Source organism: Aquarana catesbeiana, linkage group LG11 (assembly GCF_042186555.1).
Source record: "Aquarana catesbeiana isolate 2022-GZ linkage group LG11, ASM4218655v1, whole genome shotgun sequence".
In the NCBI taxonomy this organism is placed as follows: Eukaryota; Metazoa; Chordata; class Amphibia; order Anura; family Ranidae; genus Aquarana; species Aquarana catesbeiana.
The window spans coordinates 215,347,829-215,492,007 of NC_133334.1; positions in this window are offsets into that span (position 1 = coordinate 215,347,829).

Genomic DNA, 144,179 nt, shown 5'->3' on the forward strand with positions numbered 1-144,179 from the left:
CACTATTGCCTCTAGACACAGAGCCTTCTTGCCCTCTTTTATTGGCTTGTGACTGTCTGCCTCTCCTTGTTGGCCTTCCAGACATACTATTGGCCTGCAGTGAGCTGCACAAAACTGGGATATATATATATATATATATATATATATATATATATATATATATATACTGATTATACTGCAGCTAGCAGAATCAACTGCCTGCCTGTAGTATTATTAGTATGATAACACCTGCACTTGTCTTCAGGTAGCTATATGGAGGCTAATGGCCTGCAGTGAGATGTAGCTGCACTAAGCTGGGATATATATATATATATATATATATATATATATATATATATATATATATATACTGATACTGCAGCTAGCAAAATCAACTGCCTGCCTGTAGTATTATTAGTATGAGAATACCACCAATCTTCTACAGGTAGCTTTAGCTGAACACTGTGCAGAGGTCGCACTACACTAACTTGTAGCTTTAGCTGAACACTGTGCAGAGGTCGCACTACACTAACTTGTAGCTTTAGCTGAACACTGTGCAGAGGTCGCACTACGCTAACGTGTAAATAATGTAGCTGCCTGCGGTAGTGATAGGATCAGGAAAACAACACCAACCTTCTACAGGTAGCTTTAGCTGAACACTGTGCAGAGGTCGCACTACACTAACATGTAAATAATGTAGCTGCCTGCAGTAGTGATAGGATCAGGAAAACACCACCAACCTTCTACAGGTAGCTTTAGCTGAACACTGTGCAGAGGTCGCACTACACTAACTTGTAGCTTTAGCTGAACACTGTGCAGAGGTCGCACTACACTAACTTGTAGCTTTAGCTGAACACTGTGCAGAGGTCGCACTACACTAACTTGGAGCTTTAGCTGAACACTGTGCAGAGGTCGCACTACACTAACTTGTAGCTTTAGCTGAACACTGTGCAGAGGTCGCACTACACTAACTTGTAGCTTTCGCTGAACACTGTGCAGAGGTCGCACTACACTAACTTGTAGCTTTAGCTGAACACTGTGCAGAGGTCGCACTACACTAACTTGTAGCTTTAGCTGAACACTGTGCAGAGGTCACACTACACTAACTTGTAGCTTTAGCTGAACACTGTGCAGAGGTCGCACTACACTAAAAAATAATGTAGCTGCCTGCGGGAGTTATAGGTTCAGAAAAACACCACCAATCTTTTACAGGTAGCTTTAGGTGCACACTGTGCAGAGGACGCACTACACTAACTGTAAATACTGTAGCTAATAGGACTAATAGGATCAGAAGAACACCAGCAATTTTCTTCAAATACTGTAACAACACCTGCCTGCCTGTCAGTAGGAAGATAATAACAGTAACAGATCAAGCTAAACGGAATACAGTGCATATATATATATATATATATATATATATATATATATATATATATATATACAACACCTGGGATACATATATATACACAATACACTGTAAGTGCAGCTAACTGACTGACTTTCCTGCCTAATCTATCTAACTTAAATCAAATGACACTGTCTCTCTGTCTCTCAACGCCGGAACGCACTACACAGGGCCGATGTGCAGGCGGCCTTATATAGCGTGGGGCGTGTACTAAACCCCCTGAGCCATAATTGGCAACAGCCACCCTGGCTTTGGCCAATTACAGCTCTCTGTACAGACGGCGCTGTGATTGGCCAAGCATGCGGGTCATAGTGCATGCTTGGCCAATCATCAGCCAGCAATGCACTGTGATGCCGCAGTGAATTATGGGCCATGACGTGCTACTCAAACTTGGCGCAAACGGCCCATATTGTTCGCAATTCGGCGAACAATCGAACAGAAAATGTTCGAGTTGATCATGGGTTCGACTCGAACACGAAGCTCAGCCCTACAGAGGATGCAGTACACTAACTGTAAATACTGCAGCTGCCTGCGTGTGGTACTAATAGGATCAAAAGAACACCACCAATTTTCTTCAGGTAGCTTTAGGTGCACACTGTGCAGAGGACACAGTACACTAACTGTAAATACTGTAGCTGCCTGCCTGTGGTATTACTAGGATCAGAACAACAGCAATTGTCTTCAGGTAGCTTTAGGTGCACACTGTGCAGAGGACGCAGTACACTAACTGTAAATATTGTAGCTGCCTGCCTGTGGTATTAATAGGGTCAGAACAACAGCAATTGTCTTCAGGTAGCTTTAGGTGCACACTGTGCAGAGGACGCACTACACTAACTGTAAATACTGCAGCTGCCTGTGGTACTAATAGGATCAGAAGAACACCACCAATTTTCTTCAGGTAGTTTTAGGTGCACACTGTGCAGAGGATGCACTGCACTAACTGTAAAAACTGCAGCTGGCTGCAGTACTAATAGGATCAGAAGAACACCACCAATTTTCTTCAGGTAGCTTTAGGTGCACACTGTGCAGAGGATGCACTACACTAACTGTAAATACTGCAGCTGCCTGCAGTACTAATAGGATCAGAAGAACACCACCAATTTTCTTCAGGTAGTTTTAGGTGCATACTGTGCAGAGGACGCACTACACTATCTGTAAATACTGCAGCTGGCTGCGGTACTAATAGGATCAGAAGAACACCAATTTTCTCCAGGTAGCTTTAGGTGCACGCTGTGCAGAGGACGCACTACACTAACTGTAAATACTGCAGCTGCCTGCGGTACTAATAGGATCAGAAGAACACCACCAATTTTCTTCAGGTAGCTTTAGGTGCACACTGTGCAGAGGACGCACTACACTAACTGTAAATACTGCAGCTGCCTGTGGTACTAATAGGATCAGAAGAACACCACCAATTTTTTTCAAGTAGCTTTAGGTGCACACTGTGCAGAGGACGCACTACACTAACTGTATATACTGCAGCTGCCTGCGGTACTAATAGGATCAGAAGAACACCACCAATATTTTTCAGGTAGCTTTTGGTGCACACTGTGCAGAGGACGCAGTACACTAACTGTAAATACTGTAGCTGCCTGCCTGTGGTATTAATAGGATCAGAACAACAGCAATTGTCTTCAGGCAGCTTTAGGTGCACACTGTGCAGAGGACGCAGTACACTAACTGTAAATACTGCAGCTGCCTGCCTGTTGTACTAAAAGGATCAGAAGAACACCAGCAATTTTCTTCAGGTATCTTTAAGTGCACACTGTGCAGAGGATGCAGTACACTAACTGTAAATACTGCAGCTGACTGTGGTACTAATAGGATCAGAAGAACACCACCAATTTTCTTCAAGTAGCTTTAGGTGCGCACTGTGCAGAGGACGCACTACACTAACTGTAAATACTGCAGCTGCCTGCGGTACTAATAGGATCAGAAGAACACCACCAATATTTTTCAGGTAGCTTTAGGTGCACACTGTGCAGAGGACGCAGTACACTAACTGTAAATACTGTAGCTGCCTGCCTATGGTATTAATAGGATCAGAACAACAGCAATTGTCTTCAGGCAGCTTTAGGTACACACTGTGCAGAGGACGCAGTACACTAACTGTAAATACTGCAGCTGCCTGCCTGTTGTACTAATAGGATCAGAACAACACCAGCAATTTTCTTCAGGTATCTTTAAGTGCACACTGTGCAGAGGATGCAGTACACTAACTGTAAATACTGCAGCTTCCTGTGGTACTAATAGGATCAGAAGAACACCACCAATATTCTTCAGGTAGCTTTAGGTGCACACTGTGCAGAGGACACAGTACACTAACTGTAAATACTGCAGCTGCCTGCCTGTGGTACTAATAGGATCAGAAGAACACCACCAATTTTCTTCAGGTAGCTTTAGGTGCACACTGTGCAGAGGACAAAGTACACTAACTGTAAATACTGTAGCTGCCTGCCTGTGGTATGAATAGGATCAGAACAACAGCAATTGTCTTCAGGTAGCTTTAGGTGCACACTGTGCAGAGGACGCAGTACACTAACTGTAAATACTGCAGCTGCCTGCCTGTAGTATTAATAGGATCAGAACAACAGCAATTGTCTTCAGGTAGCTTTAGGTGCACACTGTGCAGAGGACACACTACTTTAGGTGCACACTGTGCAGAGGACACAGTACACTAACTGTAAATACTGCAGCTGCCTGCCTGTGGTACTAATAGGATCAGAAGAACACCACCAATTTTCTTCAGGTAGCTTTAGGTGCACACTGTGCAGAGGACAAAGTACACTAACTGTAAATACTGCAGCTGCCTGTGGTACTAATAGGATCAGAAGAACACCACCAATTTTCTTCAGGTAGTTTTAGGTGCACACTGTGCAGAGGACACACTGCACTAACTGTAAATACTGCAGCTGGCTGCGGTACTAACAGGATCAGAAGAACACCACCAATTTTCTTCAGGTAGCTTTAGGTGCACACTGTGCAGAGGATGCACTACACTAACTGTAAATACTGCAGCTGGCTGCGGTACTAACAGGATCAGAAGAACACCACCAATTTTCTTCAGGTAGCTTTAGGTGCACACTGTGCAGAGGACACAGTACACTAACTGTAAATACTGTAGCTGCATGCCTGTGGTATTAATAGGATCAGAACAACAGCAATTGTCTTCAGGTAGCTTTAGGTGCACACTGTGCAGAGAACGCAGTACACTAACTGTAAATATTGTAGCTGCCTGCCTGTGGTATTAATAGAATCAGAACAACAGCAATTGACTTCAGGTAGCTTTAGGTGCACACTGTGCAGAGGACGCACTACACTAACTGTAAATACTGCAGCTGCCTGCAGTACTAATAGGATCAGAAGAACACCACCAATTTTCTCCAGGTAGTTTTAGGTGCATACTGTGCAGAGGACGCACTACGCTATCTGTAAATACTGCAGCTGGCTGCGGTACTAATAGGATCAGAAGAACACCAATTTTCTCCAGGTAGCTTTAGGTGCACGCTGTGCAGAGGATGCACTACACTAACTGTAAATACTGCAGCTGCCTGCAGTACTAATAGGATCAGAAGAACACCACCAATTTTCTTCAGGTAGCTTTAGGTGCACACTGTGCAGAGGACACACTACACTAACTGTAAATACTGCAGCTGCCTGTGGTACTAATAGGATCAGAAGAACACCACTAATTTTCTTCAAGTAGCTTTAGGTGCGCACTGTGCAGAGGACGCACTACACTAACCGTAAATACTGCAGCTGCCTGTGGTACTAATAGGATCAGAAGAACACCACCAATATTTTTCAGGTAGCTTTAGGTGCACACTGTGCAGAGGACGCAGTACACTAACTGTAAATACTGTAGCTGCCTGCCTGTGGTATTAATAGGATCAGAACAACAGCAATTGTCTTCAGGCAGCTTTAGGTGCACACTGTGCAGAGGACGCAGTACACTAACTGTAAATACTGCAGCTGCCTGCCTGTTGTACTAAAAGGATCAGAAGAACACCAGCAATTTTCTTCAGGTATCTTTAAGTGCACACTGTGCAGAGGATGCAGTACACGAACTGTAAATACTGCAGCTGCCTGTGGTACTAATAGGATCAGAAGAACACCACCAATTTTCTTCAGGTAGCTTTAGGTGCACACTGTGCAGAGGACGCACTACACTAACTGTAAATACTGCAGCTGCCTGTGGTACTAATAGGATCAGAAGAACACCACCAATTTTCTTCAAGTAGCTTTAGGTGCGCACTGTGCAGAGGACGCACTACACTAACTGTAAATACTGCAGCTGCCTGCGGTACTAATAGGATCAGAAGAACACCACCAATATTTTTCAGGTAGCTTTAGGTGCACACTGTGCAGAGGACGCAGTACACTAACTGTAAATACTGTAGCTGCCTGCCTGTGGTATTAATAGGATCAGAACAACAGCAATTGTCTTCAGGCAGCTTTAGGTGCACACTGTGCAGAGGACGCAGTACACTAACTGTAAATACTGCAGCTGCCTGCCTGTTGTACTAATAGGATCAGAAGAACACCAGCAATTTTCTTCAGGTATCTTTAAGTGCACACTGTGCAGAGGATGCAGTACACTAACTGTAAATACTGCAGCTGCCTGTGGTACTAATAGGATCAGAAGAACACCACCAATATTCTTCAGGTAGCTTTAGGTGCACACTGTGCAGAGGACACAGTACACTAACTGTAAATACTGCAGCTGCCTGCCTGTGGTACTAATAGGATCAGAAGAACACCACCAATTTTCTTCAGGTAGGTTTAGGTGCACACTGTGCAGAGGACAAAGTACACTAACTGTAAATACTGTAGCTGCCTGCCTGTGGTATGAATAGGATCAGAACAACAGCAATTGTCTTCAGGTAGCTTTAGGTGCACACTGTGCAGAGGATGCAGTGCACTAACTGTAAATACTGCAGCTGCCTGCCTGTGGTATTAATAGGATCAGAACAACAGCAATTGTCTTCAGGTAGCTTTAGGTGCACACTGTGCAGAGGACACACTACACTAACTGTAAATACTGCAGCTGCCTGTGGTACTAATTAGATCAAAAGAACACCACCAATTTTCTCCAGGTAGCTTTAGGTGCACACTGTGCAGAGGACGCACTACACTAACTGTAAATACTGTAGCTGCCTGTGGTACTAATTGGATCAGAAGAACACCACCAATTTTCTTCAGGTAGCTTTAGGTACACACTGTCCAGAGGACGCACTACACTAACTGTAAATACTGCAGCTGCCTGCGGTACTAATAGGATCAGAAGAACACCACCAATTTTTTTCAGGTAGCTTTAGGTGCACACTGTGCAGAGGACGCACTACACTAACTGTAAATACTGCAGCTGCCTGCGGTACTAACAGGATCAGAAGAACACCACCAATTTTCTTCAGGTAGCTTTAGGTACACACTGTGCAGAGGATGCACTACACTAACTGTAAATACTGCAGCTGCCTGCCTGTTGTACTAATAGGATCAGAAGAACACCAGCAATTTTCTTCAGGTATCTTTAAGTGCACACTGTGTAGAGGATGCAGTACACTAACTATAAATACTGCAGCTGCCTGTGGTACTAATAGGATCAGAAGAACACCACTAATATTCTTCAGGTAGCTTTAGGTGCACACAGTGCAGAGGACACAGTACACTAACTGTAAATACTGCAGCTGCCTGCCTGTGGTACTAATAGGATCAGAAGAACACCACCAAATTTCTTCAGGTAGCTTTAGGTGCACACTGTGCAGAGGACAAAGTACACTAACTGTAAATACTGTAGCTGCCTGCCTGTGGTATTAATAGGATCAGAACAACAGCAATTGTCTTCAGGTAGCTTTAGGTGCACACTGTGCAGAGGACGCAGTACACTAACTGTAAATACTGCAGCTGCCTGCCTGTGGTATTAATAGGATCAGAACAACAGCAATTGTCTTCAGGTAGCTTTAGGTGCACACTGTGCAGAGGACACACTACACTAACTGTAAATACTGCAGCTGCCTGTGGTACTAATTGGATCAAAAGAACCCCACCAATTTTCTTCAGGTAGCTTTAGGTGCACACTGTGCAGAGGACGCACTACACTAACTGTAAATACTGCAGCTGCCTGTGGTACTAATTGGATCAGAAGAACACCACCAATTTTCTTCAGGTAGCTTTAGGTACACACTGTCCAGAGGACGCACTACACTAACTGTAAATACTGCAGCTGCCTGCGGTACTAATAGGATCAGAAGAACACCACCAATTTTCTTCAGGTAGCTTTAGGTGCACACTGTGCAGAGGACGCACTACACTAACTGTAAATACTGCAGCTGCCTGCGGTACTAACAGGATCAGAAGAACACCACCAATTTTCTTCAGGTAGCTTTAGGTACACACTGTGCAGAGGATGCACTACACTAACTGTAAATACTGCAGCTGGCTGCGGTACTAATAGGATCAGAAGAACACCACCAATTTTCTTCAGGTAGCTTTGGTGCACACCGTGCAGAGGACGCACTACACTAACTGTAAATACTGCAGCTGCCTGCAGTACAAATTAGATCAGAAGAACACTACCAATTTTCTTCAGGTAGTTTTAGGTGCACACTGTGCAGAGGACGCACTACGCTAACTGTAAATACTACAGCTGCCAGTGGTACTAATAGGATCAGAAGAACACCACCAATTCTCTTCAGGTAGCTTTAAGTGCACACTGTGCAGAGTACGCACTACACTAACTGTAAATACTGTAGCTGCCTGCGGTACTAATTGGATCAGAAGAACACCACCGATTTTCTTCAGGTAGCTTTAGGTGCACACTGTGCAGAGGACGCACTACACTAACTGTAAATACTGCAGCTGCCTGCGGTACTAATTGGATCAGAAGAACACCACCAATTTTCTTCAGGTAGCTTTAGGTGCACACTGTGCAGAGGACGCACTACACTAACTATAAATACTGCAGCTGGCTGCGTTACTAATAGGATCAGAAGAACACCACCAATTTGCTTCAGGTAGCTTTAGGTGCACACTGTGCAGAGGACGCACTGCACTAACTGTAAATGCTGCAACTAATAGGACTAATAGGATCAGAAGAACACCAGCAATTTTCTTCAGGTAGCTGTAAATACTGTAAAAACACCTGCCTGCCTGTCAGTAGGAAGAGAATAACAGGAACGGATCTAGCTAAACGGAATACAGTGTGTATTTATATATATATATATATATATATATATATATATATATATATATATACAGTGGGGCAAAAATGTATTTAGTCAGCCACCAATTGTGCAAGTTCTCCCACTTAAAATGATGAGAGAGGCCTGTAATTGTCATCATAGGTATACCTCAACTATGAGAGACAAAATGTAGAAACAAATCCAGACAATCACATTGTCTGATTTTTGAAAGAATTTATTTGCAAATTATGGTGGAAAATAAGTATTTGGTCAATATCAAAAGATCATCTCAATACTTTGTTATATATCCTTTGTTGGCAATGACAGAGGTCAAACGTTTTCTGTAAGTCTTCATAAGGTTGTCACACACTGTTGCTGGTATGATGGCCCATTCCTCCATGCAGATCTCCTCTAGAGCAGTAATGTTTTGGGCTGTCGCTGGGCAACACGGACTTTCAACTCCCTCCAAAGGTTTTCTTTGGGGTTGAGATCTGGAGACTGGCTAGGCCACTCCAGAACCTTGAAATGCTTCTTAGGAAGCCACTCCTTCATTGCCCAGGCGGTGTGTTTGGGATAATTGTCATGCTGAAAGACCCAGCCACCTTTCATCTTTAATGCCCTTGCTGATGGGAGGAGGTTTGCACTCAAAATCTCACGATAAATGGCCCCATTCATTCTTTCATGTACATGGATCAGTCGTCCTGTTCCCTTTGCAGAGAAACAGCCCCAAAGCATGATGTTGCCACCCCCATGCTTCACAGTAGGTATGGTGTTCTTTGGTTGCAACTCAGCATTCTCTCTCCTCCAAACACGACGAGTTGTGTTTCTACCAAACAGTTCTACTTTGGTTTCATCTGACCATATGACATTCTCCCAATCCTCTTCTGGATCATCCAAATGCTCTCTAGCAATCCTCAGACATGTACTGGCTTAAGCAGGGGGACATGTCTGGCACTGCAGGATCTGAGTCCCTGGGGGCGTAGTGTGTTACTGATGGTAGCCTTTGTTACGTTGGTCCCAGCTCTCTGCAGGTCATTTACTAGGTCCCCCCGTGTGGTTCTGGGATTTTTGCTCACTGTTCATGTGATCATTTTGACCCCACGGGGTGAGATCTTGCGTGGAGCCCCAGATCGAGGGAGATTATCAGTGGTCTTGTATGTCTTACATTTTCTAATTATTGCTCCCACAGTTGATTTCTTCACACCAAGCTGCTTGCCTATTGCAGATTCAATCTTCCCAGCCTGGTGCAGGTCTTTTGTTTCTGGTGTCCTATGACAGCTCTTTGGTCTTCACCATAGTGGAGTTTGGGATGTGACTGTTTGAGGTTGTGGACAGGTGTCTTTTATACTGATAACAAGTTCAAACAGGTGCCATTAATACAGGCAATGAGTGGAGGACAGAGGAGCCTCTTAAAGAAGAAGATACAGGTCTGTGAGAGCCAGAAATCTTGCTTGTTTGTAGGTGACCAAATACCTATTTTCCACCATAATTTGCAAATAAATTCTTTCAAAAATCAGACAATGTGATTGTCTGGATTTGTCTCCATATTTTGTCTCTCATAGTTGAGGTATACCTATGATGACAATTACAGGCCTCTCTCATCTTTTTAAGTGGGAGAACTTGCACAATTGGTGGCTGACTAAATACTTTTTTGCCCCACTGTATATATATATATACACAATACACTGTCAGTGCAGCTAAGTGACTCGCCTGCCTACTCTATCTAACTTAAATCAAATGACACTGTCTCTCTGTCTATCAGTCTGTCTATAAGCAGGCAGCCTTATATAGTGTGGGGCATGTACTAAACCCCCTGAGCCATAATTGGCCAAAGCCACCTTAGCTTTGGCCAATTAGGGCTCTCTGTACAGACGACGCTGTGATTGGCCAAGCATGCGGGTCATAGTGCATGCTTGGCCAATCATCAGCCAGCAATGCACTGTGATGCCGCAGTGAATTATGGGCCATGACACGCCACTCGAACGGCCCATAACATTCTAAATTCGGTGAACGGTTGAACATGCGATGTTCGAGTCAAACATGGGCTCGACTCGAACTCAAAGCTCATCCCTACTGTACACGTGCCTTCTTGAGCAGGGGGAGTCTCCATGTTTGGAGGAAGAAAAATGCTGACTATGACCCTACAAACACCATCCCTACAGTCAAGCATGAAGGTGGAAACATTATGCTTTTGGGGTTATTTCTCTGCTAAAGGTACAGGCTGACTTTGCCGCATTGAGTGGCCAATGGATGGGGCCATGTATTGCAAAATATTGAATGAGAACCTTCTTCCCTAAGCCAGAATACTGAAGATGGGTCATGGATGGGTCATGGATGGGTCTTCCAGCATGACAATGACCCAAAACATACATCCAAGGCAACAAAGGAGTGGCTCAAGAAGAAGCACATTAAGATCATGGAGTGGCCTAGCCTGTCTCCAGACCCTAATCCTATAGAAAAATTATGGAGGGAGCTGAAACTTTGAGTTTCCAAGAGACAGCCAAGAAACCTTAATGATTTAGAGAAGATCTGTAAAAAAGAGTGGACCAAAATCCCTCCTGAGATGTGTGCAAACCTGGTCACTAACTACAACAAACGTCTTAACTCTGTGCTTGCCAACAAGGGTTTCCCCACCAAGTACTAAGTTATGTTTTGCTTGGGGATCAAGTACTTATTTTACTCACTGAACTGCAACTCAAATATTATAACATTTGTATCATGTGTTTTTTTCTGGATTTTTGGTTGATATTCTGTCTCTATCATTCAAAATACACCTTTGATAAAAATGATAGAGCCTTCATATCTCTGTAAGTGGGCAAACGTACAAAATCTGCAAGGGATCAAATAAATATTTTTACCACTGTACTTACCTGCTCTGTGTAATAGTTTTGCACAAAGCAGCCCAGATCCTCCTCTCGGGTCCTGCGCTGGCGCTCCTGGCCCCTCCCTCTTGCCGAGTGCCTCCACAGCAAGCTGCTGCTCTGTGTGTCCATTCAGACATGAAGCCGTGGCTCGACCCTGCCCCCTCTCTCTCCTCATTGGCTCACTGACTTTGATTGACAGCAGCAGGAGCCAATGGTGCCCCACTGCTATCTCAGTCAATGAGGAGGGAGAGTTCTGGACAGCCAAAACTCTTGTGCAACATCGCTGGATCGAGATGGGCTCAGGTAAGTATTAGAGGGTCTGAGGGGGCTGCTGCACACATAAGGTTTTTTTATCTTAAAGCATAGAATGCATTAAGATAGAAAAAAACTTCTGACTTTAGAACCACTTTAAGGGAGAAATTACTTGCCTAAGTCACTACTTAGAAATTACTTGCTTAAGTCACTACTGTTTCCAAGAAAGCTTGGTTGAGAATGACTGACCTAGAGGCTGGAATCACTGTAGAACCCCAAAGACCATGGATAACTGATATGTGTACAGTTAAGAAGACCCTAGACAGTTCACCAAGAAGCACAGTTCAAATCAAAAACAGCAAGACCCTAGACAGTTCACCAAGAAGCACAGTTCAAATCAAAAACAGCAAAAGTGTCACTTTTTAACATTCTATTACACATCTTTGCAACGCTAATTTATATAATGTATGGAAAATATAGAAGTAGGACACTGAAAATGCAGGTTTTGTTTCGTCCAAACTGTGAATTCAAGTGCAAAAATACAAGATACATTGCTATTCACACATATGTATTACTAAATGGATTTCTTTCTTAAAACTGAACACTGAGCATGTTTGTAACCCCAGTTATCCCCTTAGCGCCGACCGTATGCTCATATGCGTCCTCAGCTTTAAGGGGTTATACCGGGATAATGCCTGCAGCTGCATGCTGGTACCGTTTTTTAGAGCAGACAGTCTGCTCTTTAGGGATGACAACCGATGCAGCTAAAAGCCACTCAGCTGTTATCCCGAATGAGCGGGAGGGGACCCCCCCCCGCCGCCTTCCACCACTCTTCTAGGGCCTCCTGTCCCACCGAGAGAGCCGAGCCATGATCCAGTGCCTTTGCCGGCTAGAGTAAGACTGAAACTAAGCCGGAAATGGCTTTGTTTCAGTCTCCTATGTAAAAACATGGAAACTGTTTACTCGGCTGCCAATTGTGCTGATTTAAAAAAAATGACAGTATTCAGAATCACCATTTTTGGCGATCTGAATACTTTGAAGTGCAAAGGAGGGATTTGGAGTCTTTCAGACCCCTGATCCCTCCATAAAGAGTACCTGTTACCACCTATTACTGTCAGAAGGAATGTTTACATTCCTTCTGACAGCAATAAAAGTCATCAGAATTTTTTTTTCAAAGTGACAATGTAAAAATAAATAAATAATATAAATTTTTTTTTAAAGGGCCTCCCCCATCCCCACGAGCTTGTAAATGGTGTTCAAATCCCACATGTGAGGTATTGCCGTGATCATTAGAGCGAGAGCAATAATTCTAACAAAAGACCTCCACTGTAACTCTAACCTGGTAACCGTTACATTTTTTGAAAACACTGCCTATGGAGATTTTTTAGGTACCATAGTTTGTCGCCATTCCACAAGTGTGCACTTTCAAAGCATGACATGTTAGGTATCTATTTACTCAGCATAACATCATCTTTCCCATTAAACAAAAAAATTGGGCTGACTTTACTGTTTAGTTTTTTTTAATTCATGAAAGTGTCTTTTTTCCCAAAAAAGTGAGTTTGAAAGACCGCTGTGCAAATACCGTGTGACATAAAATATTGCAATGATCACAATTTTATTAAAGTTAAAAATATATATATAATGTTTGGGGGTTCTAAGTAATTTTCTAGCAAAAAATACGGATTTTTACCTTGCAAGCAACAAATGTCAGAAATAGGCATAGACATGAAAGGGTTATTACTATATAAAAGTAGCAGGACATCATCAACGTGCTGTACATACAGTATCTCACAAAAGTGAGTACACCCCTCACATTTTTGTAAATATTTTATTCTATCTTTTCATGCGACAACACTGAAGAAATTACACTTTGCTACAATGTAAAGTAGTGAGTGTACAGCTTGTATAATAGTGTAAATTTGCTGTCCGCTCAAAATAACTCAACACACAGCCATTAATGTCTAAACCGCTGGCAACAAAAGTGAGTATACCCCTAGGTGAAAAAGTCCAAATTGGGTCCAATTAACCATTTTCCCTACCCAGTGTCATGTGACTCATTAGTGTTACAAGGTCTCAGGTGTGAATGGGGAGCAGGTGTGTTAAATCTGGTGTTATCGCTCTCACTCTCTCATACTGGTCACTGGAAGTTCAACATGGCACCTTATGGCAAAGAACTCTCTGACCTAGGCTATAATCAGATTACCAAGACCCTGAAACTGAGCTGCAGAATGGTGGCCAAGACCATACAGCGGTTTAACAGGACAGGTTCCACTCAGAACAGGCCTCACCATGGTTGACAAAAGAAGTTGAGAGCACGTGCTCAGCATCATATCCAGATGTTGTCTTTGGGAAATAGACGTATGACTGCTGACAGCATTTCTGCAGAGGTTGAAGGGTTTGGGGGTCAGCCTCCGAGTGCTCATACGCCGCACACTGCATCAAATTGGTCTGCATGGCTGTCATCCCAGAAGGAAGCCTCTTCTAAAGATGATGCACAAGATAGCCTGTAAACAGTTTGCTGAAGACAAGAAGACTAAAGACATGGATTACTGGAACAATGTTCTGTGGTCTGATGAGACCAAGATAAACGTATTTGGTTCAGATTGTGTCAAGCGTGCATGGCGTGAACCAGGTGAGGAGTACAAAGACAATTGTGTCTTTCCTACAGTCAAGCATGGCAGTGAGTCTCATGGTCTGAGTGCAGTTCATTGAGGGAACCATGAATGCCAAAATGTACTGTGAAATACTGAAGCAATGCATGATCCCCTCCCAGAGACTGGGCCTCAGGGCAGTATTCCAACATGATTACGACCCCAAACAAACCTCCAAGACAACCACTGCCTTGCTAAAGAAGCTGAGGATAAAGGTGATGGACTCGCCAAGCATGTCTCCAGACCTAAACCCTATTGAGCATTTTTGGGGCATCCTCAAATGGATGGTGGAGGAGCGCAAGGTCTCTAACATCCACCAGCTCCATGAGGTTGTCATGGAGGAGTGGAAGAGGACAACAGTGGCAACCTGTGAAGCTCTGGTGAACTCCATGCCCAAGAGGGTTAAGGCAGTGCTGGAAAATAATGGTGGCCACACAAAATATTGACACTTTGGGCCCAATTTGGACATTTTCACTTAGGGGTGTACTCACTTTTGTTGCCAGTGGTTTAGACATTATTGGCTGTGTGTTGAGTTATTTTGAGGGGACAGAAAATTTACACTGTTATACAAGCTGTACACTTACTACTTTACATTTTAGCAAAGTGTCAGTTCATCAGTGTTGTCACATGAAAAGATATAATACAATATTTACAAAAATGTGAGGGGTGTACTCACTTTTGTGAGATACTGTAGCCTGTACAGAGAGCAGAGGTGTGGGTCCACCCACTACAGGGTACCTGTTAGGGGATGGCTACAAGACCAATCATCCTGCACAAGGAAAAAGAGCAGCACTCATAAGTCTTGATTACAGAAAGCCCCTGAGAGTGTTTCTTGCTTGACTACTGCACAGTACACACCAAGAAAGAATACATATCTTTTGTATTTAGGCAACATTTGCTTATCCTGTAGCTTTAACTTTTCAGAATTTTAAATGACACATATACAAAATCAATTCAATGCATTTTGATGCTCATGTTTAAATATTAATGATGTCAAAGCAATGCCAATTCAGAAATATGGTATACCGGTCTAAAGTATACCAACCCTGACAGCAGACAAATGATCTAGAGCAGACTTATGAAGTATAAAATTATAGTCACTGGTGATAGCATTACATGCTTATGAGTAATCAGGCATAATGTTTGCTGTTTGCAATTACCCTTTATTAGCAAGAGCAATTTGTACTAGGAAAAACATTTAACTGGAGAATGTAATCTGTTCTGACAGTGACCATTTTCTATTACAAATTTACAACTAAGACTGCTGGCATCTTTTAAAATTTCCTGGTACCATCAGTAAAGTCTCAAGGAGGGATGTAAGTACTTAAGCAGATGTTATATGGGGTAATGAATATGCTTTATCAGCTTTTTATACACGACAATAAAATATATATTTAACATAATGTAAATGGATGCTGTATGGTTCTCTTCATTTATTGAAGTACCTGTGACAAATATAAAATATCTAAGTAGACGTATAACAAAATGGTACCTGTCCGCACACTTCCTCGGTATAGTAAAAAATGGCTTTAGCTTGGTCTCCTACTGAGGGGAGAACCCTCTCTAACATCTGGTGTATCTGGATTTTACAAAAGCATTTGACGCAGTTCCCCATAAACGTTTACTGTACAAAATAAGGTCATTTGGCATGGACCATAGGGTGAGTACATGGATTGAAAACTGGCTACAAGGGTGAGTTCAGAGGGTGGTGATAAATAGGGAGTACTCAGAATGGTCAGGGGTAGGTAGTGGGGTCCCACAGGGCTCTTTGCTGGGACCAATCCTATTTATTTTGTTCATAAATGACCGGGAGGATGGGGTAAACATTTGCGGATGATACTAAGCTAAGCAGGGCAATAACTTCTCCGCAGGATGTGGAAACCTTGCAAAAAGATCTGAACAAATTAATGGGGTGGGCAACTACATGGCAAATGAGGTTTAATGTGGAAAAATTTAATAATTACATTTGGGTGGCAAAAATATGAATGCAATCTATACACTGGGGGAGAACCTCTGGGGGAATCTAGGATGAAAATGGACCTGGGGGTCCTAGTAGATGATAGGCTCAGTAATGGCATGCAATGCCAAGCTGCTGCTAACAAAGCAAACAGAATATTGGCATGCTTTAAAAAGGGGATCAACTCCAGAGATAAATTGATAATTCTACCACTCTACAGGGCTTGAACCTGGGACTACTGGTTTGTCTGGCTGTGACTCTGCTTGCTGAGCCACCAGGAATACTGGACAGCTCCTTGGACAGTTCCTTGAATAGTTTCTTAGACAATTCCTTGAATGATCTTGTCTTGAATCTTGTTTGCTTTGAACCTTGAACCCTTTGCTCCTCCCATGAACTTCCTGATTTAAGCCATGTCTCTGCACTTCCTGGTTGCCAGAATATTGTGCCTTCACCAGTAGGGTTGCCACATCATCCCCTTAATCCAGGACACACATTAATTACACAGGTTCTGTGGCTGATTAAGGTGGTAATTAAACTCACTTGGTGCCTTATCTGCATTAAATCAGCCTCAGAACCTGTGTAATTAATATGTGTCCTGGATTAAAGGGATGATGTGACAACCCTATTCACCAGCCAATATCTTGCTCCTGTCTCTCCTGCTGCTGACCGTATCTTCGCTACCGACATTTGGCTCGTTCCTCAACTATGCTTCTGCTGTATCCCAACCTGCTACTATTTGTTACCGACTTTTGGCTTGTTTCTCGACCACGCTTCTGCTTGATCCCTACCTGCTATAACTGCTACCGGACCCCGGCTTGCTCACCTCCTGGTGGGGCTGTCCTGAGGACCGCGACCTGGCACTAACACGCAGCAAAGCCCATGTCCATCATCAGGAGCTCTGATGAATACGGTTAGTGCTTAGACCCCACACCTCAGGGGAACCTGTGCCATCAGCCAGGGTGACCTGTGTGAATACCTGCTCTGCTGCTATACAGTAGCTACTGGCCTCTGAGCCTGACTCCAGACCGTGACAGAATATTCTGGCCCAAAACATGGAGGCCGTTGTAGCAGCTGCTGTGGCTCCTCTCAGGGTGCAAATCACTGAGTTGCAGATGTTTGGTGTTAACTACCAGGAAAAATTTTCTGAGTTACAAATTGAAGTGAAAGGTCTACAAGAGGAAGTCCTTGATCTGCATAAACAAATGCGGGACTTTCATGCCCGAGATACTGCTGCCGTAGATACTAATGCACGAATGCCCCTACCACTCAAGTTTAACAGAGACCACCGCCATTGTAGAGGGTTTCTTAATCAATGTTGTATATACTTTCAGATGCTACTTGCTGCATTTACTTCTGACAGGAAAAAGGTGCTGTTTATTATCAACCTCCTAACTGAGGAAGCCTTAGCCTGGACCTCCCCTTATGTGGAGAAAGATGATGTCGTCCTGGATGATTTAGATTCTTTTGTGACTGCAATGAACCAAGTTTTTGATGATCCTAACCGCTGCGCTACTGCTGAGGCAAAATTGCACAATTTACGGGAGAGTAGACACTCTGTTGCAGAGTACACAACTGAATTCCGACGTTGGATCTCAGATGCCAATTGGAATCCAGCAGCACAAAAGAGTCAGTTCTGTCAAGGACTCTCGGAACAAGTAAAAGATGAGCTTGCCAGAGTAGAAAGTCCTGATGACCTCAAGGCTTTTATTAAATTATGTATTCGAATTGATCAGAGACTTACTGAAAGGACAAAGGAGAGACTGGGAATCCTAGGCAGTAATGGTGGCCTCCTAAGGGTCCAAGAGTTTTTCCTGATTCTGACACTCCTGAACCTATGCAGGTGAATGCTATTAAAAGATCTATTACTACTCAGGAGAAAGAAAGATGACGTTCAGAGAACTTATGTCTTTATTGTGGAGACTCTGGACATTACGCAGTTAATTGACCCAATAAATTTAAAAGAACAACTGCAGCAACGGATGTTACAGTATCTGAACAAATAAACTCAATTTCTCAGTCAGTCTCTCCTTTGATTCAGGAAGCAAATAAAGTTAATTCTTTATCAACTCATTTTGTCATCCCTATAAGGCTTATTGTTGAAAGCAATGAAATACCTTGCTCTGCTATGCTGGACTCAGTGGCTGGGGGAAACTTCATGGACATCGAATTTGCCCAAGGTAATAACACTCAAATAAGAAATAAACTCACCTCTATTGATATGGAAACTGTGGATGGCTCACCTTTGTCTTCAGGACCTGTTACCCACGAGACAATCCCGCTTAAACTCCTAATTGAGACTGACCATCAGGAGACTATCAGCTTTGAGCCGATCACATCACCCAAGTTCCCTATTATCCTGGGCATTCCCTGGTTCTCTATCCATAATTCCTCCATCAACTGGGAGACACGTTCTTTAAGCTTTACATCTGACCATTGCAAAAAACATTGTAAAGAATCTTATCAAAAAAGCCCTCCACCAACCCAAGATTTACAAGCAGTTTTGGCAACTATCCAGTCATACGACAAGCTACCTCCACAATATCTTGAGTTTTGGGATGTTTGTGATAAAAAGAACGCAGATCAGCTGCCTCCTCATCGCTCTTATGATTGTCCCATTGAATTGCTTCCAGGGGCAGGAATACCATTTGGTGGCCTTTATTCTTTATCAGAACCTGAACTGAAGGTGCTCAGGGAGTGGATTAATGAGAATCTAGAGAAGGGTTTTATCAGACACTCAACTTCTCCTGCTGGGGTAGCCTTATTTTTCGTGGCGAAAAAGGACTCCACCCTGCGTCTGTGTATTGACTACAGGGATTTAAATAGGATCACAATTAAGAATCGCTATCCACTCCCACTGATTTCAGAAATGCTTGAGAGACTCCGCTCCACCAAGCTCTTTACCAAATTAGATTTACGGGGGGCATACAACCTTGTCCGCATTCGTCTTGGAGATGAATGGAAAACCACTTTCAGAACCAGATATGGACATTTTGAGTCTTTGGTCATGCCCTTTGGGCTTTGCAATGCTCCTGCAACTTTTCAGCATTTTATTAATGATGCTTTTCGAGATTTGCTTGATCAGTTTGTAATAGCATATTTTTTTGTTTAATACATTTTTATTAGAGAAAAATATAACAGAGATACAATTATACCTCAAAATAGAAAACAATCTCATTTTTAACAATAGAACAGAGAGGGAGAGGTAGTACTCACATAACAAACCAGTTATGAAAATTCCGCAATTGCCTCTAGGTAGGTACATAGAATTAGCGTACTATCCAACTAGGCGAAAGATATCAACTATGTGGGTACCATGTATCGAATATAATTGAATGAGAACATAGAATTTTGGTTTGTTAAAAATAGGTACTTAAGAGGTACTATTGAGAAGCAAGTGTGGAAAAAAAAGAGAATAAAGGAAAGATAGAGTAGAAAAGGAATATAAGAGGAAGAAATGAGTGAAGAATGGTGAGAAGGGAGGAGAGGGGAAGTGAAAGGTTGCCGGCATGCAGGGCCATGTGTTGAAAAGAGGGTTGCATTAGCGAAGTGAGAGACAATGTTAGATGGCTAAGTCTGATTAATTAGTTTAAGGGGTTTCGGTAATGAGATTTTTATATGAGGAAGTGGTCTTAAATTTTTTCCAAGAATCCCATATGAGAGAATGTTTTTGAGAGGTCCCTCTGAGATCATGGGTGATACTCTCCATGAGGTGTACGTTATCAATCATTTGTAGCCAGTTTTTAATAGGAGGAATTACTGGTTGACCCCATAGAGTGGGAATCAAGGCCTTGGCAGTGTTCAGTAGATGAGGAATAATTGAGCGTTTGTAACAACCTTATGGGAGTTTTTGTAACATGAAAAAGTATAGCCCACGGGTCGTTCGGTATGTGAACCTCGGCAACCTGAAAAATCAGATCACGAATGGCATCCCAGTATGGACGGATAAGTGGGCAGGACCACCATATGTGTGCATGGGTAGCTTTGTTCCCACAGTTCCTCCAGCACAAAGGGGAACTGGCAGGGAACATTTGGTGCATTTTAACTGGGGTGTAATGCCATCTAGTGAGCAATTTATAGTTGACCTCTGACATTTTTGATGCTAAGGACGTGGTGTGTGCTAATTGTAAGATCCTATCCTTTTGAATATCAGTCAGGGGAAGATCAAATTCAGCCTCCCATTTAGTCAAGAAGTGTGGGAATCCGGGATTTTGGAGAGTGATAAGGGCTTTATAAAATAACGAAATGCTATGTAGGGGAGGGTCTTTTGGATAAAATATAGCTTCTATAGCGTTTAAATCACTAACGCCCCTAAGTGGAGTAGTAAGAGAGTTTAGGAAGTGTTGTATCTGGTGGTATCTCCATTTATCTAAATACGTGACAGGTTTAGGGGCGAGGATCGTAGATAGTGGTTTCAATACATTGCCATTAAGGATATGATGGAGCAAAAGAGGTTCTCCCGGTCTCCATGTCTTAAAACTTGAATCTAGAAGACCCGGCAAGAAGTATGTATGGTTGAGGAGAGGTAATAGGGGGGAGTCATAAGCCCAGGAGAGTTTTTTATGTAGGGCATCCCATACATCTAAAGAGGATATGGTGAGAGCAGAGGTGGAGCGAGCAAGGTTCCTGTGAGATTTGGGTATCCAGGGCGCCACTGAGAGATCCATGCCACTCAAGGAATACTCAATTTGTACCCATAGCTTTCAAGTTAAGAGCATATTTCCACTCAGCTAGCCTGGCCAATACAGTCGCTTGATAATATGCATTGAAATTGGGAAGTGCCAGGCCACCTGAGCATTTGGAACGAAACAGTGACGCCCTGGATATTCTAGGATGTTTGTCCTTCCAGATGAAGCGGGAAACCATGGATTGTATAATAGTAAAGAACCCCACTGGAACATCCAATGGTAGCATTTGAAAAAGAAAGAGAATGCGAGCTAAAATGTTCATTTTAATTATATTTACTTTCCCCAACCAGGTGTGAGACAGGTTGGACCACTTTCGTAAGTCATTTCTAATCCTATTTAGCATGGGAATATAATTATATCGGAAAAGGGAGTGGAGATTAGGAGTGAGATAAATGCCTAAGTATTTTATACATTTTTGTTCCCATTTAAATGGAAAGAGGGGTCTAAGCGAGAGAGCCTCAGATTTAGGGATGTTAATGTTTAAAATTTCGGATTTAGATAGGTTTATTTTGAAGTTTGAGATTGAATGAAACAAGGAAAATTCAGATATCAAGTTGGGGATCGAAGTACGTGGTTGTTGAATGAAAAATAGAACATCATCTGCATAAGCTGCATATTTGTGGGATTTGTTGCCTATTTGTATGTCTTTAATATTAGCGTTGTTCCTAATTGTAGCTAAGAAGGGTTCTAAGGTAATAGCAAAAAGGAGAGGGGAGAGGGGGCATCCTTGCCTGGTTCCATTATGCAGAGCAAAGGGGTCACTTAGCGTCCCATTGATTCTAATTTGAGCCAAGGGATCAGAGTATAGTGATGAGATACGGTGGAACATTTTAGGTCCCAGACCAAAGTGGCGTAAGGTCAATTTAAGGTACTCCCAGTCCACCCTATCAAAAGCCTTCTCTGCATCTGTAGACAGGAGTAGGGTGGGCTGAGAGTAGCGTCGGACATATTGAATTAAGGAGATTGCCCGAAGGGAATTATCTTTTGCTTCTCTGGTGGGTATGAAACCTGATTGGTCGGCTGGGATCCATTTGGGTATAAGGAGAAGTAAGCGGTTTGCCATGACTTTGGCGAATAATTTAGTGTCAACGTTAATTAATGATATTGGTCTATAGCTATTACAATGGGTAGGGTCCTTATCTGATTTGGGAATGACAGTGATATGAGATAGAAGTGATTCCGGGCGAAGACCTGAGGAGTGAGAGATAGAGTTTGCATATGCAGAGAGGCGAGGAAGCAGAATGTCGCTGAATGTTTTATAATATAGAGTAGTGAACCTGTCTGGTCCAGGTGCTTTACCGGAGGGGGAAGACTTTAATGCTGCTTGAAACTCCTCCACCGAGAAGTCTGCTTCTAATTCTTTAAGGACAGATACAGGCAGTTTAGGAAGATTAGCTTCTGTCAGATAGGAAAGCATGCGATTCCGTCTCTCCTTATGAGGAAGAGAGGACAAGTCATTTTTGACGTTATACAAGTCCGAGTAGTAGTCTCTGAAGGCTTTAGCGATATCTGGAGTTGCATGAGCTAGTGAACCAGACGGGAGTTTGATTTTGGGAATAAACAATTGCGATTGCTTAGTCTTTAATGATCTAGCTAACAGTCTGCTAGGTTTATTTCCCCATTCGTAAAATTTCTGTGATAGGCGTTGGAACTTTCGCTTGGTGTCTAAATTAAGGAGGGATTTCAGTTCCTCTCGTTTAAGTGTGAGGGATTGGAGATGTGCAGTATGTAAAGAAAGTTTGTGTTGTTTGTCCAGAGCCGCTATCTGTTGTAAAACCTGGTCAATTTGTTGACCATGCTCCCTTTTCTTCCTAGCGCCAAGCTCAATGAGTCGGCCTCTAATAGTGGCCTTGTGAGCCTCCCACACAATAGAGGGGGAGGTGTCAGAAGGTTTGTTTTCCTTGAAATATTGTGATAAATGGGAAGCCAGCATGGAAACCTCCACTTCATCAGAGAGTAGGGAGTCATTCAGCTTCCAATTAGTGGTGCGTCGGGGTAGGGAAGGCATGGTCAATGTCATCGACACTGGTGCGTGGTCTGAGATAGATGCGGTGCCTATATGAGTAGAGTGTAAGAGAGGGAGATGAAAGTGATCTAAGAAAATATTGTCTATTCTGGAGTATGATTGATGCGTTGAGGAGTAATGTGAAAAATCCTTCTCTTTGGGGTGAAGAAGGCGCCATGCGTCCATTAATTGAAGATCAAGAAGCCGTTTTTTCACAAATTTCAATCGTTTGAAGGAGATATTAGAGCGATTTTGTGACGTGTCAATAGAGGGATCTAATGGCATGTTTATATCCCCTGCTAGGATAGTAAGGCCTTTAGCAAAATGTGACAATTTAGTCAGTATTTGGGAGAGAAAGGTTGGTTGATTATAGTTCGGGCAATAGATGTTCGCAAGAGTGCATTGAGTATTTCCAATAAAACCCCTAAGAAAAAGAAAGCGACCGTGATCGTCTGCAAGCATTTCAGATAACCTAAAGGACATGTTTCTACAAAAGCCAATAGCTACACCTTTAGCTTTATTAGTGTCCGATAGGCTATAATACCACTGTGGAAAGTTAGGTGACGTTAGTTTAACGGGTGTCGTGTGAGTTAAGTGGGTTTCCTGAAGAAAGGCAATGGAACATGTAGCTTGTTTCAGTTCCCGATATACTTGGTGTCGTTTAGCAGCAACATTAAGACCCCTAACATTATAGGACACTATCTTTACCTTAGCCATTTAGAAATAAGATGTGAGCCTTCAAACAAGTTAGCCCGGCATGCCAGCAGGAAGGAGGAAGTGAAGGAGAAAAGGGAAGAAAAGGTAAGTAAAGAGGGAGATGAGAAGATATGGGAGAGGGTAAACATATATAGAAGATATACCTGTAAATTAAAGAACTTGTGGGAAATGAATGAGTGTCACGCAGAAATCTGCAGTGGTCCCGTTGGGGAGAGAGAGAGCGAAAGGCCATCCCAATCCCTGAGCAAGGGCGGAATGGGGCAACTTCAGGGCCGTTCGCACTCGCCTACCCCAGAAGGAGGTGGGGGGCGGGGTTACGCTGTAGGAGGGAGGTAGTGAGGGGTATGTGCCCCGACAGCACACGGCCTGTGGGAAAAAGAAACAAATTATGTAATAGCATATTTGTATGACATTCTCATTTTCTCTGATACTTTGGAAGAACACCGCAAGCATGTCTGTATTGTTTTCAAGAGATTAAGGCGGAATCAACTTTGCGTCAAACTAGAGAAATGCGAGTTTGAACGAACTCAGATCCAGTTCTTGGGATACATAATCTCTTCTGAAGGGGTAAGCATGGATCCTGATAGGATCAAAGCAGTGGTGGATTGGCCTGTCCCTAGGAATGTTAAGGAGATACAGTGATTTGTTGGATTTGTCAACTTTTATAGAAGATTTATAAGGAATTTCTCCAAGGTAATTGCTCCAATTACACAGCTGACAAAGAAAGGGAAGCCCTTTTTGTGGTCACCTGAGGCACAAGCTGCCTTTAGTAAACTGAAAACTCTCTTCACTTCAATACTGGTACAATACTGTATCCAATACTGGTACATCGAGATCCAAAACTACCTTTCATCGTAGAAGTTGATGCTTCTAATTCAGCTGTGGCAGCTATCCTTTCTCAGCGAATTTGAGACAAAATGATGCAGCTTTATCCTTGTGCTTTTTTCTCTCGACTGATGTCTTCAGCTGAGAAGAATTATGACATTGGAAACAAGGAGCTGCTGGCAATTAAGGAAGCATTTTCTGAGTGGAGGCATCTGCTGGAAGGGGCTAAGCACCCTGTAACCGTTCTCACCGATCATAAAAATTTAGAATTTATTAGGTCTGCTAAAAGGTTGTCATCTAGACAAGCATGTTGGACCCTTTTCTTCTCCAAATTTAATTTTGTTATCTCATACTACCCTGGGTCAAGGAATGATAAGGCTGTTGCCCTATCACGGATGTTGTCTGGGCCCCTCCAGGAAAGCAACTCTGAATGTACAATCCTGCCTCAAAAGAACTTTCTAGGTGCCACGAGTTCGAAGGCATTTCTTAATTTTCTCAAGGAGGGGTATGAGAATGACCCAGTTCGTAATAATCCTCCTAAGGACATTAACCTCAAATACAACAATGGTTTTTGGACTCATTGAGGTGCATTGCCTCTATGTACCTGAATCAGTTCGGGTAGAAGCCCTCAGGTTGGTACACGACACTAAACTTGCTGGTCATTTTGGGGTTTCTAAGACAGAAGAACTCTTATCACGTTCCTTTTGGTGGCCTGGGTACCAGAAAGATGTATGCCCCGTACACACGGTCGGACTTTGTTCGGACATTCCGACAACAAAATCCTAGGATTTTTTCCGACGGATGTTGGCTCAAACTTGTCTTACACACGGTCACAAAAAGTTGTTGGAAAATCCGATCATTCTGAACGCGGTGACGTAAAACACGTACGTCGGGATTATAAACGGGGCAGTGGCCAATAGCTTTCATCTCTTTATTTATTCTGAGCATGCGTGGCACTTTGTCCGTCGGATTTGTGTACACACGATCGGAATTTCCGACAACGGATTTTGTTGTCGGAAAATTTTATATCCTGCTCTCAAACTTTGTGTGTCGGAAAATCCGATGGAAAATGTGTGATGGAGCCTACACACGGTCGGAATTTCTGACAACAAGGTCCTATCACACATTTTCCGTCGGAAAATCTGACCGTGTGTACGGGGCAATAGAGTTATGTGGCTTCATATCTAACCTGTGCTCGCAATAAGACACCCCGATCTTCTCCTCTGGGGTTACTTCTACCACTGTCTGTTCCATCAAGACCATGGGGGTCAACTTCTATGGACTTTGTGGTCAACCTTCCTCTTTCTAAAGGGATGACCACCATTCTGGTAGTCGTTGACCGTCTTACTAAGATGGCTCATTTTATTCCAGTTAAGGGGGTACCTTCCGCCGAACATACTGCTGAGGTAATGGTTACAGAAGTTTTTAAACTTCATGGAATTCCTGATGATGTGGTGTCTGACAGAGGGGTACAGTTTACCTCAAAATTTTGGAGAAGTTTTTGCTCAGCTTTGGGTGTAACAATTAATCTGTTCTCGGCTTTTCATCCGCAGTCTAATGGTCAGACCGAGAGGACCAATCAAACTCGGAAGTAATACCTTCGATGTTTCATGAGTTATCTTCAGGATGACTGGGTGGGCTACCTTCCTACGGCAGAGTTTGCTTATAATACCGCTAAACATAGCTCCACTTCCCAAAGCCCATTTTTCTTAAACACCGGGTATCATCCAGTTTTTATTCCTGATCTCCTTATCTCAACTTCAATTCCTGTTGTTACCAACAGACTAATTTCATTACATGAGATCCAGGAGAAAATGGACTTTTGTGAAAAACATTTCCCTCACTCAGGACAGGAATACGGCTTCTCCCCCGTGTGAGCTCTCTGATGTGTGTCAAGATGCGACTTCTGTGAAAAACATTTCCCACACTCAGGGCAGGAATACGGCTTCTCCCCCATGTGAGATCTCTGATGTGTGGAAAGACCGGACTTATCTGAAAAACATTTCCTGCACTCAGGACAGGAATACGGCTTCTCCCCCGTGTGAGATCTCTGATGTGTGTCAAGATGCGACTTATCTGAAAAACATTTCCCGCACTCAGGACAGGAATACGGCTTCTGCCCCATGTGAGATCTCTGATGTGAAGGAGGCGCAGGAATATTACAAGAAGGCCACTGACAGACATCGTAGGTCTATTCCCACCTTTCTCGTAGGTGAGAAAGTTTGGTTATCTACCAAAAATGTAAAAGTTCCATGTGCTAAGTTGGGTCAAAAGCTTATGGGACTTTTTGAGATTTCTGCTCAAATCAACCCGGTCACTTTTCGCATTAAAACTTCCTGACAATATGAAGATTCACCCCGTTTTTCATATATCGCTACTCAAACCGTTTCATGAAAATACTTTTTCATCTTCCTCCTCCACCTGTTGAGGTACAGGGTGAAGAAAAATTTGTGGTGGTAAAAATTCTTGACTCCAGGATCTCTAGGAACAAATTGCAATATTTGGTTCAATGGGAAGGCTATGAGCCAGAAGAAAATTCTTGTGAGCCTGAAAAGAATGTTCATGCCCCTAGATTAACAAGGGAATTCCACCAGAGGTTTATTCAGAAACCTGGCCCTAAGACATCCAGGGGGACATCCTGGAAGGAGGGGAGTACTGTTAGGACATGGAGCTTGAACCTGGGACCTCTGGTGCCACTAGCAGTGACTCTGCTTGTTGAGCCACCTGGAATGCTGGACAGCTCCTTGGACAGTTCCTTGGATAGTTCCTTACACAATTCCTTGAATGATCTTGTCTTGAATCTTGTTTGCCTTGAACCTTGAATCCTTTGCTCCTCCCATGAACTTCCTGATTTAAGCCATGTCTCTGCACTTCCTGGTTGCCAGAATATTGTGCCTTCACCAGCCAATATCTTGCTCCTGTCTCTCCTGCTGCTGACCTTATCTTCGCTACCATTCGTTACGTTCGTTATTTGGCTCGTTCCTCGACTACGCTTCTGCTGTATCCCAACCTGCAACTATTTGTTACCGACTTTTGGCTTGTTTCTCGACTACGCTTCTGCTTGATCCCTACCTGCTATATCTTCTACCGGACCCCAGCTTGCTCACCTCCTGGTGGGGCTATCCTGGGGAACGCGACCGGGCACTAACACGCAGCAAAGCCCATGTCCACCATCAGGAGCTCTGGTGAATACCGGTTAGTGCTTAGACTCCGCACCTCAGGTGAACCCGTGTCATCGGCCAGGGTGACCTGTGTGAATACCTGCTCTGCTGCTATAGCAACTGGCCTCTGAGCCTGACTCCAGACCGTGACAACAAGACTCTGGTCCGGACGCACCTAGCGTATGCTGTCCAGTTCTGGGCACCAGTCCTCAGGAAGGATGTACTAGAATAGGTGCAAGTACAAAGAAGGGCAACAAAGCTAATAAAAGGTCTGGAGGGTATTAGTTGAGGAAAGGTTGTGAGCACTGAATTTATTCTCTCTGGAGAAGAGACGCTTGAGAAGGGATATGATTTCAATCTACAAATACCGTACTGGTGACCCCACAATAGGGATAAAACATTTTTGTGGTAGGGAGTTTAACAAGACACGTGGCCGCTCATTAAAAGTAAAGAGGTTTTACCATAAACTACATAGAGGTTTCTTTACTGTATTGCCGTGTACACACGGCCGGACTTTTCGACAGCAAAGGTCCGACGGAATGAATCCGTCGGACAAATCGATCGTGTGGTCTTCAACGGACCCTTTCTGACGAAAAATCTGACGGACTTTAGAAATAGAACATGTTTCAAATCTTTCCGACGGAACTCCACCAGAACCAGTTCCTATCGCGTAATCCACTCGTCTGTATGCTGTTCCGACGGACCAAAAACAACGCATTCTCTGAAGCAAGTACGAGACGGAAGCACTCGATCTGGTAAAACTAGTGTTCGTATTGGAGCTAGCACATTCCTCATGCTGCAAATTCTGTGATCGTTTATTGCAGCACATTATTGTCTTCTTTATAATGCTAGAAGAACAAAGTTGTTTTGCTGCTCATATTCACACAAACTGATTTCTGGATTATTTCTCCTGATCTCATGAATAATATTGTATTTTTTAAAAGCCCGATCTCCATAATATCAAGATATAAAATCAAGATATTTTTTTAGGATTATTTTAAAATTATTTTCTAGTGATCTCCATATTTTTTTTTTGTGTCAAGTTACCACAATAACATTATAATTTGTTTTTTTTTTAACCTCGCCTGCCCCTGATGTTCTTTTTCATGAATATTCACCGCCCCTTCTCTCTATGCACAAAACGTACGTACGTTTCGTCGGCACATGCGTGTTAGCTTTATATACACTGCGCCATGCGTGAAACTCCGCCTGCATCGCCTGCCCTTGACGTTCTTTTTCACTAATATTCCCCGCCCCTTCTCTCTACAGTGCGCAGTAGGAGCAACATGGCGGAGACACAGCAGGTGTTTGGAAATTATTCCAGTAACAAGGAAAGCCCGGAGCCCGAAACGTCCCGATCCAGGAAAAAGAGCTTTAAGGCCTCCAATATGGCCTTTGAAGAGATGGTGGAGATGGTGGACATCTTGCGGAGGAACGATTATGATGGGAAGAATGGACCGTACACCCAGCCGAATTTGCGCAAGGCCAAAATCACGTCAGAAGTTGTGAAGACTCTGCAGCAGAATTTTGGGGTACGCTGCTCCAAAGACTAATTAAGGAAACGCTGGTCTGACCTTAAACTGAGGGAGCCGGATCAGTACAGAAGAATAAAGAAAGTGCTTCAAAAAAATAAGTACTTGTCCTGTGTTCCTATTTTGATTATTAACTTGCATGCTGCTCCATGTGCTTTTCTTTACTGTTGTACAGTTTTAAATGGCTACTTTCATGTTCATGGACTCAGTAATCGTTCGTAGGAAACATCGTTCGTAGGAAACATCGTTCGTAGGAAACTTTGAAAATATATATGGTGTATTTAGTCGATACAGGGCTTCAACAACATTTTGGTCTTGCTAATTTGTCTTATTAAAAGAAGTTTAGGACATTGTTGTCTAGATGTGTTTGAAACTAGAATGAATAGCAAACTTCATTCAGTGGAATGTAAGGAGAGGACACTCGGCAGCTGTTTACACATCTGGACTCAGGAGCACTAGTGTTGGACACCAGAATACATTTTTTAGGGTAACCCACACAGGTGCTCCAGTGGATACTTGGGGTGTCTCTATCTGTGAAACTTGGCCAAAAAAAGGTAAGTATTCCAGCTTGGTTAAAAGGGAATTTTAATTATGTCTTCAACTTGGATCTCTGCCCAAACAGACAATTTTACACCACTTCAAAGCAATGTTTCATATTCCTATTTCTGGACTCAAATATCTGTGTGCTAAGTATACCTTTTGTTTCATTCTCATAGGGGAGAAAAGACTCAGACAGCAGTCAGAGGATACCAGGGACCCCCAACATTGCCAAGCTGGTTGGCAAATTAGCCCAACCCCCCCCCCCGAGGATCTTGAGGAAGGACAGGTGGAGGAAGTGGGCGAGATGTGCACCCCACCAGGTGAGTGTCTGACACCCCAGCTTCAGGTAATCTATGTATGCCTGCAAATTTCTAAATACATGTTTTTTCATTCATTTTAGGTGATGTGCTGGTTGTGGAAGGGGAAGCGGCTGAATCATTTACAGAAAAAGAGAGAGGCTTCCACCATGTCAGGAAAAGTGTGGTGGTCCCATCCCTGATTAGACAAACCAAGAAAAAATACCCCCTAAATGGGACTTTGAAAGACCACCAACACTGATATATGTAGAAAAACTTTTTTATTTATTATATCACCAATGTTAAAAGATCAGACAGGTGAACAAAATATAAAAAGACGTGTGATGTCTGGTAGTGCATACAATGAACATAGCAAAACACAAAAAGTCAAACAATTACAAAATGACACTGATACTCTTCGGTGGGTAAAGACCCTGATACCCCGAACCATTTACAAGCGACAGCGCCCAAAGAATCATTGGCCAGATCATGGCCTGGAATGAGGAGATCGATGGAATGGGCAATTGCCTGGACATCATGCAGCAGGAAATGAAGAACATGATCAATGTTTTGGGGAGAATTTAATCCCTTTTTCCCTTAAACGAAATCGATGATGTTCTTCATTTCCTTTTTAGATGACCACAATCTGTGCTTTAATTTTTTTATAATTTTAAAAGCCAAATTTTTAAGATGCACACGGTGTGTCAACATGTGCTTTCTGCCATCAGGGGATCTCAATGTATGCGTTTTGTGGGTGCAACCCCTTCCTCATAACGCTAGTAGGTGAGAGGAAGGGATTGCACCCACTAAACACATCCATCGATCCCCCATGATGGGAGATAGCACATGTGAACATTACCCATTTGGAATCCCAATTTGTGTGCATCTTCAAAATTTGGCTTTTACAGGGGTGACATGACCCCATCTGATTTTTGGCAATATCAAGACATTTTTGACACTATAATGTCAGATATTGCCTTCATTTTTTAGATGTTGAACTTTGTACATTCCAGAGTTGTGTGTATGTTATGTTTTAAAACATGCCTGTTTAAAAAAAAAAAAAGTTAAAAAAAAAAAAAATATATATATATATATATATTTAAAAAAAGAAATATATATTTTTAAAAAAATTATAAACGCACATATGAATGTGCAGAGATTAAAAAGTTTCCTAATCAACAATGTGTGGCTTTTTCTTTCAATGCTCAATGCCAGTTTTGTAATTAATTTGTTGTTTACAGTGACAATGGGGCTTGTTTACTAAAGGAAAATACACTTGGCACTACAAGTGCACTAGGAGAACCTAGGAGACAGCCAAAAAGAAAAGCAAGCAATAAATACATTTCGAGATTTTATCTTATCATTTAATAAAAATTAGACATTGTCTGGCATTGCAATGGCCCCCCTACCTGTAAAAAAATTAACATATTTATAACCCTAACTTCATGGGTGCTTTACAGCCAGTATCCAGGCCCATCAGAGGATTCTCTGGAATAAGTCCGGCCTCAGGCCCAACTGAGGCAATATAATTTCTAGAATTTTTTCTTAAAAAATTGTGCAGGATGCAGCATGCTAGGACGATATGATTAAGTTTGTAGTCCGCCATATGGATTGCTGTCAGAAACTGGGGGAACCGGCTGGCCGTTATCCCAAAGGCATTCTCCACAACTCTTCTCACTCTGGCCAGCCGGTAGTTAAGAACCCTCCTCTCCGGGGTGAGGGTCCTTTGGGGGAATGACCTCATAAGTTGCTCGCCCAGACATCTGCAATGAAGACAAAGGGGAGTCCTTCCATGTTATCCGCATCAGGTGGCAATTCCAGGCCACCACTCTGGAGATGCTGGTAGAACTTCGTCTGGGCGAAGACTCCTCCATCCGACATCTGGCCATTCTTCCCCACGTCCACATACAGAAATTCATATTGTGCCGCCACCACCGCCATTAACACGATACTATGAAACCCCTTATAATTAAAATAGTATGACACCGAATGGGGTGGTGGCACGATGTAGACGTGCTTCCCATCTATAGCCCCTCCACAGTTGGGAAAGTCCCAATGGGTGGCAAAATGGGATGCCACAGTCTGCCATTCCTGTGGCGTTGAAGGAAACTGGGGAGTCAAATAAGAAAAAAAAATATAAGTAATTTTGCACATAACATTGCAAGCACGTTACACAAAAAACATTCTTGCCCAACATCAGTATAACATTTATTTTAAGTATTATTTAAAGACTAAAATATAAGGCCCACTTATCAGATTCCTCACATCCTCTGATGGCCCATTGATAAAACTTAAGGGGGTGGGGTTATAAATTAATTTATTCACACACAGACATTTGGAAACATTTTAGGGGGGGTTATAATTTAATTTAAAGACACACAGACCATTTGGACACATTTTAAGGAGGGGGGTTATAAATTAATTTAAGGACACACAGACAATTTGGAAACATTTTAAGGGAGGGGTTATAAATTAATTTAAGGACACACAGACCATTTGGAAACATTTTAAGGTGGGGGGCTTATAAATTAATTTAAGGACACACAGACCATTTGGAAACATTTTAAGGGGGGGCTTATAAATTAATTTAAGGACACACAGACCACTTGGAAACATCTTAAGGGGGTGTTTAGGGTAAAGCACTACAATGGAGCTAACAAAATACATTGTTAAGTGACTAGACTAGGTGGATATGGGCCCAGCATAGCATGCTGGGGAGGTTAGTGAAGGCAAATATGCATGAAGGACAAAAAAGGAGCATTAAAAGATTACAGCATGCATGAGGACAAAGGGGACATTCACAGCATATTGCAATCATGGTAATTAGTAGGGTTGTCCCGATACCACTTTTTTAGGACCGAGTACAAGTACAGATACTTTTTTTCAAGTACTCGCCGATACCGATTACCGATACTTTTTTTTTAATGTCACGTGACAGTTTTTTTTTTTTTTTTAACAGTGTTTGCTTTTTTGGGGGGGGGGTGAACGTTGTATGTGTTGTTATTTTTTTTACAATTTTTATTTTTTACAATAATATTTTTTTATTCTTTATTGTTTTTTTTTTATTTTATTTTTTTAATCAGCCCTTTTGGGGGGCTTTGGTGAGATATCAGGGGTCTTACCAGACCTCTGATATCTCCCCCTTGAGACAGAGAAAGAGACAGAGGATAGAGAATCCCCAGTCCCTTTCTCTGCAGCCTCAGCTGCACTGAGAATGAATGGAGAGAAGACAGCAGCTCCTCTCCATTCATAAACTGACACATCGTAATCACAGAAGATTACAATGTTTCAGTTATGTGAATGGACAGAGTCAGCTGACTCTATCCATACACAAAGGAAGGAGGAGGGGGACGGAGGAACGGAGGGGGGGAACGGAGGGGACAGCTGAGAGGGACAGATAAGGAGAGAGGAACGGAGGGGGAGAACGGAGAGGCACAGATAAGGAGAGAGGAACGGAGGGGACAGCGGAGAGACACAGATAAGGAGAGGGGAACGAAGGGGGACAGCGGAGGGGGACAGAGGAACGGAGGGGGCATGGAGGAGGATGCAGTGACAGTCAGCGGTGACCGATCACCGCTGTATGTCACTAAAGCTGCTGAAAGCCGCTGAGGGAGAATCTTGTAACTCCCCCACGCGCCGATCACAGCTGTCTTCCAGGTATCGGGGGAAGCATCAGGAGCATTTGCCCGAGTACAAGTACTTGGGCAAATGCTCGGTATCGGTGCCAATACCGATACTAGTATCGGTATCGGGACAACCCTAGTAATTAGGGATTGAGGAAAGAAATACAATACATTAGCAAACATTAAATACAATAAAACGGGGTCCGTCATCCTGAGAAAGTTCCTGAGACCATCAGGTTTATTCTCCTCGATCTCACGAAGCAAAGGCATGTGAGAGAATTGGTCATGCTGGAGTAACCAATTCTTGGTCCATGAACTCCTCCCCACCCTGTTCATGGACTGGGCCTAGGTCGAAGAATTAACTACAACACCAAGCCCAAGCAAAGCACGAACTCAACGAGTACGTACATGCAACATGGCTTCAAAACGGTTGGCTGGTCAGAACGAACTTAACAGAACGCACTGAAGAACAGCAAGGCCTGTGAAGAGCGAGCTGAAAATCAGCAACGAGTGGACAAGAACGCACTGAATTAACAAATGCAAACTCACTACACGCACTGAAAAGCAGATACAAACCCCACAAGCACAAACTGGACAACAGTTAAACAATCTGAAAAAACACTGAAAAGCACGAATCGTCTCTCACCAAATTTCTACTAACACGAGATAAACACGAAATTAGCAGAAAGAGCCCAAAGGGTGGCGCACTAGCTAATTGAACTTCCGTTTTATAGTGCTGTCGGACCTGGTGTACGTCACCGCATTCTATACGGTCGGACTTTGGTGTGATTGTGTGTAGGCAAGTCCGTTTCGGCGGAACTCTGTCGGAACTCCGTCGAAAAGTCCTTTGGAGTTCAGTTCGATGGAAAGACCGGTCGTGTGTACGCGGCATTAGAGCAGCAAAGATGTGGAATTTCCTTCCACAGGCGGTGGTCTCAGCGGGGAGCATCGATAGTTTAAAAAACTATTAGATAAACACCTGAACGACCACAACATACAGGGATATACAATGTAATACTGACATATAATCACACACATAGGTTGGACTTGATGGACTTGTGTCTTTTTTCAACCTCACCTACTATGTAACTATGTAACATGTTTCACCCAGTAGTTACTTAATCGTAGGGGCCTCTATAATTATGCTCCTACTGGGTGAAACATGTTAGATAGGGTTCTCCCATGGGTAAGAGGCCAAGCTGCAGCCAAATGTATTACTAAGAGGAGCTCACTATATGCCGAGGCAGTGTTCAGATGGGCGCTATTTTGATGTAGTCCTTAATGTGTTTAATGAAGCAAAATTCAACCTAATCAGCATCTGTAAACACTGTGGCCAGTCGGCTGGGATAACAGATTGGGGCATTCAAGTGATATCAGTTTTATTTGGTTTTTGATCAAAGTAGGAGTGCTGAAGTTTGTTCGACTCCCACTGTTAGAGAAACAAACTTAGTAATACAAATTCTCCCTCGCAACCCTTGCAATATTTCTCCCACTAACCTTCCCTGTAACCCTAACCCTCATACTAACTTTTCTTGTCTCCTTCACACTAGCCCTCGCTTATGTACGTTAAACTACTGCCACCATGTAGAGTGGACCCTCAGAAAGGAAGTTGCAGTTGTAGAGCATTACAGTTTTTATTATTAACGTGTTACCAAATAATACCAGTTAAAGGATACAGATGGCTTCCCATTAAGGTTCTGAATTCAGTTTTTTTTTTTTAAATAAGTTTTGTGAAACGTTAATCCAAACCTTACTGAAGTCAATCGGGGGTGAATCTTGAAAATCAATTCTGGCCATTTTCCCTTGGCTAATAAGCAAGGGATTGTTAAACAAAAGAGATAGGGAGTTGGGTAGTGCCATGCGGGACATGCACCAATGGAAAAAAAATAAAAACAACTATTTTAAATGTGATTCTAATATCTCACTTAAAAAAAATAACAAGCATGATATACTTACTTGCTGAGTGCAATAAATTTGCACAGAGCACCCCCGATCCTCCTTTTCTTCAGTCCCCGACTTGCACTCCTGTCCCCTCCCCCCTGCCGAGTGCCTCCATGGCAAGCCACTTGTTAAGGAGGCACTAATGCATGCTCACTCCCAAGTCAGCTCTGTGTGTCCATAAGACACACAGGGTGCAGCTCGGCCCCACCTCTTGCTCCCTCCTCACTGGCTGTGACTAACTGCAGCCAATGGCTCCTGCTGCTGTGTCTGTGCCAATGAGGAGAGAGAGAGCCGAGAGACCCTCTGCTCTTGTGCAGATCACTGTATCGAGATAATGTTCAGGTAAGCATTTAGGGGGGCTGGGTATGGGAGCTGCTTGCAGATTTTTTTTTATCGTAATGCATAGAATGCATTAATGTAAAAAAATACCTTCTGCCTTTAGACTCATTTTAAGGAATACTGTTCAGTAGGGAGAAGGTACTACATTTTATACCATTTCGGAAAAACACCAATCCTTATGATGAAATGCTTGGGAGATATCTTTAAAAAGGAACCTCACCTGGATTTATAGTACTGTAGCTGCTGACTTTTAACTGCTTCAGCCCCAGAAGATTTTACCCCCTTCCTGACTAGAGCACTTTTTGCAATTCGGCACTGCGTCGATTTAACTGACAATTGCGCGGTCGTGCGACGTTGCACCCAAACAAAATTGACGTCCTTTTTTTCCCACAAATAGTATTTTCTTTTGGTGGTATTTGATCACCTCTGCGTTTTTTATTTTTTGCGCTATAAAAAAAACAGTGACAATTTTGAAAAAAAGCATTCTTGTTTACCTTTTGCTATAATAAATATCCCCCAAAAATATATAAAAAAAAAACAAACAATTTTTTTCCTCAGTTTAGGCCGATATGTATTCTTCTACATATTTTTGGTAAAAAATCGCAATAAGCGTATATTAATTGGTTTGCGCATAAGCTATAGCGTCTACAGAATAGGGGATAGTTTTATGGCATTTTTATTATTATTTTTTTTTTTTTACTAGTAATGTGGGTGATCTGCGATTTTTATCGGGACTGCGACATTATGGCAGAGAAATCGGAAAATTTTGACACATTTTTGGGACCATTGGCATTAATACATCGATCAATGCTATAAGAATGCATTGATTACTGTAAAAATATCACTTGCAGTGAAGGGGTTAACACTAGGGGGCGATCAAGGGGTTATTGTGTTCCTTAACCACTTCAGCCCCGGAAAGATTTACCCCCTTCCTGACTAGACTTTTAGGCCAAAATATATTCGGCCACATGCCTTTGGTATAAAAAATGTCAATAAGTGTATATTTATTGGTTTGCGCAAAAGTTATAGCGTCTACAAACTAGGGTACATTTTCTGGAATTTACACAGCTTTTCGTTTATGACTGCCTATGTCATTTCTTGAGGTACTAAAATGGCAGGGCAGTACAAAACCCCCCCAAATGACCCCATTTTGGAAAGTAGACACCCCAAGGAAATTGCTGAGAGGTATGTTGAGCCCATTGAATATTTATTTTTTTGTCCCAAGTGATTGAATAATGACAAAAAAAAAAAATTTACAAAAAGTTGTCACTAAATTATATATTGCTCACACAGGCCATGGGCATATGTGGAATTGCACCCCAAAATACATTCAGCTGATTCTCCTGAGTACGGGGATACCACATGTGTGGGACTTTTTGGGAGCCTAGCGGCGTACGGGGCCCCGAAAACCAATCACTGCCTTCAGGATTTCTAAGGGCGTAAATTTTTGATTTCACTCCTCACTACCTATTACAGTTTTGAAGGCCATAAAATGCCCAGATGGCACAAACCCCCCCCAAATGACCCCATTTTGGAAAGTAGACACCCCAAGCTATTTGCTGAGAGGCGTGTTGAGTCCATGGAATATTTTATTTTTTGACACAAGTTGCGGGAAAGTGACACATTTTTTTTTTTTGCACAAAGTTGTCACTAAATCATATATTGCTCACACAGGCCATGGGTATATGTGGAATTGCACCCCAAAATACATTTAGCTGCTTCTCCTGAGTATGGGGATACCACATGTGTGGGACTTTTTGGGAGCCTAGCCGCGTACGGGGCCCCGAAAACCAAGCACCGCCTTCAGGATTTCTAAGGGCATACATTTTTGATTTCACTCCTCACTACCTATCACAGTTTTGAAGGCCATAAAATGCCAAGATGGCACAAAACCCCCTCAAATGACCCCATTTTGGAAAGTAGACACCCCAAGCTATTTGCTGAGAGGCATGTTGAGTCCATGGAATATTTTATATTTTGACACAAGTTGCGGAAAAGTGACAATTTTTTTTTTTTTTGCACAAAGCTGTCACTAAATGATATATTGCTCAAACATGCCATGGGCATATGTGGAATTACACCCCAAAATACATTCTGCTGCTTCTACTGAGTACAGGGATAGCACATGTGTGGCACTTTTTGGGAGCCTAGCTTCATACGGGGCCCCAAAATCCAATCACCGCCTTCAGGATTTCTAAGGGCGTAAATTTTTGATTTCACTCCTCACTACCTATCACAGTTTTGAAGGCCATAAAATGCCAAGATGGCACAAAACCCGCCAAAATGACCCCATTTTGGAAAGTAGACACCCCAAGCTATTTGCTGAGAGGCATGGTGAGTATTTTGCAGCTCTCATTTGTTTTTGAAAATTAAGAAAGCAAAGAAAAATGTATTTTTTTTTCTTTTTTCAATTTTCAAAAGTTTGTGACAAAAAGTGAGGTCTGCAAAATACTCACTATACCTCTCAGCAAATAGCTTTGGGTGTCTATTTTCCAAAATGGGGTCATTTGGGGGAGGGGGGGGTTGTGCCATCTGGGCATTCCATGGCCTCCGAAATGTGATAGGCAGTGAAGAGTGAAATCAAAAATTTACGCCCTTAGAAAGCCTGAAGGCGGTGCTTGGTTTTCAGGGTCCCGTACATGGCTAGGCTCCCAAAAAGTCTCACACATGTGGTATCCCCGTACTCAGGAGAAGCAACAGAATGTATTTTGGGGTGTAATTTCACATATTCCCATGGCATGTTTGAGCGATATATCATTTAGTGACAACTTTGTGCAAAAAAAAAAAAAATTTGTCTTTTTCCCGCAACTTGTGTCACAATATAAAATATTCCATGGACTCAACATGCCTCTCATAAAATAGCTTGGGGTGTCTCCTTTCCAAAATGGGGGTTTTGAACTGTCCTGGCATTTTATGCACAACATTTAGAAGCTTATGTCACACATCACCCACTCTTCTAACCACTTGAAGGCAAAGCCCTTTCTGACACTTTTTGTTTACATGAAAAAATTATTTTTTTGCAATAAAATTACTTTGAACCCCCAAACATTATATATTTTTTTTTAAAGCAAATGCCCTACAGATTAAAATGGTGGATGTTTCATTTTTTTTCACACAGTATTTGCGCAGCGATTTTTCAATGCATTTTTTGGGGAAAAAACACACTTTTTAAAATTTTAATGCACTAAAACACACTATATTGCCCAAATGATTGATGAAATAAAAAAGATAATCTTAGGCCGAGTACATGGATACTAAATATGACATGCTTTAAAATTGCCCACAAACATGCAGTGGCGACAAACTAAATACATTTTCAAAAGCCTTTAAAAGCCTTTACAGGTTACCACTTTAGATTTACAGAGGAGGTCTACTGCTAAAATTACTGCCCTCGATCTGACCTTCGCGGTGATACCTCACATGCATGGTGCAATTGCTGTTTACATTTGACGCCAGACCGACGCTTGCGTTCACCTTTGCGCGAGAGCAGGGGGGGACAGGGGTGCTTTTTTTTTTTTTTTTTTTTTTTCATTTTTTTTTTTTATCTTATTTTTAAACTGTTCCTTTCATTTTTATTTTTTTTTTAATCATTTTTATTGTTATCTCAGGGAATGTAAATATCCCCTATGATAGCAATAGGTAGTGACAGGTACTCTTTTTTGAAAAAATTGGGGTCTATTAGACCCTAGATCTCTCCTCTGCCCTCAAAGCATCTGACCACACCAAGATCGGTGTGATAAAATGCTTTCCCAATTTCTCAATGGCGCTGTTTACATCCGGTGAAATCTAAGTCATGAAATGCTCGTAGCTTCCGGTTTCTTAGGCCATAGAGATGTTTGGAGCCATTCTGGTCTCTGATCAGCTCTATGGTCAGCTGGCCGAATCACCGGCTGCATTCTCAGGTTCCCTGTTGGGACAGGAGAGCCAGAGAAAAACATGGAAGATGGTGGGAGGGGGGCATTCCCTCCCACTGCTTGTAAAAGCAGTCTAGAGGCTAATTAGCTGCTAGGATTGCTTTTACATGAAAGCCGACCGCTGGCTGAAAAGAATGATACAAAGATGATACCTAAACCTGCAGGCATCATTCTGGTATAACCACTCAAAGTCCAGCAACATACCAGTACGTTGCTGGTCCTTGTTGGGCATATATTGTAAACTTTTTTTTCATGCAGCCTGTGGGCTGAACAAAAAAAAGATATTAATCGGTGAGTATGCCCACCATTAGAATACCTCCCTTCATCCACCCACTTCTAATGATGGGCATACATGCACCGTATATATATGCCGAAGCATTGGGGCATCCTCCCACAAAAGTTAGGAGCAAATCGCTCCTCCGCCCTCTGCTGCCCCCACGCTTCGGCATATATGCTGAAGTATGTAACTGTGGTGGTGAAATCACCTCCGACAGCGCTGGAGTCATGGCTTTATGTATCGTGGGAGCAAACGCTGTTGCTGTCAAGATAAATAAATCCGCGCTGCAACTGAATGGCGTACCTGCTAAGCAAATGATGGTTAACAAAAAAACAAAGTAACATTACAGTATAACAGTAATACTTACCATACCTGCAAAGCAAATACAAAAAAAAAAACATAGTAAAAAATAAAACATTTAACGCAACCTGTGCCTACCTAAAATATATATATGCCGAAGCATGGGGGCATCCTCCCGCAAAAGGCAGGAGCAAATTGCTCCTCCACCCACTGCTGCCCCCACGCTTCGGCATACATGCTGAAGTATGTAACTGTGGTGGTGAAATCACCTCCGACAGCGCTGGAGTCACGGCTTTATGTATCGTGGGAGCAAACACTGTTGCTGTCAAGATAAATAAATCCGCTCAAAAAAGTGGTTAACAATAAAAAACAAAGTATAAAAAAATTGCATACCTATAAAGCAAACATGATAAAAACATAACAATAAAACATTGCAGTATAGAATGCAGAACAATAGAGAGAGAATAGAGAGAGAACAATAAAACGACAACTATTTTTTTTTTTTTTTTATTTTATATATTTTTTTGTGTTTTTTTCTTTTTTTTTACTTTTTTTTTTTTTTTTTACACTTTTTTTGTAACTTTAACTTTTTTAACTGGTACCAGGTTTGGGTCTCTCAAAATGTGATGGCATCTTGGAAGACCCTGTGAAAGTGTGTCCTAGTCTGTGCAGTGCTGTACCCTACGCTAATACTCAACTAGTGTATGGTAGCGTTCAAAACATTCACCAATGCAAAGACCAGGATTGTCAGGACAGAAGGGACAATAATACCGGGTGTCACGCCTAAATCTGCGCTTGCTGCAGACACGACATTTTTTTTGGGGGGGGCTCGTTGGGTAGGGGTACTCGGGAGGACATATTGAAAATGCCTCTCATGCAGCCGGCTTACTGCATTTGGTTGGGGATGGTGAGGTGGAGCACCGTCTGGAAACAGAAGGGCTCTGACGATCTCTTCCTGGAATTTAAGGAAGGCTCCAGTCCGTCCTGAAGCTCTGTATAGCACATAAGCATTCAGCAAAGCCAATTGAAATAAATAAACAGACACTTTTTTGTACCAGCGTCTGGCCTTACGGGCAACTAGCTACGGCGCCAACAACTGGTCGTTGAGGTCCACCCCTCCCATATTAAGGTTATATTCGTGGACACAGAGGGGTTTCTCCACAACACCAGTCGCGGTAGGAATTTGGACCGTCGTGTCTGCATGAAGGGAGGTAAGAACGAAAACATTCTTATTGTCCCTCCACTTCATAGCGAGCAAGTTATTACACTTCAAGCAGGCTCTCTTCCCCAGCCTAAGATGGGAATCTACAAGCCGCTGGGGAAAGCCCCGGCGATTAGGTCGCACGGTGCCACATGCTCCAATCTGATGATAAAAAAGGTGGCTAAAAAGTGGCACGCTCGTGTAATAATTGTCCACGTACAAGTGGTACCCCTTTCCGAATAAGGGTGACACCAAGTCCCACACTATCTTGCCAGCGCTTCCTATGTAGTCAGGGCAGTTTGTCGGCTCTACGTGACTATCTTTGCCCTCGTAAACCATAAAACTACATGTATAGCCTGTGGCCCTGTCACAGAGCTTATACATCTTGACCCCGTATCTGGCACGCTTGCTGGGAAGGTACTGTTTGAATGACAAGCGGCCAGAAAATTTAATCAGGGACTCATTAACGCAGACAACTTGAGGGGGGGTAAACAAGTCTGCAAAACGTTGGTTGAAGTGGTTTAAGAGGGGCCGAATTTTGTAGAGCTGATCGTATCCAGGGTCTCCACGAGGACGACAGAGTTCATTGTCGTTGAAGTGCATGAACCGCAAAATCTGCTCGTATCGTGCCCTGGCCATGGAGGCAGAGAACACGGGCATATGGTAAATTGGGTCAGTGGACCAATATGACCGCAACTCACTCTTATTATTTATGCCCATGTTGAGGGAAAGGCCCAGAAAGAGCTTAAATTCGGAAACCGTCATTGGTTTCCAATCTCTGGCAAGGGAGGACTGGGGAATAGTGGCGATGTGTTGACCAGCGTACAAATTACTTTGGTCCACAATAGATCTAAAGAGATCTTCGGTGAAAAACAGCGAATAAAAATCCAGTGGCGTAAAATCAACTGTTTCCACCTGAATTCCGGGTTGGCCAGTGAATGGGGGAAGTACGGGTGCTGCAGAAGTGGTGGGTACCCAATTCGGATTGGCGAATGCAGCAGGAAGGGCACTATGGGCACGACAGCCCTGTGTTCGTCTTCTTGGTGGCAGCGGGACACTACTTGTGCTTGCCACCTCGCCAGCTTGAACTGCACTTATGGGACTCGCCAAGTCACCAAGTGTTACTGCAGTGCTGGATGTACGACCAGGGTGTACTAGGCCGCTTGCCAGTTCACCAGAAGGAATAGCGGCACTAGTACTTCTCTGCTCCATACGAGAGCCCTGCGGTTCTTGCACTTCAAGGACAGAAGAAGTTCGGGGGTCTGGTACGCCTGACCTTAGCAGGGACCACAACTCCGTCGTCAGAGCTATCTGTCATGGAGCCGCTGTCCTCTACAGGATCGTATTCTGAGCCTGAATCTGACAGATGAGTGACTTCCTCTTCACTATCTGTCATGCTCAGAAACGTGTAGGCCTCTTCACTAGTGTACCTTCGATTTGCCATTTTGGGCTCTAAATTTAGGGGTACACTAGTGAGACTCACAGGCAAAAAAGCTCCTGACTGTTAGCGACTGATTCAAAACGCTACCAAAAAACTGTTAGCGATCGCAGGGATCAGGTCTGACTCTGCGAACGCTGCAGTTATGTGTGCTTAGTGTTTTGTAAGTGTCAGTGATCGATCGATACTGCACTTGGGTGGGTTGGGCAGGGCTGGGCCGAGGGGCAAAACGCAGGTGCTAGCAGGTATCTGGGCTGATCCCGCTAACACTGCGTTTTTGGGAACCCTAAACTGCTGAGGATGCTAGTATAGATCTGATTGGATCAGATATCGATCCGTTCAGATACTATAGCACTAAGGGAGGTGTATGCTGCGTGCGTGGTTGTTAGCGGTACTGGCACTAACCTGATGCTGCCTGGGGCGACGCAGACCTTATCTAATCCTAAAAACGTAACTTATATCACCGCCGGGCAATTAGGGGGTTAAACCTTTATAAGGTAATAAACGGCGGGTGCCCTAAAACTATAATAAACTATAATAAACTATAAAAAACAAACAAACTAACCAGCGTCACCCGTAACACTTATACGGTGATCGCTGGTGAAAGGGTTAACTAGGGGGCAATCAGGGGGTTAAAACCTTTAGTAGGTAGTATATGGGGGTCCCTGTCGCTATAAAACACTGACAGCGAACCTATATACTTACCTCCCTAACTAGCGTCACCTGTGTCACTAATACAGCGATCAGAAAAACGATCGCTTAGCGACACTGGCGAGGGGTTAACCTTTATTGGGGGTTTAGGGGGGTACCCTAGACCTAAAGGGGGGTACCCCAGACCTAAAGGGGGCTAACCTAACTGCCCTAACACAGTTATAACTGTCACAAACTGACAACAATGCAAAAAAAAAAAAAACTGCTATTGGTGTCAGTGTGACAGGGGGTACAGGGGGGTGATCGGGGGGTGAAGGGGGGTGAAAAGTGTGCCTGCGTGTTCTACTGAACGTGTAGTGTTGTGCACTTACTTGATGTCTTCTCTCCTTGGCGCCGGAACGAAAAAGACCGACTCGAGGAGGGATGACATCACTTCCTCTCCCTCTGTTTACATTACAGAGGGAGAGGAAGCATTTTCATTCGCTGGGAGCGATCGGGAGGGGGTGGCCAACAATGGATGGCCTCCCCCTCACCTCTCATCGCCCGCGAACTAGAGCCGACCGCCTCTGGCACCGGGAGGGGGTCCGATTGGACTCCCCGCCCGTGGGAGGGCAATCACGTACCAGGTACATGATTTTGCCTGCCCGTGCCATTCTGCCGCACTATATCTGCGTGAGGCGGTCGGCAAGTGGTTAATTTGTGTTCTAACTGAAGGGGGGAGGGGACTGTGCAGGGAAGGTGACAGATCGCTGTTCATAATTTGTATGAACAGACGATCTGTCTGTTCTTCCCTCAGAGAACTGGAAACTGTGTGTTCACACACACAGATCCCGGTTATCCATGAGTCAGTGGCGATCGTGGGAGCCCGACAGTGATCGTGACCGCTAGGCACTCGCATTGGCTCGGGGGGGGGCGAGCAGGGGGGCGCGTGCGCCCCCTAGTCACCACAGGGCGAAGCAACGTTACATAACGTCGTTTCGCCCAGCCGTGCCATTCTGCCGCAGTACTGCGGCGGCTGGTCGGAAAGTGGTTAAGATACTGATACTTGCTATTTTAGAGGCAAAAAAAAAGAAACACCACCATCACATTCATGAGCAGCAGCGTTTTGGCAGATAAAATGCTTGACAACTGTAAATGCATGCTAACTCATCTAAATGCGCTTGATGAGCTTGAGTGTTAATTAATTTCATTGGACAGAATAAATTATTATTGTGGCCAATGAAATAATAATAATAAACTTTATTTTATATAGTGCCTTTAAATTTAGCTTTTCAAAGCGCTTTACAAGAGACACCAAAACAGAAGATATACACAGGGTAAAACAGAGGGAAAATGGAACAAATATGTGTAAGCTTGTCTAAAGAAAAATGAATTAATGCCAAAGTGCTTGATGCCCCTAAATGTGTCTAGATGGGTTTACACACGTCAAGCATTTTTTGCCATTCCGACAACAAAATCCATGGATTTTTTCTGACGGATGTTGGCTTAAACTTGTCTTGCATACACACGGTCACACAAATCTTGTCGGAAATTCCGAACATCCAGAACGCGTAGATATACAACACGTACAACGGCACTAGAAAAGGGAAGTTCAATAGCCAGTGCGCCACCCGTTGGGCTGCTTCTGCTACTCTCGTGTTAGTAGAAGTTTGGTGGGAGACGATTCGCGCTTTTCAGCCTCGTGCTTTTCAGATCGTTACTGCTCTTCAGTTTGTGCTTGTGGGTTCGTATCTGGTTTTCAGTGTGTGTAGTCAGTTTGCATTTGTTTTTCAGTGCGTATTTTATAGTATGTATTTGATTTTGCAGTGCGTTCTTGTCTGCTCGTTTCTGATTTTCAGCTCGCTCTTCTCAGGCCTTTCTGTTTTTCAGTGCGTTCTGTTAGTTCGTCCTGACTAGCCGACCGTTTTGAAGCCATGTTGCGGTTATGTACTCGTTGTAGAGTTTGTGCTGTGCAGGGGCTTGGTGTTGGGGTTCTTATTACTGTGACCCAAGCCCAGTCCATGAACAGGTCGGGGAGGAGTTCATGGAAGAATTGGTTGCTCCAGCGTGACCGATTCTCGCACATGCCTTTGTTGCGGGAGATCCAGGAGAATAATCCTGATGATTTCAGAAATTATCCCCGGATGACGGAGCCCATTTTTCACTGTCTGTTGGATTTGCCGTCCCCTTATATTACCAAGCAGGACACCTGCATGCGGCAAGCCATCACTCCCGAACAGAGGCTAGTCGCCACGTTGAGGTACTTGGCGACAGGGAGAAGTCTGCAGGACATCAAGTTCTCGACAGGCATCTCCCCCCAGGCTCTGGGGATCATTATTCCAGAGACCTGTTCTGCCATCATTCAGGTCCTGCAGAAGGACTATATTAAGGTAAGATTTCTCCTTTAACATCACATTATATTTATTTAATTTTTGCTAATGTATTGTATTTCTTTCATCATTCCCTAATTACCATGATTGTAATATGATGTGAATGTCCCCTTTGTCCTCATGCATGCTGGAATTTTTTTAAGTTCCTTTTTTGTCCTTCATGCATATTGCCTTCACTAACCCCCCTGCATGCTATCCTGGACCCATACAACCTAGCCTAGTCACTTAACAATGTATTTTGTTAGTCCATTGTAGTGCTTTATGCTAAACACCCCCTAAAATGTGTACAAATGTTATTTGTGTCCTTAAATTCATGCAGAGTGCCTGAGGCTTTTTTTGGGGGTCCCAAACTCATTTGGAACCCTCCAACCCCGCAACCGCTAAGTCAACCGATACCAATCCTCTATCTGCTGACTTTGCCCAACCCATACACACTATACCTACCTCTTTTGTGGTCATATTTATGGGTGAATTAACCAAAGCATGTAGTCCAAGGGCCTGCCTGAATAATTTCAAATGGTACTGTTTAAAATTTTGTTTTCTTATTATCTTGATGGGTAATTGCAGAATGAAAATGTGTCTTGCAGAGAAAATGGATGGTTTCAATGACCACAACTTCCTCCCCATATTCATAGACAAGTACAGGGAGCTGCCCTGTCTGTGTCAGGTGAAACATCTGCATTATAATCATAAACAAAAGAGGCAGGCAGCACTGGAGAAACTGCTGGAGTTGGTGAAGCCAGTGGTCCCCACAGCAAACATCACCTATTTAAAAGCCAAAATTGGTGGCCTGAGGTTCATTTATAATAGGGAGTGTAATAAGGTCCAGGAATCCATAAGATCAGGAGCAGCAGCGGATGCCATTTATGTCCCCAGGCTGTGGTACTATGACAGACTGCGTTTTCTGACAGACCAGGCTGAAGTCAGGCAATCCCTCTCAACCCTTCCTTCCACTCTTCCTGCCACACTTCCTTCCAGCCAGGAAGAAGAAGTGGAGGAGGCGGGCTTGAGTCAGGTATAGCATTGTTCAACATATTTCTGGTCGTAAAATTAATAATGTAACTAGATGTTATTATTGATCACGAATTGCTGATTTAAAAGAGTGTTTTACATATCAATAGACAGTAGTGGCCAAAAATATTTGGGACAAGAAGGAAAAATGCAGGGGTCAGAATGATAGTCTTTTCTATTTGTTAACATTCAATTTGCAACAGTCATGAGCTGAAAATTGTGTGTGATTGATGAACAAAAAACGAAATCTATGTTCTTTTTTCATACACAGGAAAGCCTCAGCCAGGAGGAGGGCATGGAATGTGGCAGCCAGGAGGAGGCTGTGGAATGTGGCAGCCAGGAGGTGGCGGGGATAAGTGGCAGCCAGGAGGTGGCCGGGACCAGTAGTAGCCTGACAGAATCCCAGGTCCCTCCCCTCCGCCTTCCAACCAAAAGACCCAGGAATGGGAGGAATGTGCAGGAGGCAGCGCTTGGGCTGATTCGGGAGGCTAAGGCGCCCCTCAGACCCACCCCCACTCTTCAAGAGGCCTTTGCCTGCATGACTGCCAGCAAAATGCAGGAAATGGAGGAGGGCCAACGCCTCTTGTGTGAGGAAATTATCTATATGACCCTAAATAAGGGGTTGAAGGGCCAAATCACAACCAAAACACACCTGTGTGAGTTGGACCATCCTCCTCCTCCACCTCCTGCCACACCTCCAACACCACAGCCACAGCCTGGAAGCAAGCGGGGAAGGAAGAGTGGAAGTAAGACAAGAAAGTGATGGCCTGGGTTCAGTCTGGTCTGACAAAAGACGCAGGGGGCATCTCTCTTGGTGCACCTCCTTCCCATTCCTGGATCAGCCTCTTTGACTGTCACCAGGGTGGGTTTGCCATGCCGGTGGGAGCCGACTGCGGCGCGCCATTCCGTGATGCCGCAGCATGACGTATGTTTGGTTCTGCGTTCCAGCTTGGCTGTCGCGTTGCACGAAGCGTCGTCGGGCCAACGTGGTGGGTGGGTGTGGCGCAGCCGATGCTCAGGGGGCCCATTGGCTGGTTCGGATCTAGACACCCCCCCATCGAGCTGACTTTTACGAGGAGTCAGCTGTTGGATGACGAGGTGGGATTGACTTTAGGCACATACCCATCCAGCTGATCCCTATTTGGAATCAGCTGATGGTTGCCTTAGCTGGGTCTATATAACCCAGCTTATTAAGTAATTGCATCAGGTAGGGCTGGGATGTCCGGTCTGTATCTCTCCGCTTGGCTGTTCAAGTAAGTTTAGCTTTCACTAACATACTCTTTGCACCTTGGGATCTGTACTCGTCTCCCAAACTACTGATATTATTCCGTGTGTCTACCTTACTCTTTGCCCTGCTCCTCATCGCGGATGCTTGTACCTAATTGGGGTTTTTATTTTTACTTTTACAGCATCTTGGGTCTTCCAGTCCGGACTCCTACTCCCCTACTTACCTGACCTCATAAAGATATCCACATTAGGTATGTCGTTTTGGTTTTAACATCATTTTGTCACCATACTATATTTCAGTATAGTTAATGATCCCCTTTCCTTTTCCTCTCCCTCCTTTTTGATGTGTCTGTTTGGACACCTGTGAGGCTGCTTTTAATCATTTGGATATCTATGCACTATCAATGCCTTAGAAGTAAGTGTTTTCCATCTCTTGACTCCCTTCAGAGGTGCTGATACTTATAATTAATCAAGTATTTTTTATTCTGTAACCTTTAGATGTACTTTCACTAAATGAACCCTGATGAAGGAAAAGTTCTGAAACGCGTTGGTTCTGCATTGTTTTCATATTTGTATCCATATCTATGTTTATTGTTCATACATGTGATTTTTGTATAAACTTCTTTCTGCTTTATATTTTTGTCATATAATAAATTATTTTTTATTGCAATATTTTGTGGTAGTGCCTTTAAAATCCCACCCTAGGGGACTTCTGCTTTTTCTATGCACTTGGGATGTGGCACACCCATGGAGGCCACTCCCTGTCAGATCTCTTTCTCTATGACCACAGCCTGGGGACATATATGTCATCTGCTGCTTTCCTGATCTCTTGTAGTCCGGGACCAGATTGTGCTCACTATTATATGGACTCCTCAGGCTACCAATTTTGGGTGTAAAATAGTTGATGTGTGCCCTGGGGTACAAAGGCTTCGCCAATTTCACCAGTTTCTCCAGCGGTTCTTTCCTCTTTATCTTTATTTTATTATGACCCATAATAAATGGCTATTTTTTATTCACAAATACTTGCCTATGTGTTTTACTTAAAAAAGGACAGTTTGTGAGTAGGCAGGTACATTTCCAAAATAAAATGTCAAATTAACAAGGGACACCAACACAAACCAACCTCCTTGAGGTTAAAAAAATACAAGATAATAATGGTGTTGTGGTAACTTGACACACAAAACAAAAAACACTATAAATAAAAATTAAATACATTATTATGGAGATCTGACGAAAAACAAAAAATAAAATATTCAGGAGATCACGAGAAATAATAAAGAAATAATTTTTTCATATCTCTGTGTGAATATCAGCAGCAAAACAACTTCATTATTCTAGCATTCTAAAGAAGAAGAGAATGCACTGCATTAAAAGATTTAAAAAATTGCAGAGTGACGAATGTGCTATCTCCAGTATGAATGCTAGTTTTACCAGACCGAGCGATTTCGTCTCGTACTTGATTCTGAGCATGCGTGGAACTTTGTGCGTCAGAATTATCTACACACGATCTGAATTTAGGAGAACGGATTTTGTTGTCGGAAAATTTGAGATCCAGATGTCAAATTTTGTGTGACAGAAATTCCGATGGAAAATGTCCGATGGAACCTACACACGGTCGGAATTTCCGACAACAAGCTCCCATCAAACATTTCTGGGGGAAAATCCGACCGTGTGTACGGGGCATAACACTGCCTATCCTGCAACCTGTATATTCAACCTACTACAATATGCACCTCAAATAATCATCACACTACACCTTGTACCTTGTTAGAGTTAGCACGCTGCAACATATAACCCAATATAATCATTGACCAAAATACATGCAACACACTGTGCCATGCACCCGATTATTAGCATGAACCTTAAAACATGTCAGAACAGCAAAAACATATTCAGTAAATCTCTCCAATTTATGCAGTCTACATTTTCTCTTTTTGTAAGCCGCTAAGACCTTGCAAGTACAGACAAAATCTATTAATCAGAAATAGATTCAGCTTCTAATTTCTTCCTGTGAAATTACACAATGTGCCCTTTTGTGGAGTAAAATGGCAAGACTTGGTGTCAGCCCTGCCCAGTTGTTGATAAACTACTGAATCCCATCCACTCTCTCATTCCCACAGTATAGAGATCGATTGTACTGTAGTACAAAATACGTCTCCTTGAGATAACAAAGAAAGTGTGAAGAGGGCACAGGATTGCCCTAAATATCTCACATGATCAACAGGTACCTTTTTGCACTTATCGATCCACTATAGCAAAACACTTTCTCAAAGGGAGCAAATAAATGTTTGTTTTTAGGGTTTATATACACTTTAGTACATTCAGCAGTCCTCAGCATGCACATTGTTGCACTCTTTCACTGACACAAAACAAATAGGCAGATCAGGAAAGTCAGAGACGTCAGAAGTCATTGTCTTAGTACACTTATTGAAGCTAGGTCAGCTTGACAGCCAGGCAGCTAGAATTTTCAGTAGGGAAAGTCAGCAATAGCAGCCTCTTTGGAAAGGTTTCCTTTAAGAATATATAGAGTGTGATTTTATTTATCATGTAATTATTCTGTAGCAATAACTCTATGTTATAAATGACATAAAATACAAATATTTTCAACTGTATATATTTTTTTTATATTAGCATTCACAGCTAAGACTATGCCTCAGTAGTCAAAAAATATATAAAAAGATTGCCTACTCAAACCGTATTTACAAATGAAATTTATTCATACGCACAAATATAAATGAGTAAAGTGTTAATAAATTGAATGTTTCATTTTCAGTCTGGGCTGACAGGTCTTAAAATTTTCCTACTGAGTAATTATTATGTATTGACAGAGCAAAGAAAATAAAATTAACTTAAATTGTGAAAATAAAGAATAAATAAAGATGAATATACAGGCATTGCTGGTGTTTATGGCCTACAAATACCACACAGTGCCCTGGAACTGAACCTTGTTTTGCATAATTACTTAATGGAAATATATTGTCTCTAAGAATTTGAATGTTACCATAGAAAATATTATCATAAAATGAGAGAACACATGGCTGGTTTTCACTGAAAATGTACTGAGAAATTATTTAACAATAAACCAATTAACTCTGCTAATTAGTTTTTTTGCTAACTTAATTAATAACAATTTCAACACAAAGCAAGAACTCTACAAAAATGGTAAGTGTATCTAAGCCCAAGAACAAAAAATATATATATATATTACAACTTAGCAGGCTTTAGATGAAACAGTGGTATTAGTTTTAATTTTTAAGGCTATATACATTTTCTGCAAGTACAAAGTAATACCTCTGCATTGGTAGCAAGTGTCCAAAAAAACTTTGTCCTCAAAAATCTTCAAATCCACAAATATTAAAGTGCATATGTGCAATAATATTCTATAAAGTGACTCTTGCGATAAAAAAATCCTGGTTGATACGAGGGTGACTTTACACACATGCTCCCCCCTGTGTAATTGCACTCACCTCAAGCTGTGTGACCGCACAACTAAGTTTGGTCCACATAAACTTTTGAGCCACTCCTGGGCTCTGAGCACAGATATTTTCAGCAGGATCCCACAGTAAAATCCAGAGAAGAAATCCTCAATGTTAAAAATAGGAAAGAGGCTGGATAGTGCATTATCATTTTGTTTGTAAATTTATTTAGAGAAAATAACATTAGGGTACTCACATTTCATTGGTGTTTCCAGCGCACCAAACTATAAAAAACATTAAGTACAAAATGTTCTCCCAAGTGGCTTCAATCAAATCAATCAAATCTTGTGTGTGTGAGTAGTTTGCTCAAACGAGCATGAGACTGTTTCCTCCACCATCCTGGCCCCTCCCCTACATGTGACGACACAGGGCTAATCACGTGTCTTCCTCAGGGGGATTCCTTTTTTTTTGTTGTTGTATTTTATTAATAATAAAATGCAGGTATCACCCAATTTGTTAGCACAAAATGGCTGACAACTTATATATCATAGTAAAGGCAGCCGTTTAAAACATAATCGAATTGTAAAAAAAAAAGCAGTATATATAAAACAATAAAATTGTGATAATACACTACAAACAGCGCTATTGTTGAGCAAGAAGCATATAATCATGTGGCCAACTTCACACGAAAGTCCTTTAAGAGTAGTGAGTAGTTTGGAAAGTGGTTCAGAAAGTGTTCATAGGTGATCATAAAGCAGAGTCTCAGTGTGCACCTTCCACTCAATTCAATTCCACCATGTGAGAACACACTCCCCCCAAGGGGTTAAACTCACCAGAGCTGAAAGATAAGTAAGCCTCCAAGGGAAGAAACCTCTTGACCAAAACCACTACCAACACCACTCCGGGAGATTCACAGGGGATCAGGGCTCCAAATAAATCAATGACAAGAAGAAAAGCGCACATAGCGTAATTCCATTTATTAAAAGAAACCCATCACAACTCACAAAACCCCCCTCAATAAATATACGTACAAAACACTGCAATCAATCAAGCAATGGAAGCATGTAAACTGTGCACTTCACCGTTCCGGAGATCAGCTGGTTCAAAGCCCCAAGGAGCGAGAGAGCACTTCCTGGTTGTAGATCCAGCTGCGGTGGAGCGCACACATCACTTCCGGCGTCATGTAGGCCACGCCCTACAAAGTAATACCTGTTGATCCTGTAAGAAATTTGGAATCCTTGTAACTTCCCGTGCACTACGCTGAAATCTCAAACAATGCTATCAGCTTGCTCAGCAATCTGAACTACAAACTAAAGCCTCGTACACACGATTTAATTTTCCACAGAAAAAACCTCTGACTTTTGTCCGAAGGGCGTTGGCCAGGAACTTGTCTTGCATACAAATTCAAGGAATTGTTGGCCAACAAACACGAACGTAGTAACGTATTACGTGTTTTTTCAGTTCTTTAGCACCACCCTTTGGGCTCCTTCTGCTAATTTCATGTTAGTAGCAGTTTGATGAGTGTTGATTCGTGCTTTTCATTTCGTGCTTTTCATTTCACGCTTTTCAGTTCGTTTCTGAACGGCCGTTCGTCAACTAGCCATGTTGCGGAATCGGAGGAGATAACGTGTTAATTATTATTGGCCTTGGAGTTATTACTTTGACCCAAGTCCAGTCCAGGAACAGAAGGAGGAGAATTTCTTGGACCAAAAATTGGTTGCTTTATTAATCGTGACCAATTATGTCATATGCCTTTGCTGCGGGAGCTCCAGGAGAATAATCCAGATGATTTTCAGAATTATCTCCGGATGACGGACCCTTGCTTTCACCAACTTTTGGCATTGTTGACCCCCTATATTAAGAAGCAGGACACATGCATGATGCTTTTATTTTATATTTTGGTTGAATAATGATTTGATTTGGTATATTTTCTATATTTTTGGATACATAGAATGCACTTTTTGGTTAAGTTCTATTGGCATATAGCATGTCTAATTTTATTTGTTTTCTTTTTTTAATACACGATAAAAAAAATGAGTAGAATAATACTTGGCTATGTGTTTTATTTCAAATGACAGTTTGGGAGTAGGCAGTTACATTTTAAAAAATACAATGTAAAATTAACAAGGGACACTTTGATCTTAAAAACTACAGGATAATGGTGCTGTGGTAACTTGCACCAAAAAAAAAAATATATAATAAGCATAATAATATTATTCTTTATCACTAGAAAAAAAAAGCCTCTAAAAAATTGTTTGCAATAACTCCATCAGTATCACCAGCAAAGCAGCTTCATTATTATCCCATTAAAAAAGAAGAGAATATGCGCTGCATTTCGAGATTTCATAATTTGCCACATCACGAATGTCATTTCTCCATTACGAGCGCTGGTTTACAAGACTGACGAGCGCTAGTTTACAACACTGACTGCTTTCAGCTCGTCCTTGCATGCGTGTTTGTACTTTGGACTTTTGTCCGAAGGACTTGTGTACACACGCTCAGAAAAGCCGACAACAGACATTTGTCTGTGGAAAATTTTAAAGCCTGCCATCCAACATTTGTCTGCGGAAAATCAGACAACAATTGTCCGATGGAGCGTACAAACGCTCAGATTTTCCGCCAATAGCCTGTCATCACACAATTCCCTTTGGAAAATACGATCATGTGTACGAGATTTTACTCCCCGCTACATAAAATAAATAAAAAAACTAGCTTAGGTTGACAACTTTTCATTCCATACATACAGAGCAATGATTAAACTTTGTCAACCTAGGAAAGGAAGTGTGTCATTGGAAAAATTAGCAGGTAAAAAAAAAAGGAAAGGAAATCCTAAAAAAAAATGAAACAAATGTACCCAGTGCCACCATATTTTAAAATGATGAGCTGCAACATATTACATTTTGGTTTTAGGCTTAGATGTATTTGAGGCTAGGTTCATACATGTCTGGTGTGAATTTCCCCTCTGTTTTCACAGTGAATTTCAAATTTTCAGAGCCGGTGGCCACTGGTGTATTTAACACTAGCTGATTGTTAAGGAGCAGGCCTGAAAGCTGGCTGCCGCATTGCTAACAAGGGATGACTCATCGGCGGGGTTCCCCGCTGACAGCTGAATGTAAAAAAAAACATTGCTGGTAATAAAAAAAATTGTGACAAAAACGGCGTGGGATCCCCCCAAGATCCATACCAGACCCTTATCCGAGGATGCAGCCTGTCAGGCCAGGAAAGGGGGGACAAATGAGCATCCCCCCTCCTGAACCATACCAGGCCACATGCCCTCAACATGGGGGCCCCCACCCCAAAGCACCTTGTCCCCATGTTGATGGGGACAAGGGCCTCTTCCCCACAACCCTGGGCGGTGGTTGTGGGGGTCTGCGGGCAGGGGGCTTATCCGAATTTGAAAGCCACTTTTAACAAGGGGGCCCCCAGATCCCCACCTATGTGAATGAGTATGGGTACATTGTACCCCTACTCTAAAAAGTGTCAAAAAGAAATAAAAACACAGACAGTTTTTGACAATTCCTTTATTAAAAATAAAAAAACAGTGTCCCTCGATGTAGATCCATCATCAGTTACAAAGCCCACCATCACCGCCAGACCCCCAAAAAAAGTAGCTCCACCTGCGATTAAGGCTACCTGCTCCGCCATGTAACAGTTCTTAAATAGGTAAGGGGCAGGGCCACTATCAATGTAACCTGGTGGCACTGCCCCCTTGTGACATCACTGACCCACCATGCACTGAGAGGAAGAGCTCCAAGCAATGAATATGAGTAGAAGGGCTTGAGGAAAGTTTATTGACGCATATGACACACCTCAGTGCCCCATGCTTCTAGTGCTGTTTTCCCTTTGCATTGAGTAGACCACCCCTTCCATTTTTCAGTAAGCTGGTGATCCGGGAACGTGCCTGCTAGTAAGGTAGGAACATACTTGTGGCTCCTTGCCCCCTCTTACATACAGAAAACCCCATTTAAAAAATACCAGAAGCAATGAATATGAGTGGAAGAGTATGAGTACAGTTTAATGTCGTATATAACATGCCTCAGTGGCCCATTCTTCTGGTGCTGTTAACTTCTTCCCTATAGCATGGACTTGCCCACTCTCTTTCTTTTTTCAGTAAGCTGGTGATCCTGGAACATGCCTGCTAGTGAGGTTGGAACATATTGCTGACACCTTGCTGTCTCTCACATACAGAAAACCTCATGTAAAAGAAATTGAAGTTTCGCACAGCCAATAGTCATATTTGGAACCTGCTTTGGAAAACAATGTATGTTGTGCACCACTAGAGAGAGCTTTAGTCTCTGTATTATGATTGTTGTGCTATTCTCTCGTGTGTGCCCATTTATGTCTCTCACCAACAGATCCTCTCTCACATAATGTATTGATTTCACCAGGCGTCACTAGCACCATTCATCCAGGGTACAAGCCCAAAACCACCTGCAGGGTGTCCCGTGTCCCTGATGCTGCAATTCCACGCAACTTCAGCAGCCAGCATGCCTCCCCACTGGCTGCCTTTCAGAGACTTCAGAGCTGAGGGTAGCTTTTCCTGGGATCCTCTTTGGCTCTAATGTGTCACAAGACACACATGGAGAAGGAGCTCGGGAGGAAGGACATCTTCCATGCTGTGCCGTATCTGGGGTCTGTAAGTTCAGAGGAGGGTAATTGTACTGGGGGACAGAAGATAACCAAGATTGGATTTGTACTAAGAAGGGGATTTAAGAGGGAAGAAAATTTGTGCTGGGAAGGGTTTTTTTGGGTGGAGAGGATTAGTACTGGGGGTGGATTTTGGGGGAGGAGAGGATTCGTGCTAGGGAGATGGAATTTGGGGGAAAGGTGAATTGTGTTTGGAGGCGGATTTGGGGGGGATTAGTGCTGGGGGGATTTGTGCAATGTACACATTATCGTGTATTGTGGTAATGTGCTGGGAAGGGGGGGATTTGGGGGAGAGGACTAGTGCTGGGAGGGGTAATTTGGGGGGGAGGATTTGTGCTTAGAGAGGTAATTTGAAGAGGGGGTGCTAAGAGGTGGAATTTGGGATGGAAGATGATTTTCCCTGGGAGTTAGGAGGATTTGTGCTGGGAAAGGATTTGGTGGGTGAGAGGATTTGTGTTGGTGGGTTTGTGCTGGACTGTGGGAGATGATTTCATGCTGGGGAGGTGGGGAATTGGGGGAGGATAACATTTATTTGGGGGGGTATTTGTGGGGGAGAAGATTTGCACTAGGAGAGGTGATTTGGGGGAAAGATTTATGCTAGGAGACCCCCATTTTAATGCAATTCGGTCACAATCACCCGCTATATTACTCTCCTTGAGGTGCCCAAAGGTGCCCCAGATCTTTTACAATCTTAGCAACACCCCTGATGTTAACCTATTATTTTTAAATGGGCTGGAAGCACACCTTAATGTATGGACAAAATCAACATGATCCTTTTTTCTAAAGCAGCACACCACAAGCATGTGTGTTGTGTTGTACTGTAGTGTAAAGCCCCGTACACACGATCGGATTTTCTGACGGGAAATGTTGGATGTCAGGCTGTTGGTGGAAAATCTGACCGTGTGTATGCTCCATCAGACAATTGTTGTCAGACTTTCTGCCAACAAATGTTGGTTAGCATATCTTCAAATTTTCCGCCAACAAATGTGTGTTGTCGGATTTTCCAATTGTGTGTACACAAGTCCGTCAGACAAAAGTCCTAAGTACAAACACGCATGCCTGGAAGCAGAAGTGGTCGGTCTTGTAAACTAGCGTTCGTAATGGAGAATTAACATTTGTGACAATTGCAAATTATGACATCTCCAAATGCAGCTCACAATTCTCTTCTTCTTTAATGGGATAATAATGAAGCTGCTTTGCTGGTGATACTGATGGAGTTATTGCAAATGAATTTTCCAAAGCTTTTTTTTTTCTAGTGATATCAAGAATAATATTATTATGTTTTTTTTTATTTGTGCAAGTTACCACAACGCCATTATCCCCTAGTTTATAAGATCAAAGATACAACTATGTTGGTGTCCCTTGTTAATTTTACATTGTATGTTTTTAAAATGTAACTGCCTACTCCCAAACTGTCATTTGAAGTAAAACACATAGCCAAGTATTATTCTACACAATTTTTTTTATTGTGCACAAAAAAAAAAAATTAGACATGCTATCTGCCAATAGAACTTAACCAAAAACTGCATTCTATGCATCCAAAAATATAGAAAATACTGTATTTCCAAAAAATATAAAAAAATGTCAAAGCAATAACTCCAAGGCCAATAATAAATTACACATTATCTCCTACGATTCCGCAACATGTCTGCGAATCAACACTCACCAAACTTCTACTAACAAGAAATTAGCAGAAGGAGCCCAAAGGGTGGCGCTAAAGAGCTGAAAAACCACATAGTACATCTAGTATGTCACTACATTTATAATTGTTGGCCAACATTCGTGTGTATGCAAGACAAGTTTGAGCCAACACCCTTCAGACAAAATTCCACGGTTTTGTTGGTGGAAAGTCAGATCGTATGTACGAGGCATAAGAGTGATGCCTGCTTCTGTAATATTGGGACTCGGTGCCATTAAAATTTAATATCACTACTGTGGAATTCACACATTATCGTGTAATGTGGTAATGTATGGTAAAACTGGCGTTTTACAGCAGGTAACTACAGAGGCGGCTCTCTAATTAGGCGAAATAGGCGGTGGCCTCAGGCCTCGCAGTCATAGGGGCCTCGCACAGCTGGCTCGTTTACCTAATTAGAGAGCCGCCTCATTCAGCAGCAGAGATCTCCGTCCCGAGTCCCCTCGCCCTGCTACAGGGAGAGATAACAAGGCTGCGAGTGAGACGTGTGATCGGAGCTCACAGACATCTCCGGATCACAGGCAGGGAAGGAGAGCCGCTCAGTGTACAGCCTGCTCTGACAGATCTCCCCCCTCCCCCTGCTGCCCACACAGCCATACAGAAGAGGAGAGAGAGCTTCTGCTCCTCCTCCTCCCGCCCTCTCCTCCTGTGTCTGCCCCGCCCACTCTCCTCGGCAGTGTTCTCTGCTCTGCCACAGAGAAGGGGATGTGTGGGCGGGAAGATTCAAACTGAAGCCCAGCAAAGAGAAAAGGACAAGGGGAGTCTGATCCATCCATCCATCCAGTCCCTCCTGCCTCCCAGTGAGTACACTGATGTAGGGGATGCTCTTCCTTCCCTTCTTCCTCCACCCCCTCTCTTACTTTCCATTCTTTTTGTCTCTTTCTTTCTCTTTCCTTCATTCTTTCCCCATCCCCCTCTCTTTCTTTCTTTCTTTCTTTCTTTCTTTCTCCATCCCCCTCTCTTTCTTTCTTTCTTTCTTCCTTTATTTCCATTCTTTTTGTCATTCTTTCTTTTTCTCTTTCCTTCCTTCTTCCTCCATCCCCCTCTCTTTCTTTCTTTCTTTCTTTCTTTCTTTCTTTCTTTCTTTCTTTCTTTCCTTTCTTTCCATCTGTCTTTCTTTCTTTCTTTCTTTCTTTCTTTCTTTCTTTCTTTCTTTCTTTCTTTCCATCTGTCTTTCTTTCTCTTTCTTTCCTGTCCATCTTTCTTTCTTTCTTTCTTTCTTTCTTTCTTTCTTTCTTTCTTTCTTTCTTTCTTTCTTTCTTTCTTTCTTTCTTTCTTTCTTTCCTTCCATCTGTCTTTCTTTCTCTTTCTTTCCTGTCCATCTTTCTTTCTTTCTTTCTTTCTTTCTTTCTTTCTTTCTTTCTTTCTTTCTTTCTTTCTTTCTTTCTTTCTTTCTCCATCCCCCTCTCTTTCTTTCTTTCCTTCTTTCTTTCCTGTCCATCTGTCTTTCTTTCTCCATCCCCCTCTCTTTCTTTCTTTCCTTCTTTCTTTCCTGTCCATCTTTCTTTCTTTCTCTTTCTTTCTTTCTTTCTTTCTTTCTTTCTTTCTTTCTTTCTTTCTTTCTTTCTTTCTTTCTTTCTTTCTTTCTTTCTTTCTTTCCTTCCATCTGTCTTTCTTTGTCTTTCTTTCCTGTCCATCTTTCTTTCTTTCTCTTTCTTTCTTTCTTTCTTTCTTTCTTTCTTTCTTTCTTTCTTTCTTTCTTTCTTTCTTTCTTTCTTTCTTTCTTTCTTTCTTTCTTTCTTTCCTTCCATCTGTCTTTCTTTCTTTCCTTCCATCTGTCTTTCTTTCTTTCCTTCCATCTGTCTTTCTTTGTCTTTCTTTCCTGTCCATCTGTCTTTCTTTGTCTTTCTTTCCTGTCCATCTGTCTTTCTTTCTCTTTCTTTCCTGTCCATCTTTCTTTTTTTTTTCTTTCTCTTTCTTTCCTGTCCATCTCTTTCCTTCCTTCTTCCTCCGTCCCCCTCTCTTTCTTTCTCTTTCTTTCTTTCTTTCTTTCTTTTTTTCTCTTTCTTTCCTTCCATCTGTCTTTCTTTCTCTTTCTTTCCTTCCATCTGTCTTTCTTTCTCTTTCTTTCCTTCCATCTGTCTTTCTTTCTCTTTCTTTCCTTCCATCTTTTTTTTTTCTCTTTCTTTCTCTCTTTCCTTCTTTCTCTCTTTCCTTCTTTCTCTCTTTCCTTCTTTCTTTCCTTCCTTCTTTCTTTCCTTCCATCTGTCTTTCCTTCCATCTGTCTTTCTTTCTTTCTTTCTTTCTTTCTTTCTTTCTTTCTTTCTTTCTTTCTTTCTTTCTTTCTTTCTTTCTTCACCCATCCCCCTTTATTTCTCTCTTTGTGACAGCCTACCAGAATAGGTAGGATCTGTGAGAGCAGTTTCCCTGTGCAGCTCTGCTTGAGGAAAATATATCTTTATTATGCCCACTTACCTACCCCCTGTACTGTCCACCCCCCTATACTGTACCCTCCTAATACAGTTCATAATACAGTGGGGCCTCATGTCTAAGTTTTGCCTAAGGCCTCACAAAGTCTAGAGCCGCCTCTAGGTGCTGCTGAATGTGACTGGAGTTGCAGGAAGCAGAGAAAGAATCATTGCACAGCACACCTTTTGTTTGTACTGCCTTTCTACTTTTCACTGTTGGAGCAGTATGTGCTTTTGACTACAGAGGACTGCAGGGAATGTAGAATAAGGTAAATTGAGCGAATTGCTGCACAGTTGCATAATTTGCTCTATAGTAATAATACTAGCTAACGTATTGCCTGAAATTGCTTTTTATTGTTAACTTCAAAAATCTTAAATTACATTTTTTTATCTGAATCTAAATACCTAATCCTAACTATTAACCTGAACCTACTAATGTCTACTGATAGACATATGAATTGGTAGAAAATGCTGTCACAAAGATAGATAGCCTACAATTTCTCATTAGAATTATACAGTACTGTATATGCATTGGTAAACCATGTAGGAGCCTAAGGTTAGGTCACCTGAGTATTTTAATTGCTTGCCACTGAGTTATCCAATCTCTGGTAATCATCTCATTAGTAGGGAAATATTTACTATATTAGCACATAGTCCATTCCCTAGAGTAGCAGAATAAATAGGAAGGAGCAAGTGTCATAATTTATAAACTGTAGTCTTTTTTTTCTTATTTTTTCCCTCTTTTCACCGCCTCTGTACATTTGCTAAATACTGCAAGTTAAAGCAGAACTCCAACTACCCAAAAAACCTTAAAGTGGGATTAAACACAGAAAAAAATGTATTATATTGCAGCTTACAAATTCTTAGATGTGGTGGTATTGTGTGTGTGTGTTTTTTTTATGTTTGTATGCTTTTGTTTTTTACCCCTTTTTTCACCATTGATTCACTGTTGATTTGGACAGCAAGTCTAATTTTTTTGAACTACCTTTAACAGACCAAGTTGTTTGGCAAAAGTGGCAGTGAAAGTAATATTAAAGGCAATTCTTTAAAAAAATATAAATAACAAACATGTTATACTTACCTTCTCTGTGTAGTGGTTTTGCACAGAGCAGCTCTGATCCTCCTCTTCTCAGGTCCCCTGTCGGCGCTCCTGGCCCATCTCTTCTGCCGAGTGCCCCCAGAGCAAGCAGCTTGGTGTGGAGGAACCCAAGCAGGCTTGCTTCTGAACTGTTGCTCTTCATGTTGTTGTGGAAATTTTATTATATGGACTCATGTGGACATTTTATTATAGGATGTGTGCTTTATAGATTGTCATCTGTCTCCCTGTATCTGATTTAACCGAGGAGTTCTCTAGCAGAGCGCACTTGGGTTGAATCGGGACCAGCGGTAAAACCGTCAGTATGAAGACCTTCTCATGGGCTTGGAGACATGTTCTCTGTGTGTGGGCGTTTGCCGGTTTGTAAGTATTAAGTGCAATGCGCTGGGCATCTTGCCTTCAAATGTCTATGCACATTAGAGAAGCGAAGTCCGCATAATGAGAGAAACATATTATATCACTGTTGTGGCTACGCTATCCCTTTTGGATACATATCTTCTTTTATAAGAGGACATTGATATCTGCCTTGTTAGTATACTCATACAGTATATTGACAACAACAGTAGCAATGTCCCCGCAGATCTTCTCAAGCCTGTAAGAACAAGTAGAATGATCTTACTAGATACTGGTTACTCTGAGCAGTATTGAATAGGCTCCATGCTGACCAAGATGGTGGATGTGCATGCATGTGGCTGGGTGGGGGGCAGTGTACATGCCTCAAGTGGGTGGGACATGTGCAATCCCCCCTCCTGTGGATGCCCTCCCCTTTACTGTTGTCATTTCCTGTGTTGTCATTTCCTGTGATGTCATTTTGCATGGAGGAAGCGATTGTCTGTTGGGGCCATGACTTCCTGTTTGTCATTGCTTTTGTTGCTGATAAATAAAAACAAAATGCCTGTTCTTGTGAGGGCAGACAGTCGAGCTGTGGATCCAAGGATGTAAGAATGGTGGTCATGTCTGTGTTACTTGGGAAGATACGGGAAACAGGGTCATACTAAGACGCATTATACCCAAAGGCTGAAAATGAAATGGATTATGCGCAGCGTATAGCGAAATTTCCACGTCAGTGATGGCGGGCCAGGATATTTGAAGAACCTCCTTCACACCGGAAGAGGAGGGGGGGAGCGGATCCCAGTCCAGGACATAAAACCGTTTAAAATAAATAAATAATTGTTGTCCTGAGACAAGGGATTTGTTCTCTGTCCGATGTGTTAGGTAGGTTCTGCTTTGCAAAATAACACATTTTTCATCTTTTGGTATAATGGCGGGATTTTAATTGTATGTTTGTCATCGTAGATCTATTGTTTGGGATACTTACCTCCTCTAAAGGACCCATTTAATACAACCTAAAATGTTTGTGTAACTGTATGTCGTGTATGACTGAGCAGGCTGATAAGAAACTGTATTCTGTGTATGACTGAGCAGGCTGGTAAGTAACTGAATGTTATGTAATACGTTTGTGATGTATATGAGAAGTAGAAATGTATGAATTGTGATTATTACCTATGTATGGGACCAAGCCAGTTGTGTATATTGTTTAACTGATTTATAAAAAAGGCGAATTTGGGACTTACCAACCGGCCCATAGCCGAATGACGGCTGCAGGGCGGTTGGATAACTCTGGGAGGACGTACTATGACGTCCTCCCAGAATTCCCCTCTCGCGCGCCCCCTGGGGCGCGCACCCGAACACATCCGTGACCGCCGGGTCCAGAGGACCCGGCGCATCACGGATCCCGGTAAATGGCCGCTGATCGCGGCCGTTTACCATGTGATCGCGCCGTCAAACGACGGCGCGATCACATGTAAACAGACCGGCATCATCTGATGACGCCGGTTCCTCTCCTCCCCTCCTGTGTACCGATCGGTACACAGTGAGCGGGGAGGGGGATGGATGGATGTCTGCAGCGCTATGGGCTGTATGTGTAGTGCCCACAGCGCTGCACAGAGATATCCAGCCATCCATCCATCCATGCTCAGCCATCCCTCACTACTATGCAATGCTGTGCAATACTCTGCAATACCCCCACAATACTCTGCAATGCTGTGCAATACTCTGCAATACCCCCACAATACTCTGCAATGCTGTGCAATACTCTGCATGCCCCCACAATACTCTGCAATGCTGTGCAATACTCTGCAATACCCCCACAATACTCTGCAATGCTGTGCAATACTCTGCAATGCCCCCACAATACTCTGCAATGCTGTGCAATACTCTGCAATGCTGTGCAATACTCTGCAATGCTGTGCAATACTCTGCAATGCTGTGCAATACTCTGCAATACCCCCACAATACTCTGCAATGCTGTGCAATACTCTGCAATACCCCCACAATACTCTGCAATGCTGCACAATACTCTGCAATGCCCCCACAATACTCTGCAATGCTGTGCAATACTCTGCAATGCCCCCACAATACTCTGCAATGCCCCCACAATACTCTGCAATGCCCCCGCCATACTCTGCAATGCCCCCGCCATACTCTGCCATGCCCCCGCCATACTCTGCCATGCCCCCGCCATACTCTGCAATACCCCGCCATACTCCGCCATACCCCGCCATACTCCGCCATACCCCGCCATACTCCACCATACCCCTCCATACTCCACCATACCCCGCCATACTCCGCCATACCCCGCCATACTCCGCCATACCCCGCAATACCCCGCCATACTCCGCAATACCCTGCCATACCCCGCCATACTCCGCAATACCCCGCCATACTCCGCAATACCCCGCCATACCCTGCCATGCTGAGCCATGCTCAGCTGTACTCGCCCTCTGTATGTGGCCAGGCTGTGGAAGTCTCACACATGTGGTATCGCCGTACTCAGGAGGAACAGGACAATCTATTTTGGGGGGTCATTTTTGGTATGTACATGTTATGTGGTAGAAATATTGTATAAATGGACAACTTTGTGTTAAAAAAAAAAAAAGCGTTTTAACCACTTCCCGCCCGCCGGCCGTCATACAATGTCCTTGACTTTGTGCGGGGATATCTGAATGATGGTTGCAGCTACAGGCATCATTCAGATATCAGCTTTTTCAGCCGGTGATTCCCTACACCATGAGAATGATCATAGCAGCTGTTCCACTGCTTGATCGTTCTTACGGGAGGCGAGAGGGGATGTCCCCCCCTCCCGTGCTTCTACCGACTCACCGCTACGATCAAAGCCAGGATCGTTTTTTTTTTTTTTATTTCAGGCTTCCCAGCCTAGAGGTGAGATGTGGGGTCTTATTGACCCCATATCTCACTGTAAAGAGGACCTGTCATGCCATATTCCTATTACAAGGATGTTTATATTCCTTGTAATAGGAATAAAAGTGGTCAAAATTTTTTTTTTTTTTAGAAAAAAGCATCAAACTAAAATAAATAAAGTAAAATGAACAATAAAAAAAAAAAAAAATTTTAAAGCGCCCCTGTCCCTGTGTGCTCGCATGCAGAAGCGAACGCATACGTAAGTCCCGCCCGAATATGAAAACGGTGTTCAAACCACACATGTGAGGTATTGCTGCGATTGGTAGAGTGAGAGCAATAATTTTGGCCCTAGACCTCCTCTGTAACTCAAAACATGTAACCAGTAAAAAATTTTAAAGCGTCGCCTATGGGGATTTTTGAGTAGCAAAGTTTGGCGCCATTCCACAAGCGCGTGCAATTTTGAAAGGTGACATGTTGGGTATCTATTTACTCGGCATAACTTCATCTTTCACATTATGCAAAAACATTAGGCTAACTTTACTGTTTTGGTTTTTGTAAAGCACAAAACAGTTTTTTTTCCAAAAAAAAGGCGTTTAAAAAATTGCTGCGCAAATACCGTGCGAGATAAAAAGTTGCAACGACCGCCATTGTATTCTCTAGGGTCTTTGCTAAAAAAACATATATAATGTTTTGGGGTTCTATGTAATTTTCTAGCTAATAAATGATGATTTTTACATGTAGGAGAGAAATGTCAGAATTGGCCTGGGTGCTCCAGAACGCCTGAAGGTGCACCCTGCATGTTGGGCCTCTGTATGTGGCCACGCTGTGTAAAAGTCTCACACATGTGGTATCGCCGTACTCGGGAGTAATAGCAGAATGTGTTTTGGGGTGTAATTTGTGGTATGCATATGCGGTGTGTGAGAAATAACCTGCTAATATGACAATTTTGTGGGAAAAAAAAACCTTGATTTTGCAAAGAATTGTGGGAAAAAATGACAACTTCAAAAAACTCACCATGCATCTTTCTAAATACCTTGGAATGTCCTCTTTCCAAAAAGGGGTCATTTGGGGGGTATTTGTACTTTTCTGGAATGTTAGGGTCTCAAGAAATTAGATAGGCCGTCAGTACTTCAGGTGTGATCAATTTTCAGATATTCGCACCATAGCTTTTGGACTCTATAACTTTCACAAAGACCAAATAATATCCACTAATTTGGGTTAATTTTACCAAAGATATGTAGCGGTATAAATTTTGGCCAAATTATATGAAGAAAAATTACTAATTTGCAAAATATTATAACAGAAATGAAGAAAAATGTATTTTTTTACAGATTTTTCGGTCTTTTTTCTTTTACGGCGCAAAAAAAAAAGAACCCAGCGGTGATTAAATACCACCAAAAGAAAGCTCCATTTGTGTGAAAAAAAGGACAAAAATTTCATATAGATACAGTGTTGCATGACTGAGTAATTGTCATTCAAAATGTGAGAGCACCAAAAGCTGAAAACTGGTCTGGTTAGGAAGGGGGTTTAAGTGCCCAGTGGTTAAATGAGGCACGGTGAGGTGTCTCCAATCCTGCCTCAGGTATACAGCAAAGGGAAATTGGGACTTTAAATGAAGCAGGTGGAATGCGGAGGTAAGAGTAAAAAGTTTTATTCCGTAAAGTAATAGTAATAAAAAGAGAAAATGTATTCATATATATACATATATATCCTTAGCACAAGATGTAGGCATAATAAATACAGAAGTAGATATCAATGAAACACATATCGTAATAGATACATGATAATAAAAGTATTGACATACAAAGCAATAATGTGGCCTGCAAGTGCCAAGAGTGGCATGCCCGATAACTGTGTCTGTGATCACATGTTATATAAATATAGGTAAATAACTAGTATAGAGGTGGCATCAGATTAAACTTGTAGCTTGACACGTTTCCTGAATACCTTCACTCGTCAGGAGCAGATGCGACAATTGCCTATAGAATATAATAGATATGGTAAACCACACTCAATGTAGAGGGGAATAAAAATAGTAGACTTGTGCTAAAAATAATTAGCCAAACACACTTACCAAATCGGGCAGATAGTAAAGCATTCAGGAAACGGCACACGGTGAGCCAAAGGTAAATGGCCCCTCCTTGGGGGCTGAGGTGACGTGTATAGAGGATTGCAGCATGGGATGGTGTGGAGAGTGCATGGGTCAGAGGTGGTGTCCATATGAACATGATAATATTGTGTAGCTGATCAAACAGGAATATCTGGGAATGAATATTACATATGTTTATAGTTTAAAACAATAATAGTTGTTTTAAAGTAATTGATAAATAATAAACCCAGTAGACGTGTATGAAGTAGTGTAAAGAAAAAGAATATGAATAAGCTAGATAGTTAATGTGCATAGTGTTAAACTAACTTAAAAGAAATAATAAGTGTGTGAACAAGTCAAAATAATGAGAAACAGAGTTAGAGCGAAGCAAGAAGCCTGATACCCAAAATGAGACAGTGAAGGGTAACCAGGAAGCCCTTACCTAAATGCTGCATCCAAACAGTACCAGCGGACCAACAGCCGGTCCGCAAGAAACCCAGGAGGAGACCAGCCGTGTAGATAGCCTGCTCCAAATGGGGATGTGTATATACACGCCACCAGCAACACGTGCGTGCATCCCAGGAGGGGCGGCGTCCGCACCTGAGCTCAATGAATGCTCAGCGATTGGTGCCAACCTCCCTCATTGGTAGCACGTAGTTGGCAAACAATACGTAAGTGCGGTGGCGCCAGGACTGACGTCACACGCACAACGCAAGGGACGTGGTGCCGATGCGCTGAGGGGCGTCCCCCCGAGCCTCCCGAACACAAGAAAGTGTAAGGGGAGGAGGGGGGACCCACAGAGCGCATCGCAGCCCCCGAAGAGAGGAAAGATCCCCAGCACCATCGAAATGCTTGGTAGCCCACAGAGGCATAACACACTGGCCAATGATAAACGTGCATTTAACAAAGATGTAAATAGTCATGTGAGAGCACAGGACCAGCACCGGGAAAGCCATGTATGTAAAACTAATAAATACATATATGAATAGATGGATAAACAGGTATTTCGATTATCCTAAATGTAGAGATTCCAGTAGAGCATATAGACAATCCTCACACTTGGATGGCAGGGGAACACTGCCAATCCAATTTCCAACTGCTTCCATCCGATATATAATTTATAAAAAAGGGGAATTTGGGACTTTAAATGAGGCATGGTGAGGTGTCTCCATCCCTGTCTCAGGTGTACAGCAAAAGGAAATTGGGACTTTAAATGAAGCAGGTGGAATGTGGCGGTAAGAGTAAAAAGTTTTATTCTGTAAAGTAATAGTAATAAAAAGATAAAATGTATTCATATGTATACATATATATCCTTAGCACAAGATATAGGCATAATAAATACAGAAGTAGATATCAATGAAACACATATCGTAATAGATATATGATAATAAAAGTATTGACATACAAAGCAATAATGTGTCCTGCAATTGCCAAGAGTGGCATGCCCGATAACTGTGTCTGTGATCACATGTTATATAAATATAGGTAAATAATTAGTATAGAGGTGGCATCAGATTAAACTCGTAGCTTGACACATTTCCTAAATACCTTCACTCGTCAGGAGCAGATGCGACAATTGCCTATAGAATATAATAGATATGGTAAACCACACTCAATGTAGAGGGGAATAAATATAGTAGACTTGTGCTAAAAATAATTAGCCAACCACACTTACCAAATCGGGCAGATAGTAAAGCATGCGGGAAATAGCACACGGTGAGCCAGAGGTAAATGACCCCTCCACGGGGGCTGAGGTGACGTGTATAGAGGATTGCAGCATGGGAGGGTGTGGAGAGTGCATGGGTCAGAAGTGGTGTCCATATGAACATGATAATATTGTGTAGCTGATCAAACAGGAATATCTGGGAATGAATATTACATATGTGTATAGTTTAAAACAATAATAGTTGTTTTAGAGTAATTGATAAATAATAAACCCAGTAGACGTGTATGAAGTAGTGTAAAGAAAAAGAATATGAATAAGCTAGATAGTTAATGTGCATAGTGCTAAACTAACTTAAAAGAAATAATAAGTGTGTGAACAAGTCAAAAGGATGAGAAACAAAGTTATGCCCCATACACACGGTCGGATTATCCGACGGAAAATGTGTGATAGGACCTTGTTGTCGGAAATTCCAACCGTGTGTAGGCTCCATCACACATTTTCCATCGGATTTTCTGACACACAAAGTTTGAGAGCAGGATATAAAATTTTCCGACAACAAAATCCGTTGTCGGAAATTCCGAACGTGTGTGCACAAATCCGACGCACAAAGTGCCACGCATGCTCAGAATAAATAAAGAGATGAAAGCTATTGGCCACTGCCCCGTTTATAGTCCCGACGTACGTGTTTTACATCACCACTTTCAGAACGATTGGATTTTCTGACAACTTTGTGTGACCGTGTGTATGCAAGACAAGTTTGAGCAAACATCCATCGGAAAAAATCCTAGGATTTTGTTGTCGGAATGTCCGAACAAAGTCCGACCGTGTGTACGGGGCATTAGAGCGAAGCAAGAAGCCTGACACCCAAAATGAGACAGTGAAGGGTAACCAGGAAGCCCTTACCTAAATGCTGCATCCAAACGGTACCAGCGGATCAACAGTTGGTCCGCAAGAAACCCAGGAAGAGACCAGCCGTGTAGACAGCCTGCTCCTGGCGAGTGAAGGTATTCACGAAACGCATCGAGCTACAAGTTTAATCTGATGCCACCTCTATACTAGTTATTTACCTATATTTATATAACCTGTGATCACGGACACAGTTATCGTGCATTCCACTCTTGGCACTTGCAGGCCACATTATTGCTTTGTATGTCAATACTTTTATTTTCATGTATCTATTACGATATGTGTTTCATTGATATTTACTTCTGTATTTATTATGCCTACATCTTGTGCTAAGGATATATATGTGTATATATATGAATAAATGTTCTCTTTTTATTACTATTACTTTATGGAATAAAACTTTTTACTCTTACCCTCGTATTCCACCTGCTTCATTTAAAGTCCCAATTTTCCTTTATTGTTTAACTGATGCAAGACACATGTCCCTATAAATGTAATAATATTTTTCACGTACAAATGATTTAGTGAACTTTGTGTTTGAAGTTGCTTTTGAAAATGGCTGCCGCATATTCAAGTGGCCATGTGGCTGATGGGGTAAAGGTGGCCATGCATTGCTGGGACATCACTTACAGTAGGAGCTGTTTCTTGAAAGGGCTACGCCCTGTGGATGGTCTCAGGTTTCTAGGCAATAGAATGGGGGGCGTTCTGTTGAACTTCCAACTTTTAGAGCCATGTATAGTTTTGTATTTGGGGACAAGAGTGTAAATTTGAGCCGTGTTATTTTGTGTTTTATGTAACTTTGGCACTTTAGGATGTGTTGTTTGGTTGGAAAGACTGTGTTTTAAGCCTCCTATGGGCCCTAGTTGATGTGGCCTAAAGTGTTTGTCTATGGTTAAGTGTTCATTTGGTGCCTCAATTGTGTAGTCAGTTTTTGTGGGGAGAAATGTTGGTTTTCTAATGAAGAAATCTCAGTTTGTACTGGTTTTGGCGAAATCAGCGACTGCATTTCATGTGTTAATGCCACCATGTGGTTGTGGCCCGGCTTTTGTCTGCCATTTTGCTGTAGTCCACATTTCATCTACCATGTGGTCGTGGCTTGATTTTCGTTTGTTGCAACTGCCATTTCGTGTCTGCAGTGTTTTGGTTTTGGGTGGAATTGCTCTACTTTTGGGCCAGGTTTCAGCATTTAGTGAGGTTGAGTCATTTTTTGCAGGAGTTTCAGTGGTCTGACTGCCCAGGGGATATGGGAGTTGAGGGGGATTCCCTCCAATGTGCAATATGGGGGTTTATCACACCCTTTCCTGGACAATTTTTTTTTTTTTTTAGACATGTTGAAGTTTCCTATATGATGTTATAAAGTCCAGAGGGCGTAGCCATAGCTATTTTTTGTGTAAAAGGCATAATATGAAGTTCAGGGAAGCTAGGCTCCCCCTCCCCCTTCCTGTCCATTGATATGTAAATAAATCAGTTAGATGGGTTTTTAGAGCTGAGCAGACAACAGGAAGTTATTTTCAGGATGTGGTGTATCAACAGGAAGTTGGTGGGAGGAGCTTGGGGTTCCTTTGAAACAAGCATGTGGACAAAGGGACTTGTGTTTAGAAGGACAATGAAAATCACTTTGATTTTTAAATTTAATTCCAGTTGTTTTGCAAAGTTTTATACTGTAATACAGTTTTGGGTAGAGAGTAAACCAGAGGCATCCACATTATTGTTGTAACATCTAGATACAGGTAGAAAGAAGCCATAATATTTTTCTGAATAGCGAAGGATTTCATTGTACTTTGTAGCTTGAGCATTTATAGGGCTGCCGATAATCGGTTGGAGAGCATGTAAATGTGAGGAGTAGATTCTAGCATACCAGGAGGCCGTGTAAGATAATCGAAAACGCCGGGTGCCAGTACTGTAAAAGTAGGCACTAGGCAGTACTGCTCCGAAAGTTAGTGCGAGGGTGCACTGGATGCAGGGACACGTCATAATCAATTCAAATCATCATAGGTAATGTGCCGTCCATGCTTTGGAGGAAAAAAAGTAGGCTTCACACCAGTCAGACAGCTGTACGGTACATGAGGTCTGGGTTTGGGGCTCCGGACATGAGACCCCTTAAAGATTGGAATATATGGTCGGAGGGTACAGTAAGGTATATTCCTTTGGAAGGTACTTTTGATGTCTGGCGGTACGAGACCCCAGAATAAAAATACCTTGGAAGTAGATCGATCAGATCAGAAATCTGTAATGATAAGTGGGTTGATGGATGTGTAGTACACGTTTGTGTGGTTAAAATTCTCATGCCTGTTTTTGAACTTTGTGTGGCTGGCCCATGCAAGGCTTGGAGCTTCTCTCGTGTTGTTCCCATTGTATTTTTTCCTATTGCTAAAAGAGTGAAGGCAGTATTACATCTGGTTGTTTTTGTTTTTTTGTTTTTGTTTTGGAAACTATGAAATATCTCCCTCACTTTTGTATCTAAATGTTTGTCTCATGTCTTGTCTTCTCATTGTTTGTATGTAGTGACATGAATATGTTAGAACTCACCGCGGCAGCCCTCCTAAGCGTCGCGGCTCTTGTATTTTTGTAGGAACGTGAAACTAAAGCCTCAGACACACGATTGGATTTTCCGCCAACAAAACCGCAGACTTTTGTCCGAAGGGCGTTGGCCCCAAACTTGTCTTACATACAAACGGCACACAATTGTCGGCCAACAATCCCTAACATGGTGACGTACTAGAGGTACTATGAGCCGATAAAGAGGAATTTCAATTGTCACGTGCCACCCTTTGGGTGTCTTCTGCTAATTTCGTGTTAGTAGAAGTTTGGTGAGTGTCGATTTGCGCTTTTCAGTTCATGCTTGTCAGTTTGTTTCTGAACGGCCGTTCGTCAACTAGCCCTGTTGCGTTCTCATCGGAGAGATTGTGCTATCATTGGGCTTGGAGTTATTGCTTTGACCCAAGTCCAGTCCAGGAACAAGAGGAGAAGGAGTTCTTGGACCACAAATTGGTTGCTTAATCGTGACCAATTCTCTCATATGCCTTTGCTGCGGGAGCTCCAGGAGAATAATCCTGATGATTTTAGGAATTATCTCCGGATGACAGACCCCTGCTTTCACCGTCTCTTGGCATTGCTGACCCTCTATATTAGGAAGCAGGACACATGCATACGGCTTGCCATTACTCCCGAGCAAAGGCTCATAGCCACCTTGCGGGTACTTGGTGATAGGGAGAAGTCTTCAGGACCTCACGTTTACCACTATGATCTCCCCCCAGGCTCTGGGACTCATTATTCCAGAGACCTGTTCTGCCATTATTCAAGTCCTGCAGAAGGACTATATTCGGGTAAGTTTTAGCCTGTATTTAATATTTTCTAATGTATTGTATTAATTTCTTCATTCCATAATTACCATGATTGTAATATGCTGTGAATGTCCTCTTTGTCCTCATGCATGCTGTAAACTTTTAATGCTCCTTTTTTGTCCTTCATGCGTATTTGCCTTCACTAACCTCCCCAGCATGCTATCCTGGGCCCATACACACTTTGCCTAGTAACTTAACAATGTATTTTGTCAGCTACATTTTTGTGCTTACCCTAAACACCCCCTAAAATGTGTCCAAATATTGTTGCCATCAAATTCGAGCGCAGGAGGCCATTTTTTTTGGGGCAGAAACTCGTTTGGAACCCCTCCAAATGCTTAGTCAACCGATACCAATACTCTATCTGCTGACTTTGCAAAACCCATACACACTATACCTCTTTTGTGGTCATATTTCTGGATGAATTCACCAAAGCATGTAGTGCAAGGGCCTACCTGATTACCTTCAAATTGTAACGTAGAAAGTTTTTGTCTCATATTATCTTGATAGGTAATTTATGAATGGCAAAATGTGCTTCAATTTGGACAGTGTGTATCCATATTTTTAGATTATGACACTTCTCACCTGTCCACTGGGCTGCCAATAGTGTAAGTAAGGAGGTGCTGGCCAAAGTATCACACATTATTTATGCATTCAGCTCTCATGGAAGTGGAGAGGGTTACTTGTACAAAACATCTACCCATTACATCCCCCCACCATAACAATTTTATAATGGGCCACCAGAGGGGGTGACGAATCTGATAATTTGACCTTACACTTTTGTCTTTAAATACTTTTTTCAATGTTATACTTATGTTGGCCAAGAATGCTTTTGTCAAATCTGCTTGCAATGTTATATGCAGAAGTAGCCATTTCTTCTTTCTTTTTTGACTCCACAGTTTCCTTCCAATCCACAGCAATGGCAGGATGTTGCAGGCCAGTTTCAGCACCAGTGGTATTTTCCCAACTGTGATGGTGCTATTGATGGGAAACATGTGAGGATTGTCCCACCACCCAACTCAGGCTCATATTATTTTATTTACAAGGGCTTTTGCAGCATAGTGCTGCTAGCTGTTGTTTCTGCAACGTATGAGTTCCTTTTTTTGGATATTGGGAAGAACTCGGATGGAGGTGTCATAATGCAGACAGAGTTCTACCATCAGCTCCAGAATGGCACCTTAAATTTGCCACCTGCTCAGGACAATGTTGAGGGCCTCAATTTTGTTTTTGTGGCAGATGAGGCCTTTGCTCTGGGGCAACATGTTATGAAGCCCTTTCCTATGAGGAACTTCACCCCAGAGCAAAGAATCTTTAACTACAGGCTCTCTTGTGGCAGAAGGGTGTTTGAAAATGCATTTGGCATCCTCTCCAGTCGCCTCAGGCTTCTTTTAACCCCCATCAACCTGGCACAATATAAAATAAACTATGTTGTTTTGTGCTGTTGCATCCAGTGGCTTGGCAGCAAAATGTAGCTGATTGAAATTTAAAAAAAAAATGGTGAGAGGTCCCCCCCAAAAATCCATACCAGACCCTTATCCGAGCACGCAACCTGGCAGGCCGCAGGAAAAGAGGGGGGGCGAGAGAGCGCCTCCCAATGTTGAGGGCATGTGGCCTGGTATGGTTCAGGAGGGGGGCCGCTCTCCCGTCCCCCCTCTTTTCCTGTGGCCTGCCAGGTTACGTGCTCGGATAAGGGTCTGGTATGGATTTTTGGGGGGACCCCACGTTATTTATTTTTTTTTTAATTTTGGCACGGGGTTCCTCTTAAAATCCATACCAGATCTGAAGGGCCTGGTATGGATTTTGAGGGGGACTCCCATGCCATTTTTTTTTATTTTGTCGCAGGGTTCCCCTTAATATCCATACCAGACCTGAAGGGCCTGGTACGGAATTTAGGGGGACCCCCACACCTTTTTTTTTTAAATTTTGGTTCAGAGTTCCCCTGTGGGGAAATCCCATGCTGTTTTTATCAACGAACTTTTAGGTGTATTGTCGGACCGACAATTCATTAATAGCCGCGAGTAGTTTTAAATGACTTTTTTGCCTTTGAAATGTCATTTTGTTGTCAGACTGTTCTAAACACGGGAAACATGCGCCCCTTTACAGGCATACTATAGACACCTCCCAGGTACGAAATTTAAAGGAATATTTCACTTTTATTGTTTCACTTTAAGCATGTCCCCTGGGGCAGGACCCAGGTCTCCAAACACTTTTTATGACAATACCATGCATATAAGCCTTTACAATTAGCACTTTTGATTTCTCCCATAGACTTTTAAAGGGTGTTCCGCGGCTTTCGAATTTGCCGTGAACACCCCAAATTCTTCGCTGTTCGGCAAACTGGCGAACAGTCGATGTTCGAGTCGAACATGAGTTCGACTCGAACTCGAAGCTCATCCCTAATCTTGGCCTTTCTGGCATTTGGGGTTCTGTAAGGTCCATGCTTCCCATCATAGGCTGTCTTCACTAAGATGTCCACCATCTCCACCATTTCTTCAAACAACATATTTGTGGCCTTATACAGTAGCTCCTCCTGGACCTGGAAGTGGCATTCTCCGGGATTTCATTAATACTGCTCTCACCTCACACCTGCTGTCTCACCGCCATTTGCTCTCCCACTGCCCCAAAAGAGAAGAGGCGGGGAATACACTAGATATAAGGACAGGGCGGAGTTTCACGCATGCGCAGTGTATATAAAGCCATAACGCGCGATCGATATAACGGCCGTAGGAACGACCTGGGAGTGGAGAATGAACAATTGCCATCACCAACACGCAAAAGGAGCCATAAAACAAAGGTACAATTGTAAATTGGGGCATCGGTGGTTAGTGGCCTATATTGGGACCAGATTATGAGTTATGAGCTTTCTTTCGCTCATAAGCATTGGTATTTGTTGCTAGTGATGGTATACTCAAATATTTTGATATCTTAAGTTTGTAGGCTGTTGATCTAGGCATTGTTTCATCATTGATAATAACACTGATTAATGTTTTCAGGTTTTATTGTCTTCTTTCAGATAAGTAGGGACATAGTAATGCATTTTCTTAACCTCTTTGGATTTAACAGACTGTGCAAACATTTGATTTGATTTCTTTTTAATTCTGAACATTATCATTATTATTAAAAAAAAAAAAAAAAGGCAAGATATATGTGTGTGTACAAATTTATTTAATATGATATTTTATAATTCATGTTTTAAGACATAGGAGAGGTAAAAAATAAACTATAGTAATTAAAATTAGGCTACTGACTTAGACAGTATAGCAGTGGCTGACAGAGGAGACCCATGCTTACTGTTATTGTATAATATTCTACAGTATAGTATGTGCAGGGATGGACAAAAAGTGAAATAGTTTTGGGTTTAGCAAACTTTTTGGGAACACCACAGAATTAAAACTAATGAAATATCTGGACTGACTATATTGACCTATGACATGACCAGGGTAATAGTGGCTGGTAGGTGTCAACGTTAAGAAATTATACAAATTTTAAATTTATTGTATGGGAAATAGTATTAGCTGGAAACTAGGAAATAAAATGTAAAAGAATAATCTATATAAAATACTTCATACTGAAAACATGCACTAATAATGTTGAGGAATGTTCTAAGTATTGTATTATGATAAAACTATATAGATACATGTACATAATTTTAGTGAATGTTGTAGAAGTAAAAGGAACGCACTAAATTAAGTTATTAGATAAAATGATAGTGTAGGAGCCATTGCTTTGTAGGTTGCCCTGAAATGCTTGCCAGAGACCTATTGTATCCTGACTATTTTTTATTTTTTACAATTATAATTTTGAAGTGTATTTTATATCCAGACAAATATCAAGTGATTGCAGAAGACCTGATGCAACTTGTTACAAATGTTAATTACTACAAAGGAAGGATTTCATGCAATAAAGGAGGAACTGGAAAATCTGAGACTTGTATCTTTGCAGAACAGGTATGCACTGAACTTGTGTCTTACAGCATCCAAAGCAGCTTGTGCTATGATACTGAACCAGCAAATGATGATGAAGAAGGAGATCTCTCCAAAAACATCAAGCACTTGGCTAAGCTGAAAAGACCTATGCAGGAAAAGGCAGAGCCTTATGGGACTGAGTCAGCTGAATGGTCCCTGGAACCACATATTTGGCTTTCATTCACTAGCAAAATGGATTGTTCCTCTTACCTGTTATCCTTGATGTGATGTTGCTGAGTAACTGTTATCTGTTGCAAGAAGTTTGTGGCAAGGATGATCACGATGCCACTGAGACTGACAACTATGTCTTCACTAGCAAAACGGATTGTTCCTCTTACCTGTTATCCTTGATGTGATGTTGCCTAGTAACTGTTATCTGTTGCACAAAGTTTGTGGCAAGGATGATCACGATGCCACTGAGACTGACAACTAGGGTTGTCCCGATACCAATACTAGTATTGGTATCGGCACCGATACCGAGCATTTGCCCAAGTACTTGTACTCGGGCAAATGCTCCCGATGCTTCCCCGATACCTGGAAGTCAGCTGTGATTGGCACATGGGGGAGTTACAAGATTCTCCCCCAGCGGCTTTCACCAGCTTTAGTGACATACAGCGGTGATCGGTCACCGCTGTATGTCACTGCATCCTCCTCCGTGCCCCCTCCGTTCCTCTGTGCCTCTCCACTGTCCCCTGCATTCCTCTCTCTTTATCTGTCCCCCTCCGTTCCTCTTTCCTTATCTGTCCCCCTCCGTTCTCCCCCTGCGTTCCTCTCTCCTTATCTGTCCCCTCCGTTCTCCCCCTCAGTTCCTCCGTCCCCCTCCTCCTTCCTTTGTGTATGGATAGAGTCAGCTGACTCTGTCCATTCACATAACTGAAACATTGTAATCTCTTGTGATTACGATGTGTCAGTTTATGAATGGAGAGAAGCCGCTGTCTTCTCTCCATTCATTCTCAGTGCAGCTGAGGCTGCAGAGAAAGGGACTAGGAAATGTCTATCCTCTGTCTCTTTCTCTGTCTCAAGGGGGAGATATCAGAGGTCTGTTAAGACCCCTGATATCTCACCAAAGCCCCCCAAAAGGGCTGATTAAAAAAACAAAAAAAAAACAAAAAAAAAAACAATAAAGAATAAAAAAATATTATTGTAAAAAATAAAAATTGTAAAAAAAAAAAAAAACACACACACACATACACCGTTCACCCCCCCCCCCCCCAAAAAAAAATAGCAACAAAAAAAAACTGTCACGTGACATTAAAAAAAAAGTATCGGTAATCGGTATCGGCGAGTACTTGAAAAAAAGTATTGGTACTTGTACTCGGTCCTAAAAAGGTGGTATTGGGACAACCCTACTGACAACTATGTCTTCCGTGCTACATATGGAGAAGACTTTGCAGCTACAGCAGAAGATGCAGTATGTTTTTGATTGGACTGATTTATTTTTTATTTTTTTGGACAACTTATGTGATAAGTGTTGGGTGCATGGGGTCTCTGAAGGGCATGGTGTGTGATCTGTGTTGTAATTGCTGTGAGGCTTATGCCTCAACAGGGGGGAAAATGTAATAGAATTTCATATTAACCAATATATAACCAATATATATTCTATGTTATTCATATTAATTTGCATATGTTTTATTGATAATATAATTATTATTCATATTATTCATATTATTATTATTATATAGTAGTGGTCTTATCAATATTATTATTATTATTCAATAAGTAAAGCAATAGTTATTAATCTTTATTGATGTATACTATGTTATTCCATAGATATAGAAAGTCTTCATTTTTAAATGTTGACCTTTAGATGACCTCTGCTTCTTTCTGATATTTTTTATAAGATAGTTTACTGGGTGAAAGTTCATTAGGATACACCATAGTTTTTAAATTCACTAATTAGAAGAAGAGGGAACCTTTGACAGCAGTTGAAATACAGCCTGATAGAACATCTTATACAGGTAGTTTAGAAATAATTATGTGGAATATGGGAAAGTTATGTACAGTACATTAATTAAATTGACAGGGTCAAACAAAGGTCTGCTTGTGTCCTCATTAAAACTGTTAAAATACATTGAATAGAGTAGTTAGCTTTGTGTATGTGTGTGTGTATGTGTGTATATATATATATATATATATATATATATATATATATATATATTGTAGATAATACAGTACTTTTTTGTGAAACCACATAGGATTGTATAGTGAAGCACAATAAGATATAACACATTTGGTGGGGTTATTGAAAGTTCATTCTCCCAAAGTCGTAAATCTGTTATCTTTGAAGTTGGTTAAGTCTTAACAGGACAAGGAGGGTTTGATTTAACACAGCTGGGTGCCATAATGTCTCTACACAGGTGTTTTTAATAGGACAAAAACAGTTATAAATCACTTTAATGAACATATAGGAATTCTGGGAATGAATACATTTGTCTTGTTGTAGAACAGGTGTCAGATTTATGGTTGATTACATTGATGTAGATTTTAGCAACCAATCATATCTAGGAGAGATGGCTAAGATAAGGCTTATAAAGGTATATAAAGGCAAGTTTTACCATTGTTAGACAGACAAGTCCAGATAGGCGTCTATCAGGCTCACTGCTATATGCAGCCCTATTGCACGGGTTATAGCGGTGAGAACCAATAGGCAAATATCTGTTCCTTTGTTCTAACTTGTCTCCTTGTACGAGTCAAATAAAGAAAACCTGCATCACTGAAGTCCTGCCTGGTTCGATACATTATTATTCTACTTCAGGCTGGGCGGGGGAAGTGTACATGTCTCAAATGGGTGGGACATGTGCACTCCCCCCCATCCCTGTGGATGCCCTCCGCTTTACTGTTGTTATTTCCTGTGTTGTCATTTCCTGTGTTGTCATTTTGCATGGAGGAAGCAATTGGCTGTTGGGGCCATGACTTCCTGTTTATCATTCCTTTTGTTAACGATAATTAAAAACGAAGTGCCTGTGCTCGTGAGGGCAGACAGTCGAGCTGTGGAGCCAAGGATGTAAGAATGGTGGTCATGTCTGTGTTACTTGGGTAGATATGGGAAACAGGGTCATACTAAGATGCATTATACCAAAAGGCCAAAAATGACATGGATTATGCGCAGCGTATAGCGAAATTTCCACATCAGTGTCCATTCACACACAGAGCCGTGGCTCAGCCCTGCCCCTCTCTCTCCTCATTGGCTCACTGGCTGTGGTTGACAGCAGCGGGAGCCATTGGCTTCCATTGCTGTCTCAGCCAATGAGAAGGGAGAGCCTCCAGGGAAAGCCGAGGCTATCGTGAACATCGCTGGATCACAATATGGCTCAGATAAGTATTGGGGGGCTGGGGTGCTGCTGCACAGAGAAGGTTTTTTACCTGCATTGATGCAGGTAAAAAACCTTGAGCATTTAGAACGATTTTAAAGGAATGAGACAAACCATTTAACACTGACAGGGGGCTTACAGTGATTCATTTTTAAAACTACCTTCTAACACTGCCTTCTCCCCAGATTGATAGAGCTGCTATCCAAAGGTGTCTTTGTGGCTCCTCCATCCAGAGGAGTGACACCATAGGACAGGAAGTATGTCACTTGTTAAATCACCAGATGAAAATGAAAAAAAGCATAAAAGAAAACTAATGCAGCCAGCACATATAAAAATTGGTGAGTCACAATATAAAAAAAATATGTCTTGGGGTTTAATAGCAATTTAATATCTCATTAAAACCTAAAAAAGAAGCCATTTCTGCAAGCTGTTCCTCACAGCACTTTTTTCTGCCACTACATGTCCTCAGATGTCTTGGTTGAATGACAACCCTTGTCAACTTCCTCTGAGCCTAGGCTGTCATGGACCCAACCCAGCACATTTATGTAAATAACCCCTTCCCGCCGACCGTACGCAGATATGCGTACTCCGCTTTCCGGGGTTATACCGGGATGATGCCCGCAGCTGCAGGCATCATCCCAGTACTGTTGTTTACAGCGGGCGATTGGCTACCCGAGTATAACAACCGATGCGGCTAAAAGCCGCTCGGCTGTTATACCGGAGGATCGGGAGGGGACATCCCCCCCGCTGCCTCCCGCCGCTCTTACCAGGCCTCCTGTGCGATCGGGAGGCCCGGTGTCCAATCGGCTGCCTCCGGCGACTGTGGGCGGGCTGGAACGAAGCTGTGGGCGGCTTCATTCCAGCTTTCTCAATGTAAACGCGGAAGTGATGTCATGACGTCACTTCCCGTTTACTCGGCTGTCAATGGCGCCGGTTTTAAAAAAAAATACAGTATTTAGAATCGCCGTTTTTGGCGATCTGAATACTTTGATGTGCAAAGGAGGGATCGGGGGTCTTTTAGACCCCAGATCCGTCCATAAAGAGTACCTGTCACCACCTATTACTGTCACAAGGGATGTTTACATTCCTTGTGACAGCAATAAAAGTAAAAAAAAAAAAAAAAAAAAATTTAAACACAATTTATAAAGTATAAAAATAAATAAAATAAATAAATAAATAAAAAATGTTTTAAAGTGCCCCGTCCCCGCGAGCTCGCGCAGCGAAGAAAACGCATACGGAAATCGCGCCCACATATGTATACGGTGTTCAAATCACACATATGAGGTATCGCCGCGATCGTCAGAGCAAGAGCAATAATTCTAGCCCTAGACCTCCTCTGTAACTCAAACCTGGTAACCGTAAAATTTAAAGCGTTGCCTATGGAAATTCATAGGTACCGTAGTTTGTCGCCATTCCACGAGTGCGTGCAATTATAAAGGGTGACATGTTTGGTATCTATTTACTTGGCGTAACATCATCTTTCACACTATAGAAAAAAATTGGGGTAACTTTACTGTTTGGATTTGTTAAAATTCATGAAAGTGTCCCTTTTACAAAAATTTGTGTTTAAAACACCGCTGCACAAATACCATGTAATATAAACTATTGCAACAATCTCCATTTTATTCTCTAGATTCTCTGCTAAAAAAATATATATAATGTTTGGGAAATCTAAGTAATTTTCTAGCAAAAAATACGGATTTTAACTTGTAAACACCAAATTTCAAAAATAGGCTTAGTCATGAAAGGGATAACAACAATACTCTACTTCTGCATTAACTATAAAATGAACTATGTTCAGTGGATATTGGGAGTCAGAAGTCTCACTATAGTTTAAAAATGAAAATAGTTTTTATTAAAAATGGAGTGATACACAAGTAGTGCTTCATCATTCATGTCTGCCCAGAGATGTGTAATGTCTATACTGTATATAGCCCTCCAAAAGTGATTGGTAGCTTCAGTAAGTTGAAGATTAGGTGATTGCCAAGAAGTGTTTCTTAGTAAAGGCAAGTGCTTTAAATCATTAAATTATTATTCCCACTACCTGGCCGCACTTTTTTCCCCATTTTGCATTTATCTGAAATAAGTACCTCCATATCTTTTTCCTCTGTAGTTCTGGAAAACACTATACCCCTAGTATTCTACCCCATTAAAGGATTCTTTTTCCATAAGTGCATACATTTAGAAAAAAAACTGCAGTTTGTACTGTTTTCACCAATCTTCCAGCCAGGCCAAGTCATATTATGTGTTACACTATGGTACTATCTGTACTATGTGATAGCAGGAGAGGACACAGACCGGGGTATTTCCTGCATGCATTGCTTGGCATGCGAACCCCACGGCATCAGTGCTGAGATGGGCTTGTCCCTGTCCCTCCGGATCCCCGGAGCCTACTCCAGCTCCGTGCTATCCGGACGACTCGAACAACCCCAGGAATCTCCTCCCACTGATCCACCCCTTTCCTTTTTTCCCTCTTTCCCTCCTTTCCATCCCCCTCCTTTCCCTTCTCCCCTTTCCCCTATCCCCCCTTTCTTTACCCTTCCTTCTGTCCTTCTCTCCCTCCTTTCCCTCCCCCCACCCCCTCATTTCCCTTCCCTTCTTTCCCCCTGCCCGCCTTTTTACCTTTCCGTCATTCCCTCTCTCCCTCCTTCCCCTCCCCGCCCCCCCTTTTCCCCCTCCCCTCTCCCCCCCTCCCTCCCCCACTCCTCCTCCCCCTCCCCCTTCTCTCCCTCCCCCACTCCTCCTCCCCCCCTTTTCCACATCTTTCTCCCTCTTTTTCTCTCTGCTCCGTCTTTCTCTTTCCCCTCCTTTTCTTTCCCCTCCCTCCCTTTTCCCATCCCCTCCTCTTTTCCCTTTTCCCATTTCTCCTTTCCCTCTTTTTCTTCTTTCCCCCTCTTACCCTCTTTCCCCCCTTCCCCCCACCCCACCGTTCTTGACTTGCCTCTGTTTTCACTTTCTTGCTGTTTTTCCCCTGTCTCTCCCCACATACTCACATCTACTCTGCTTTCCTCAGCTGTGGTTGACACCTCCATTTGTCTTTGGAGGTGTCTATTATTACTATTATCATCTTTCAACCATTTAGTTTACCATGCTCTTTCTCTGCATATATAGGGGCCTGCCCTTTTTCCTCTCGGTTGAGGGGGGTTGGGGTTGGAGTACTCCCAGGAGCACAAAGGCCTTACATTGTCCCGCTGAGTCGGTCCCCCCCCAATTACAGTTCCCGGGTGAGTGGGAAAAAAACTTTTCGATAGAATAATATGACATATATATATATATATTTATATAAAAAAAAAAAAAAAAAATATATATATATATATATATATATATATATATATATATATATATATATATATATATATATATACATTCTCTTTTCCTTTTATATAAAACCACAGTATTACCTGTTTAAACAATTAACAGTATAGAGTTGATCACTGCTTAACCTCACACGTTGACTAGCATCGCCATACACACCCCTAGTGGACTGATAATGCAGCTATATTTGTCTGTTGAATACTTTATAAAACATCTAGAGCTGTTTAGTAAACATTGTTAACAATTTCTCATTAAACACATACCTTTGTATAAATTTATGCATCAATGTCTATATATATTTTATATCCTAGCCCTCACTGATGTAACTTTATAAATCTATGCAATATTAATTGATGCTATATTTGTAGAATCTACACGTGATCACATTGTGCCATTCTCAAAGGCCCTGACGAAGCGGCCTCGTCTGTGAAACCCGTAGGCCATAACTCTGTTAAAATCGGGGATTTGCACACCCTGAATCCATTTCAACTGTATTAACTGTAATGTATTATTAACTGTTTTTATACTGAATAAAATAAAATAATGTATTTTTTCATTAATTGTTTTTCATCTATTTATACTTCTTAGAGGCACAATTAAAGTCCCATTCAGTTCTATATACCTTTTTAGGAACACATTTGCATGTGGCTAATCACAATTTCACAATAGTACACGATAAATGAATGGATGCCATTCATTAAAATTATTGCTTATAACAGTGATCATCAATCATAGTGTGTAAAAATAAATCTAGATCACTTCCACAGAGTGGTACAGTGTCACTATGGTAACACTGTACTGTTCTAGTCACAAAAATAAAAAAAAATAAAACATTTTTTTCTACATACTGTCACCTTTCAGTGTCCCTGATCACCCCCATGCCAGTCATATGGTGGCGCTGTACTGCTCTGGGGACAGTGACAGTATGTAAAAAATATTGTGAAAAAACAAAAACAAATTTTATTTAATTAAAGGTAAAAAAAACCTTTTGTTGAGCTTGCTGGCATCACTTCCAAATGACTGCCGAATACTCCCAACTATTGTCTTAGTAATATCTGAAGACGCACGATAACAGTGCGGAGGAGGAGGAAAGGATCTCCCTTTACTCTCTCCCTCCACTCTCTCCCTCCACTACTTTTTTCTTGCACCATTCCCACTCATTACAGTCCTGAACACAGCCCCTTTCCAACGAGGTACCTCCTCAGCAGAAGACACCCCCCACCCAATCATTTTTTATGACGGACTCTCTATATCACCCCCCTTGAGAGTCTTATTCATTGACTAAGCCTGCTGGTCTCGCTTTTTTCCCTGGGGATTCCTAGACGTCCGTTGACCGCAATCCCACAGACAATTGGCCTATATAGAAATAGCAGACCACAGTCCCTAGAGAGAACCCCAAGCAACAGCTACCGGATAGTATGAAATATCCCTAAGCAGACACCCCACATAAGGAGCCCTCACACGACTACTATAGACACCAACACGCCTTGGGACCCCTACCCTTGACCTCTACTAACATAGCAGAAGTACTTCATGGGTCTCAACACCTCGACACTTCTCTAATGAGAGAACGCACTGAAATGTAACATTAGGGACACTACAGCACGTTATGGATTCATATTACCTGTGAAGATGACATAACTAATTGTATATGTGAAGGTCTAATCACCCATAACGTTCATTATTTCTTGTTACACCTTACTCCAGTTTATTGTATAATCCTTTCCCTGCAGATGGATATCTCATGACAATGCTTTGTACTGATTTCTATGTATAATAATTATATCAGTGAGGTGTCCCTGTGGGGTGCCACATCCAAATTAACTAGACAAAAAGGAGAATCCCCTAGGTGGACTTTAAAGGCACTAACATAATTTATATAGAAAACATATATTTTATTGAACACAATAAGTACCATAGAAACAACAACAACCACATGTCTATTGGAATGGGTACAATAGCTGTGTGCTAGATACAGAATCACCGCAATGATTGACTATACCAGTGGTCATCAACCCTCTCCTCAGGGCCCAATAACAGGCCAGGTTTTATGTATTACCTTGGGAAGATGCAGACTAGAATACTGCAATCACCGAGCAGCAAATTATATCACCTGTAATGTATTTCAGTTACCGTATTTATTGGCGTATAACACACACGGGCGTATAACATGCCCCCTAATTTTAAGAGGGAAATTTCAGAAAAAAAAACATATTTTTTAAATAAACAACTTTGAAGCAAATTAAGGGTCAGTGCCCATCAATGTCCATCTGCAGCCTGATTAATGTCCTCAATGCAGCGTGATTAATGTCCTCAATGCAGCCTAAATAAAGTCGTCAATACAGCCTGATCAATGAATCAATGCAGCCTGATTAATGCCGTTTTTTAAAACTAATTTGCAACCTCACCATCTCTCATAAAAGCAGCCTGAATCGAGAAATGACCATCATCTCCTCTCAACTCAGCTCTTATGTCACACACACACAGTCCCGCCTCAGCCATCGGCATTGGACCAGCTCCTGTGATAGGCAGAACACTGGTCCAATGCCGATGGTGGAGGCGGGACTGTGTGTGTGTGACATGGAGCCGAGTGAAAGCTGAGTGAGAGCCGAGGAGCCGAGTGGAGAGGAGACGATGGCTCGGTGAATCCTGGCATTTGTCCCCTCAAATTGACCCCGATTTTCAAGGGAAAAAAGTGTGTGTTATACATCGATAAATACGATATCTTGCAAACCTGGTCTGTTAGTGGGTCCTGAGGACAGGTTTGATGACCACTGGACTATACAGTTGTAATTCATCCGACGCATTTCAGAGTATCTATGTCTCCTTCTTCAGGGGTGTTTATAAGAGGGTCAATCATACATCTCTAAACAAGAAAGGGGCTTCCATCATAACAAGTGTAGAGTATAGTGGTCCCATCCTTTACATACTAGACCATAGAAAAAAGAATCCCCCTTTGATTGGAATTTTGACAGACCACCAAGTCTTGAGATAAAAAATATATGTTTTATTGATATGCTTAAAAAAGACATGAAAGCATCTATAACATACAGAATAAAAAATCATTCCATACAAATTTGATACGAAATCAAAGCAGAGAATATATACAAGATGAAAAAAGTGGATGTACTCTCATGGGGGTAGTGTACCCCAATACCCGACGCGTTTCCGGTATTCTGGTACCTTCATCGGGGATTTGAGAGTTGTGAGTATTTTATACATGTATGAATTCTACAAATATACAAAGAATCCATGCATTTGGTTCAGATGGTGTCGAGCGCGTGGCAGCAACCAGGTGAGGAGTACAAAGATTAGTGTGTCTTACCTACAGTCAAGCATGATAGTGGGAGTGTCATAGTCTGGGGCTGCATGAGTGCTGCTGGCACTGGGGAGCTACAGTTCATTGAGGGAACCATGAATGCCAACATGTATTGTGACATACTGAAGCACAGCATGATTCCCTCCCTTTGAAGACTGGGCCACAGGGCAGTGTTCCAACATGATAACGACTCCAACACACACCTCCAAGATGACCACTGCCTTGCTAAAGAAGCTGAGGGTAAAGGTGATGGACTGGCCAAGCATGTCTCAAGACCTAAACCCTATTGAGCATCTGTGGGGTATCATCAAACGGAAGGTGGAGAGTGCAAAGTCTCTAACATCCACCAGCTCCGTGGTGTCATCATGAAGGAGTGGAAGAGAAGTCCAGTGGCAACCTGTGAAGCTCTGGCGAACTCCATGCCCAAGAGGGTTAAGGCAGTGCTGGAAAATAATGGTGGCCACACAAAATATTTGGACATTTTCATTTAGGGATGTACTCACTTTTGTTGCCAGCGGTTTAGACATTAATGGCTGTGTTTTAAGTTATTTTGAGGGGACAGCAAATTTACACTGTTATACAAACTGCATACTCACTACTTTGCAATGTATCATGAAAAGATAGAATAAAACATTTACAAAAATGTGAGGGGTGTACTCACTTTTGTGAGATACTGTATATATATATATATATATATGTTGAGAGACTATATTGATTGTTCATAGGCCGGGCCTCTATCTAATTTAGCCATCGTTAACAAAACCGTATAGGACTAATCGAGCAGATTAAAAGTAGTCTAAATTCACATTGCGAGTGATAGATATGATTTAAATAATGTCCAATCTCAAGGCTGTGGTTGGACTATGTATATAATATGACAACAGAAAATGTATACTCAGCGCTGCCTCTCTAAATCATAAATGTACATATACTCGCATCAAATATGTGTTATATGACAACATGTATAACAAAGTACCAATATAGTGCAAAAAAGTGCATTCAATAAAGTTAAAAAAAGTACAAAATAAGGTGCAATCAATAAAGTTCATCAAGTGTGAGGTACTGGGCTGGTGACACGTTGTTATAATCTTGGTGACTTCCTGTGCTCCCCTCCTGGATCCCCACTCACCAGATAAAGATGATAAATACACCTGTGTATATCAAGATGGTATCTCCTGTCCAGCAGATATGTAGATTGGTTGTGCCTCAGAGAATGGAATCTCCTCTCCTCTACCACTTGATGTAGATCCTACATACTTTACTTAGTCAAAGACGGTCGGGGTAGTAAAGTTTGGACAAGTGAAGAGAAGAGGGCATATAGTGTAATACTGCAAGGTTTAATAAAAAGTTTAAAATCATTACACTTACATCAGAATCTTTAAAATGTGCAAAAATTGCCGCCTTGGCATCCAAATATACCACTAGCCTATATGGGTAGTTAGCTAGACAGTTGGCAAACCATGTGATTAGGCTTGAATGTTAATGAAGTTTTGAGTTTATGCGTACATATATCTATGATGTTTTTAACCATATAGCCATAAAAACAATGGAATAAATGGAAGGACAATAATAGACCATCAGGGATTCAGCATGTAGTAACTACCATTGTAAAGTAGCATAAATCGATCATACAAGAGGCAGAGACAGAGACACATCCTGGCATTCAAACCCGTGGATGTTACCATGTCTCATAGGCATGCCTATATATAGTTATCTCCCTCTAATGGCAGGCACAGCCGATGATTATCAGAAGTTCCTGAGATGGAGGGGGAGATCAGGAGCTTGTCCACTGCAGGTTTTCTGAGCACTGCGTGCACGCCCCCGTCCCGACTGCGCATGCGCAACGTCAGCGTGGCGGAAAGGCGGCGTGCACCCAGGGCCCTCCGACACACAGGGCTCACAGGCGGACATCGCATGTCCGCCGGAGTAGCAAGATGGCGGCCAGCCGTGATGCAGACGGCTGTGGCCACCATGAGAAAGCCGCCGCAGATTCCTAAATCCGGGCGGCTTAGTGTGCCGAGTATTAGAGCGATCCACCCTTCAGATGTCGGTTGACATGTAATGGATATTTCAAGAAAATATGATTACAGTAATGCCACGTACAGACAGAATTTCCGACCACAAATGTTCGATGTGAGCTTGTTGTCGGAAGTTCCGACCGTGTGTAGGCTCCATCGGACATTTCGTTATGGAATTTCCGACAACAGATGTTTGAGAGCTGGATCTCAAATTTTCCGACAACAAAATCCGTTGTCATAACTTCCGAGCATGTGTAGACAATTCCGATGCACAAAATTCACGCATGCTCTGAATCAAGTACGAGACGGAAGCGTTCGGTCTGGTAAAACTAGCATTCGTAATGGAGATAGCACATTCTTCACACTACAAATATTTAAATCTTTTAATGCAGCGCATTCTCTTCTTCTTTATAATGCTAGAATAATGAAGTTGTTTTGTTTCTGATATTCACACAGAGTTCTGACAAACTGATTTCTTTATTATTTCTCGTTATCTCCTGAATAATCTTTATTTTTTTTTTTGCCAGATCTCCAGAATAATGTTTCTATTTTTTTATAGTGATCTCCTTTTTTTATCAAGATCTCCTGATTTTTTTTAATGTTTTTTTTCTAGTGATCTCCATAATATAATTTGTCATTTTGTGTGTCAAGTTACCACAACCCCATTATTATGTTATATTTTTTAACCTCAAGGAGATTGGTTCGTGCTGGTGTCCCTTGTTGATTTGACATTGTATTTTTGAAATGTACCTGCCTACTCACAAACTGTCCTTTTTGAACTAAAACACATAGCCAAGTATTTGTGAAAAAAAACTAGACATTTATTAGGGATCATAACAAAATAAAGAGGAAGGTAACGCTGGATAAACTGTTGAAATTGGCAAAGCCTTTGTACCCCAGGGCAGACATCAATTATTTGACAGGCTAAATTGGTAGCCTGAGGAGTCCATTTAATAGGGAGCATAATCCGGTCCAGGACTCCAAGAGAGCGGGAGCAGCAGCAGATGACATATATGCCCCCAGGCTGTGGTCTTACAACAGCCTGCGTCTTTTGTCAAACCAGATCGAACCCAGGCCATCACACTCTTGTCTTCCTTCCACGCTTCCTTCCAGGTTGTGGCTGTGGTGTTGGAGTCGTGGCAGGAGGTGGAGGAGGAGTATGGTCCAACTTACATACGTGACTTTTTTTGTGAGTTTACCCATCACCCCCTTATTTAGGGCCTGATACATGCCTCACAAATGAGGCATTGGCCCACCTCCATTTCCTGCATTTTGCTGGCTGCCATGCAGGCATAGGCCTCTTGAAGATTGGGGGTGGTTTTGAGGGACGCAGTAGCCTGCTGAACCAAAGAAAGCGCTGACTCCTCCATGTTACTTCCCTTCCTGGGGCTTTTTGTTGGAAGGCGGAGGGGATGAACCTGCGATTCGGTCAGGTTACTGGGCACGGCCACCTCCTGGCTGCCACTTTCCACTGCCACCTCCTGGCTGCCACTTTCCATGCCCACCTCTTGGCTGCCACTTTCCATGGCCTCCTCCTGGCTGAGACTTTCCACGCCGTCCTCCTGGCTGAGACTTTTCTGTGTATGAAAATGCAACATAGTTTTAGTTTTTTGGTCATCAATCACACACAATTTTGAGCTCAAGACTGTTGCAAATTGAATGGTAACAAATAGAAAAGACTATCCTTCTGACCCCAGCATTTGTCATTCTTATCCCAATCATTTTTGGCTACTACTGTCTATTGATATGTAAACCACTTTGTTAAATCAGAAATTAGTGATCAGTAATAACATCTAGTTAACATCATTAATTTTTGACAAGAAATATGTTGAACAATGCTATACCTGGCTCAAGCTGGGCTCCTCCACTTCTTCCTGGGTGGAAGGCCCAGGTTGGACTTCTGAAGCCTGGAATGAAGAGTGGAAGGAAGGGTTGAGAGTGATGGCCTGATTTCAGTCTGGTCTGACAAAAACCGCAGTCTGTCATAGTACCAGAACCTGGAGAAATAAACGTCATCTGCTGCTGCTCCTGATCTCATGGAATCCTGGACCTTTTTGCACTCCCTATTATATGTGCTCCTCAGGCCACCAATTTTGCATTTCAAATAGGGGATGGTTGTCGTGGGAATCACCGGCTTCACCAATTCCAGCAATTGATCCAGTGCTGCCTTCTTCTTTTTATTTTATTATTATAAAAAGGGTGTTTCACCTGCCACAGACAGGGCAGCTTCCTGTATTTATCAGTGAAGTTGGGGAGGAAATCATGATCGTTGAATCTATCCATTTTATCTGCAAGACACAACACAAGACAGACCCCAATGTCAGGGTAAACTCTCCTAATCTTGTCCCAATATAGGCCTCAATCTATAAGCAGTATAGGCCACTGATTCCCCAAGTTAAAATTGTACCTTCGTTAGCACGATCGGCGCTTACGCTACTCCGTCCTTCGCTCATAAATCATACATACGACGCACGCGTGTTACACTTTATATACACTGCGCATGCGTGAAACTCCGCCGGCCCCTGACCTTCTTTCTAGTATATTCCCCGCCCCTTCTCTTTTGGCGCAATGGGAGAGCACATGGCTGAGACAGAGCAGGTGCATACAGAGGAGAGCAGCAACAATGAGGAAAGCCCAGAGCCACAAACATCACGATCCAGGAGATTTAAGGCCTCAAATATGTCCTTTGGTGAGATGGTGGAGATCTTAAAGAGGGCCGACTATGACGGGAAATATGGACCGTACAGAAACCCAAATGTGAGAAAAGCCAAAATCATGAGTACATTTGTGAAAAGCAGAAGAATTTTGGGGTACAGCATTCCAAGGATCAAATAAGGAAATGATGGTCAGACCTCAAATTGAGAGAGCAGGATCAGTACAGAAGAATCAAGAGAGTGCTACAAAAAAGTAAGTATTTTGTTGTGTGTTCCTATTATTAGTATGAGTTTAGTGCTGCTCCGTGTGCTTTTCTTTACTGTTGTACATTTTAAAATGGCGTTTAAAATGGCAAGTTTCAGGTTCGTGGGCACAGTAATCGTTCGTAGTAAACATCGTTCGTTCGCTCACTAATACGATGTTTTTGGCCGATGCAGGTTGACTACATTTGTTCAGGCCTATTTGTACTAAAAGAAGTTTGTTGTCTAGATGGGTTTGTAACTAGAATGAAATGCAAACTTGATTCAGTTTAAGAAGAAGACACTCAGCAGTAGACATGTGCAGGATGAAAAAAATTGTTTCGTTTAGATTCGTTATTAAACTAAATTCGTTTAGTTAAATTTGTTGCATTCGTTACATTCATTTTCAGGATTCCTTTCGTATTCGAATTCGAAAAAATTCGACTGCATTCGAAAAAAGTCTACCGAATTCGAAAAAAACTATCAAATTTGAAATGATTCTACCGCATTCGAAAAAATTCGACCGAATTTGAAAAAGTAAACTATATATAACCATTTTCCGAAATTCGTATAGAATAAAATTGAATTTGAATAGAAAAGATTAGAATAGAATCGAAATACTAGAAAAGAATAGCATAGAAAAATAATAGCACAGAGCAGAAAAACATATTTTATATATATATATATAAAATATTTTTTTTCTATTCTGTTCTATTGTTTTTTCTATTCTAGTCTTTTCTATTAGAATTCCATTCCATTCTATAAATACCATATTTATCTGTGTATAACACGCACTTTTTTCCCCTTAAAATCAGGGGAAAATCATAGGTGCGTGTTATACGCCGATCCCCCACGATTGTTAGCCTTTTGGCGTCTCTCTGCGGCTTTTGGACACTTTTGGCCATTCTCGCCGGCTCTCGCAGTCCAGTGTGAGCCGCCAAAAGCCACCAAGAGCGGCCGAGTGCGTCCAAAAGCCGGCGAGACCGGCCGAAAGCCGACGAGAGCCGGCGAGTACAGCAGCGCCATTTTTAAACGGCAGATGTCTGCAAATGACACAGGGGCAAGGCTACAGATGGACACTGACAAGGCTGCAATGGGGGACAGTGCTACAGATGGACACTGACAAGGCTGCAGATGGACACTGATAAGGCTGCATATATGGGCATTTAAATGTAAGTTTTTTACCTTAAACTTCCCTCCTAAAAGTTTTTTCCTTAAAATTCCCTCCTAAACTTGGAGTGCGTGTTATACGCCGGCGCGTGTTATACGCCGGTAAATACGGTATATATATATATATATATATATATATATATATATATAAAAATAACCATTTTCCGAAATTCGAATTTCAGAATTTCTGAAATTTCTAAAATTTAAATAGAAAAGATTAGAATAGAATAGAAAATAATAGAAAAGAATAGCATAGAAAAACAATAGAACGGAATAGAAAAAATATAATATATATATATTATATTTTATTCTATTCTATTCTATTGTTTTTCTATGCTATTCTTTTCTATTTTCTATTCTATGCTAATATTTTCTATTCAAATTTGATTTTACTCTATACGAAATTCGAATTTCGATAGATGTTATATATTATATTTTTTCTATGCTGTTCTATTGTTTTTCTATGCTATTCTTTTCTATTATTTTCTATTCTACTCTTTTCTATTCGAATTCAAAATAATTCTATATGAAATTCGAATTTCGGAAGCCATCTTCCGAAAATCGAATTTCGTATAGAATGAATTTGCATTAAAATAGAAAAGATTAGAATAAAATAGAAAATAATAGAACAGCATAGAAAAAATATAATATATATAAATAACATCTTCCAAAATTATAATTTCATATAAAATAAATTTGAATAGAAAAGATTAGAATAGAATAGAAAAGAAAATAATAGAAAAACAATAGAACAGAATAGAAAAAAAAATATTTTATATATATATATAAATATAATATATATAAAACCATCTTCTGAAATTGGAATTTTGTATAGAATGAATTTGAATAGAAAAGAATGGAAATATCATAGAAAAACAATAGAGCAGAACGGGAAAAATTATTTTATATATATATATATATATATATATATATATATATATACATCTTCCGAAATTCGAATTTCGTATACAATGAATTCAAATTTGAATAGAAAAGATTAGAATAGAGTAGAAAAGAATAGACTATAAAAACAATAGAACAGAATAGAATAGAACAGAAATAGAATAAAATATAATATATATTATATTTTATTCCATTCTGTTCTATTGTTTTTCTTGTCTATTCTTTTCTATTATTTTCTATTCTAATCTTTTCTATTCAAATTCAAATTAATTCTTTACCAAATTCGAATTTCAGAAGCCATCTTCCGAAATTCGAATTTCGTATAGAATGAATTTGAGTATATATATAAAACATCTTCCGAAATTCAAATTTCGTATAGACTGAAATTAAATTAGAATAGAAAAGATTAGAATAGAATAGAAAATAATAGAAAAGAATAGCATAGAAAAACAATAGAAAAGAATAGAAAAAAACATAATATATATATATTTTATTCTATTCTGTTCTATTGTTTTTCTAGTCCATTCTTTTCTATTATTTTCTTTTCTATTCTAATTCAATTTTATTCTATATGAAATTAGAATTTCAGAAAATGGTTATATATAATATTTATATATTACCATTATCCAAAATTCGAATTTCATATAGAATGATTTTGAATTCAAATAGAAAAGATTAGAATAAAATAGAAAATAATAGAAAAGAATTGAATAGAAAAACAATAGAACAGAATAGAATAAAATGTAATACATGTTTTTCTAGTTTATTTTTTTCTATTATTTTCTATTCTATTCTAATCTTTTCTATTCAAATTCGATTTCATTCTATACGAAATTCAAATTTCGGAAGGTGTTTATATATATATTTATTATTTATAATAATATATTTTTCTATTCTGTTCTATTGTTTTTCTAGTCTATTCTTTTCTATTCAAATATTTTCTATTCAAATTCATTCTATACGAAATTCGAACTTCAGAAGCCATCTTCCGAAATTCAAATTTTGTATAGAATTAATTTGAATAGAAAAGATTAGAATAGAATAGAAAATAAAAGACAAGAATAGCATAGAAAAACAATAGAACAGAATAAAAAAAATATTTATATATAATATTTATTTTTTAGTCTGTTCTATTGTTTTTCTATGCTATTCTTTTCTATTCTTTTCTTTTCTATTCTATTGTAATCATTTCTATTTGAATTCGAATTCATTCTATACGAAATTAAAAGTTCGGAAGATGGCTTCAGAAGTTCAAATTTCGTATAGAATGAATTTGAATTCGAATAGAAAAGATTTGAATAGAAAATAATAGAAAAGAATAGACTAGAAAAACAATAGAACAAAATAGAATAAAATATAATATATATTATATTTTATTCTATTCTGTTCTATTGTTTTTCTAGTTTATTCTTTTCTATTATTTTCTATTCTATTCTAATCTTTTCTATTCTAATTCGATTGCATGCTACAAAATTTGAATTTTGGAAAATGGTTATATATAGTTTACTTTTGCGAATTCGGTCAAATTTTTTCGAATGCGGTAGAATTTTTTCGAATTTGATAGTTTTTTTTTCAAATTTGATCAACCTTTTTCGAATACGGTAAAAAAAAATTGAATTCGAAACTAATCTATTCTAAACTTTTCTATTCAAATTCGATTTCATTCTATAAGAAATTTGAATTTCATATAGAGTGAATTCAAATTAGAATAGAAAAGATTAGAATATAATACAAAAGAAGAGAAAAGAAAAACAATAGAACAGAATAGAATAAAATATAATATATATTATATTTTATTCTATTCTGTTCTACTGTTTTCTATTATTTTCTATTTTAGTTTCCATTGTTTTGAATTATATTCCAATCCATTCTCGAATTCGAATTTATACTATTCGGAATTCAAATTTCGGAAGACGGTTATGTTCTATTTTATTACATTCTATTAAATTCTATTCTATTCTTTACTATTCTTTTATTTTTATTCTATTGCTTTATTGTTTTATATTCTATTTTATTGTATTTTTTAGAAAATCGATTTCTATCTTTTCGAATTTGTTTTTGAATTCGATTCAAAATTTGTTTTTGAATTTGATTAGAATTTGTTTTTGAATTAGATTAGATTCAAATTTCTTTCGCTTCTTTTTTATTTGATTCGTTATTTCAGATTCGTTTAAATTCGTTACTTTTGTAATTCGGAAATTCAGATGTATACGAATTTCCAAATAATGAAAAATTTGTCCAAATTTCGATTCGGAATGAAACTAAATGCACATGTCTACTCAGCAGCTGTTTACACATCTGGACACAGGAGCACTAGTGTGGGACACCAGAACACCCTTTTTAGGGTATCCCACACAGGTGCTCCAGTGGATACTAGGGGTGTCTCCATGTGGGAAACGTTACCAAAAAGGTAATTATTCCAGCATGAAGAAAGGGAAAAAATTATGTCTTCAGCTTGGAACTCTGCCAAAACAGACAATTGTACGACACTTCAAGCAATGTTTCATATTTCTTGCCTCAAATATCTGTGTGCTAAGTATGCCTTTTTTTTATTCACATAGGGGACAAAAGACTCGGGACAACAGAGGATACCAGGGACCCCCAACCTCCTAAAGAAGGGGAAGTCACCACACCACAACCTGAGGATGTGGAGGGGGGAGAGGTTCATGACGTGGTTAAAATAGTGACCACAACAGGTGAGTGTCTGAGACCACAGCTTCAGGTAATAGATATATGCCTGCATATTTATAATACAAGGTGTCTTTTATTCTTTTTAGGTGATGTGGATGTTGTGGAGGAAGAAACTCATTTCACAAGTGCAAGTGCACACGTCCTCATCAGGGAGATCATGGTGTGCAATCGTGATTTAGAAAAGATAAAGGAAAACATCAATGATGTTCAACAAAAAATGAAGAACATCATTGATGTTTTAGGCAGAAGCTAAAACACACAAAAATCGTACCATTTTGTAGAGGACTTTTTTTTATTTTAATTCAAGTTTTAAAGTATTTTAAAAGCCACATTTTGAAGATGCACACAGTGTGTCAACATGTGCTATCTGCCATCACAGGATATCAAGGTACGTATTTTGGGGGGTGCAACCCCTTCCTTGCAACTCAAGTAGGTGATAGGAAGGGGTTGCACCCCCGAAAAACATCAATTGATTCCTCATGATGGGAGCTAGCACATGTTGAGGTTAGGCATGTGATCAGGAGGGAAATCCACATGTTGACTCCCAATTTGTGTGCATCTTCAAAATTTGGCTTTTACAGGGGTGACATCACCCCATCTGATGAAGGCAAGATCAACACAGTTTTAACATACTAATGTCTGATATTGCCTTCACTTTTTCAAAGTTGAACTTTGTAAGTTCCTGAGTTGTGTATGTTATGGTTTTAAACATGCCTGTTTAACCAAAAAAATGATATTTATAATGTCAAACATAAAAATGTTATACACCAAAGATGTTGGTTTGTTCAAAAACCCTTTTCTAATGCACATGTGAATGTGCACAGAGTAAAATTTTTTATACTCAACAATGTGTGGCTTCTTCTTTCAATGCTCAATAACAGTTTTTGTAGTAAGTTTGTGTTTACAGGGACAATGGGGGTTATTTACTAAAGGCAAATCCACTTTGCACTACAAGTGCACTTTCAAGTGCACTTGTAGTGCACTTGTAGTGCAAAGTAGATTGGCCTTTAGTAAATAACCCACACAGTGCTATAAAATTGGCCCCATTCCGGTCATTTTAGGGACTCCAAACAATTAATTCATGGTGCTGAAAAGGATGATTATTTTTATCATTAATGCATTACATATATTAACAACAAAAACAAGGTGTGTGTGTAGCAGACCCACAACATAATAGTTAGCTGAAGAAGAGATTGTCACCTCATGTATCAAATAAATTACATTTGCACTATTGAAGAAAATGTCCAAAAAGAAAAACCCATTGGAGAACCTAGGCGACAGCTAAAAGAAACACACGCAGGAAATCAAATGAAATATTAGTTAATTTTAAAATAAAAATTCACAATATAACATAAATGACCCCAAAGGTCCTACAGTTAGCGAAGTGTCTCAGACAGAATATTTGACCATTGGGAAGGATGGGATTTCTTTCAGTGTACATATATCTGCAATACTTGCAGGCACCGCACATGTATGTGCCTTTATATTTACATGGATCTTTACGGGCTTTATACTCTCTGGTAATAAGTTTATCTCTGATTGATGTTGCCCTTTTGAATGTAAAAAGAGGGCGGTCTGGCACATTTTGTCCAAGTATAGAATCAAGAGATAGCATATGCTAGTATTTATTGACAATATTGTTAACTTTAATTTGTTGGTTTGTGTATCTTGTAATAATGCATAGGGGGTTGTTGTTGTTCTTAGGTTTGTGTGTATATATAAGTGTTTTCCTATTATGTGATGATGCTCGTTGATAGGCTCTTTTAAGGGAGGCATGAGAGTAGTCTCTCCGCAAGAGTCTGTTACGGAGTTGTTGAGCTTGGAGTTTAAAATTCTCATCATCAGAACAATTACGCCTTATCCGTAGACACCGGCTATAAGGTATGGACTTTACCAGTGTTTGAGGGGGAAAGCTTGATGCATGCAAAATGCTATTGCCCGCCGTGGGTTTCCAATAAAGGTTGCCACCCAAGTTGCCATCCTTATCTCCGAAAACTTCTACATCCAAAAATGTTATATGCTCCCTGTCAAAGGTCATGGTGAAATTTAAAATACATTTGTTTTTATTCATTCTGCACAAATTTTGAAGCGTCTCAATGGGTCCATCCCAAATAACAAAAACATTGTCGATGTATTGACACCACTCCAGTATGTGGTCTGTATACATCGACTATGATTCATCCGCAAAAACATCTTTTCTCACTCCCCCAGATACAGATTGGCGTAGGATGGGACACAGGAAGTCCCCATTGCCATGCCCTGTATCTGGAGGTAGTGAGAATTATGAAAGGTAAAGACGCTGTGTTCCAGAATAAATTCCAGAAGAGAGAGGATGAACTCGTTATAGGCCGAGTCCACCTCACTTTCCACATTGGTGAAATGTTTGACTGCCGCAAGGCCCTTGCAGTGAGCAATTGAACTATATAAAGCTTTGACGTTGATCGTAGCGTGTTCTGGGATATATAGCCTATCTAGGATCTGCAAAAAGTGGATAGTATCCTTCACGTAAGATGGTAGAGCGGTGACATAGGGTCTAAGGTACTCATCCACAAGTTTGCTGGCATTGTCACTGGTGGCACCTCTCTCTGAAATTATAGGTCTACCTGGAGGGTTGTGCACTTTAGGGAGTGCGTAAAATTTTGGAATAACAGGAAAGTTGATTCTAATAAAGTCCGTTCAGATATGCTGTATCGACCAGTGAATAATATTCTCTGTTGTACTTTACTATTATGTCTGGTGTAATCCACCGGTACCAGTCCTGATTTTTCAGGCTCTTATTGCACATCGCAATATATTTTTCATTGTCAAATATGTCATGTTACCGCCTTTATCGGACGGTTTGATGGTAATGTAATTATTTAGAGACAGCTGTTCCAGGGCTTGAGATTCTTGTATATTTAAAGTGCTTTCTTTGTTGGTATGCATTTTCAATTTATCCAAGTCTTTATGAACCAGTCTTAAAAACGCTGCTGCGTTTGGATTGGTGCTTGGGGCTGGACATAAATCTGACTTTTTTTTGAGTTGTGACTTTTTAGGATCAATCTCAGCAACTCCTGGATCGTCTATTGTTTTTAATAATTGTGAGAGGTAGGATATATATGTATATACAGTATTCGCGTGTATTTTATACACGTTTTTTCATTTTTGTACCATTACAGTAACATTTCTGTATGTATTTTGCTTGCACAGCTTTTGTAAATCCTTCTATAGGAATGATGTAGGCAAGTTGAATTTTCTTATTCAATACAACCCTCATTATAATCTATTACTTCTTACTTACAGGGCCATGCCCTCTGCTGGCTTCAGTATTATCAGCGGTCCAATGCCTCTCATGTTAGTTCAGCTGTACCCAATCTTCAATTAATGGTACCTCTAAATATGCTGTGAAAGACAAACTACCTTCACAGGCAGGTCTCTGGAGACACACTTCTGGTTATATTTCTTGTTTTTAAATAGCTTTATTGGAATGTTTCGCCCACGATATCTCCACTTAATATGTGAGTCTATACATCTTTCATTATTGTTGTAATATACATGTTATAAACAATAATGTACATCATACTATTTTAATACTCTGTTATTTGACCTTTTGTTATTACTTTATTTTAGATGTATGATTGACCCTCTTATAAACACCCCTGAAGAGGGAGACATAGATACTCTGAAACATGTCGGGTGAATTACAACTGTATAGTGGTGATTCTGTATCTAGCACACAGCTGTTGTAACCATTCCAATAGACGTTGCTGTTTTTATTGTACTTATTGTGTGCAATAAAATATATGTTTTCTATATAAATTATGTCAGTGCCTTTAAAGTCCCCCTAGGGGATTCTCCTTTTTGTCTGATTTCTATGTATACCTCATTTCTGTGATGTTCATGTATATCACTTTTTGAATACAGTAAACGCTCTTTTGGACAAAGAAAAACTTCTGTGCGCAGCATTACCCTTGGCCCCTTAATACTTACCTGGGTCTCCTCCTCTATTTCTAAAAGTGTGGACTATAAAAAACTGTGCAGATAATTTGTACAACCTTTTGGAGGAATACTGTGTAATTTTCAATTACACAGAGAGTGAGTCTGCTCTCTTCCGCTTCAATTGACTCCTATTAAAATGTGTGAGATTCTATGCAGCAAATCTGCACAATTGTTATTATATTCTGTTTCAGAAAAAGTACAGTGTCATTTAGTATTTATGGCTAAAATATGCTTGCTCTCTTCCTCTGAAATTGTCTCCTATTAAAAAGGATGAGATTCTGTGCAGCACATCTTTTTAATGTTTATAAAGTGCCCCAAAAATACTATAAAGTTCCCCTGTTTCCCTATGGGAAGCACATAAATGTGTGATCCGAGGTGAACTCATAGCTCTAGCAGCAAAGGTTAAAAAGAAGTACCAAGAGACAATTAATACACTAATAACAGAGATCAAAAGCCTAGAAATATCCCAAAAACAATCTCATGCACAGTCCATTTCATAGGATTTACTACTCACACGATCTCTCCTTCTGGAGGAGCTAGACAAACACACTAGGAGATGCTATATTCTAGGCCAAAGAGGCTTCTATGAGCATGGCAACAAAAGTGGGCGCCTTTTAGCTCATACGGTTCAAGCCTCCAAAATCTCCTCTACAATTCACCATTTTTGCACTACTCAAGGATAACTCATATTTAAGAATGAGGATATTGCAAAAGAATTTGAGCTCTTCTACTCAAAACTCTATAACTTGAAGTCCGACCACCCGGATCCGTCCCCAATAGAAACTCATACTAAACACATTAGAAACTTTTTAGCCAATATGGCCCAAAAATTACATGTCAACAAGCCAAAGACAGGGAGAACCCCCTCACTATAGGAGAACTAGAGACCGCAATCAAACAAATGAAACCGAGCAAAAGCCCAGGGCCCGACGGCTTCACCCTCCAGTAGAATAAGTCTTTTATAGATGTCCTATCCCCTAAGCTACTATCCACCTACAACACCTTCTCCGATCCTCAGGCATTGCCAGGCAGAATGTTGGAAGTGCATATAACCATTATACTAAAGGAGGGCAAAGACCCCGCTCAAGTTTCGAGCTATAGACCCATATCACTGCTAAATGTGGACATTAAAGTTTATGCAAATATCCTCGCTAAAAGAATGCTCCCCCTTGTGATCTTATCTCCTTAGACCAGTTTGGCTTTGTCCCTGGCAGAGAAGCCAGGAATAACACTATTCACACATTGAATTTCCATCACTGGCTCACAACATCTAGATCTCAGGGATTTTTCCTCTCTCTTGATGCAGAGAAGGTGTCCAACAGGGTGGCCTAGAACAACATGTGAGAGGTCCTCTTGGCCATTGGACTCGAACTGCGCTTGTTGGCTCATATAATGGCTCTATATTCTACTCCCTCAGCGAGCGTGAGAGTCAACGGCCACCCATCGGACGCCTTTACCATAAACAACGGAACCCACCAAGGCTGCCCTCTGTCCCCTCTAATCTATATCTTCACCTTGGAATCCCTTCTCAATAGATTGAGAACTAACCCCGATATCCAGGTACTGACCTTAGGAGATAGGGAATTTAAGGTTGCAGCTTTCGCGGACGACATCCTTCTCTCTTTGAAGTTGCCTTGGATCACCCTGCCCAATCTACTAAAAGACATAGAATACTTTGGAAGCCTGTGAAACCTCAAAATTAATTACTCAAAATCTCCTGCCTTGAATGTCACTTTTCCTTTACAGGAAGTGACCCACTGTCAGGAATCTTTCCTCTTCCTGTGGAAAAAAGATGCTATTACATACCTTGGCACCCAAATCACAAGCCGACTGGCAGACCTCTACACTCAGAACTTCCTCATGGCCCTAACTAAGGTTCAAAAACACTTCAAGGACTGGATGGGCCTAAATGTCTCATGGTTCGGCCACTCAGCATTGGTTGAAATGGCTACTTTACCTAATGCAAACCATCCTGATCCACCTCCCTCCATCATTCTTTTCAATCTATAGGAGGGCCTGTTCCGCATTCATTTGGAGAAACTCCCCCCGCTGTATAAAATATACTTGTCTTACACTTGCCAAAGCCAAAGGGGAATTGGATTACCAGACCTACACAAATAATACCTAGCTTGCTACCTCACGAAAATCATAGCCTGGAACGTACACAAATCGAGGAAGACATGGGTGACCCTAGAAAATCTCCTCACGCCCTCCTCCCTACACCTATTTTCCTGGTTACCCCCCCAAACATTGGCCGAAGACTCTCACAACACACCTGCTTATTCATCCTTCCCTGCAGGCTTTAGAAGGGCCCTTGACTACATTAAGAGAAAACCCAGCCTTCCCTCCGGGTGAGTCTTATTCCTTTTTACACCACGAATGGCCATATGAAGATGTGTTAGCATGTCAATTCTTTTCAAAGGGATCTCCTCTCTCCTTTGAAAACCTGTTATCCATTTCTAAGAGCGCTTCTTTCTCCTTTTGGATGTATAGGCAGATCCGAAACTTTCTCTCGACCCATTTACACCTAAAAAACTGGACAAGGCATCTCACACCTTTTGAATCCCTATGCAATGGTAAGTCACCGCAAAGGCATTTAATTTCTTACCTATACACCCTCCTCTCAGATGCTGACACCCCCACTCTGGCTCCTTCACAGGCCTCCTGGGGCAGGGATTTACAAAAATCCCTTAGTGAAGAGGACTGGCATATCATTCACGAATATGCTCACAAGTGCTCCCTGAATGTAGCAAAAAACAAACAAAAATTGTCCAGCGCTCTGGGTGTCACAATGACAATAGCAGCAGTCCAAGGTGAAAATTAATTAAAAAGTTTTAATAGATCCAGAATGTAAAAAATTAGTGAATAGTAAGACAATTGTCAAAATGAATACCATGATAACAAAGCATTGTACACTTGAATGAGAAATGTAAAAATATATAAAACAGACAGAAAAGTCCAATCAGTAGCAGATAGCCTGAACCGGAGATCCATCCAACTGATCTAACCCCAGGCTGTGAGTGAAAGGGGATGAAGGGGAGGAAAAAGCCCAAACCTTGCAGCCTCTGGAGACTCACATACTCCCCACTGGCTGTGGGATACAGAGGGGATGGCTCACCAGTTCCTGAAGGCAGCTTCGTGCATGTAACCTGAGAACAGGCAGTGATTCCACAGTGAGGAGGGAAGTCCAGCTGGAGCTCCGTGCCGAGGAGCGATGACGTCAGCCCAGCTGGAGGGGGAGGGTGTGGCTGCACACGAGGGAGCCGCCGAAGAGACAGCTGATGGTGCTGGGCTGCTGACTCACCGGTCTGTGTCACCTCTGAGTGAAAACAGACTCAGTGGGAGATGGTGTCACTCGGGGAAGCCAGTATTAACATAGATAAAATCATCCAAAAGTGGAATGATGTATAGAAGACTGCCATAGAGTCAGCTGATGACAATAAGCTGAAACCTCACATGCCTGTGCCTTCTCTGGAAAAGCCTCAATAAAAAGTGATGACACTCAGGGAATCCGATAGTAAGGGCATAAATAGCCAGCCAGGAGGGGAAGGATAGAGTCAGCCGTGTGAATGGAAAGTCTTGCTGTGGGCAAATTAAAACTCCCAAAAATGGATGGATGGATGGGTGGATGTTCATTGTGACATGATTCTGAATGGGACCTCTGTCATAAGGTTGCCTTGGCAAGCTTTGGGCTTTTTCATCCCCTTTCACTCACAGCCTGGGGTTAGATCAGTTGGATGGATCTCCGGTTCAGGCTATCTGCTACTGATTGGACTTTTCTGTCTGTTTTATATATTTTTACATTTCTCATTCAAGTGTACAATGCTTTGTTATCATGGTATTCATTTTGACAATTGTCTTACTATTCACTAATTTTTTACATTCTGGATCTATTAAAACTTTTTAATTAATTTTCACCTTGGACTGCTGCTATTGTCATTGTGACACCCAGAGCGCTGGACAATTTTTGTTTGTTTTTTGCTACTAATCTGTATCCACCAGTTATGATTAGTCTAGCTGCACTGGTTCCCTTCCTGCTCTCCCCCCCCCTTCATTTTCCCTCCCCCCCTCCTGAATTCAAGTGATGTAATGTGATTTTACATAATGCATGTTATGTACCACAGAGCATGCTGATCATATTACATGATATTTTTGTTATTTTTCATATGCCCCAAGTGACCCCCCCCCCCCGGGTGCACACTCATTGGCGCTGGGTTATTATCGTTGCTGCTCCCTGAATGTAGCCATCCAAGAAAACTGCTACAAGGTTATCACCAGATGGTATAGAATATAGAAAAAGTGATCCTCCACTTTGTCTATGCTATAATTTGACTAATTGATCTGTTCCTGGTTACTACGCTCCATGTCGTAATTCTAAGATGTATTCTACATTTGTTCACATGTCTCCTAATCATTTAATATCTTCATTTGAGCTCTGTTGCGATTTGTATGCACCATTCTTATTACTCCTAATAAAAACTTTTTGTGCTAAAAAAATAATTTTTTTATATTCTGTCTAAATAAATAGTCTAAACTTATTATTTCTGGATGAAATCCACCTGCTCTCGCTCTCAGAAAAATGGTCTATCCAAAATCAGCTTAAAAGCTGTGGTGTGTGCTCCAACTCTCCTTAATGTTCCAAGCACATACTAAAATGTTGATGCTCTCATATACTGTAAGTCTACAATTAGTAACAGGTATCAAGAAATAGGCTAAAAAATAGTCAGCGGATGGTACCACGCCCCAACAATTTTACATTGTATATAGCCTTTAGTGTCTGAGTTATGCTGTAGATGTGAAAGAGACTGAGGAGATACTGTATGTTAAACATATTTTGATCATGTCCTGTTCCCCAGACCTTTTGGTCCCAAGTCCACACTATAGTACAGTTACTGACCATCCAGTCCCTAAATCACATGCTTTTTCCCTCCTTCATCATAACAAAGTGCCACCGAAAGCCTATAAGAAATCAGTAGTAAGACACTTAATGAAAGCAGTTCATTCATGCATCCCTGCCCTCTGGCCTTCTGTAACTCCGCCATCTGTAAAGCAATGGTTTTGCAGACTAGAGCACATTGAGCATATGGAGAACCTAACAAGTTACCTAAAAGGTACTCATCATTAGAGATGAGCCCATGGTTCGAGTCGAATGTAAGTTTGACTCGAACATCGGGTGTTTGTTCTAAAACGAACCAAACATATGGGGCGTTCACGGAAAATTTGAGCGCCGCGGAACTCCCCATCATGCACTGTGAGATCGCAATGCATTGCTGTATGATGATTGGACAAAGCATGCACCTGACCTGCATGATTTGGCCAATCACAGCGCGCTCTGCTGAGAGAGCCATAATTGGCCAAAGGCAGGGTGCCTTTGGCCAATTATGGCTCAGGGAGACTAAGTCCATGCCCCACACTATATAAGGCTGCTTACACCGCGGCTGTGTGTAGTGTTGTTGGCTTGGACAGAGAGATAGCTTGAGTTAGATTAAGCAGGCAGGTTATTCAGTTAGTGGCAGTGTAATATATATATATATATATATATATATATATATATATATATACCCCTCACATTTCTGTAAATATTTTATTATATATTTTCATGTAACACTGAAGAAATTTCACTTTGCTACAATGTAAAGTAGGGTGTGTACAGCCTGTTTAACAGTATAAATTTGCTGTACCCTCAAAATAACTCACACAGATATTAGTCATTAGCCATTTTTCCTCCCCAGTATCATGGGACTTGTTAGGTCTCAGGTGTGAATGGGGAGCAGGTGTGTTAAATTTGGCATTATTGCTCTCACTTTCTCACACTGGTCACTGGTAGTTCAACATGGCACCTCATGGCAAAGAGCTCTCTGAGGCTCTGAAAAAAAGAATTGTTGCTCTACATGAAGATGGCCTAGGCTATAAGAAGATTGCCAAGACCCTGAAACTGAGCTGCAGCATGGTGGCCAAGACCATACAGCGGTTTACCAGGACAGGTTCCACTCAGAAGAGGCCTCGTCATGGTCGACCAAAGAAGTTGAGTGCACATGCTCAGCGTTATATCCAGAGGTTGCCTTTGGGAAATAGACGTATCAGTGCTGCCAGCAATGCTGCAGAGGTTGAAGGGGTGGGGAGGTCAGCCTATCAGTGCTCAGACCATACTCCGCACACTGCATCAATTTGGTCTGCGTGGCTGTCATGCCAGAAGGAAGCCTCTTCTAAAGATGATGCGCAAGAACGCCCGCAAACAGTTTTCTGAAGACAAGCAGACTAAAGACATGGATTACTGGAACAATGCCCTGTGGTCTGATGACCAAGATAAACTTACGGTATTTGGTTTAGATGGTGGCAAGCGTGTGTGGCAGCAACCAGGTGGGGAGTACAAAGACAAGAGTGTCTTGCCTACAGTCAAGCATGGTGGTGGGAGTGCCATGGTCTGGAGCTGCATGAGTGCTGCCAGCACTGGGAAGCTATAATTCATTGAGGGAACCACAAATTCCAACATGTACTGTGACATATTGAAGCAGAGCATGATCCCCTCTCTTTGGAGTCTGGGCCGCAGGGCAATATTCCAACATGATTACGACTCCAAATACACCTCCGAGATGACCACTGCCTTGCTAAAGAAGCTGAGGGTAAAGGTGTTGGACTGGCCAAGCATGTCTCCAGACCTAAACCCTATTGAGCATCTGTGGGGCATCCTCAAACAGAAGGTGGAGGAGCGCAAGGTCTCTAACATCCACCAGCTCTGTGATGTCGTCATGGAGGAGTAGAAGAGGACTCCAGTAGCAACCTGTGAAGCTCTGGTGAACTCCATGCCCTAGAGGGTTAAGGCAGTGCTGGAAAATAATGGTGGATACACAAAATATTGACACTTTGGGCCCAATTCGGACATTTTCACTTAGGGGTGTACTCACTTTTGTTGCCAGCGGTTTAGACATTAATGGCTGTGTGTTGAGTTATTTTGAGGGGACAACAAATTTACACTGTTAAACAAGCTGTACACTCACTGCTTTACATTGTAGCAAAGTGTCATTTCTTCAGTGTTGTCACATGAAAAGGTATAATAAAATATTCACAAAAATGTGAGTGACGTACTCACTTTTGTGAGATACTGTATATATTAATACACCGCCTGAAGTGTATTAGAAACAGTACACCACAGAATGCACTGTATATATAGGCCACAAATGTTTTACCTGTTCGCATGTTCTGCTGCAAACCAAACCGGGGGGTGTTCGGCTCATCCCTACTCATCATAAATTCCACAAGACGTGGTTCCTTTGGATAGTCTATTCTTTTACCAAGGAATTTAAACATATCTTAGCCAATTAACGCTCCACGCTATCGGTATCTGTTATCCTCCCTGACACATTTTCCAGACAGAGGGTCTGACTTCTGATTTTGGAAGTAGCAGTAAAGAAGAGGAATTATGGTCCACCACTCTCCCGGTCATCAATCATATTGGGTTGCTGCTGGTGTGTGTAAGCCAAGGACTAATAGGAATAATGTACTAATAAACAATAATATTACACATGCAGTTTATGTGATGTTAGAATACAATACAGCTTTAAGGCTCCCCCCAAGCATGTTATTTGCAGAGCTTTTATATTTTTAATGATGCCCTTAAGATACCTCCATTTGTTTTTGCATTGTCATATGCCCGCCTGGGCAGCACCCAGTTCCCATATCCTTTGTTTGACAATTTCTTGCTTTTCAACCTTGAAAATGGGCAGAATACATTTTTAAGGTTCAACTTCTATTGATTTGAGTGGCGTTCATAATAACTTCTGAACTTTGGACAAGTTCACTGAATGTCCTGTAAACCTAACCCAGGTATAGTCAGGTCATCCCTAATAGATACAAGGCGGTGCTGGGCCATGGACTTTTTGGTTGTGGTTGTAACCCCCTATATATACTCATGGAAGGGACTAGCCTCAGGTAATACACAGGGATTAAACAAATTATCCTACATAATTTGTATCTGTTTATCTGCAGTTTTTTTATTCTATACATGAATAAAGAAAGAAAGTAAAGTTCTAAATACAAAATATGGTTTTGTAGACATTTTTATTAATGGGGATTTACTGAATGCAATGACAGCTATGGCAAACAGACAGAAAAAATAGTGTGTGCTTTGATGCACATTACTTTTGTGCACAAGTATGTAGTGATGTGCTGCACAAAAAAAATAGGGTTTCTGTACTCTCTGTAAAATCCTTTTCTTGGAGTCTATAGAGGGACATGGGAATTCTGAGTGATATGGCAGCTTACAGGAGAAATGTACACTGAAAGCAAAAAAACTGCTGGCCAGCATAGGGTAACCCCACCCACAACCATCGTGCCTCAATTTTTTAGCAAAGTAGTACCAACAGCAAGAAAATAGACACACATAGAGGGGCTCATTGCCCTCAATGTACTTCAAAAAAGAATTATACTGTTTTATGGCAAGTACAAAAATTAGATTGTCTTGTTCATCTCTCGAGGGATACAGGAGATCTTTGACTGTCAGGGTGTTCAAAAGCAGTCTGACAGGAGGGATGGCAACACAGCAGCAAAAGCTAACCCCCCCAAAAAAACAACAGATAACAAGGGACTGCCTACAGCTCAAAGAGCCACCTGAAGGACTGGTATCAGGTGAGGTCTGAATATTCACCTGGTGGAAATAAAAAAAAAAAAAAACAAAAGTAGGTAGTAGCGTGAATACTGGTAAAATTTGAATGCTCTTAGGGTTTCTGTACTCTGTGTAAAATCCTTTTCTTGGAGTCTATAGAGGGACATGGGAATTCTGAGTGATATGGCAGCCTACAGGAGAAATGTACACTGAAAGCAAAAAAACAGCTGGCCAGCATAGGGTAACCCCCCCCCACAACCATCGTGCCTCAATTTTTTAGCAACGTAGTACCAACAGCAAGAAAATAGACACACATAGAGGGGCTCGTTCCCCTCAATGTACTTCAAAAAAGAATTATACTGTTTTATGGCAAGTACAAAAATTAGATTGTCTTGTTCATCTCTCGAGGGATACAGGAGATCTTTGACTGTCAGGATGTTCAAAAGCAGTCTGACAGGTGGGATGGCAACACAGCAGCAAAAGCTAACCCCCCCAAAAAACAACAGATAACAAGGGACTGCCTACAGCTCAAAGAGCCACCTGAAGGACTGGTATCAGGTGAGGTCTGAATATTCACCTGGTGGAAATAAAAAAACAAAAAACAAAAGTACGGTAGGTAGTAGCGTGAATACTGGTAAAACTTGAATGCTCTTGTAAAGAGCAAAAAGCACTCAAAGATCTCGCAGAGAGTGCAGTGCTTTAATAAGTAAGGATGGACCCCATCCTTAGGATCATAAGTTTGGATGATGGTCTGCCTGAGTCACCTACTGGTGGACTGAGATGTTGGTGTACTCTTATGTAGAGTGAACACAATAAAAATCAGTCTTGCTAAAGAAGCAATGGCTGAGAGATAGACTTTTACAGATCCAGACAATAGAGGAAAATTTCCTTTTGGTGAACTGCAGCCAGACAGAGGGATGGGGGAACAATGTGTCCTGGGCCTCAACATTACCTTGTCCCTATGCAAAACCAGAAAGGGTTCTTTACAGGATATGGCTGCCACTTCAGACAATTGCCTCTTAGACATGATGGCTGAAAGCAACACCAACATTTTGCATAAGAGCATAGAGAGGAATGTCTCCAATGGGTTCAAACTATGATCTTTGAATCAAGAAAAGAACCAAAATTAGATCCAAAGGAGTTACAGCGGAACAAACCAGGGAGCTCCAGAGAAGACTTCCTGTAAAAAGTTCTAAATCAAGGAGTGAAAGACCAATAGTCTTTGAAACATGATAGACTGGGCAGAAACCTGGCCCTTGAAAAAGTTCTAAGGGCTAAACACTGGCCCAGACCCAGCTTCTGGAAGGAGAGAGTTCATTATTGGAGGAGCTCCTAGGGTGGAAGCCCGAGACTCACAGCAAGTGAAGTATGCATTCCATGTTCAGTGATGGAGCTTACTGTATGAGAATTAGCCTTCCTAGCTGTTAGCATCATTGAAAACACAAATTCAGAGATACCTCTGATTCAAGCAACAGGGCTTCAACAGCAATGCTGGTAAATCCAGTGAATATTAGAATGGCAAAATGACTGGGCCATTCTCGGGACAGAAGATGCTGATGATATGACAGAGCCCACAGAATGTCTGCCAGAAGTCTTACCATGTCAGCATACAACATCTGCCTATCCTGAGTAATGAGGATCACAGGATAGCATCCTGTAAAGTAAATGAAGAAGAGATTAATTAAAACAACAGATATCCGTGCTTAGGAAAGTAGTGAACTGCAGCCTCCCTAATATGGAACACCACCAAGGTGGAGTCCAGAAATAATTAAACTCTAGTAAAGGGGAAGTGGCGCTGTTCAAAAAAAATAATAAATAAAAAAATTTAAAAAGTAAAAACAGACCTATGTGTAAATTCATATAAAAAAGATTAATTATAATCTACTGATGTGGGTATTGCCAACACTCCCTATAAAGTGGATGGTGCTTCAATCAGAAATAAATAAAACAAAGGTAAGTATAACAATCAACACAAATTTGGAGGAAGGACTTTTTTTTCACTTAAAGTAGACATCAGGCAGATGGTTTGGGTCTTGCTCAGAGCTGCTGGGACACGCTAGAGATGTATTGCCTAGGAGGAGGGAATCACAGTGGAGAGATGAAAGCATGTGCACACTTGTTGGATGCTGAAGATTCTAATGGTGCCTCTTGACTCTCCACAATAGTGAATGCTGAAGGGAACAGAAACACTGATGGCTCATCTTTTCCATATATATATATGGATGCCCGTTGCTGAGGACTTCCAAACCACATTGGTGAGGTGGATTGCAGCTGTGTGAACCAGAGGGATACCTCGTCAAGGGGGACATCGCTATTTGGATACAGCTATTATGCCTGTTACCCCTGCAGGGGTGAGGCGCTCTGGTGAGTGTAGTCACAGGAGGGGGATGTGGATGGAAGAGGGGGGCACTGAAGAGTCACCTTGATTTTGCTTGTGCGCGGATCATTGTTCACAAACTGTTATTTAATATATTTTTTGGGACATGTTTTTTTTGTTTTGTGTTTTTTGACACGGGGACTGAACCACATAGGAAATAGCACTTGTCACTTTACTTTTATTATCTATTCTACTTTTTGTGTGCGTTGATGCATTATATGTGATATTAATATTTTTTATACCTTTGCTCCAAATTTGTGTTGATTTTTACACTTACCATTGTTTTATTTATTTCTGATTGAAGCACCATTCACTTTATAGGGAGTGTTGGCAATACCCACCTCAGTAGATTATAATTCATCTTTTTTATATGAATTTACACATAGGTCTGTTTTCACTTTTTTCATTTTTTTATTTATTATATTTTTTGAACAGCACCACTTCCCCTTTACTAGAGTTTAATTAAATGAAGAAGAGGTTTCAGGGGAGTGTAGGGTTTGGATGCTAACACCCCAGTCAGAGTAAATAGGTAGGTGTAACTTCACCTTTTAGCAGCCCATTATAAACTCTGACTTCAGAATGCTGTCAGTGGATCTAAGGTGGAAGTGAGTAGACATACCATGCATAAATGGGAGAAACACAATAGAAGTCACTCTGAAAGATTCTGGTCATACTGCTGGTAGCGGGCATAATCAAAGGATTTAGCAAAGGTCAGATCACTTGGTAGACAAAAGCATTATCTGTTAAATATTGCAAAGGTCAGGACAGGCAACCAAAAAACAGGCTAAGATACAGGTGCAGTTGAACAGCAAGGAAATGTTGCCAATAGTACTTTGCAGGGACGTCAACCTCTCGCTACTTTTTTTGCTGATAAAACATGGAAAATTTACAATAGCCGGCTTTACAATTAAATATACCAAATAGAGTGACGTAAGGTGAGCAGGACTAAGATTATGAAAAACCTGAAGCACCCTGAGATAAAAATAGAAATAAAATTGTATGCAGCATGCATAGCAAGCCGCGGCGATCAGTTTGCAAGGCCAGATTTTGGCTAACAGTGGGAGGTGCTTATTGCACCTTTACAGAAAAATCTGTAAGGTGAACTTACACAGGTCCCTCTCCCTATCTCCCCCCCGGTCCCGCTGACCTGTACCGCCGCAATCTCCACCTCTAAGCCCGGTATATCCACGTCAGGAGCATGGGGCTTAGAAATCCACTTTCCATCCTCGCGTCTTCTGCATAGCTGACAGGATGAGCTATGCGGCTGCTGATTGGTCAGCGCCGCCCATGTGATGTCGCTGACCAATTAGAATGCTCCAAAGCGTCTGCCTGACGAGGGACATTTTGGACATTCAGCTCAGAGGATTTCTAAGCCCCGGGCTCCTGACGCTGATATACCGGGGCTTAGAACCAGAGATTGCGGTGGTACAGGTCAGCGGGACCGGGGAGGAGGGGCGAGGCGGTGGACCTGTGTAAGTTCACCTTACAGAGTTTTCTGTAAAAGTGAACTTACCCTTTAAAAGGGGGATCATTAAACATAATCTGTGCCTAGTCGCAATATAAACCGCAGGCATATAACAGTCCTTGTACCCACAAAATATTCCTAATTGTTGTATCACAACTGACAGCCTCACAGACACAAATAAACCTCAGGACAAAGTATAATTTTTTTAAAGTAAAACATTTCCATTGCATATGCTTTTATGCACACAAGAAGGACTGTCTGACTGAGAATACCTTAAAGACAAACTTCAATTAAACCAGCAACTATTGGGACAATGAACACCTTAGTCAGGACATTGTAATGTACAACATAGAGTGCAGGAGTCAGGAGTAAGTTTCATACAAAACAAATTATAGAGTGCAGCAGTCAGGATGAACCCTGTATTCATACTGAAGTCCCCCCTTATATAAAAATCCCCAGGATTTCCCTATACATGAGTGTTCCAAGAGTCCCCTTTACAGTGCAAGGGGGAACATTGTGAACCCTGATGTAAAAGGGAACACTGTAGACTCTGACATAAAGGTGAACTATTAGAACTCTGATGTAAGGTGGAATGCTATGGACTCTGGTGTAAAGGGAAACACTGATGTAAGGGGGTCTCTGGTCACCAAAGCACCCCTTACATCAGAGTCTGCAGGATTTCTCTTACATCACAGTCTGCAGCAATCCTCTTCATTTCAGAGTTCCCCATTACATCAGGGTCTGCAGAGTTCCCCCTTATATTGTAAGGGGGAATCCTGCAGACTCTGATCTAAAGGGGAACTGTGATGTGGGGGGGGGGACTCTGGTGACCACAGTGATCCCCCACAGACTCTGTGTGTCCTGGTGGGAGCTGTCATACTGACCTTACCTCCTCCATTGCTCAAATGCTGGGCATGCACTGGGGGCAGGCTCAGTCAGACTTTGGCTTTGATCCATCATCCTCTTCTCTTCTCAGTGCTCCCAATCCTCCTCTGCCTCTTTGTATCCTACAATTTTAAGAAAAGGCGCCAACTGCCATGACATCCCCATGCGCTCACCCAGAGCCTGCCTGAGCCAAATCACCATTTGGTCGGCTGCATGCATATTCCTGAAGCCGACCCACAGCCATCTTTTTACGGACAGCCCAGACATTTATGCACCTGCATGTGCAGCTTGTCCCCTAGCCTCTGTACTATCCAGAGATAGTTTGGGGACTCTGGAAGAAGGGGAGGATCAGAGGAGACAAGATCAAACAGCCTTTTTACACAATTCAGAGATTTAACCCCTTAGGTTCCACCGTGAGTTTAACAAGCATGATTTACTGCATATACACACTGATTTTACTATTATGGGTTTAGTAACACTTTAATGCATGTGACACCCAAATGGCTGGTACTTTTACCATGGCTGATACACCACAGGCAGAGACTGCAGACCGCAATGATGCTTTTAGCAGCAATATACTGACTCAGAAATGGCAAGTATTTCTATAAATGTTTTATTTTTCATTTTTCCTATACTAGATACATTTTTGGGGACTATTGGCCCCCCTTTGGCATGCTTCTTTAGCTGCCCCTGCTATGATCCTCCATACATGGGTGAGATTTGGTTGCTGTTCCCCTGGTTGTTTAAATATTCCATAGATCAGGCATTATGTGAGTGTAACAACAATCGCTCTAGATGGAATATGTGATATGACATATTGAGTGTATAAATATTATATATATATATATACCGTATTTATCGGCGTATAACACGCACAGGCGTATAACACGCACATTCATTTTAAGAGGGAAGTTTCAGGAAAAAACAAAAATTTTTAATAAGGAACTTTGAAGCAAAATAAGGGTCAGTGCCCATCTGCAGCCTCATCATTGCCATCAATGCAGCCTGATCAATGCCCATCTGCAGCCTCACAAATGCCATCAATGCAACCTCATTAGTCTACATCAATGCAGCCTCACCATTGCCATCAATGTAGCAGCCTTGCCATTGCCATCAATGCAGCAGCCTCACCACTGCCATCAATGCAGCAGCCTCACCACTGCCATCAGTGCAGCCTGATCGATGCCCATCTGCAGCCTAGAGGGGACAGGGAGGGGGGCGGGACAAGCGCCGACAGATTACATACAGTGAGAATCTCCTATGATAGAACAGTGGTCCAATGGCGGCCCTGGAGACGGGACTTTCTATTACAGAGACCGCCAAGTAAACAGGAGATTCTCACTGTATTTAATCTGACGGCACTCATCCCGCCACCCTCCCTGTCCCCTCAGAGGCAGCTAAAATTGAAGTATTGGCGTATAACACGCACATGCTATTTGCACCCAATTTTCATGGTGAAAAAGTGAGTGTTATACGCCAATAAATACAGTGTGTGTATATATATATATATATATATATATATATATATATATATATATATATATTCTACATATCTTACACCCCTGAAGAAAGAATTATACTTCTGAAACACGTCAAGTGATTCTGCTTGTCTGGTCGCTGCCTGACCATGATGATGTCAACAGAAACCATGGAACATTGTTCACAAATACATTTTGCTTTTGTTTGCCATAATATTACACCAGCTGCAAATTGCTTTTAATTTTTGTTTATTACTTTCATAAAATTTGTATTAAGATTTTAAACTATCCAAAAAACTTGTGTTTAATATTGCTTTGAGCATCTAGGCTCTTAAAGTCCCATAGGGGGTTTCTTTTTTTGCTTTGTGTTAGCAGCAGGAATGGCAGAAAAATGCCCAGACTGCAGAGCCCTTTCAGTTTGATGTCTGTTGACGTGTTCACATACCATCCTGTCACTAGCCAATTTCTACCAAACCTTTACCTGAAGTCTATATTTTGAATATTTGAGACTAATTGAGGATACAAGGATGGGAGGGTATCTGTGCAATGTGGAGTTGTGAAATGATGTAAAAGTAATTTACATCAGTTAAATATTTGATGCCAGAATATGGTGTCACTGGCGCTATCTGTGAGAATCCTACTATTCTGCAACACCGCATACAGCTTAAAAGCAGCTGCTAAGCATGCAATTTAAAGTATTGGTGTTTATTCCATGTCACCCTTAAAGTCACATAAGGAGGAAGACCCTCTTCCCGCTGTATGTAATTATAAAAAAAAAAGACAGGGATTGAATTTAAATCTCCCCAATTAGACACAGATGGCAATAACATTCTGGAAGTGGTTTTAACCATTCCATGTGCTATTCTAAATGTTAAAAAATGGCTTTAGGAATACAGTATTTTAAGCACTCCTAATATTTTTATACTATTCTTTTTTACTGTAAGTTATTTCTTTCATGATGGTTCCCCATTGGCTATGTTTAGTAGTTGCTTCGAATGAGCAGAAAATTGTTTAATTTTCTCTCAATCTGATATTGTCCTGTAAAGTCTTTTATCTACAGTACCTTATGGGCATGGCTCACCAAGGCACAGGTCTTTCATCTCAGCAACTAGCTCATTTTTACAAGTAATGGTTAACGATAGCCTAATTAGACCTAGAAAGTCAGGGTTATATGTTACATGGGTACAAGTAGGATCTAGCATGGTCATTTCCCATTATTCTGTTCTTTTATGTGCACTTGTACAAATGTTGCCATTAGCAGGTCTATCAGTCTAATAGCTATATCTTCAAGTTAATTACCGTACCTTAGTTACTAAAATGTAGCTAATGCACATTTATATAAAGAAAAAGGCCAAATAGCAAACATAATAATAGAGTTAAAATGTTGAAGATGCATAACAGACTTAAAAAAAAATAAAATAAAAATACAGCACTAGATTCTTAAAAAAAAACACATTAAAGCGCTTCTGTCACCACTTTGTAATTAACCCTAACCTGAAAAATATAGCATCTTTACATCATTTTCTGGCAGCCCGTATCTTCAAATGTAGCCCATTTGCTGCTCCCCAGCGGGCGGCTGCAGGTATCTAATACTTCTGGGTGTTTTGAATACCTGCACCACATGACCACCCTGCCTCACACTGTAATTCCTATTGTAAGGCGGTCAAAGCCAGTGAGAGGAAATACAGCACTCAGTGAAAAGAGCATGTATTAACACACTCTGAACTTTGAATTAACAACAGCAGCCAAGGATCAGTAAAGAAGTAGCATTTGAAGGCATGTGCTGCTGGAAAGTACAGATACTATTCTTTAACAGGTTGGGGTTCATTTAGAAGAGACCTTGTGGTGACACTGTCACGGAACGTCCCACACTCCACTTGGAGTGCTTCCGTCAGTATACCACTTCCTCCCAGCCTGGATACAGATATCCAATATTCCAACCGCTCATAAGCACAAGACAAGGCGACGCTTGTTTCACTGCTAACATGGACTGACTCTTTATTTGAGATCTCACACAAATATATACAGCAGGATGACTAAAACCTAACCTAATTAACATGAGCTAATTATCTAACATTACCTTTTGCCCAGACTTGTAGTCACCGAGCTTCACACAGTACATTATACATTATCATAAGTACAACCACAGGACCTTTTCACAATAGCAGGAGCTAATTACAATTAACAATACAAACAGTGTTCTCCCCCCTCCTCAGCCTAGTCATCAACAACTATAGTAGGAGTAGACTGTTCGTCTCCTAGCCAGTCCTGGAGGCTAATGTGATCAGCTCACTCAATTAACATGTTGAGTTCAGAATCAAACAAACCAATAATAGTCTTTACATATATATCCTGGGAGATATTGGGGATAAATATTACTGTCCCATTTTAAGCAATCCAAGATATACCCTCCAAGTCACCATTTCCCATATGGCATACACAGGGTCCCCAGAGTCTGTGTGTCCTGGGGGACCAGGACCCGAATCCACAGTAATACCACCTCAAGGGTCCCCAGGCATACAGCTCACAAAGAGCATTGTTCTCCCAAATGCCAGGGCCCATAATCAGTCGGCAAGAGGCTTGCATTTAGTCCCCTCCAAAAGCCTCTATCCCGGGTGAGTCTGTCACAGACACCTTTAAAGTTTTTGTCTTTGGTGCAGTTACACTTAACTTTGCCCAGCCCTTTCCACCTTTGCAAGTCTTAAACTCATCTGTTCCCAGTCCTGCAAGACGTCATTTGCAATCTTCTGAGCCAGGCCTGCACAAGTGCAATGCAAATTCATACAGGCCTTGTTTGATTAGCTTTTTTGTGTGATAAATGGGTTTTGCATGACCTTTCAAATACATGGGAATAAAAAACCTGGTTGAAACAGGGAATGGGAGTCCATGGGAATACAAAACCTGGTGAAACAGATTAGAAAGAAGTCAATTACTTCATTTTAAAAGCATCTCAAATGTATCTTAAAGTGATTCCATTAACAAAATCCTAAATCCTGTTGACATTGGCCCTTGGAGAGTCCATTGTAAAATATCAGCCATACACCCACTGAAGCATGGGTGTATGAGTGATATTTCACAGATAAGTATATGATTTCAGTTGCGCCTGGGGGCAGGGGAGTGTACAGTAGAAATGTAACTGCACCAAAGGTGCAGTTGCACTTTAAAGCCCAATTCCATCCATTTTTGTTTTTACATTTTGGATAGAGAAACAGCTAACATTTTCAGTACATCTATATTTTTGTCTGTGACCCCATTGGGGAGATTTTCCTCTCACTTCTTATTCCTTTGATGCCCATACAAGACATGAGGTGTGCAGTAGCAATAAAAATAACAACACAATTTTTATATTGTCTGCGTCCCCATTGGAGAGATTCCCCATCATTCCTGTCCCAACAGTAAATATATAATACAGTTAATAAAATCCTTACAGAGCCTCTAACCCTTCTCTACTCTATCTAAAATTAAATAAGTTTAGGTTGGAGTTGGCGTTAAGTAAATAGTCATAGGAATCATATGCATTTAAAATGTAACAAACTTGTTTTACTATTTCTAAGGAAAGAAATGGTCTTTATTGCCTATAAATCTATGAAAGTGGACTGGGGCCAATGAAAAAAGAAACTTTAGTAATTTTGAGATCCAATAATATCAGACTTCTTCCTTCTAGAATTTAAGTACATGTAGAAAGCACAGTATAGGGATTCATTTTAATTTTAATGTTTTTTAACTTCTACTTTTCCAAGTATACAAGAAACAGCTTCCTGAGTTGTTTAACCACTTCAATACTGGGCATTTTCGCCCCTTCCTGCCCAGGCCAATTTTCAGTTTTCAGCGCTGTCACACTTTGAATGACAATTGTGCGGTCATGCAACACTGTACCCAAATGAATTTTTATCATTTCCCCCCCCCCCACAAATAGAGCTTTCTTTTGGTGGTATTTGATCACCTTTGCAGTTTTTATTTCTTGCGCTATAAACAAAAGAAGAGTGACAAATTTTAAAAAAACACAATATTTTTCACTTTACTTTTTTCTATAAATATCCCAATTTAAAAAAAAAATGTTTTTCCTCAGTTTAGGCCGATATGTATTCTACATATTTTTGGTATAAAAAATCGCAGTAGGCGTATATTGATTGGTTTGTGCAAAAGTTATAGTGTCTACAAAATAGGGGATAGATTTATGGCATTTTTATTTATTTATTTTTACTAGAAATGGCGGCGATCTGCGATTTTTATCGTGACTGTGACATTGCGGCAGACATATCGGACACTTTTGACACTATTTTGGGACCATTCACATTTATACAACGATCAGTGCTATAAAAATGCACTGATTACTGTATAAATGTCACTGGCAGGGAAGGGGTTAACATTAGGTGGCGATCAAGGGGTTAAATGTGTTACCTAGGAAGTGATTCTAACTGTAGAGGGAGGGGACTCACAAGTGGAGTAGACCGATCGGTGTTCCTCTGTACTGGGAACACACGATCAATCTCATCTCCCCTGACAGGATGTGGATCTGTGTGTTTACACACACAGATCCACGCCCCTGCTCTGTTTCCTGGCATTCATGGGTGCCCGGTGGACATCGTGGAACAGGCATGCGCATCGGCTCCCAAGTGATGCGGCGCGCCCCCTAGACGGCCAGGAAGCCGAGGACGTCATATGACACCCGCCCAGGATGGGAGATCCCTCCTGGGGATGTCATTTGACTATGGGCAGGAAAGCAAGTGGTTAACCACTTCAATGCCAGGCACTTATGCACCTTCCTGCCCAAACCAATTTTCAGCTTTCAGTGTTCTCACATTTTGAATGACAATTACTCAGTCATGCTACACTGTATCCAAACTAATTTTTTTATCATTTTTTCTCACAAATAGAGCTTTCCTTTGGTGGTGTTCAATCACCACTGGGTTTTTAATTTTTTGCAATATAAGCGAAAAAAGAGCGAAAATTTAAAAAACAAAACAAAAAAAACATTTTTTTAGTTTCTATTGTAAAATTTTGTAAATAAGTAATTTTTCTTCATAAATTTGGGCCACAATTTATACCGCTACATATCTTTGGTAAAAATAACCCAAATTAGTGGATATTATTTAGTCTATGTGAAAGTTATAGAGTCTACAAGCTACAGTGCCTTGAAAAAGTATTCATACCCCTTGAAATTTTCCACAGTTTGTTATGTAACTAAAAACAAATGTATTTTATTGGGATTTTATGTGATAGACCAGCACAAAGTGGAACAAAATTGTGATTTGGAAGGAAAATGATAAATGATTTTCAACATTTTTTACAAATAAATATGTAAAAAGTGTGGTGTGCATTTGTATTCAGCCCCCCTGAGTCAATACTTTGTAGAACCACCTTTTATTGCAATTACAGCTGCAAGTCTTTTTGGGGATGTCTCTACCAGCTTTGCACATCTAGAGAGAAATTGTTGCCCTTTCTCCTTTGCAAAATAGCTCAAGCTCTGTCAGATTGAATGGAGAGCGTCTGTGCAATTTTCCATTCTTGCCACAGATTCTCAATTGGATTTAGGTCTGGACTTTGAGCCATTCTAACACATGCTTTGATATGCTTTGATACAAACCATTCCATTGTAGCTCTGGCTGTATGTTTAGGGTCGTTGGCCTGTTGGAGCTGAACTTCCACCCCAGTCTCAAGTCTTTTGCAGACCCTAACAGGTTTTCTTCTAAGATTGCCCTGTATTTGGCTCCATCCATCTTCCCATCAACTATGACCAGCTTCCTTGTCCCTGCTGAAGAAAAGCATCCCCACAACATGATGCTGCCACCACCATGTTTCACGGTAGGGATAGTGTGTTCAGTGTGATGTGCAGTGTTCATTTTCCGCCACACATAGCATTTTGCTTTTAAGCCAAAAAGTTCAATTTTGGTCTCATCTGACCACAGCACCTTCTTCCACATGTTTGCTGTGTCCCCACATGGCTTCTTGAAAACTGCAAATGGGACTTTTTATGGCTTTCTTTCAATAGGCTTTTTTCTTGCCACTCTTCCATAAAGGCCAGATTCGTGGATTGCAGGACTAATAGTTGCCCTGTGGACAGATTCTCCCACCTGATCTGTGGATCTCTGCAGCTCCTCCAGAATTACCATGTGCTTCTTGACTGCTTCTCTGCTTAATGCTCTTCTTGCCCGGCCTGTCAGTTTAGGTGTAGGGCAGTGGCGGCCCGTCCATAGGGGGTGCCTGGGCACCGCCCCCCTCCAGGCTGTAAAAAAAAAATTGTCAAATTTTTTTTAAGCTGGCCCTTTAAAAAAAATACAAAAAATGGTCCTTAAGTGCACTGTGTTCGGACGCCGGACACAGTGCGACGCCGGACACAGTGCACTTATGGGAGATCGCAGACGTGGCGCTGTATTTGCGGGCGTTTAGCCCGCCTTGCGGCACTTTGTGAAGCGCCAAGTAGCTTTCGCCCGGCCCTAGTATCTATTACTATGGCCGGGCGGTTTGATTGACATCTGAGTGTGATGTCACTTCCTGCTTCTCTCTCTCTCTCAGGAAACAGGAAGTATGAGAACGATGGAGCTCTGCACAGGAGACACCGCTGGAGAGGACAACACATAGCAAGGTAAGTAACGGGGGAGGGGGTTTGGTGGTGACACACACTGCTGCAATTTGGGGGGACACACTGCTGCAATTTGGGGACACATACTGCTGCAATTTGGTGACACTGCTGCAATTTTGGGACACATACTGCTGCAATTTGGGGACACGTACTGCTCCAATTTGGGGACACATACTGCTGCAATTTGTTGACACTGCTGCAATTTGGGGACACACACTGCTGCAATTTGGGGACACATACTGCTGCAATTTGGTGACACTCCTGCATTTTGGTGACACTGCTGCATTTTGGTGACACTGCTGCAATTTGGTGACACATACTGCTGCAATTTGGTGACACATACTGCTGCAATTTGGTGACACTGCTGCAATTTGGGGACACATACTGCTGCAATTTGGGGACACATACTGCTGCAATTTGGTGACACTGCTGCAATTTGGTAAAAAATACTGCTGCAATTTGGGGACACATACTGCTGCAATTTGGTGACACTGCTGCAATTTGGGGACACATACTGCTGCAATTTGGGGACACATACTGCTGCAATTTGGGGACACATACTGCTGCAATTTGGTGACACTGCTGCAATTTGGGGACACATACTGCTGCAATTTGGGGACACATACTGCTGCAATTTGGGGACACACACTTCTGCAATTTGGGGACACATACTGCTGCAATGTGGTGACACTGCTGCAATTAGGGGACACATACTGCTCCAATTTGGTGACACTGCTGCAATTTGGGGACACATAATGCTGCAATTTGGTGACACATACTGCTGCAATTTGGTGACACATGCTGCAATTTGGTGACACATGCTGCTGCAATTTGATGATGACACGTGCTGCTGCAATTTGTGGTGACACATGCTGCTGCAATTTGTGGTGACACATGCTGCTGCAATTTGGTGGTGACACGTGCTGCTGCAATTTGGTGGTGACACGTGCTGCTGCAATTTGGCGGTGACACGTGCTGCTGCAATTTGGCGGTGACATGTGCTGCTGCAATTTGGCGGTGACACGTGCTGCTGCAATTTGGTGGTGACACGTGCTGCTGCAATTTGGTGGTGACACGTGCTGCTGCAATTTGGTGGTGACACAGGCTGCTGCAATTTGGTGACACAGGCTGCTGCAATTTGGTGGTGACACATGCTGCTGCAATTTGGTGACACAGGCTGCTGCAATTTGGTGGTGACACATGCTGCTGCAATTTGGTGGTGACACAGGCTGCATTTTATGTGACACAGGCTGCATGTAAGGAGGGACTCCGCTGGGAGCACCTGATGTAAGGAGGGACTCCACTGGGGACACCTGATGGCATCTGGTGGCAGGCGACGTGGCTAGTGACACACTTGGGGCTCCCACTGATTCTGAATTATGGTGAGTTGAATGATTTCATTTTATATTACAATGTAATGAAAGAAATAATGCGCTTCAATCATCCTGACACCATAACAACCATGGTGCCGGGATGATTGAAATGCTAACACCAGGTGTTTGGAGTATCTTTATCTGCTGATTGTTAAACTTTCTAGAATACACATATTTCTATTGTTGTGTAGGATCTGGGCCTGCTGTCCCTCCATCCCTCTCTCCCTCCATCCCTCGTTCAACTCAGACACTAACCTCACCACCTTAGAGCCACACCCACTATTTAGCTCAAACCACACCCATTTTCACCAAGTGGGAGGGGTCAAAAAGGAAGGGCGGGGTCTGACGCCTCCCCATTCTAAAACTTCACCAGCCGCTACTGATGTAGGGCCATGTCTTGGTAGTTTTGCAGTTATGCCATATGCTTTCCATTTTCAGATGATGGAGTGAACAGTGCTCTGTGAGATGTTCAAGTTGTAATTTTTTCCCACAATTCTTGGGAAAATGAAGAATTTTTTTTTTTTTTACACAAACTTGTCATATTAAAAGATTTTTTCTCACACACAGCATATGCATACTTGCAACTACATCCCAAAATACATTCTGCTACTCCTCCTGAGTATGGTGATACCACATGTGTGAGACTTTTACACAGCCTGGCCACATACAGAGGCCCAACATTGAAGTAGCACCTTCAGGTGTTCTACAAGTATAAATTACACATGTCATTTCTCAACCACCTATTACACTTTTGCAGGCCCTGGAGCACCAGGACAATGGAATTGTCCACAAAATGACTCAATTTTGGAAAGAAAACACTCCAACATATAATCTATGAGGCATAATGAGTCTTTTGAACGGTTCATTTTTTTCCAGTATTTGGAAAATGTGGAAAAAAATGAAAAGCACAGCCAAAGTATTGGTCCAGACAGGAGGAAGAAACATGGTCCATAAAGTCCTGGGTCATTACAGGCAGCGATATGGTCAGCACAGCCAAAGTATTGGTCCAGGCAGCAGGAAGGACCATCAAGCTTAGGGCCAGGGGGACAGGGGTAGAGGCTTCTCCCACCCAAATCTCTTTGAAGCCTCTGGCAACCAGACCCTGTTCTGGGAACACAGAAAACCAAAAACTGGTGTTCTCTACTCAGAACGCTATTCTGAAGCCCCTCACATATGTGCAACCCCTGTGCTAAAGTAGAAGGGCAAACGATCAGTCCAAGTGGCAGGCAAAAACATGGTCAATTAATAGGCTGAGGTTGGTGCACGTGGAAGTCAGAAATGTGGTTTAAAATGGCAGGCAGAGGAATCGTCGGTAAACAGACCAGGATCAGTTAACATGGAAGGTAGAAATATGGTAGCAGGCAAATGATCCACACATGTATTTGAAATGGGAAAAAGTCAGTCTGTGTAAAATAAGGTGAATTAATACTTAATGGATTTGTGGTAACTTCTGAAGCAATCTCTGATGCACAGGTCAGGTTGGGAGGGACATTGGGGACAATAATAGCTGGTATCTCTTCTACCTTCTCCTCTTCTGCATATACAACATCTCTTTTGGCGTCTTATTCTGGATTCCGTGGGTGGAATGTTATAGGGAAAATGTTGCTCATGAAGTCGACTTGCACTATCAGAGCAAATGCTTCCTGGGGCGAGTCCTTGTTGGTAAATCAGGGCAGTCATGATGCCTTCAATATACTTGCGGTAGGTGATTTGTTGGTTTTCAGTTGATTTTTGGTAGCAGACAAACAAATTAAACAGGGCCATATGAAACAGATGAAATGCAACTTTCTTATACAAGTAACAGGACTTTTGGGTTGACAAATATGGTTGTAGCATCTGATCATTTAAATCCACCCCCCCCCCCATGTACAGATTGTAGTCGTGGACACATTCAGGCTTTACAATGGTGACAACCAAGGTGTCATTGTGGATGGTAGAGAGGATGTGAACATCTTTCTTATCTTTCCACTTCATGGCCAACACTTCCTCATTTCTCATGAATGCAGATCCCCCGTTTTGTAATTTTGTTGTGAATAGATTTTGTGGGAAGCCGTTCTGTTTTTTTTTTAAGGTACCGCAGGCCAGAGTTTGTTTACGTAAAGGTGGCAAAAAAGGGGCAAGCTGGTATATTAATTGTCCACATATAAATGGTATCCTTTTTCCAACAGGGGGTATGCCAGCTCCCAGACAATTTTCCCACTGGTTCCAATATATGTGGGGCTGGAGCTGGGAGTCTTTGCCTTCAAAAATTTGAAAGGTGCACACGTATCCAGTGGCTGGATCACACAGTTTATTAAATTTTAACCCGTACCTAGCTCTCTTACTTGGGATATACTGCTTGAACTGTCCCAGCATACTGCTTGAGTGCTTCCGTCAGTATACTGCTTCCTCCAGTCTGGACATAGATATCAGATATTATAGCTGACCATACAAGACTAGTCGACAAATAGCTTGTATGAAACTGGAACCGTTTATTGAACAAACTCACACAAAATATATACCCCACCAGGTCAAGTGAGCCTGTTTACATTATTGTATGCAGATGAAATTGTATACAGTAGGGATGAGCCCGATGTTCATTCGACTCAAACATCGGGTGTTCGCCAGTTCAGCGAACAATATGCGGTGTTCGCGGCAAATTCTAAATCTGTCGGAACACCGTTAAAGTCTATGGGACACTAACATGAAAAATCAAAAGTGCTAATTTTAAAGGCTTATATGCAAGTTATTGTCATAAAAAGTGTTTGGGGACCTGGGTCCTGCCCCAGGGGACATGTATCAATGCACATTTTTTTTTTAAAAAGCCAGTTTTTTCGGGAGCAGTGATTTTTTTTTAATGCTAAAAGTGAAACAAAAAATGAAATATTCCTTTAAATATTGTGTCTGGGGGGTGTCTATAGTATGCCTGTAAAGTGGCGCATTTTTCCCGTGTTTAGAACAGTACCGCAGCAAAATTACATTTCTAAAGGAAAAATTGTCATTCAAAATTGATCGCGGCTGTAATGAATTGTTGGGTCTAGGCAATATAGATAAAACTCATTAAAAAAAAGAGCATGGGATCCCCCAGTCCATTACTAGGCCCTTTGGGTCTGGTATGAATATTAAGGGGAACCCCAAACCAAAATTTAAAAAAAAAATTGCGTGGGGGTCCCCCTAAAATCCATACCAGGCCCTTCGGGTCTGATATAGAAATTAAGGGGAACCCTGCGCCAAATTTTTAAAAAATGACGTAGGTCTGGTATGGATTTTAAGGAGAACCCTGTGTCAAAATTTTAAAAAATGGCGTGGGGTTCCCCCAAAATCCATACCAGACCCTTATCTGAGCACGCGACCTGGCAGACCACAGGAAAAGAGGGGGACGCCCCCTCCTGAACTGTACCAGGCCACATGCCCTCAACATGGGGAGGGTGCTTTGGGATAGCCCCCCAAAGCACCTTGTCCCCATTTTGATGGGGACAAGGGCCTCATCCCCACAACCCTTGCCCAGCAATTGTGGGGTCTGTGGGCGGGGGGCTTTTCAGAATCTGGAAGCCCCTTTAACAAAGGGACCCCCAGATCCCAGCCTCCCCCCATGTGAAATGGTAACGGGGTACAAATGTACCCCTATCATTTCACAAAAAAGTGTCAAAACATTTAAAAAGACAAGACACAGCTTGGGACAAGTCCTTTATTAAAAAAATCAAAAAATCAAAATGTCCAGTGATGTTCATTCATCTTCTTCTATCACGCCGCCGACGAGCCGAAAAAAAAAAAAGCCACAACCGCTCCGCCTCCATGGGAGGCTCCCGCCGCGTGACGCTTTTTTGCCTTTGATAGTTCTTATATAACTGAGGGCGGGGTAACCCGGTGACATAATTGGGTGACCCTGCCCCCTCTGATGCCACAGGGACTTTCCCATGGCTTCCCCGTGGCGTAACATAACTAAAGAACAACCAACACAAACAGTATACTACTTTCCCACTAGCAACTACTAGCTGACAGTAATTTAATTAACTTGAGCTAATTAACTAGTCACTTAAACAAGCATAGGTGACTCAATGCCCACCCCGAGCACGTTGTGATTAATCAGACAATAGGTGACCCAATTACAATTAACCATGGGACAGACATGCTTAGCAGAAACCACATAACACCTTAATAAACAGGCAATAGTAGGTGACTACCAGTAACAGACTGTTCGACTGCTACATTGGAGTACAATACACATTTATTATACATATAAACACATAGATGAGCAGACAGGCAGAATAATTAACACAATTAACAATGGGAGAGGCATACATAGAATAATACATATTATGGCAGGCGACCCCACTGGTTTGATCTGATTACATTAACATATACAGTCATTGCTGGTTTGAGTCATAGAGGCCCCAAATATTAATATGGAACCTTCAGTCCCCAGAGTCTGTAGGGAGGCCACCATATTCCCTCTGCCCATAAACCTGTACAAGATTAATATTATCTCTTTCCATCCACTCCAGAAGGGAAGATTTATTGTCCTTATTCAGAGAATTAATCCAAACCACACGTCCATTAAGTAGTGGTCCATCATTTTCTAGGTCACCCTGTGCCCCCCAATAGACACAGGGTTACTTAAGAGGGGCCTGTAGAGCTGAACAATGAGTTTCCTGACCTCTCTAAAGTAAGCTGGTTTCCACGGGCCCCTCACCAAATGTGACTCTTGTCACATCTATGTTAGATGAGTTATGGCAAACCTAATAAGTATGGTTTACTTTTGCCCTTCGCTATATATATTTATGCATATGGATCCGCTGTCAAAGTCTTTACACTCTTCTTTGTTCACAGCTGATTTAAAAAAAAAGACCAAGCCTTACACCCTTTTGTTTTTTTTTTTTTCTTTTTATGTAATTTCCTAAGGTTTAAAAGCTCATTGTTCAATCATGACAATCATCCAACCAGTTTTCTGTTATTCCTATAAAATTATAATCTACCTTGCCACTTATTTCCCCTGTATCACACCTCCATTCCCATTCTCTCTACAGAAGTCATTCCCCTAATTGATAGGGGCATATTCAGATGCAAAACTGCTGTTCCAAATCATACATCCCCAAAATCGGACAAGTAGGCTAATTTATTAGGATGCATCAGTTAAAGTAGTTCTTCACTCTAGAAAAAAAAAATAAAAGACAGCAACAAATCCTGTAGCTGCTGACTTTTAATAAAGGACACTCTCCTGTCCTGGGAACCAGTGCCATCTTCACCCAGGCTAGTTCAATGTCTATGCCCACCCTAGTCGTTGATGGGCAGACATCCTGCCACGTGAAGTGATCGATACGGGCATACAAACTGTGTACATTCCATATTGCATATGTTGTTCAATGTTATATGCTATTCAAACCTGTTCTATACACTAATATATGTTGTTGTTTTAAATAGTTTGCCTTCTCTGTTTGTCTGGGTCCTGAAAAAGCCAGCTTATTGGTGAAATGTGTTGATCTTTCAGGAATTATGATAAGTCCATTCCAACTATACTGGACTGCTTACCATCTGAGTCTGTAAATGGGTATCAACTGTAATAGTGATATAGGTTTATTGTGGTTTTTATTTTCTTCTTTTCAATATTGTATAAATAAAGACTATATTTTATTTTATTGATTTCTGTCACCTTGCTGTGCCGCTATAGTCCTATTTTTATAGGCCGACGAATAGGGGTGCCCACACTTGGTACAGTGCTCTACCTGCCTCACCGTGCCCTAACTATCATCTACAGTGACTATACTCTTAGAGCCCTAGAATCCCTCTATCTTAGTCACATTGGACTTACCGTAATCATTCCTCCGTGACTATTCTTCAATATCAATGCCAGCATACTGGGCGCCCCTGCATATCTCTCATTATTGTTTTTATTAAATTGTCCCCTTTTTTGCCCCCCTGCAGCCGCATACTTGCTACATGCCACCTGATTTCACCCTGGGGGACTGCATGGGTGCATCCTCTGTGGCTATTTAGTAGGTCCTTTACCATCTTTGGGACTGAGGTCCTTTGGGGGTGTCTGGTGGGTGGGAGGAACTGTCACTGATGGGTCTATGTTGTGGTTGGTCGCCCCCTTCGGTGGTTCTTTGTGTGGGGAAGTTTCTGGCCATGTCTGGTTGCCTTTTAACAAGCATGTGATTTGATCTTATTTTGCTGCTCAATTTCACTTTTTGTTTGAAATATATCTTGTCATGGTTTCTCTTGACTACTTGTTTTTCTGTCTAAGATTCAGGAAAATTACACAGGTATAATCAACTATCCCTGAGGAAGCCAATGTTGGCGAAACATGTAGGATTCTTATACCTGTTAATTAAGACCCGCCGCCACACCACTGGCTGGGTTCCTGCCATTTCGCTGCATATTGACAGTTTTGTACCTTTTCAGTTTTTGTTCACACCCCTGTTAAATGTATTTATTGTATATTTATTTTTTATTTGTTCATCAATAAAATATACTTTTTATAATTCTGTATTCTAATAACTTATTCTGGGCACCGCTTTAATACCCTTACTCTCTTCTTACTACGATCATGAAATTTATTGGGATGAGGTGCTGTATTATATTGAGAACTCTGTAGTCAAAAACCTTCCTTCTAAAGTCAAAACTTGTTTTCCATTTTACACAAAATAAGGTAGAGTTACTACCCTGGTCTTTTTTTTTTTGCCATCTGTGTCCTATTGAGAAGATTTCCCTTCACTTCCCACCCCATAGCCACAACAGGAAATGAAAGGAAATCCCGCTAAAATGAAGGAATCCATAATTGTCACCAGGGTCACCAGAACTAATGTCCCCATTGAAAGATTTCCCATCTATTGATGTTCTGAGGGCAACCCTGTCAGAAACCATGAATCAGACTGAGACAGAAGTACAGTTAAATACCATTTGTTTAATAATAATAATAATAATAATAATAATAAAAAGGTAAACAGAGTAAACATAGTCAAAACATAGCCAGAGTTCAGGAACCGGAACGGATAGTCAGACAAGCCAAAACCTCAGGGAGCCAAAGATGAGCGTATTAGAACATGAAGCAGGATCTGAAGCCAGAAGGAATGTCAGCCAAGCAAGTCTTTAACAGGAACACAGGAGAATGTCTCTAGAGATGTGACCAAGGTGAAGGCAGAGATCATCTGGGCTGGATAACTTAAGTAGGTAGGACTGACGAGCAGGATATCATCAACAGGTGAGCCACTGTGGAGCGATAGGAGCTGGCAATTAGCCGACAGCTGAACGGCCAGCTCAGAGAAGGAAGGGCTGAGCCCAGCCCTGACAGTATCCCCTCCTCAATGACCACTCCCCATCGGGGGACCACCAGGTTTGAGGGGAAAACATCTATGGAAATCACAGAGAAGGACAGGGGAATGTACGTCCGAGGATGAGACCCAAGAGCTTTCCTCCGGACTGTACCCTTTCCAATGCATCAGGTACTGTATGTGCCCAAGGAACCTACGGGAGTCAACAATGGACCGTACTTCATACTCCCCATGGTTCTCAACCTGTACAGGATGAGGACAAAGCACTGAGGTGGTAAAGCGGTTGCAGACCAAAGGTTTTAATAAGGAGACATGAAATACATTTGAGATGCGCATATTAGAAGAAATGTCTAATGCGTAACCCACTGGGTTAATCCTGCAAAGAATACAGAAAGGCCCAATAAACCGAGGTGCGAACTTCAGAGAGGGAACACGAAGTCAGAGGTTGCGAGATGACAGCCAGACCCTGTCCCCAACCTGGTAGGAAGGCGCAGGCAGGCGTCCGCGATCAGCATGGAGTCTGTACCTATCATTAGCATGTCGCAAAGCCTCCTGGAATTGTGCCCAAGTGGAATGAAGACCACGGTGATGCTTCTCTAATGCAGGAACACTCTTCGGAACAAACTAGTCAGGCAACATGGAAGGTTGGAAACCATAGTTCGCCATAAACGGGGACAATCGGGAAGCAGAATTCAAGGCACTATTGTGAGCAAACTCCACCCACGGTAAGAGGTCTGACCAGTTGTTATGATGGTCAGAAATATAGCAACGAAGGAATTGCTCCAAGGACTATCTGGCTTGTTCTGCAGCCCCATTAGACTGCGGGTGATATGCAGAGGAGAAAGCAAGCCGAATTCCCAACTGTGCACAAAACGCTTGCCAGAATCGGGACACAAACTGACTACCCCTGTCCGAGACAATCACCTTGGGTAGCCCATGTAAGCGAAAGATCTCCCGAGCAAAAATGGAAGCCAGTTCCTTAGAAGTGGGCAACTTCTTAAATGGAATACAATGGGACATTTTCGAGAACCGGTCAACCACCATAAAGATAACTGTGTTGCCCTTGGAGTTGGGTAACTCCACAATGAAATCCATAGACAAAGGGAAAAAAAACTGCGCTAATGTATCAATTTAAAAATTAGTCACTGAATTCAAATTCGATGAGCAGCAGCTTAATGTGAGATATACACAAAAAAAAACATAGGAAAGAAGAAGCCGTGCTAATAAAGTCCAATTTATAAATAATTGATTGTAGAAATGAAGGACATCTCTCATATGGCAAGGAAATTGTGGAATAATAATCAGATTCTTCTAATATTAACAACACAGTGAGTTTGTTCAATAAGTGTGCCACCACCTTAAGAAAAACTCGCTTACCAGATGGCAAGCAAAGTCAGGCACGTGGCTATCGCCCAGCCGAGGCCTTTGCTTGCACAGAAGATCGTGGAGATAGGCTCTGGATGGATGGTAGCATTAATGTATCCAAACACCAATGACACTGCTCAATCCAAGACCATAAATCCAGCAACCCACTCAGCAGTAAACCCAGAAAGAGAGAACTACCATAGTGTAATATTGCCTAATTGAATATTTATTTATATAAAAAACAGCATTGCACTTACATTTTAGAAGTTCAAAAATCGCGTATAAAATAACAGAGCCGGCAAGCTACAAACAAACTCCCATCCTCCTACCGAGACAGCGTGGTGACGTCAGCATGTATCCTCAGGTGATACGCAGAGGACTGTGCATAAAAGGCTTGCCAGAACCGGGACATAAACTGACTACCCCTGTCCGAGACATTCACCTTGGGTAGCCCATGAAAGCGAAAGATCTCCTGAGCAAAAAATGAAAGCCAGTTCCTTAGAAGTGGGCAACTTCTTAAGTGGAATACAATGACACATCTTTGAGAACCGGTCAACCACCGTAAGGATAACTGTGTTGCCCTGGGAGCTGGGTAACTCTACAATGAAATCCATAGACGGGTGGGTCCAGGGCCTCTCTCCATTGGGTATGGGTTGTAGGAGGCCCACTGGAAGGTGTCGTGGAGTCTTACTCTGAACACACACGGAACAGGCAGCTACAAAGGCAGTTACATCAGCACGTAGACTAGGCCACCAGAATTGTTGGGAAATGGCCCAAAAGAGTTGATTCTTCCCAGGGTGGCCAGCAGCCTTGGGAGAATGGTAAGTCTGGAGCACGGCAGTACGGAGACTCTCTGGGACAAAGCAGCGGTCACAAGGTTTCTCAGGAGGAGCATGGACCTGAGCGTCAAGAATTTTGTCACCCAAAGGAGAAGTGAGACTGGTGCAAACCGTAGCCAGAATACAATCAGGAGGAATCACAGGAACCGGAACCGACTCCATCTTGGAAGTGGAGGAAAATTGTTGTGACAAAGCGTCAGCCCTTACATTCTTAGTACTGGGTAAGAATGAGACAATTTTATTGAAACTAGACAAGAAAAGAGCCCATCGCACCCTTCTGAGAGAGAGGCGTTTAGCCTCAGACAAGAATGTGAGATTCTTATGTAAGAATGAGAGCCGGAACAGTGGTACCTTCGAGGAGATGTCTCCATTCTTTCAGGGCTAAAATGATCCTTAACAGCTCTCTGTGACCAATCTCGTAATTGCACTCCACAGGTGAAAATTTCTTGGAAAAGTAGCCACACGGATGCATAACGCTCTCAGAGGTAGGACATTGAGTCAGAAGGGCGCCAAATCCAGTCTCAGAAGCATCAACCTCAAGAATAAAAGGTAACATAGGATCAGGATGTTCCAACACAGGAGCAGAAACAAAGGCAGCCTTGAGACTCTCAAAGGCCTTAATGGACTCCGGAGACCAACTCAGTGGGTTACCGTCCTTTCTGGTCATATCAGTCAGGGGTTTGACCAGAGACGAGAAGTTACGAATAAACTTCCAATAATAGTTGGTAAAGCCCAGGAAATGCTGCAGAGAATGTAAACCCATGGGTAGAGGCCACTGTAGGGCTGCTGAAAGTTTCTCTGGGTCCATCGAAAAACCAGCAGTGGAAATGACATAACCCAGGAATTTAACCTGTTCGCAATGGAATTCGCACTTCTGCAATTTACAATAGAGATTGTTCTCTCTTAGTTTGTGAAGCACATGACAGACATCTGTGTGGTGGCTTGGAAAATATGAGAATATTGTCGAGATAAACCACCACACATAACTGCAACAAATCTCGGAGGACAGCATAATAAATTCCTAGAAAACTGCGGGGGCGTTACAAAGGCCAAAAGGCATTACGAGGTACTCACAATGGCCTGTTCTGGGATTAAGCACAGTTTTTCACTCATCGCCCTCCTTAATCTTCATGAGATTGTATGCCCCTCTCAAATCAAGCTTTGTGAAAACCGTTGCTCCCTTGAGGCGGTCAAATAACTCCATAATCAACAGAATCGGATAAGCATTCTTAATCGTGAAATGATGGAGACCCCTATAATCAATACAAGGTCTCAGTTCACCACTCTTCTTCTTTACAAGAATAAACCAGCACCAGCAGGAGACGAGAATTTGTGGATGAAACCTAGAGAAAGTGTGTCTGCAACATACTCCTCCATGGCCCTATCCTCCAAGACCGACAAAGGGTAAACCCAGCCATGAGGGGGTATGGCACCAGGTTGAAGGTCAATTGCGCAATCATAGGACCGTTGTGGAGGCAAACTACAGGCTTGACCTTTGTCAAAGACATTGCTAAAATCGCGGCACTCCTCCGGCAGGGAGGAGAGCGAAGAGGTGCACAGGACATTGGCTACCTTCTGGAAGCATGTCTTACTACATTGTGGCAACCCAAAAAGAATCTCAGCACGGAGCCAATCAAATGAGGGGTTGTGCCTCTGTAACCAAGGATAACCAATAACCAGCGGAAACTTAGGTGAGGAAATAACTTGGAATTGGATTATCTCATGGTGAAGAGCCCTTACGGCCACGGACAACGGAACAGTCACATGGGCAGGCTGTAGAGGTCTCCCGTCAAGAGCCTCAATGGCAAGTGGAGTGTCAAGCAGCTGCAGCGGAATGGAGTGCTTTGATACAAAGGCAGCATCAATAAACAGGCCTGCAGCCCCAGAGTCAATTAGAGCCTGTATCTCGACGGATGACTCAGCCCAAGAAAGAGTAACCAAAACCAGGGGCTTATCCTTCTTGATAACTCGGGACGATACAATGCCGCCTAAGGTCTGTCCGTGATAGAACCTCAAGGTTCAGGCGTTCCCTGGACGGGTAGGACAAGACTTCGAAAAGTGACCTGCCTGGCCACAATAAAGGCACAATCTCTCCCTCCTCCTAAGGGTTCTCACATCCGCAGAGAGATGCGTGAAGCCCCAGTGCATGGGTTCATCTTCACAGCCCGACTCGTACCAGGAGGCATGGGAGGTGAAGGAGGCAAGGGTGGGACTGCAAAGTTCAGAGACAAGTGTACAGGAGGCTTTTGCAAGTGCTCCTTAAAAGGAAGTCTTTCTCTGAGTCTGGAGTCAACAAGGATGGCAAACGTTATCAACTTCTCCAAGTCAGTCTCGGGCTGCTATGTCATCCTTGATGGTATCCAAGAGACCATGAGAAAAAGCAGCCATGAGGGCCTCATTGTTCCAAGCAACCTCTGCTGCCAGAGTACGGAATTCAATGGCATAATCGGCAACAGTTCTCGTACTCTGTTTGATGACCATGAGGCACTTGGTATCAGAAGTGGAGCGTGCGGGAATGTCAAATACCCTTTTAAAAGAAGTCACAAACTCTGGGTAATTCAAGACAACAGGTTTTTGCGTCTCCCATAGAGGGTTTGCCCAGGCCAAGTCTCTCACAGAAAGCAAAGATATCACAAAACCTACTTTGCTTCTGCCCGTGGGAAACGCCTGGGGCAGCATTTCAAAGTATTTCTCAACCTGGTTGAGAAACCCTCTGCATTGGACTGGATTGCCCCCAAATTGCAGGGGAAGCAGAGCGGAACCAGACATACCTCTTATAGAGGTAATACTCGAGGCAGGTGCCTGCACAGAGACTGGAGCAGCAGCTTGGAGGGCCTGCAACACAGGTTGTACCGGAGCAGCCACAGTGGGAGATTCCAGGTGAGCCGTGCGACTCAGGAGCGTTTGTAATGCCATGGCAAATTGATCCATGCATTGATCCTGTTAATCCAATCTCGAACAAGTGGATTGACTGCATCTTCTGAATTCATGGCCTTCACCTACTGTTAGAAACCATGAATCAGACTAAGACAGAAGTACAGTTAAATCATACTTGTTTAATAATAATAATAATAAAAAGGTAAACAGAGTAAATGTAGTCAAAGCATAGCCAGAGTTCAGGAACCGTAACGAATAGTCAGACAAGCCAAAACGTCAGGGAGCTAGAGATGAGCGTAGTAGAACAGCGAGCAGGATCTGGAACGAGAAGGAATGTCAGCCAAGCAAGTCTTTAACAGGAACACAGGAGAGCATCTCCAGAGATGTGACCAAGGCGAAGGCAGAGATCATCTGGGCTGGGTGGCTTAAGTAGGCAGGACTGACGAGCAGGATATCGTCAACAGGTGAGTCACTGTGGAGAGAAAGGAGCTGGAAATTAATTGACAGCTGAGTAGCCAGCTTTGAGAAGCAAGGGCTGAGCCCAGCCCTGACAAACCCAAAATTCAAGATTTTCTTTTATTTCATTTTCAGTAATAATGGTGAAGGACAAATAGCGAGAGTGATTCTCTCTAATGAGGATACAAGCAGCAATACAAACCTGACAGGTGTTCTAATTTCACTCCACTCTATCCAAAACCCCCCAAAAAGTTTTGTTTGTTAGTTATACAGCTCCATATTGTATATCCCAAAAATTATATATAACATTAATTTTGGTGTTGAATGACCAAGAAATTGCCAGTCAAACTATCATATCACTGAAAACTGGAAATAAAAAAAAAAGCATACTTTACAAAAAGTAAAAGCATTAAATAGCCACAGAAGAACAACAAAAGTTTTAAATAGAAAGTGATTGGGTTTGCTGTAGTAAATTTAAATTTGCTATTTTTGTCTTTTAAATTTACTGAATAAATCCAAAATATATGTGCAAAATATAAATGCAAATAGGATGTAATTATGGTTGTTGTAATGTGAATAATAACAAGAGAAAAGGGTCAAAGGCAGCCTAATGATTCTTTTATATTCTTTTATATTTTAAACTCTAAAAAGAAAATTCATCCTTATGAAACCAATTACAGAATTTGGCTAGGTATACATGCGTGTTATTAGCTTCATTATCAAATATGTGTACCCTAACAATAGGGAACAGAAAATATTACTTCAAAAACTATTGTTTTGTTTGTTACAACGCAGCCTGAAAGTTATAAATAGAATTGTCCATGCGTACGCAAATTATGAATTCTATGAGGTTGATTTACGAAAGGCAAATCCACTTTGCACTACAAGTGCACTGCAAGTGCAGTCGCTTTAGATCTGAGGGGAAGATCTGAAATGAGGGGAAGCTCTGCTGATTTTATCATCCAATCATGTGCAAGCTAAAATGCTGTTTTTTATTTTCCTTGCAGATCTGCAGCAACTGCACTTCCAAGTGCACTTTCAGTGCACTTTCAAATGCACTTGCAGTGCACTTGTAGTGCAAAGTGGATCTGCCTTTAGTAAATAACCCCCTATGAGTTTTATATTAACCGCTTGCCGACCGCGCCATAGCCAAATGACGGCTACAGCGTGGCTCGATAACTCTGGGAGGGCGTACATTGACGTCCTACCAGAATCGCGCTCCCGTGCGCCCCCTGGGGCACGCACCTGGGAAAATCCGTGACCGTTTACCATGGCTGTGATCGCTCTATCAAATGACGGAGCGATCACTTGTAAACAAACTGGATGTGTAGTGCCCACAGTGCTGATCTGTGACAATTCCTGCCTCATCCAGCCATCCATCCATCCATGCTCAGCCATCCCATCTATCCATAATCAGCAATACTCAGCCATCCATTCTCATCAATACTCATTCATCCATGCTCAGCCATCCACCCATCCTCATCAATACTCATCCATCTATGATCAGCCATCCATCCATACTCAGCAGTACTCATCCATCCATACTCAGCAATACTCATCCATCCATCCATACTCAGCAATACTCATCTATCCATCCATGCTCAGCAATACTCATCCATTCATCCATGCTCAGCAATACTCATCCATCCATCCATACTCAGCAATACTCATCCATCCATTCATACTCAGCAATACTCATCCATCCATCCATACTCAGCAATACTCATCCATCCATACTCAGCCATCCATCCCTAATCAGCAATACTCATCCATGCTCAGCCATCCATCCATACTCAGCAATACTCATCCATCCGTCCATGCTCAGCCATCCCATTCACCCCCATCCATACTCAGCTATACCCATCCATACCCAGCCATACTCAGCCATATCCAGCCATACTCAGCCGTACCCAGCCGTACTCAGCCGTACCCAGCCATACTCAGCCGTACCCAGCCATACTCAGCCATACTCAGTCGTACTCAGCCATACCCAGCAGGACTCAGCCATACCCAGCAGTGCTCAGCCATACCCAGCCATACTCAGCCGTATTCAGCTGTACCCAGCCGTACCCGGCCGTACTTAGCCATACTTATTCATGCTCAGTCATCCCATCCATACTCAGCCATCCCCATCCACGGCTCATCCATCCCCATTCATGCTTATCCATGCCGCATCAGTTCTCATCCATGCAACATCAGTTCTCATCCATGCCACATCCATGTCACTAGAGTGCTTCACAAAAGTGTAATAGGTAGTCAAATTAGATTTGACATTTATGCCCCTAGAACACCTGATGGTACTCCCTGCATGTTGGGCCTCTCTATGTGGCCAGGCTGTGTAAAAGTCCATATGTGGTATCTCCATACTCAGGGGTAGGAGAATCTATTTTGGGGTGTAATTTTTGGTATGTACATGCTATGTGTTAGAAATATTGTATAAATGGACAACTTTGTGTAAAAAAAAAAAATGCGTTTTCATTTTCTTTACACATTTTCCAAAAACTTGTAGAAAAAAATGACATGTTCAAAAGAGTCATTATTCCTCATAGATTATACATTGGGTTATTTTCTTTCCAAAATGGAAATCTATCTATCCATAATCAGCAATACTCATTCATCCATGCTCAGCCATCCACCCATCCTCATCAATACTCATCCATCTATGATCAGCCATCCATCCATACTCAGCAATACTCATCCAACCATCCATACTCAGCAATACTCATCCATCCATCCATCCTCAGCAATACTCATCTATCCATCCATGCTCAGCAATACTCATCCATCCATCCATCCATACTCAGCAATACTCATCCATCCATTCATACTCAGCAATACTCATCCATCCATCCATACTCAGCAATACTCATCCATCCATACTCAGCCATCCATCCCTAATCAGCAATACTCATCCATGCTCAGCCATCCATCCATACTCAGCAATACTCATCCATCCGTCCATGCTCAGCCATCCCATTCACCCCCATCCATACTCAGCTATACCCATCCATACCCATCCATACTCAGCCATACCCAGCCATACCCAGCCATACTCAGCCATACCCAGCCATACCCAGCCATACCCAGCCATACTCAGCCATATCCAGCCATACTCAGCCGTACCCAGCCATACTCAGCCGTACCCAGCCATACTCAGCCATACTCAGTCGTACTCAGCCGTACCCAGCAGGACTCAGCCGTACCCAGCAGTGCTCAGCCATACCCAGCCATACTCAGCCGTATTCAGCTGTACCCAGCCGTACCCGGCCGTACTTAGCCATACTTATTCATGCTCAGTCATCCCATCCATACTCAGCCATCCCCATCCACGGCTCATCCATCCCCATTCATGCTTATCCATGCCGCATCAGTTCTCATCCATGCAACATCAGTTCTCATCCATGCCACATCCATGTCACTAGAGTGCCTCACAAAAGTGTAATAGGTAGTCAAATTAGATTTGACATTTATGCCCCTAGAACACCTGATGGTGCTCCCTGCATGTTGGGCCTCTCTATGTGGCCAGGCTGTGTAAAAGTCCATATGTGGTATCTCCATACTCAGGGGTAGGAGAATCTATTTTGGGGTGTAATTTTTGGTATGTACATGCTATGTGTTAGAAATATTGTATAAATGGACAACTTTGTGTAAAAAAAAAAAAATGCGTTTTCATTTTCTTTACACATTTTCCAAAAACTTGTAGAAAAAAAAGACATGTTCAAAAGAGTCATTATTCCTCATAGATTATACATTGGGTTATTTTCTTTCCAAAATGGGGTCTTTTTTGGGGCGTTTCCATTGTCCTGGTGCTCCAGGGCCTTCAAAAGTATAAGAGGTAGTCAAGAAATTATATGTGTAATTTATGCTCCAAGAACGCCTGATGGTGCTCCCTGCATGTTACGCCTCTGTATGTGGACAGTTGTGTAAAAGCCTTACGCATGTGGTATTGCCATATTCAGGAGGAGTAGCAAAATGTGTTTTGGGGTGTAATTTGTGCTATGCATATGCTGTGTGTGAGAAATAACCTGCTAATATAACAAATTTGTGAAAAAAAAAGAAAAAAAAATCTTGATTTTGCAAAGAATTGTGGGAAAAAAATACAAATTCAAAAAACTCACTATGCCTCTTACTAAATACCTTGGAATGTCTACTTTCTAAAAACAGGTCATGGGGGGGGGGTATTTGTACTTTTCTGGCTTGTTAGGGTCTCAAGAAATGAGATAGGCTGTCAGTAAATCAGGTGTGATCAATTTTCAGAGATTGGCACCATAGCTTGTGGACGCTATAACTTTCACAAAGACCAAATAATATACACTGATTTGGGTTATTTTTACAAAGATATGTAGTAGTATAAATTTTGGCCAACATTTATGAAGAAAAATTACTAATTTGCAAAGTTTTATAACAGAAACAAAGAAAAATGAATTTTTTACAGAATTTTCGGTCTCTTTTCTTAGCGCAAAAAATAAAAAACCCAGTGGTGATTAAATACCACCAAAAGAAAGCTCTATTTGTGTGAAAAGAGGACAAAAAATTCATATAGGTACAGTGTTGCGTGACTGAGTAATTGTCATTCAAAATGTGAGAGCACCGAAAACTGAAAATTGGTCTGGCTAGGAAGGGGGTTTAAGTGCCCAGTGGTTAAGTGGTTAAAATCGTATTCGGCCTCATGTACAAAAACAAGAGAGAAGAATAAACTAATGCCGCGTACACACGAGCGGACTTTCAGGCATACTTGGTCCAGCGGACCAGAGTCCAACGGACAATCCGACCGTGTGTAGGCTCCGGCGGACTTTTACGGTGGACTTTTTCCCAAAAGTCTGCCGGACCTAGATTTGAAACTTGTTTTAAATCTTTCCGTTGGACTCAGTTTCTGACGGAAAGTCCGCTCGTCTGTGTGCTGGTCCGACGGAAAGCCCGCTCGTCTGTATGCTGGTCCAATGGACCAGATACGACGTAGGGGCAGGGTATTGCATTTCGCGCTTGCTGCAATAGGAAAAACATTTTCCTATTGCGGCGAGCGCGGGGCATACCAGGCCCTTAGGTCTGGTATGGATTTTAAAGGGAACCCCCTACGCCGGCGTGGGGTCCCCCCTAAAATCCATACCAGACCCCGATCCGAGCACGCAGCCAGGCCGGTCAGGAAAGGGGGTGGGGACGAGCGAGCGCCCTCCCTCCTGAACCGTACCAGGCCGCAGGCCCTCAACATGGGGGGTGGGTGCTTTTGGGGAGGGGGAGCCCTGCGGGGCCCCCCACCCCAAAGCACCTTGTCTCCATGTTGATGAGGACAAGGGCCTCTTCCCGACAACCCTGGCCGTTGGTTGTCGGGGTCTGCGGGCGGGGGGCTTATCGGAATCCGGGAGCCCCCCTATAATAAGAGGGCCCCCAGATAACGGCCCCCCCATGTGAATGAGTATGGGGTACATGGTACCCCTACCCATTCACCTAGGAAAAAAGTGTCAATAATAAAACACACTACACAGGTTTTTAAAATAATTTATTAAACAGCTCCAGGGGGGTCTTCCTCCGGCTTTGGGGGTCTTCTTCCGGCTTCGGGGGTCCCTCCGGTTCCTGTTCTCCCGGCGTCCGGTTGGTTCTTCTCCGCTCCCTCTGGCCTCTTCTCCCGGTGTTCCAGTTCTTCATGCCGCTCTTTTGCCAGCGGAGGTCCGGACTTCTGAGCTTCTTGTCTTCTTCCCTCTTCTCTTCTCCAGATGTTGGCACGATGCTCTCTCCGGCTGGACTGCTCTCTGAGCGCTCTGTTGTGATTTATATAGGTGGAGACCCCGCCCCCTTATGACGTCACAGTCCCTGGGCATGCTGGGACTGTGACATTTTAGGGGGCGTGGTCAACATCACCCGGTGACCATTTTTATCTTTTATCTGTCTTGATTTAACCATCCCCCTGCCATTACCAGCTGTGCTGCCAGGTAATATTTCTGAAAGTCTAGAAAGGCCAGTCCCCCTTGCGCTAACGGTTGCATAAGTGTAGTCAATTTAATTCTAGGTAGCTTATTTCTCCATAAAAATGAGGAGAAAGTACTGTTTACCAACTTGCCATCTGCCCACTGTCAAATGACAGCTGGGCGGTGTCGCTCTCGTTCTGGGTGGACATCATATGACGGCCTCCCAGAACGACCACTCTCGCACGCCCCTTGCGTGCAGCATGGCAATCGCGGCCGCTCCGTGTTGCTAGGACACGTTGTGACCCCGATCTGTGTAAAGAGCCGCAGCTCTTTAACCATGTGATTGGCTGTGTCCAATCACAGCCGGTCACATGTAAACACGGAGATGCCGGTAATCGGGCTCCTCGCCTCATACTGATAGAGTTTGAGGAGAGGAGAGCCGATCAGCGGCATTTCCTCACAGAGGACAGCTAGGTATGTAATCAGGGCACTGATCATCAGTGCCCTGATTACAATTAAGTGCCCACCGGTGCCAGCAATAATTGCCCACCACTGCCAGCAACCAGTGCCAACCAGTGCCCACAATTGCCACCAATCTGTGCTCACAAGTGCCAGCAAACAGTGCCCACAAGTGCCAGCAATCAGTGGCCATTAGTGATGCCAGTCAGTGCTGGCTATTAGTGCTGCCCATCAATGCCCATCACTGCTGCCCATCAATACTCATCACTGCTGCCCATCAATGCCACCAATCAATGCCTATCTGTGCCACCCATTAGGGTTGCCCTTCAATGCTGCCTAACCATGCCACCTATCTGTGCCCAGCAGTGCTGCCTATCTGTGCCCACCATTGCCACCTATCTGTGCCCAGTGCCCACCAGTGCCACCCATCAGTGCCGCCTATCAGTACTCATCAGTGCCACATATAAGTGCCACTTATCAGTACCCATAAGTGCGGCATATTCGTGCCTCCTCATCAGTGCCACCTAATCAGTGCCCATAAGTGCCGCCTCATCAGTGCCCATAAGTGCCACCTCATCAGTGCCCATCAGTGCAGCCTATCAGTGCCCATCAGTGCTGCCTCATCAGCGCCCATCAGTGAAGGTGAAAATTATTTATTTACAAACTTTACTGACAGAAACTAAGAAAAACTTTTTTTTTCAAAATTTTGGGTCTTTGTTTTTGTTTTTTTTCCTTAAAAAAAAAAAAAAACAGGAGTGATTAAATACCACCAAAAGAAAGCTCTATTTGTGTGAAGAAAATGATAACCAATTTCACAAAGTTATGCCCCGTACACACGGTTGGATTTTCCGATGGAAAATGTCCCATCAGAGTGTGTTGTCGGAAATTCCGACCGTGTGTGGGCTCCATCGGACATTTTCCATTGGATTTTCCGACACACAAAGTTGGAGAGCAGGAGATAAAATTTTCCGACAACAAAATCCGTTGTCGGAAATTCCGATCGTGTGTACACAAATCCGACGGACAAAGTGCCACGCATGCTCAGAATAAATAAAGAGATGAAAGCTATTGGCCACTGCCCCGTTTATAGTCCCGACGTACGTGTTTTACGTCACCGCGTTCAGAACGATCGGATTTTCCGACAACTTTGTGTGACCGTGTGTATGCAAGACAAGTTTGAGCCAACATCCGTCGGAAAAAATCCTAGGATTTTGTTGTCGGAATGTCCGAACAAAGTCTGACCGTGTGTACGCCCTATTACAGTGTAGCATGACCGCGCAATTGTCATTCAAAGTGAGACAGCGCTGAAAAATGGCCTGGACAGGAAGGGGGTGTAAGTGCCCTGTATTGAGGTGGTTAATTGTGTAAAAATTATTTTGGTATTCACTGTGGTAAATTATTGAATAAATGCAAACATTTGGGAAGAATTTTCATCTTTATTAAATTTATGCGAACTGACAGAGATAGGGGTAGTGTCTCCCATATTTTTAGCTTTTTCTTCGCTTCTTGTACTGCTGGGTTTTATTAAACATAAAATAATCACTGACCTGTCGTGTAATCTCTATCCCAAGATATTTAAATACCATTACCCACTACAGCGACGAATTTGAAAGGGCCATATCTACTGCACCTTGATCGATGGCAAACAATAGGGATTTACCCCAGTTTACCTTAAGCCCTGTATATGATGAGTATGTATTTAACTAATCTAAGGCTCCCTGCAACGATGGCCCAGCGTCACCCAAAAAGAGTAACATATCATCCGCATATAGGGCTACCCTCTCCTCCAGCCCCCCTTTTTGTAATCCCCAAATATCTGGGGAAGTCCAAAGAGCCTCTGCCACCTACTCGATTGCTAAAGTAAAAATGGCCGGTGAGAGGGGGCAGTCCTGCTGC